Source organism: Pinus tabuliformis, chromosome 6, assembly GCF_031772625.1.
Source record: "Pinus tabuliformis cultivar Carrire ecotype Pingquan chromosome 6, CPIR1, whole genome shotgun sequence".
Lineage (NCBI taxonomy): Eukaryota > Viridiplantae > Streptophyta > Pinopsida > Pinales > Pinaceae > Pinus > Pinus tabuliformis.
The window spans coordinates 609,188,306-609,332,484 of record NC_142292.1 but is presented as its reverse complement, the minus strand read 5'-3'; the positions used below and the strand labels follow the sequence as shown (position 1 = coordinate 609,332,484).

The 144,179-nt window shown below is 39.7% G+C and overlaps 1 protein-coding gene and 2 pseudogenes across 2 annotated transcripts; all 3 read right to left on the bottom strand.

The window, feature by feature from the left end:
* Positions 1-29,726: 29,726 nt before the first annotated feature.
* Positions 29,727-38,465, bottom strand: LOC149260043 (uncharacterized; annotated as a pseudogene).
* Positions 38,466-38,686: 221 nt separating this feature from the next.
* On the bottom strand, positions 38,687-70,725 carry LOC149260042 (uncharacterized; annotated as a pseudogene).
* Positions 70,726-95,820: 25,095 nt separating this feature from the next.
* On the bottom strand, positions 95,821-98,951 carry LOC149260041 (bidirectional sugar transporter SWEET3b-like). Of its 2 annotated transcripts, none has more exons than XM_089378575.1 (8): positions 98,809-98,951; positions 98,572-98,608; positions 98,262-98,310; positions 97,937-98,159; positions 97,612-97,774; positions 96,770-97,346; positions 96,401-96,659; positions 95,821-96,119 (listed from the first exon to the last, which is right to left on the bottom strand). In XM_089378575.1, the coding sequence occupies exons 3-6, from the start codon at positions 98,276-98,278 to the stop codon at positions 97,327-97,329; spliced, it is 423 nt and encodes a 140-aa protein (XP_089234701.1). In that variant the 5' UTR covers positions 98,279-98,310; positions 98,572-98,608; positions 98,809-98,951; the 3' UTR covers positions 95,821-96,119; positions 96,401-96,659; positions 96,770-97,326. The 2 variants fall into 2 exon arrangements, with proteins under 2 accessions (XP_089234701.1, XP_089234707.1); XM_089378581.1 differs by having other exon boundaries at positions 95,821-96,116.
* Positions 98,952-144,179: the final 45,228 nt, after the last annotated feature.

The following is a 144,179-nucleotide window of genomic DNA, read 5'->3' as shown; positions in this document are numbered from 1 at the left end:
AATTCATATTCATGACCAATTCGTTCAGAGGAAAACATAAAGAAATAGCAGAAACTGAGCATAGAGTGTATTTAAACAAATTCTAAGCTATTCTTTCTTTCTACTATTTAGATAATGGTAAACAATAAACAGAGGTAAGATGCACTTATTGCTTCAGACTGCAGCACAAGAATTCCATCTTCAGATCTTCAAAAACATTCATTTACAACAGACAGTTTGCTCTCCAAGCTTTCAGCAATCTTCGATTATAGAAAAACTCAGGTATACAATGCGAGTCTCTAGTGAAATTCTCAATTGACCAACCCTTGAAACAATGTAGAGAGCGGTATATATAGGGAAAAAACTCTCTACAACTGCTTTTATTACAACTTGACCTAATCAGGTCCTAAAGAATAATTAATTTGACCTAATCCTATCTGCAATAAATACATGAAAATATCTTTGGCTGTGTTGAGGACTGTCGTATCAAATGAAGTGAATGTGCTTGTCCTCGGTGGCTTGGTGCAGTGTTTTCTGAAATAAATGTGCATGGGTTTCTGCTTCTTTGCTGTCCGGTGGCTTTGAATGCCTTAATTGTGATTTGAGGGCAAGTATGGGCTTATGCCTCCTGACTTGACTTTTTTGAGGGACTCATTAATGTACAGGTGCTTCGAGCCCCTAAAAAATCTTCAACTGATACTCTTTGGCTTTCCTTCTTCCTCTGATACTCTTTGACAATAAACTGGGCTGCTGCTTTGATGTGCTATGCGTTAAATCAACATTTAATGGCCGTTGTTCGGCTCTCTGTTTCCTTCAAAATTGTTTTCTGCTCCTTCCTGAGTGCTTCGCGAAGAAAAACGGGTCATTCAGCGCCTTTTGGGCTTGCTGGGGGCTGCGTGATGAAAATATTCCCTAAAGATTCCCCATTTTGGAATATTTTATCCAGCGATGCGCGATTTGCGCAAATCGTGCATCAAAAACTGCCTCAGAAACTAATTCCGGGGCTCCGGAGTGCGATTTTCGTCCTTTGCGCCAAAAACTGATGATGACGTCAGCATGATGACATGGTGGGATGACGTCAGCATGATGACATCATCATGTACGGAGGTGACGTGGCAGTACGGCGGGTTTGATGATGTGGCAGGACGCGTGGCAGGGTACGTGGCAGGGTGACTCGGCGGTACAGTGGTAGGAGGCCACGCAGGCGGATGACGTGTCGTAGTGATTGGGCAGATGGGGGTGACGCCAGCAGGTGACGTCACTGCGCAGGAGGCAGTTTTCGGTTTTGGGGCACACTGCCTTTGGACAGAGGTGGTTTCGGGGGAGGGGGCTCTGCCACAGCCCAAAAGGTGACGCGTGGCGGGAGTACGGCAACAATACCGCCCATCTCCTGGACGCTAACCTTCGGGCGGCTCGGAGATGGGAAGGCCCACCCACCGTAGATCTGTGGGGCGGGCGATCTAACGGCTGGCGGGTGGGACGAGGCGATGGTGGGATAAGGGGCGGGAATATTCATGCAATATTCCAATTTTAATACGGCGCGGCGGGGGGGTAAAACTATGGTTTATGTGGGTTATGGGGGGTTATAAACGGGCGGGTTAATGTATTTACGCTCGGGACTTTAGCATAAGGGGTAAAACATGGGTTTTATGAGGGTTTATGAGCGGGGTTTTAACGATTTATGCACAAAAACTTAGGATAAGGGTGGAAATGTGGGTTTTTTTAGGGTTTTAGGGCTAGGGGAGAGGTTTTTAGCATGAGCAGGTGTCATCTAACTCCTGTTATGACACGAATGGGCTAAAAGCAGCCCCAGATATATTGCTTTTTCGCTGGACTTAGAAGAAATATGGCTATATTGCCAGGGAGGGGATATTTACATAGGGGAGTTTTATATACATAGTTTAGTAGGGGAAGTGGGTACAGATTAAGGATTTAGATAATAGAGTCAGTAATTAATATGGAGGTGACCAGAAAGCGCTAAGGTGAGTGACCTTAGGCTATTTTGGGGAAAAGAACTTGTAAAGAAATGAAATCCTTGAGTGAAGCAGATCTTCACCAAGGCAATCTGATATGGAGAATGATGGAACTAAGAGGAATCAAGCAGATCTTGACCTCTTTGGGGAAATTAGTAAGTGAATTGGGGAATCAGAAGAAGGGGGAGTTAGTGATGTCCAGCTTGAGCTCCACCAGATGAAAATTGCCTGATAACTGTGATCTGGAAAGATATACATTTAGAAACACAAGAATTGATCATGAATCACTCTGCAACCTCACAGCTACCTACCCAGCCTACTTTCCTAACATTTTTTCTTCTTTTTTGGTTTGGGTGCACTTAGACTTGCAGACCCAGATTTAAAATTTTTCTTTTGAATGTTTTCCTATCTAAGTCTACACTTATTTCTGCCAAGGGCCCAGATTAAATAGTTGGGTCCCTTTGATTCTCTACCTATCTACAAATCTGCCAAGATTAAACTGTTTGGTCAGATATTATTCTCTATATTCTAAAACAGGAAATTGAAACCTAGGGAGACCAAGATTACACTGTTTGGATCTCCATTTAAAAACTCCTCAAAACTAGAACAATTCATCAAAATTGGAATACAACAGTGCCACTTGGATTAGCACGCTTCATAGCATCTTATGGAAATATGGAACACTGCAGCCTGCAAAGTATGACATATTTGGCATGTAAAAATGTCAATCATGAAAAATGAAACCTTGTTGCAACAGGAGGCTAACAGTGGCTCCACTTGGGGATGGCTTTTCCTTGTGAAAAGCCAAGAACAGCAGGTCAGACTGCCTTGATCTTCTATTTGTTGCTGTAGATTGGAAACAGTTCTTTGTTCTGGCTGCTAAAAATGTGAAACTTTGAAATCTGAACCATTCTCTCCTCAACTGAGTTACTGTGAACTGTATAGCATCGCCTGCTTTCTTCTGCGTGCTTGGTAACTATGTACAATGCTGCTGGAACATGCCTTTGACTGCAAATAGTTCCTTTCTACCATGAATTGCTTGTAGTGTGACAGTTTTCCTCTTGCTGTTTTGCTGAAATTGGTGTAGAGACAGAGCCTTTAAAACTGGAATACTTGCATCGGCTGGGTCTTCACAAATTTACTTCTGCTTCTTAAACAATCGGCCTGCTTATAAAAATGAAAACAAAGTGCTAATATATACAAAATAAGACTGTACAAAGATATATACAAAGCTGCATCGCATCCCTTAAAAGGGGTCATGGTAATGTTTCAGCATACGGCCATTGACAGGGCCTTCTTCGGCAGTGCCGTCCTCTATAGATCTGAGAAAATAAGTGTTATTTCCCTGAACAGCAGAAATAACCAATGGACCTCTCCATAAAAAATCAAACTTGGCATGTTTGCCCTTGTCTTCCCTTCTTGAGTCCCATCTTAGAACTTTGTCACCAACATTGAAATCCTCAGCCTTAGCTCTCTTATCAAACATATTTTTGAGCTTTTCTTGCAAAATTTGAGTTCTGTCATAAACCTGTTCTCTGGTTTGCTGAAGATGAATGGTCTGATTGATTCTTCTCTGAATGTCATTTGGTTCAGCCCGAATTTATTGTAACAGCTTGATAGTAGGAATGCCCAGGGATGAAGGAAATCTAGCCTCCATGCCGTATACTAGCTCATAAGGGCTCATCCCAATGGATTTTTTGCTCGAGAGTCTGTCTGCCCATAGGGCGTTCACCAGCTTTTTGTGCCAGTTCTTCTTGTTTTCTTCCAGCACTTTCTTTATGATGTTGATGAGGCTTTTGTTAGATGATTCGGCCAAGCCATTGCCCTAAGGGTAATAGGCTATGGAGTGGCCCAAGGTAATATGAAATCTGTGGCAAAAAATTGATCATCTTTTTGGATTTAAAGGCAGCGGCATTGTCAGTGATGATTTTCTTAGGGAAGCCAAATCTAGAAAGGATATTGCACTCAAGGAATTGGATAATGATGGTGTCATTGGCTTGTCTGCAGGGAATAGCTTCAACCCACTTAGTGAAATAGTCAGTGGCTGTTAAGATCCATTTGTGCTGACCTGAGGAAGAGGGATGGATTTCTCCAATGAAGTCAAGACCCCATTGTTGGAAAGGTTTTTCGGTTGAGATTGGTTTCAGGGGTAGGGTTAACAGCTTTCTCTTGCCCTAAAAAATATGGCATTTGTGACATGACATGGAAAACTTCTTTACATCTGCAAAAAGAGAGGGCCAATAGAAACCAGCCCTTAGAATTTTATCAGCAGTGGACTTCCAATATAGATGTCCTCCACAGTCACCGGCATGGAATTCTTTCATGACATTGTTAGTTTCATTCATGGTTAGGCAATTCAGCAATATTCCTTCATGATTTCTCCAAAATAATGCACCATCTATAACACAAAATTTCAAAGCCTTCATTTTCAAAAACCTCTTCTTGGTCCTGGACAATCCTGGGGGAGCACACAGGTTTAACAATACAAAGCATATATCAGCGTACCATGGGGATTGTAAAAAGATTTCACTGATCTGTGGAGTCACCAGCTCCGGTTCATTGTCCAGGTGGTTTATGTCTAAGGCTTGAAAGTTTGTTTCGGACATCAGTTTGGCTAAACCTTGTCCCTTTATCAGCTTGGTTGGTTTTATTTCTATGTCATATTCGAGGATGTTTGCAATCCACTTGCCTCTTTTGCCTTCTAATCCCTCTTGGGTCAATATGTCTTTTACAGCAGCGTGTGGGACATAGGCAATCACGTGTGAATATAAGATGTACACTCTAAAATCCTTGATGGCCTTGACAAGTGTGTAGGCCTGCTTTTCCATTATTGGGTACTTCAAAGGGGCGTCTCTTAGAGCTCGGCTGAAAAATGCAATCAGTTTTTCAGCTCCCTGTTCATCCTTTTGCAAAAGGACAGCTGCTATTATGTGGTCAGATGCAAACGAAAATATGATAAAATCTTTGTCAAATTGTGGGCTGGTTAGGACAGGGGTCTGGGTTAATGCAGTTTTGATACTTTCAAATGCTTGCTTGGTTTCAAGAGACCATTTTACCTTGGCATCCTTTTTTAGCATGTTGCTTAACAGTCTTATTAATTCAGCCAGATTTGGGATAAACCTCCTTAAGAAGTTGATTTTCCCAAGGAATGCTTGCAGCTCTTTTATGTTTCTCGGATGTGGAATTTGGAGGATGGCTTGGATTCTTTCAGGATCAATTCTAATTCCATCTTTTGATATGATGTGACCAAGTAATTTGCCTTCTTCAAGGCCGAAGAGAGATTTTTTGGGATTCAGGGAAATGCCATATGTTCTGCATGTCATGAATATTTGCCTGAGATGCTTGAGGTGTTCTTCATCAGATTTGGAAAATGGGGTCAAGTCGTCAAGGTAGACAACTAGGAAGTCATGTATTTCTTTAGCGAATGCAATATCCATTTCTCGTTGAAAGGTATCACCAGCGTTTTTAAGACCAAATGGCATCTTTACACACTTAAATGTTCCCCAGGGTCTAGTAAAGGCAGTTTTGTCTTGGTCGTCCGGATGAGCAAGTATTTGGTTGAAACCTGAAAAACCATCTAGCAAAGAGATTCTAGATGACCCCACTACTCTCTGCAGGATGTGGTCCATTTTGGGCAAAGGATAGTGGTCTTTTAAGGAGACTTGATTTAAATTTCTGATATCTACACAAAGTCTGATTTCACCTGTCTTTTTTCTTGTAGGAACAACATTGGATACCCATTCAGAGAATCTGATGGGTGATATTATGCCTGCTTCAAACATCCTCTTTACTTCCTTCTCAATCGGGGGAAGAAGCATAGGGTTAATTCTTCTAAGTTTCTGCTTGAAGGGTTTCTGGTTTGATTTTAAAGGAATGGTGTGTTGAATCACCGAGGTGTCATAGGATTTCAAGTCCTCATAGCTCCAAGCAAATACATCTTGGAACTCTTTGAATAAGTCAATGTACTTGGGCTTTTGATCAAGTGGTAAATTTTTGGATAGTTTGATATTTTTGGATTCTCTGCTGACCCAATGTTGTGTTCTTCTATATCAGTGTTTATGGGCTGCAATTTTGGCTTTGTGGGCACATCATTAGCATCAAACATGTCTTCTAGAGGGGTGAGGCCTGCAGGCAAAAAATTATCTTTCAAGTCAATAATTTTTGCCTCTGTTTTGTCTACTTCTTCCAAGTGCATTTGTTTCAGCTGTTGCATGTTTGTCTTGTCAAAAATTGTTGGTTTCAGGATTTGCTTGGCTATTGCAATTGTTATTGTTTGTTAATCTTCATTTGTTTGCTATTCTGCATCTGTCATAGCATCCATGTCAATGTTAACATTTGAAAACTCATGTTCTAGAGTGAGGAAATTATTAATCTGGTCATCATTTTCAAATACTTGCCAGTTCTTAACGTTATTAGGGACAGCGGGCCTGTGTTTTATTTCAGCTGTGAAGTGATGGTTTGGGTCGAAAGGAAGCTTGCATGTACTAGCAAAGGTGGCTAGGCTATGTGCATGAATATTGTGACTTCTTGAAATTTTGGCAAGGTGGAACTCCGTGAATGCATCGAGTATGTTGGTCGCAGCAGTCCTATATGCTCTCATTCTATTGTCGTTGGTAACAAAATTACCTTTCATCTGTTGTATTATCAAATCATAATCACCTAGGATAGACACTTTTGCAGCTCCTAGAGTTTTAAGCAATTTAAGGCCTAAGAGCAGAGCCTCATACTCTGCCATGTTATTTGTGCATTTAAAATTTAGTCTATAGGCATGTCCTTCCGCATGGTTATCATGTGTGTTATGAATCCAGACACCTGCCCCTGCTCCTAACTTGTTAACAGAGCCATAAAACTCTAAATACCATGTGATTTATTGCTTGTGGTTTGTACTAAGAGTTTCAGCTAAGTTAGGATTGGGCAGATTTGCAATTTTTATATGGGGATGTTCTTCTAACATGATGGTTGTGTTAACTGTTGTGACAGTTTCATGGGTATGTGCAACCGACTCTTCGTTGATGTGTGCTTGTTGTTCTAAAGCCAACGGCTCATCCTTAGTTGGAGAATTTGTATCATCATTAAACAAAATAAAGGAATCCATATCAGAGTGGATTGAGTAAATGGGAAAATTTTCAGGCTTGCTCTCACTACTTACCACATATTTCATAAGTGTTTCTCTGTACAATCTCTTTGGTTGCCCAAAGACTGAGATGGTGGCATAGGAAAGGTCTAGTTGAAGGGACCCTTGGAGCTTTGCTCCCCATGATCTTGATAGGAGCTTACCGTATTTTGGTGGAATGTCAGCGACCACTACATCCATGAGGATGGTCTTATTAGGATATTGGACTAGGGAGACACACAAGTCTTTAATAAGGCCTAAACATTTGACTTGACTTGAGTCAAATGAGTACAAATCTTTGTAAGGTCTTGTAACATCAAGATTCAGTTTTTCCATAACTGCTTTGGGCATAAGATTGTGCGATGCCCCTGAGTCAAACATAGCATTGTGCAAAATCTGGTCATGTATATGCAAACTAACATAAAGGGGTGGAATAGGTCCATGTGTTGACTTTCCATTAACTTCTGGGCCAAACAGAAGCTCTGGGGTGTCATCTAAAACATTTACATCATCCTTAACCTCTGGCATTTGAAGTGATCTTTGAATTTGCTGCCTATATACATCGTGTTTGGCAAGTTCTGAGAGGGGAATGGATATCTTCAACTTAGCTATTTCTGCCTCTAAATTAAATGACTTTTCCAATGGAGACTTGGTGTTGATAATGGCAGTTTTTCTTGTTTCATTTGAATTATCTGCGATTTTCTCTTGTTTATCAGCGTTATGAGGACTGATTACTTGCGGTTTTACAATTTCAGGAAAGTTTTTTGGAACATTGTTCGAGCTTTCTTTCGAGGAAGAAGGTGGCAAAGGCTAATCTTTGGAAGGCTGTAGGTCTGTTATGTCTTCTATAGTCACTTGATGCAGGTTTGGGACAAGTATATCAGCTAGTTCTGTTATAACAGCCTTGCCTTTAATCTTGTTGGGCTGTTTGCCATCCTTTGTCTTGCTAGGCTCAGAAATGTCAATGGTCCTAGTTCTCAACTTATATTGTTTGTATACTTCATACACAGCAGTATCATAACCCTGTTTAAAATCGAAAGACTCACCAGTTTTAGTCTGAAATTGATTGCAGTCATGTTCGTTTTGGTCTTCTTGTGTCAGGAAAGTTTGATGCTCACCTTTTAGATCCATCAAGTTCATATGAGTGTCCTCTATGGGTTCACTAGAAGTAGATCCTTCAACATAGTTATCTTGAAAGGGGGGTCTTATATCATGGTCTTGGTTAGACCTACCAGCATTTGTGTTCTGCGTTTTCCTAAAATTTGGTTTCCTTATGGTATTAGACTGTTGTCCTTCCCATGATGCTTTTCTCTCAACATTTTCTACTCTCTCTCCCAGCCTTTGTAGGCCACTAATAATAGCATCAAGCTTCTGATCAAAGGCTGAGGGTTCTTCCTTAAAGGTGGTTCTTCTTTCCATTCTAGCTCTGTTCTCTTGGCAATTAAGTTGGCTTCTACGCTGACATCAACGTTTTGCATGTATGCAAGGGTCTGAGGAGCTCTTTCTTTTAACTGGTATGCCATATCAGGGTCAAAACCATTAGGGAATTTGTACAAGGCCAGATCAGGTGGAGGCCTTAGGTTCTGTGCTATTGCGTTATACACATTATTGAATCTTGCACAGTACTCCAAAACAGTCTCTTGAGGACCTCTTTTAATTGTATCATATTCGGCTAGTATGTGCAAGGGGTCTTTCTTTTTCTCCCATCTGTTGGTAAAGGATTGGTAAAGCTCATCTGGGGTGGTTATGGAATTTGCAACAAGTGATCTGAACCAAGTTCTTACATCACCTGTCAAACTCTGAACAAAAATTCTCATTCTCACACTATCATCATCTATCTCGTAGTTTTCAAAATAGTCTTGCATCTTCTTGGTGTGCTGAAGGGCTGTGAAAGGACCGGTGCTGTCAAAATAGGTAATTTTAGATTGGTACTCCTGAGGTAAAGCCCCAGGATTAGCAGGTAGTTGCAGGGGTGCATATCTATTGGCCATATTGGCAGGGATAAGTGGAACAACGGGGATTAATGGAACAACAGGGATAACAGGGATAACTGGGATAACAGGAGCAGCAGTAGTGGTAGTTGTAGTATGTGCAGTGAATGGAGGTGTGGAAGGAGTGCTATGAGATGTGGATGATGAACCAGGGGAAGCAGGAGTTGAACGGAATAAAACTTTGACAGGAGTTGGAACACAACTTGGGTAAGCTATTTCAGGAATTTTATCAGCGAAACCTTCTTGTCTTTCTTGCTTCCTAAGGATCTTCGGGATTAGGTTCGGATTTTCAAAAACTGCTGGTGGATTCGGGTCTGGGTTTGACCTTGTGTGTCGCGGATTTTTCTTGGGAGCCAGCTTCCGAACTTGTTTTTTGGTATTTTTTTTTTTTATGGGAATATTTTTGTAATTAGCAAGGAACTGATCAGATTTTGGAATAACTGTGTATAGCTTAAAACTAGGATGAAGATTGACTGAAGCAGCTTTCATTTACTCCTGTAAATGTAAAACAAGAACAGTTTCAAAGGCTTCCTGGCTGACATTCAGGCTTCATCTGTAGTTTTAAGGAATATACAGAAATTAGAAAATCAATTTTCCTGTGGATTTTTACAACCTTCTTTGTGAAATTAACCGAGGAAGTTCCCCAGCGGAGTCGCCATTATGTTATCACTCAGGTTGTCCCTCAGGTTGTAAAAAGGGATACGGCTGCGGTAACCACATACCAACTTTGGACTGCAGGTTCTAGCCTACCTGCAATCAGAGAGGGCTCTCTCTTTATGATTTAGCTTTGTTGAAAAGGATTTTAGGCTAGGTTTTGAGTTCAGAGGGTTTTTGTTTTGTTTTTGGTGGGAAAATTGATGTTTTCAGATAGAGAGGCAAGGCATAGTCTGAAAGTTTCAAACCATTGGGCGTGGAGTCAAGGAGGAGAACTGCTGGTGCATTTCTTCGGTCACAATAGGGGAAAATGGAGTAATATAGTTGTGCATGAAACAATGTTTCAGGCTTAGATGATGGGAAGAATGCTAAGTAATGAGAGGTAGTTAAGAATCTCTCATTCAGCTTAACAGATGGAGGTAACAGAGCTCTACGTAGGGGCAGTAAAGAATCCCTAGATAATTGGCAAACACAGGTGAATCGGGGTGAATATGAGCCAGGAGGAATTCATATTCATGACCAATTCGTTCAGAGGAAAACATAAAGAAATAGCAGAAACTGAGCATAGAGTGTATTTAAACAAATTCTAAGCTATTCTTTCTTTCTACTATTTAGATAGTGGTCAACAATAAACAGAGGTAAGATGCACTTATTGCTTCAGACTGCAGCACAAGAATTCCATCTTCAGATCTTCAAAAACATTCATTTACAACAGACAGTTTGCTCTCCAAGCTTTCAACAATCTTCGATTATAGAAAAACTCAGGTATACAATGCGAGTCTCTAGTGAAATTCTCAATTGACCAACCCTTGAAACAATGTAGAGAGCGGTATATATAGGGAAAAAACTCTCTACAACTACTTTTATTACAACTTGACCTAATCAGGTCCTAAAGAATAATTAATTTGACCTAATCCTATCTGCAATAAATACATGAAAATATCTTTGGTTGCGCTGAGGACTGCCGTATCAAATGAAGTGAATGTGCTTGTCCTTGGTGGCTTGGTGCAGTGTTTTCTGAAATAAATTTGCATGGGTTTCTGCTTCTTTGCTGTCAGGTGGCTTTGAATGCCTTAATTGTGATTTGAGGGCAAGGATGGGCTTACGCCTCCTGACTTGACTTTTCTGAGGGACTCATTATTGTACAGGTGCTTCGAGCCCCTAAAAAATCTTCGGCTGATACTCTTTGGCTTTCCTTCTTCCTCTGATACTCTTTGACAATAAACTGGGCTGCTGCTTTGATGTGCTATGCGTTAAATCAACATTTAATGGCCGCTATTCGGCTCTCTGTTTCCTTCAAAACTGTTTTCTGCTCCTTCCTAAGTGCTTCGCGAAGAAAAACGGGTCATTCGGCGCCTTTCAGGCTTGCTGGGGGCTACGTGATGAAAATATTCCTTAAAGATTCCCCATTTTGGCCTATTTTATCCAGCGATGCGTGATTTGCGCAAATTGCGCATCAAAAACTGCCTCAGAAACTGATTCCGGGGCTCCGAAGTTCGATTTTCACCCTTTGCGCCAAAAACTGATGATGACGTCAGCATGATGACGTGGCGGGATGACGTCAGCATGATGACGTGGCGGGATGACGTCAGCATGATGACGTGATCACGTACAGAGGTGACATGGCAGTACGGCGGGTTTGATGATGTGGCAAGACGCGTGGCAGGGTATGTGGCAGGGTGACTCGGCGGTATAGTGGCAGGAGGCCACACAGGTAGATGACGTGTCGTAGTGACTGGGCAGATGGGGGTGACACCAGCAGGTGACGTCACTGCACAGGAGGCGGTTTCTGGTTTTGGGGCGCACCGCCTTTGGACAGAGGTGGTTTCGGGGGAGGGGGCTCCACCACAGCCCAGAAGGCGACGCGTGGCGGGAGTACGGCGGCAATACCGCCCATCTCCCGGACGCTAACCTTCGGGCGGCTCAGAGATGGGAAGGCCCGCCCACCGTAGATCTGTGGGGTGGGCGATCTAACGGCTGGCGGGTGGGACGAGGCGACGGAGGGATAAGGGGCGGGAATATTCATGGAATATTCCAATTTTAATACGGCGCGGCGGGGGGGTAAAACTATGGTTTATGTGGGTTATGGGGGGTTATAAACGGGCGGGTTAATGTATTTACGCTCGGGACTTTAGCATAAGGGGTAAAACATGGGTTTTATGAGGGTTTATGAGCGGGGTTTTAACGATTTATGCACAAAAACTTAGGATAAGGGCGGAAATGTGGGTTTTTTGAGGGTTTTAGGGCTAGGGGAGAGGTTGTTAGCATGACTAGGTGTCATCTAACTCCTGTTATGACACGGATGGGCTAAAAGCAGCCCCAGATAGACTGCTTTTTCCCCAGACTTAGAAGAAATATGGCTATATTGCCAGGGAGGGGATATTTACATAGGGGAGTTTTATATACATAGTTTAGTAGGGGAAGTGGGTATAGATTAGGGATTTAGATAATAGAGTCAGTGATTAATATGGAGGTGACCAGAAAGCGCTAAGGTGAGTGACCTTAGGCTATTTTGGGGAAAATAACTTGTAAAGAAATGAAATCCTTGAGTGAAGCAAATCTTCACCAAGGCAATCTGATATGGAGAATGATGGAACTAAGAGGAATCAAGCAGATCTTGACCTCTTTGGGGAAATTAGTAAGTGAATTGGGGAATCAGAAGAAGGGGGAGTTAGTGATGTCCAGCTTGAGCTCCACCAGATGAAAATTGCCTGATAACTGTGATCTGGAAAGATATACACTTAGAAACACAAGAATTGATCATGAATCACTCTGCAACCTCACAGCTACCTACCCAGCCTACTTTCCTAACATTTTTTCTTCTTTTTTGGTTTGGGTGCACTTAGACTTGCAGACCCAGATTTAAAATTTTTCTTTTGAATGTTTTCCTATCTAAGTCTACACTTATTTCTGCCAAGGGCCCAGATTAAACAATTGGGTCCCTTTGATTCTCTACTTATCTACAAATCTGCCAAGATTAAACTGTTTGGTCAGATATTATTCTCTATATTCTAAAACAGGAAATTGAAACCTAGGGCAACCAAGATTACACTGTTTGGATCTCCATTTAAAAACTCCTCAAAACTGGAACAATTCATCAAAATTGGAATAGAGCAGTGCCACTTGGATTAGCACGCTTCATAGCATCTTATGGAAATATGGAACACTGCAGCCTGCAAAGTATGACATATTTGGCATGTAAAAATGTCAATCATGAAAAATGAAACCCTGTTGCAATAGGAGGCTAACAGATATAATGTATGTTTCATTCAATATACAAATAATGACATTTTGATTGATTTAGTCATGTAATTTGTTCATAATGTCATGGTTTTTTAATTTTATGGTTGAAAATTTTCCAATTTTTTTTGTATCTTTAATGTTATGGTTGAAAACAATTAGAATTTTAGAGATCTTTAGTGTGATGTTATTATATGTTTAACAACATGGATGATAACTAATAGAATTGTAATGTGTTTCAGATCCCATTATTTTATCGTTATCGTCATTACTAAAACATGTTGAATTTATACTTAGGAAAGAAAAATGTTATTCTACCAAAAACATTAGTGTGTTTTTTTCCTCAAAAACAGCCGGTTTTTTGCATATAAAAATTCTGTTTTACTGACATTTTTTAAAAATGTTGAAAAGTGGCCCTAAAAAAAAACCATCATTCCAGTATCAATAGTTTTCGTTTCTAGGGTGTTTTTTGCACAATTTTTGCACAAAAAATTCGTTTTCACTGCCACTTTTAAAACATGTTCAAAATTGACCCTAAAAAAAGGCAATCGTTCCAGTATACACACTTTTCGTTTTTAGCACTGTTTTTTATATTTTTTTGGGGTTTTTTGACCAAAGTTTCCGTTTTTAGTTTATAGTTCCTGTTTCAAAGTTTACATTGTTAATGTTAGAGAAGGGATGCATTAGGCCAAGTGTGTCACCATGGGGTGCGCTATTATTTTTCATAAAGATGAAATATGGAACACTCAGATTATGAATTGACTACAAGCAGTTGAACAAAGTGACTAGCAAGAACAGGTACCCATTGTTAAGGATTGATGGCTTGTTCGATCAGCTAAAGGGAAAAGCAATGTTCTTGAAGATTGATTTGAGATCCGGATACCATCAGGTATGCATCAAAGAGGAGGACATTTACAAGACTACGTTCAAGACAAGGTATGGGCATTATGAGTTTGTTGTTCTTTTTGGCTTAACTAATGCTCCAGCTCCATTCATGTGTTTGATGAATAGTGCATTGCGTCTATATTTTGATAAGTTTCTTATTGTGTTCATTGATGATATTTTTTTATATTCTAAAAATGCGGAAGAGCATGTTGAACATTTAGTAGCAATGTTGAGGTTGTTGAGAGAGAATCACTTGTATGCTAAGCTCATCAAGTGTAGTTTCTTTCAGACTAAGGTACACTACTTGGGGCATATTGTCTCCAAGGGTGGCATTACAGTTGATCTAGAGAAGAGAAGGGCCATCATGGAGTGGGTATATCCTAAGAATGTAGATGAGGTGAGATTTTTCATGGATTTGGCAAGCTACTATGGGAGGTTCATCAAGAACTTCTTGCATATTTCTTATCCTATCACATAATTGCAAAGGAAAGGTAAGAATTTTGAATGGACTAACGAGTGTGAGGCTAGCTTTGAACAACTCAAGAAGTTGTTGACATATGCACCAATGCTAAAGATTGCAGATCCAGACAAAGAATTTGTGGTATGCACAAATGCTTGTAAGAGAGGGCTTGGTGGAATCCCTATGCATGATAGATAAGTGGTATTCTATGAGTCCTGGAAACTAAACGAGCATGAGAAGAACTACTTGACATGTGATTTGGAGTTAGCAGCAATCATACATGCATTGATGATGTGGAGACACTATCTTCTTGGCAAGAGATTTGTACTTATGAGTGATCACATTATGTTGAGGTATTTGTTTGACTAGCCAAATCTGAATTCCAGGCAAGATAGATGGTTGGCCATGATCAACGAGTTTGATTTCGAGATTAGGTACATCAATGGTAAAGAGAATAGGGTGGAAGATGCTCTCAGTAGATGGGTATAGGTAAACCACTTGGCAGTTATAAGCTCATATGGGATGAACTTATAGGTTGAAGTATAGGTGCAGGTGTACAGGGTATGGATTATTGTCTTACAAGAGATGGATTGGTCAAGCTCTGAGATAAGATATATGTACCAAATAGCTGTGAGCTCAAGAAGGTGATCTTAAGGGAGTTTCATGCAAAACCTTATTCAATTCACCCAAGTTATCAAAATACATTAATTGCAGTGAAGAAATTTTATTATTGGTCGAATCTGAAGAGAGATGTAGCAGAGTTTATGGCTAGATTGTTTTATTGTCAGTGACTAAAAGAAAAATATAAGCATCCAAGTGGACTACTACAGCCAATTGTGATTCCAGATTGGAAATGGGAGGTCATTTTCATCGACTTCGTCACCGGGTTGCCAAATAAAATAAGACAACATTATTCCATTATGGTCATTGTGGACATATTGACAAAGGTTGCACACTTCATTCCAGTTAAGTCTACATTCTTAGCTAGTGATGTAGCACAGGCATTCATTAGGGATGTGATTAGATTGCATGGTGTTCCAAAGAATATTATGTCATATAGGGATGCGAAGTTCACTTCCAAGTTTTGGAAAGAGTTATTTTTAGGTTTGGGCACAAAGTTGGCATTTATCACAACTTATCATGCACGAACAGATGGACAGATAGAGAGGGTCAACAAGATATTGGAGGACATGTTGAGGATGTATGTGATGCATCAGTAGAGGAAGCAGGAAGAGTATCTCCCTTGGTAGAGTTCACATACAAGTTTGATTATCAGAAGTCATTGAGGATGAGTCGTTTTGAGGCATTGTATGGGCAGAGTTGTAACACTACCATCAGTTGGAGTGATCCAGTTAACAGGGTGTTGATTGGAACAAATATGTTAGCAGACATGGAACATGAAATGTAGGTAATCAAGAAGAAAATAAAGGAAACACAGGATAGACATAAGAGTTATGCAGATAGGAACAGGTTGTTCAAGGATTTCCAAGTTTGGGAACAGATGTACTTGTGTAGCAAACTGAAGAAGATCTCCTTGTAGATTGGATTATGTTCCAAGCCAGCACCATGATTTTGTGGACCCTTTAGTATCATTGAGAGGATTGGGCCAGTATCTTATCAACTTGCACTACCTTTGACAATGAAAGTCAATGATATTTTCCATGTGTCATTGCTTAAGGAGTATGTTAAGGATGTTGATCATGTGATTCACTGGTTTGTATTGCAGCTGCAACCAAATGGAGAATTCCAACCAGAGCCTCAGTTTATATTTCAAAAAAAAGTGCTCATGCACTGAAACTAAACAATCAATCAAGTTAAGGTGAAATGGAAGCACTTTGTGCCCGATGAAGCTACATGGGAGATGACAGACTAGATGCAGGTTATGTATCCTTCCTTGTTTGCCAGTTGAGGAAAAGCAATTTTGGCTTGGTGTTTGGGTGTGATTTTGGTATTTGTTTTGGTATATGTCTTGATGATGTTGGTTTATGTACATATGTATATGGATGTAAATACCGCCATGAGCTCTGTTATAAATCTCCACTATGTGGTATATTGTTATGATGTCATACTATTATGTTGTTACCTTGATTCCTTCTCAGTAGGTTGATCATTGTAAATATTGCATCAAACTAAGTTAAAAACCTCCATCGATAGTATATATTTTCGTTACAGTAGTTTTGTGTTAATAGGTATTGTTGAACATTGAGTATGTTGTTCCCCCAAGAGGGAGGGTTCTATAACAACCCTGGTAAAATTACATGTAATAAAAGTTAAAAACAATAACCACGATGATGGGACACTTATTCCAAACTAAATTTTGGGTAGAATCCTAGTGATGGGGATCACTTGTGATTGATTATGGCTAACGAAATTGGCAAAGGAAATGGATAAGGCTTTGGAAAGGCAGAATGGCATTTTTGGCACATTTATTTATGAAAATAATGGAAATTAGGAGAAAAGGGAGGTGAAAGCTCACAGATTGCATGTGAGGAGGAAAATGAAGGAAAATAATGGAAAATGAAGAAAATAGAGGCCTCATTCATAAAAAATCTTCAGAGGATCAGTTGGTAACCTTTCTTCAATTCATTGTTGGAGCTATCTTCTATTCTATCTCTCTCTCATACTCTTGGAGACTTAGAGTTTTCTTGGAGCACTCTTGGAGTGTGTGGCATACTTGGATTTTTGGAGCAAGAAGGCAAAGGAAGAGTAGGAAAGCACAAGAAGGCATCGAAATCAATAGCTACATCATATTTGCTTGCAGGTACCGAGTTTCATGTAAGTTTCCTTCACTAGTTTTTCCATGCATGGCACATGCATGTGGTTTCTTTGCTATGATTTGTCATTGGAATGGAGGATTGCCTAGAGTATCAGTGGATTGACTAGCCTTGCCATTTCCTGGATAGCCATGGTGATTATGGGTTTACTTTTTGTCAGGTGTGGAGCCTGATTATCGTCTGTATTCAAAGGTTTCATCTGGATGTATACTCCAGGAAGTATGTACAACCCTCCACGTAGGGGGTTGTGGGGGGACTTGTCCCCCCCACAGGGATCCGGGGGGACTAATCCCCCCTGTCTGGGGGGTCTGGGGGCCAGTGATCCCCGACGGGGGCTCAGGGGCAGTGCCCCCGAAGCTAAAAACAAATGTAAAATTGCCTTGTAAAAGTCTAGTAATTTCTAGTCAATCTGGGTTGTTCATTAGGCGGATAATTTGACAGTAGAAGTTATATTTAATTTATGGTTTTTTGACCTAGAAGGCAACCCCTCACTATATATGAGGGAATTGTATTGTGTTTATCATAACTGTGTTATGAGTGAAGAAAAGAGAGGAGATTGAGAGCGAAGAGGGAGTTATAGCAGAACTGTTGTAGGTTGTATCTCTTCAGTTTGCTGGATAATATAATAAAAGAAGGATTGGCTATTTCTCCATGGACATAGCCCAAACTGGGTGAACCACGTATATCTATGTCTCTCTTGTTTTATGTGTTTTCTGTGTTTATATTTCTGCAATATTTTATGTGTTCCATTGCTCTATAGTATATAATTTTCTAACACTTACATTGTTTGTTTTTAGTTGGTTATCATGTTTTTCTTAGATTGGTTTGAGTTACTACTTCCTGGAGCCTTAGTTGCATAAACGTTCTAAAGCCCTGTAACAACTTGGGTTGAGTTACTAGTCCTGTACCCTTGGTTGGACAAATGCACTAGAGCCTAGTGGTGGCTATGGGTTGAGTTATTAGACCTGGAGCCTTGGTTGGAACAAATGGTCTGGAGCCCAGGATGGTTGGGATAGAGACTGATCGAATGATGGTTTTGTGATGTTTGACCATGAGGTGGAATCGTTGTTTGATGGGTTGAAGTGGATGGCCTCTAGAAGCTCTGGATGAGTTTTGATTGATGTGTTCTATGAGATTCCAAATTCATGCTTCAAATATGGCATGGGGGTGAATAGCTGTAGAGAGATTTGGCTAAGCCATTCTACGGTCGGGTGGAACGTGGAAATCCCATCCTAAGTTTGGATATTGCATCGTTAATGAAAGGTTATGTCTCTTTGTATTTCTATCAGCATTTTTATGGATTGTATGTGGTCTATATGGCTATAATTTCGCGACTATTTTTGTCTCTATTATGTTGGTTATGTATGTGTTTTATGACAATAGCCATGTATGGCTTTCCTCATGTTTTTACTTGTTGATGAATGATCAATGTATCTATGACCCAATGGATGGAATGGCAATTGATGTGTTGAGGCATCAATGGTTCTTAGTGATTCTCAGCTAAGTATGAGATGCCTATGCTCAGAACAGTTAATTACACATATAGATTACACATTTACAATATGTTTGACGAAATCCTTGTCATGGCTAGTAGGGGTCCAATTAAGGTCTTGAACAAGTATTTCCTTTAATACTATCATTTCCATGTTATTTTACTAATCTGAAGAGATGGTTCAATTCTGGGAAGTGACCTAGGCTCTAGGCCTGAAAAAGTGGCTCAATTCCCGAAGTCACTGGCATAGCACTAATAATTTTGGTCTCTAGTTACTGGCAGGCAATCCTATGAGAGCGACTTTGGGTTGTTGGTCGCACTCATGCCTATAGCATGGGAGTGGCTGAGCTTTAAATTGTCCAAAAGCTCAGTGGGACCCTAAGGGAAGTTTTCTAAAGTATTGGATTGGTTCCTGAGGGTCCTGTAGCTAATGATTAATGTACATATGGTTTGTTTCCATCGACTCAACTTCCTTAATGTGACTTAGGAGGTAGAACCATATGATAGTGGCCTCTTGTCACATGTCTACCCTGAATAGCCAGTTGCTTGGGTAGATGTGGGAGAAGGGTGTTACACGTTTGGTTAGACCTTTGAAGAATTTAGCAAGCATTGAAATACCAACCCCCTGACCATGAGAAGTCTAACCTACAGACATAAAAATGAAGGGAAATTTGTTAGTGTGTGCATATGGTTATAATGTTAGTTAATTGGGGTCTTATTCCATGAGGTTTGATATTGTTGTGTGGAATTTAAATTCATCCCAAGTGTCTTTGGTGTTAAGTTTTGGTTTCTCCCACAACCTTTCAGTAATTCAAATAAAGTGACTAAAAGAATGGCGGATTGATTTGCTTCTATTGTGTCATTTTTCATATCAAAGAATTCTTACGCTCATTGGAGAATGAAGTTGAAAAATATTTTTTTGAAGAGTAGCAGAGATATTTCAAATCCCATTGGACCAAGAGTTTGGTGGAAGCAATGAAGCAGAATGTAGGGTGAACAAGAATTGAGGATAGATACAAAGGAGACTGAAGAAGATTGCTCAGGAAGTCAGAGCAGGGTAGAATACTGGAAGTAGATGGAGAGCACCAGAGTTAGAATAAGTAGCATCACATTTTCAAGTGAAGTTAATGGTGTTTTATATTTTTAGCTAATTTGTGGAGTAACTAGCTAATTTTAAATGACATAGGAGAAGATTCGTAACATCTATTTTAGCAGTTAAGAGGCATTAAATGAAGGTCCTAGAATAAGGACTCTATGACAGAACCCTATCAACAAATTAACATTGTCGAAGTAGAAGAGGATAACCTAAGCCTCAAAGGAGAAAGAGAAAAGTAAGAAGCATCCTATCTATTTTAAAAATATGAGGAGCAAGAGTGCTCAAGAGAGGTTATATTGCAGAGACCTAGAGAGGAAAACTTCCAACTACAGCTGGGTAGAAGTTGTCAGAGGTAGTTTAGTAGTTTCGATTGTGTGTAGAATTTCTAAGAGAAGGAAGAGACCATGAGGAGGACTTGGTATAGGTCACAATTGGCAAGCTTGTTATAGTGATGGAGAAGGTTGGGTACAACTCATGAGTAAACAAAGAGAATCCACAAAAAGAGGGAGTCATAATGGCTACTTATGGCGATGATTAGGGTTTAGAGAGAAGTCACAATCAAATGAAAAATAATGCCAAATTAGTTGGCACGAGGAGATTGAGTGATGAATACTTTGAAAAGGAAATGACTAAGTTTAAGGCATGACTTAATGTGTGTAAAAACCCCTAGTTGATTTCCTATGTAAATAAAAATAATAATAAGCAAGGTCATGGGACACATATTCCAAGATGAATGTTGGGAAAAACATGGTGATGGGGTATTACTTCTGATTAATTAATGACTATGGAAATTGGCATAGGCATTGGAAAGGGAAAAGTGGCATTAATTGTCATGTTATTTATAAAATTAAGGAAAATACGAGAAAGGGGAGATGAAAAGTCAAAGAATTGCATGAGGAGGTAATTGAAGGAGAAATAGAGGAAAATGAAGAAAAAAGAGGCCTCAATGATTAAAAGGATTCTAAGGATTAGTTCACAACTTTTATCTATTTTAGCTTGGAGCTCTCTTCTATTCTCTCATTCTCTCATACTCTTGCACACTTAGAGAAATCTTGGAGCAATCTTGGAGCATGTTTGGAGCACTCTAGTTTCACTTGGATTGGATAAAGAAGGCAAGGGAAAGAAGTAAAGCACAAGGGAATAGCGGGATCAGTAGCTACAACTGGATTTCTTTGTAGGTAACAGGTTGACTTCTTTGTTGATTTATGGATGCATGGCATATGCATGTCATTATCTGGTGATGTTCTATCATTGGCATGGATTATTGCCTAGATTGACAGTGGTTTTAGCCTTTCCTTGCCATTCCCTGGATATCCATGGTGTTGTGGGTTTTTCCATTTGATTGTTTTCTAGTTCGTGTTCATAATTCCTTATGGATGAGGGTTGGAACAAATGCTATAGAAGCCATGGAACAGCTTGGGTTGAGTTACTAGTCTTGGGGCCTACATTTGAAAAATTCTTTGGAGTCCTTGATGGATTGATTTACTAGTCCTGAAACCAGGTTGGATAAACGCTCTAGAGCCCTAGAAGGTTGTGGGTTGAGTTACTAGTTCTTGAAGCCCTAGACAACTTGGGTAGAGATCAATCTAGTTGGTGTTAGTGATGTCCAACTGTGAGGTGGAATCATTGGTTTAGGGTTGAGGTGGTTTGGCCTCTAGAAGGCCTAGTTTGGTTTGTCTTGGTTTATTCCATGAGATCCCACATTCATACTTTGAATATGGTGCATGGTTGATTGGTTGAAAGATAGATTTGGTTTAGCCCAATATATGGTCAAGTGGTACGTGGAAGTCCCTGACTTAGTTGGAATTCTCATATATTAATATGATCTATTTCTCTACTTTGATTCATGTATATTTGCAACAAATATGATAGTGATATTATGACTAGGTTTGCGTGGTCTATATGTTGGTTATTTTCTGGTTATATGTTGTTCAAATGATGTGTATCTTCTGTGGTTCTTGTCATGAATGGTTTAGCTATTGATTAGTTGTTGAATGCATGGACTAATAGTGTTGTTGCAGCTATGGGGAGAGGGCATAAGGTCTTCTTGGTGATTCTCAGATGAGTCTTCGACTTTTAAGATCATATATGCATTCATGACCTATAGCTTACATTGTTTCCATGTGTTTGACGAAAGAATTTGTGTTTTTAACATTGTTATCATGTCATTATTGATTATGAGAAGTTTCAAGAAGTTTTGGGTAGTGGTCTGTAGGCTGACCTAGAATCTAGGCTCATATATCACAACCACACCCTTTGAACTAAAAATTTTGGGTCACAACTACACCCAGGCAATCTTATGCATGTAGTTGGAGGCCTATCGCAGCATATAAGCCTTGTAATTCATGTGGGTTGGGGTTAAAGTGTGTGAAAAGGAGCCTCAACTCAGGGATTGGCCACCTGGGGTGGTTCTTTATCCCCTTAGTAGCTTGTAGGCCATGTACAATGTAAGTATGTGGTCAATTGTTGGCCCCACTTCCTTAATTAGATATAGGAGGTTGGATCATGTCATAGTAGATCTTTGTCTCATATTCACCCTAGCAAGCTAATGAAGTTGGGTAAATGTTGGAGGGGTGTATTAAAATGTGATAATGGAGCTTTTATAGGAATATGAGTGATCCAAGTGGATCCTAAAAGGCTCAAAATTTTACTATCTCAAAATTCATTGTTGATAGAACCCTTGCATAGTTCTTATCACAATAATTCCAATGATGCAAACAACAGGTCAAACAGATGTCGTTTGAAAAAGTTATCGCATTCTGATCATTTTAGGAAACAAGAAAATTTTCTTGTAGGTCTACCTAGTCAGTAGTCCATACTACTGACGTGGCATGTTGATTGGTCCACTAACTATGCAGGGTGACTAGGGTTCGAGAGCCAATGGCACCTTGAAACTTGGCATTCTCTCATTGGTGCTAAGTTGCTGATTTTTTATTGGTTTTTGGTGTGTGGTGACGTGGGCCAACTGGAAACCACCACATGGCACCTCGGTGGCCACAAAAATTGGTTGGAGGTTTGAAATGGAAACCCGGAGTCTCAAACACTTGACCTCTCTCCTACAAGTGTTGGGGCTTACCATTGAACCAAGGGAAGGACTTGTTGGTGGGGACAATGTATTTAGGTTTTTAGGTGGCACATTTATGTTGGGGGCATTGGGCTAAGGCCTAGCCCCATGGAACCTCAGTGCCACGAGACCACGGGCAGGGGGGTCGGGGGCTAGGCCCTAGCCCGCCCCCATAGCGGTTACCATAACTGTGTATTAAAACACCATATATGTGGTGTTACCCTTGGCATTAATGCCATCAACTAAAACTGTAACCACCTCCACTCATTGACATTATGCCATGTGAACACCACTGAAATTTCCACTAATCACCCACCTCTGAAATCACTAGGAATAAATCATCTACTCATAGTACCAGGACTTGACTACCCATGTGTCATCACACTTAAATCGCTAGAACTTGTCTGCCAGCGGTGGGGGACCAACCCTGAGGAGCCAACCCCAAGCCTTATGGAGGCCCATGTGGTTGGGGGCACGTGGCTTTTAGGGGCTTATTGGAAAAATTACCAGTCCTACAAATTTTCCTACTAAGCGAGAATTGTGCTAGGTTTAATAGGTGGTTTTTGCATTTGGGGCACTCAAGCCAGGTTTTGGCCAAATTGTAGGATGGCTAGCTAGAAAACTTGGGAAAAGGAGGAAGTAAGCATAACTTCCTCATTTTTGGGTGTTGCGGGAAGAGGCTAGATAGACACTTTTGGGCCTTCTAAAGCTAATGGATCATGTTTCAGAGCCATTGGAGCACTTTTGAAAAGCAGTTTTGTAGGTTTGAGTCTATGGGTGTTAGTAACAATCAGTGGGTTGATTCAGTTTTTGAAGGCTTTTGTGAATGGAGAGGAACTTGGATGGGTTTTCTAGCCTTCATATGTTTTCTACAGTAGCTGAGACATCTATGGTGTAGCTCATGTTTCTCTTTTCTCATTATGTCTTTAAGAAAAGTTATCTTTTAGTGCTTCAAGTGAATTGTTTTACTTTTTATGCTTATTGTCAGATGGAGTATGGGGTCTTGATTTGAGAATCCTTTTCTTGTTGATTGTTCCTTGACTGACTGTAGGTTTTCATGTTTTTAGAGTGAGAGTTATTTGCATGACAATGTTTCACTGAAGGGGAAAATATCCTCTCTTTTGGTCAGAACACTTCATGTACTCTTTATCACTGAATTATTTTGAGCATAATGAGATTGGGTCAAGCCATTGGAAGTTGGACCAAGGAGACACAACCTAGGAGAGGTGAACTCCTTTATCAAATTTTTAGTGTATCACTATTATGATGTTGTTCAATGTTTTTGTTTAATTCATGTTTCAAGCTCATGAATTACATATAAAGACATAAAAGCTCATGGTTAACTTTCAATTTACCTCATAATCCTCAAGCACATTGTAAACTATTATGAATTGGAATTTAGCACAACAAACACTAACTTTCCCATTCAGATCAAGTTTGGTATTAAATCTTTTGGTTTTCTTTGTCCAAGGAGGATTTAAATATTTTCAAGTGAATGTGAATCTTACAAGTTTGAAGCTCAAAAAGGGGAGAAGGTTTGGGCAAGAGAGAAAGATTTCCACAATCTCCACCACCAGTTCTACCTTGAATTGAAGTTGAAGCTTTAATAAGCATGGGCATGAGTTCAAAGCATGATAGTCTCAAAGATTTGGAGGACATTATTTCATTTCTCCAACAAGAGAACATGGATCTCAAAAGACTACTTGAAGTTGCTGAGGAAGAGAAGCAAAATATGCACCTCATGTTGCAGAATGATGTGGAGAACAAACTGATGAATGTTGTTCTACCAAAGTAGCAAAGAGTCCCTCCAAAACTAAGCAAGCTTGTGGACATGGCAAGAATGCAACCTATGGCTCTTTTCAAATGGAGGATGCCTGTTATGTACTAGGGACATGAGGAGGTTTCCTTGAAGCATCCTCCACCGTTTCATCTAGGGCAAAGAAGAAGGAGGAATTTTTGGATGAGTACCCATAAAAGGATAATGCAGAAAGCCCCTCAGAGAAGGAAGATGGCCAAGTCTACATCTTTTGTCCACATGATGATGACGATGAGTTTCTATCAGCACCAAAGTCTAAGGAGCTAAAAGAAGAAAGACCAAAAGTCCAAGAAGACACCTCAAGAATTAGGAAAGATTTAAGAGCATCTTTGTCCCTCACTCAAAAGATAAGTAAAATGGTAAGCATTTACATGTAGTTTCTTTACATGAAAATGTTGATTTAAGCTCTTTTGTAGCCTTTTAGAAACATAGAAAAGGCATAGGAACAAAGCTCTTGTCCAAGATGGGTTACAAGGGAGGAGGCCTTAGAGTGAACAATCAGGTCATTGTCCATCCAATTAAGGCAAAGGTTTAGGCTATGTTGAAAAGGAAGCATGGTCTTCCAGCGATAACTCTTGGGTATCATGTTATTTTTGTCATATGAGAGGACATGATGAGGAAAATTGTTAGGATTTGAATCCATAATTAGTACCATATTGGTTTTTGAAGAAAAAGGAGGACATGAAATGCAAGAGCTTTCCAAAGAGAGGTGAGCAAGTTGCAGAAGAGACTACGACAATTTCTTCTCACCATTCAAGTTCCTCACATAGGAACCATGGTTCAAAGGATAACAAGGGAAGGTATAAACCTCACTCAAATATTCTCTTTGATTTTGAGCCACATGATCAATTGAATAAAGTTTTATGGAATATGGTTCCATGCACTTTCTATTATTCACCTAACAATAGTTTGGATAAGTGATCCAAGTGGATCTTTAAAAAGTACCAGTGGCATGGTAAAAATTCTCAAAACTCAAAGTGGAAGAATATGGATAAACCTAGCATCGAATCGAGGTGCTCATCATCTTGATTCTAACGATGCGAATGAAAATTGAATCCGAGCTCATATGAATAAGTTAGAGCAAGTGAAATATTAGGTTTGACTTGGACAGGTAGCAGAAGAAGGTGATGTGGCAGAATTCTTCGGCGAATGGGGAAGCGCCAAGTGGCAGGCCACCATTGTTCCCATATTTGGAAATCATAGATCAGAAGAGGTCAGTGGTAAAGAATCGAGCCCAACAGGATTAGGGTTGCGATGTGATCACACATCACAAAGGGGAAGAGTTACAGAATTGGCCCCCGACAGTCAAGGATGCAATTGCGATATCGCAATCGCGTACCATATACGTTGCATTCACAAACCATAAGTCCCGCCGGTTCCCACCAATTGTGATTTGTGATGGTTTTCAGATCCGATATATTATGCACTATGTTTAATAGCCCATGAGGTCCATCATTATTGTAGGCCACTTGTCACAAAGTTCGGGACTGTCTGACAATTGAAAACGCTGATTGCGATTTGCGATAAGGCGATTTGAGCAGATGGATTATTGCCACCGTTGTTCAAACCATCGGGTTAAGGGATTAACACATGGTTAAGAGGTTTATTCTATCTTTAAAATAGGTTTTTACCACGTACTATTCCAGGTCCGAGCTCCTCTGGTGGAAACGAATCATTGCTAAACTTTCCCTCTATTGGAACTACTCAGGATTGAGGAATCGATTGATCAAGGTTATATAATGGATGGTCCGCATAAGGAAAATGGAGGAGCCTATCATGATAGTTAAAAACACATTACGTGCAACAATAACCCGGCCTAGCAGTAGGTTAGAACCTCACCTTGAGCAGCAGGGAGGTTCGGAGAGGGTGCAAAATCTCCATTTCTCCGAATTAGGTGTTTACATAGGTGATTCTGCACGATTTTCCACCAGGATTTTTGTGGTACTATCTGTTTCTAAAGTTGGGCTCTCCATTCTTCGTCCATATTCAAGCTTGGAGTTATAATGATTGTAAATGAATGTTTCTTTTACTTTTATCTCTTTTTATGCCACTTAATGAACGAAGGCCTCCCCACTATTGAGCAGTAACTAGAGACGTAGTCTAAATTGTATGAAATCCGAAATCAAATATTTGTGTCATGGTTTCATGTTTATCTTGTTATTTCCACATTGTTTTATGTGATTTTAAGTTCCCTGGTTAATAAGATTTGTTTCATGTAATTCTGATGCATTTATAGGTAAAAGATCTTGGATCAAGTTTGGTATCAAAGCAGGGCTTTATCAATGTGAATTACATGAGTGTATGATAACCTAGAAAAAGCCGTGAAAGGGTGAAGGAACTCTTGATTCCTTTGATCTCGAAGCTGGACATGCAGAAAGAAGAAGAAACATGACAAATGAATAAGCTCGTTGGGGAGAGGAACAAATTTTCTACAAGGTATTCTACAATATGGCATAGAATGTGGACAAGCTGTTTTTAGAGTGTGAGAAGGAACTTGGGCACAAGAAGAAAGATGTCGATGACAATAGATCAAAAAATCATGAAGGTGGTGGAGAAGATCCTCCTTCCTCTCCTTCTTCAAGTGATAGATCTCATCACTCTAATGGCAATTCCAAACATACATCTAAGAAACCATTCTTCAAGTTAGATGTAAAGTTTGACCTGATCATGTATAAGGGAGAGTGTAGTGCTAGAAAAACTTAACAATTGGATAAGACAGATAGAGGTTTACTACCGGATTTAGTAGATCGGAGAAGATGAGGCAAGGATCCAGTTAGCATCTCTTTGGCTGAGTGGCACTTCTCTCATTTAGTGGGAGATCAAGTTGTAGAAGAGAAGCAAAAAGGTGGGTAACCTTCTTTCCTCTTGGTCCAGTTTTACCCTTCGGGTTATAAACAAAAGGCACTAATGGAATGGAAATATCTAAGGCAAGGCAAGGGAAAAAAATGTGCAAAGCTTCACTGAAGAATTTCTGAAACAAGCATTGAACTTGGGCATCTCATTAGATTCATCCGAGACTGTAACTAAGTATGTTGGTGCGTTACATAGTTACTTAAGACACTCATTATTATTGTTCGATTCTACTACGATTGATGCAGTCAGCATAAAGGCCATTCATCTTGAAAGTTGAGGCAAGAATGATAGATATGATCAAGCCAAGAAAACATTGTTCAAACCTTAGCATGGAAAATTCCAGAGGAAAGGCAAAGGGAAGGATAAGAAGACTATCACAGCCAAGAAAGGGGATGGCGTAACACCATCTCACATGCATTTCAAGAGAGAAGGTCATGATGAGGACCAATGTTGGAAACTACCTCTAGAGTTGATACCAAAGAGATTCAATGGAAAGGCGAAGCAAAAGATAGTGGCAACATCACAATAGGACCTTGGATCAGATTCTAGTGACGAGACATTGATCACAGCCATGGGTGCAATAAGTACTCTTTATGTTAATAATAATTCTGATTTGATTGAAAGTACTAGTTCATTGAATGAACCTGTAAGTAATTAACGAAAGATAATTGAATGATTTTAGATTAGGGTTATTATAAAACACACAAAGGTGGAAAATTTATTCGATTTAGGTTCCCAAGAAAACTTAATATCGGAGTCCTTAGTTAAAAATTTATGCCTTTAAACTAAGCCTCATCTGAGTCCATACCTGCTTGGTTTGGTAAGAGATAAAGAAAAATTACAAGTAACGGAGTAGTGTAGGGACAAATTTGTTATTGATTCCAAATCAGCTGATGAGGTAGAGTTAGATGTTGTACCTTTGAATATCTATGGAATCATATTAGGAAGTCCATATCTATATGATAGAAAAGTAGCCTTCTTTCGGCATGAAAATAAATACCACCTCACGAACGATGGAGTGGAATATATAGTTAAAGCTCATCATATGAAAGTTAGTGCTAGTCATGTAAGTGGAACACAGATTAAACAACTAGTTAATTCCAGCAAAGGGTGCATGCTCATGGTGGTGAGAGCAAACGAGGCTGAGACAAAAAATGCTTTCAAAGATTTTGATCCTGATCATAAGAAAGAATTTTTTGAAATTATTTTTGACCATGATGGATTGTTTAAGGAACCGAGAGGATTGTCCCCAAAATGAGAAATACACCATGAGATCCATTTACAACAGTATCATCCTTTACCAAATATTGGCATGTACATGATGGCTTCTATCGAGATCAAAGAGATCAAGAAACAGGTGCAGGAATTGCTAAATCAAGGGTTCATTAGACCGAGTTCTTCTTCGTGTAGCTCACCAATCATGTTGGTGCCAAATAAAGACAACAAATGGAGAATGTGCGTAGAATACAAGATGCTAAACAAAATTATGGTGAAGAATAGATACCCTCTCCCTCACATTGATGAATTATTAGATCAATTGAAAAATGTTGTCTATTTTACAAAATTGGATTTGCGTAGTGCATATCACCAAGTTAGAGTTTTAGGACAAGACATTTGGAAGACAGCATTCAAAACCAAGAAGGGGTTTTTCGAATGGATGGTGATGCCATTCAGACTGTGCAATGCTCCAGCCAGGTTTATGAGGATAATGAATGATATGTTTAGGCCTTTTATTGATAATTTGGTGCCTGTATATCTAGACGATATTCTTGTTTATAGTAGGACATGGGATGAACATGTATGTCATGTGAAGAAAGTGCTTGATGTTATGAAAAATGAAAATTTTTATGTAAAACTGTCAAAGTGTGAGTTTGGGAATACCTATCTAGTTTATTTAGGTCACATAGTCAGTAATGGGCAATTGAAGGCAGATCCCTCTAAAGTAGATGCAATTATGAAGTCTCCTAAGCCCACAAATGTTACAGAGGTCCAAAGCTTTTTGGGTGTGGTATAGTATTGGAGAAGGTTCATTACAAACTTCTCTGTTATCGCAACCCCCTTACATGCATTGACAAGTGTGAAGCAAGCCTTTCAATGGGGAGGAAAGCAGCAGAAATCCTTCGACACACTGAAAGAGAAGATCAGTATAGCACCAGTGCTAGCCTTACCAGACCTTCAGAAGGCTTTTGAGATTGAGACAAATGTGGTGGCCTGGGTGTAGGCGATATGGTCAAACAGCCGAAGCCCGATATAATTTCTTCAATTTCTGGCTGAATTCCTCTTTTTTCTTCAACATGTGTATCAGTCATCTATTGACAGCTTCATGAGTTTTCCTCTTATACACTCCAACCTTCATTATCGGTGCAAAACATGTCACAGGCCTGTTTTTCCTCTATCAGAACTATAATCCCATAGGAATTATAGTGATAAATTATCGTTGCTTTAAAACAAGGAAATGCATTAAAAACCCTATACACACAAGCAGAGGGCTTTCGTTCCAAAGGAACAAAAATACACTATCAAAAATTTAAGTTCAACTATAGTGTTAATTCAAAAGAATTACACTATCGGCATTTTATTATCGGCCCTTCCAAGCTCCCTTCCCTGATGTAATAATAAACAGGATCATCAGAGATCGAAATCGACGACTCCAATAGTCTAAAGGCTTGCTCCTCCGCTCTGATCTGGCGATGTTATAACAATCGCAGACCCGATATGCTATTAAAGGCTCCCTATCATGTTTCAGCTCTGGGAGTGTCGTGCTATCGAAGTTCGGAATTCCAATGGTTTGGCTCTGTTCCACTCCCACTTAGCGATACGATAAAGGTTTCAGACCCGACGAGGGTATAGTCCAAAGGTGATAATATTTCAGATCCATAAATCTGTTTTGGTTAAGTATTTCATGATTTTCCTATGTAAATGAGAGTTTCTACTTGGAAGCTCAACAATGCTTATAATGGAAACCTGACTTGCCAATATAAAGGAAAACATGTTAACAAGCTTAAAGAAAATATCGATAGGTAGAACTAAGATGAATCGCCATTAATAAGCATTTAGAAGTAAATAAGCACATACAAATTCCAGTTGACAGAGAATCATAAATTCAGATGCACAGAGAGAGTTTTCAATATGACAATGTCTCTAGGATCGACTAACTCAGAGCGTCCCGTTATTTCCTTTTTAAAATAATAGATAAGCCTTCTCGGTCCTTATCCTTTACAAAAGCATGCCTTTTACATAGAGCGATTTAAAGCAATTATGCATAAAGCTTATTACAGCTTATCCATAAGCGATTATTACAACATGATTTTATTCTTAATTCTATCCTTATATTAAACTAGAAAAGCACGGAATTTTTTGGCTAAAGGACCCCACTCCTTTGCCTTTAGATTTTTTTGGATTTTTGGAATAAGTTTGAATATTTTCCCTCCAAGTCTCATGCTCCTACATTAGACTCCTGAGGACAAAATTCTTCACGGGCTCTTGTCCATGAGTTCATCTACAGAACTGCATAGTTTCTGTAGCATGTCTTTTGTAACCCAAGTAGCTTCAGTGGTTGGCTAATCCTTCCACTTTACCAAATACTGGAAGTATTCTCATCCCCTTGTTTTCTTAAAAACCTTCTTGTCCAGAATTCTTTCTCGCTGAAATTCCTTTGCTGTGGGTAACTGTTTTACCCAGTCAATCTCTTGGGTTTCTTCATCTTGTGTTGTATCATCTGCAGTTTCACCTTCATACTTGTACAGGTCTGCAACATTAAAATTGGTGATATTCCAACATCAAGGGATAACTCAATCTCATAGGCATTTGCAGAAAATTTCCTCAACACTCTGCACGGTCCAATTTTTTTGAACTTCAATTTGTTATACTCCCTCTTTGGAAACCTCGCCTTTCTGAGATGTGCTAAAACCATATCTCCAACTTCAAATTTCACCTCTCTTCTTCTCATGTTTTCTATGGTTTTGTACTTGATGTTGCTATCTTGCAGCTATTGTTTCACTTGTTCATGTTTGCTTGCATTTCTGGAGCAAAATCTTCACCCTTTTCACTTCTCATCTCATCTTTTCCCAAGTTTCTTAACTCAGATACTCCTCTTGGATGCATTCCATAAACAATATGGAATGGACTTTGTCCTGTACTCCTGTTAGGTGAGTCATTATATGCATATTCATCTTGTGCCAACACTTGATCCCATTGCGTTTAATGTTTTGCAGTAAGGCTCCTTAAAAGATTGCCCAAACTCATGTTCACAACTTTAGTCTGTCCATCAGTTTGTGGATGATAGGTAGAACTGAAACTTTATTTAGTTGCCAATTTCTTCCATAGTGTCCTGCAGAAATGTCCAATGAATTTGGAATCCATGTCTGAGACAATACTCTTAGGCAACCTATGCAATCTTACAACCTATTTAAAAAACAAATTAGCAATGTGAGAAGCATCACTAGTCTTATAACATGGAATAAAGTGTGCCATTTTTTAAAATCTGTCCACTACAACAAAAATTGAATCTTTACCTCTTTGAGTCTTTGGTAAACCCAAAACAAAATCCATGCTTACCATATCCCAAGGCCTAGATTTCATTTTCGGCTAGAAATAAAATCTATTCAACTGTTCAAAAGTATTCTCTATGCCAAAATGTCCTGCAAGTCCTCCACTATGTTTTCCTTTGATTAAATTTTCCCTCATTGAATAGTTTGGTATGCACAACTGATTTTTCTTAAACAACAGTCCATCTTGTAAGAAGTAATCCAACCATCTACTGCTATCCATCAAAACATGATTTTTACAAGCTTCAAATGCCTCTTTAAAATCTGGATCTGTTTCATACAATTCTTTAAGAAAATCAAAACCCAACACTTGGATTTGACTCTCTTGAAATAATACATTCCTCCTACTTAAGGCATTTGCAACTTTGTTTGATTGGCCATTTATATGCTTCAAAACAAAATGGAAACCTTGAAGATACTCTACCATTTAGCATGTTTCCAGCTAAGCTTTGGCTGTTGCATAATATACTATAGTGCATGGTTATCTGAATAAAGTATGAACTCCTTTAACATTAGATAATGCCTCCATTTCTTCAATGACTGCACAATTGCATAGAACTCCTTATCATAAGAAGAATACTTCCTTTTTGAATCATTCAACTTTTCACTAAAATAAGCTATTGGTTTGTCTTCCTGACTTAATACACCTCCAATAGCTTCTCGGCTTGCATCACACTTCACTTGGAAAGACTTACTAAAATCAGGTGAAACCAAAATATGATTTTCAATGATTTTCTTCTTTAATAGCTGAAATTTTTTTTATGCTTCAGTAGTCCATCTAAATGGCTATTTGTCCTTCTTTATTGTCTCAATAATAGGTGCATTAATCTTACTAAAATTCTTGATGAATTTTCTATAAAAGATAGCAAGACCATGAAAATTTCTTACCTCAAAAACACTCTTGGGTGAAGGCCACTCCATAATTGCCTTGATCTTCTCTGGATCCATCTTCAACTCTTCAGTAGAAATAAGAAAACCCAAGTACACTAGTTCTTCTTTCATGAATGAAAAATTCTTCAAATTCAGCAATAATTTCTCCTACTACAGCCTTTATAAGACATAATTCATATGCCTCACGTGCTCCTCCTTAGACTTGTTGTAAACTAATATATCGTCTAGCTATACTATTACAAATTTACCAGTAAAATCTTTAAAAAATTCATTCATGAGTCTCATAAACATACTTGGTGCATTTTACAACCCAAAAGGCATTACTCTCCACTCATACAATCCCTCATTTGTCTTAAAAGCAGTTTTCCACTCATCCCCTTCTCTTATCCTTATCTAATGATACCCACTTTTAAGATCTAGTTTTGTAAAATACTTTTATCCACTCAAGCAATCCATTAAATATTCAATTCTAGGTAAAGGAAATCTGTACCTGATTGTGATTTTATTGATGGCTCTTGAATCTATACACATTCTCCAGCCTCCATCTTTGTTTGGACTCAACACTGTTGGCACTGCACAAGGACTCAAGCTTTCTCTGATCAGCCCTTTATCAATCAATTCTTGCTCATTTTCTGTAGGAGTCATTCTATAAGTTTCTTTGTTAGGTAGACTTGCTCCATGAATCAAATCTATATGATGGCTAATTCTTCTAATGGCTGGAAACTCATTTGGGAAATCATCAACATAATATCACAATATTTCTCCAACATTTCTTGAATTTCAATGGGTAAATCAGAAATTTTAGTAGAAGTCATTATTACCTTAGGCTTGCAAATTACAACAAAATTTATCTCATTCTCTTCAACCTACTTCAAGTATTCCTTTCCTCCTAGTAACAGAGTTTATGGACCAGTCTTCTTTCCTGGTACATCTTCTTCTTGCAGAGGCAGCAACATATGATTGACACCATCCTTTCCAAACTTGTAGGTGTTTCCTTTCCCATCATGAATGGCTCTTCTGTCATATTTCCAAGGTCTTCCAAGCAATATCTGACACACATCCATTGGCATCACATCACATACAATTTTATCTTTATACTTGCCCACCTGAAATTCCACTTCACATTGTTCATTCACTAATAGTTGATGTCCCTTTTGTAACCATGACACCTTGTAAGGTGTTGGATGTTTCATTGTCTTCAGCTTCCATTTCTCCACCACTTCTATAGAGACCAAATTATTAGTGCTGCTACTTTCAATGATCATGTGACAACATTTACCTTGAACTTTACACAATGTTCTGAATAAAATCTTTATTTGTGATGATTCAACTATCTCTTTTTCTAGCTTGAGAAAAACTTTATTAACTACCAAAGGTTCTCCTCTCTCTGGTATATTTTATTCTTTTTCCACTGTTGTTACTGGTGCTTCTCCCACAATTGGAGCAACAATTGCATTCCTCTGGCTTCTTCCCACATTCTATGGGCATTCAATAGTTCCGTGTCCTAGCTTGTTACATCTGTAACATCCTATTTCTCTTCCACTTCCTCTACCTCCTCTCCCTCTAGAAAAACTCCCTCTGCCTCTTGCATCACCTCCTATGGGTGCATGCTGGGTTGAGCTGCTACTAGATCCATATTTAGGTGTTTTAGATCTCCCTCTACCACCTTGACTTCCCCTTTCTTGGAAAGTACATCTCCCTCTGGCAGACTACTTCCTCATGAGCTTTTCTTCAGCTTTCAGTGCTATTTGATAAGCTTCCTCAACTGTTCTAGGAGAAAATATACTTATCTCATCTTGAATGTCCATCCTAAGGCCATTCACATGTCTAGCCACCTTCTCATATGTATCCTAGGCTTCTACAGCTCTTATGTTGACCTTGTAGAATTCCTCTATGTATTCTTTCACTGTCGAAGACCTCTATCTAAGATTCAGCATCTGTCTGAACAAGGTTTGTTGATAATTACTTGGTAGAAACTTACCTCTTAGCTTTGCTACCATCCTACTCCAATTCTTGATAGGTTGCTTGCCAAGTCTCTTTATTTCTACCTGCACACCATCCCACCAAAGCACTGCATGGCCTTTTAGCTTGGTGACAACAAACTTTACTTTCTTCTCATCTTATGTTTCTTCAAAGTCGAAGAATTTATCCATGCCATTAATCGAATCTATCAATTCTTCTGGATTCAGTCCTCCTTCATATATTGGAACCTCCGTCTTTGGCCTAGCTGTGGATCTCAACACTGACTGGAAGAATCTCATCTCATGGGTAACTACTACAGCTTCCTCCTCTGTAGCTTCAACCTCAGGTTCACTAACATCTCCATCATCTATATTTCTACCTGTTGTTAATGCATCCTGTTATCTCAAAATCAGGCCCTGGAAGGCTGCTGACCAGGAAGACTTCAAGTAACTATTTCAGACCTACTTTAGGTTGAGGCTTAGCCTCCTCAACCTGAGAGGGCTCTCTCTGGATGGGTTAATGATTTTGCTTAAAATAAGATGGCTAACTCTTTGTGAAATAACAGTGATAAAATGAATGCTGGAAATACATTAAACAAGTTTCCATTGGGCCCATGGAGTCAACAAAACCTCAGTAAACAATGATACTGCCTTTACATAGAAGTCAGGGCATTCAGCATTTGAGTATTCAGAACATAACACATATGGAACCACAGTTCATAAATGCATACAGGAAATCAGAGCACAATCAGTGAATTCTGAGTGATTATACATCTATGCAACTGTAAAAGACATTAAGGAAAGGATAAAATCACACATTCTGAACATAGAAATCCTTCATGAATCCTAAGAAGAAAAGCAGCCAAATTATATTACTGAAACTCTGTCTTTACATAAGCCAAAACAATGTTCTGTTATAAAATTTCCAACTCCGATTACATTGCTATTTCAGCTATATATAGAATTCCTATTCTAACTGTTCGAGATTCCTCCTCCAGCATGAGGGGAATTCGATAACTATCTCTAATGACACCTATCAACCCTTTAACTAACTAATAAATACAATTGATTACTAATTGACAGCTCTGGAATCCTAAAACAATTAGGATTCTAACTCTACTAGATCTTCTAAACATCTAAATCAAATGGGACTCTAATTCCATAACAATCTTGGTCTATAATCATCCTCATTCTTTGACATCTGGTTCCCTTCTGGCGGTGGCTGTGATGGACCTTTAATGCTTCATGTTGCTCTTCAATATCACATGTTTTCCAATGCCCTGAAACATAGGAAACTACCCCTGTTTGTCGGTCCTTGGTTTGCCTCAAAATAAAGCAGACAGCCACGTCCTTGATGTGCTGTCCACCGTTTTCATGTACCTGTGTGATGACAAAACCTTTCAAAAAGATTTGCCGCTTTGTCAATCATAATTGATCAACTGGATTGTAATATGCAGCTACAGCAGTTTCGTAGCACGCTACGAAACTGCTGTGTAATTTCAAAATGACTCCCAACTCGAAGGTACTCAGATATGTTATTGAAATAGCCCTGGAGATAAGAGTCTCTTGGAAGAACCACTTGTTGCTCTAAACCTGGTTGAAGCCTTGTAGTTAATGCAATGCTTGCAAAAGTAAAACCACTGAACACCAATAGGACTGCAACTTTCACTGCTGGTATGCTTAGTACAGGTGCATGGATATTCTTCATGTACTGCACCAAAAGGCCAGGTTTTTGGTGCCTCCTTCCCAAATTATCATGGTCAAGTTTAGTTGTTAATGGACTAACTCTAATGCAAGGAAAGCAATCAACTCTGTTTCCTTCTGTTCTTATCAAATCAAATGTCATAAGAGAAACAAATGCAGTCACTTGCAGTAGGAAGTTCACTAACACCGCAAGAGCTGCAAACATCGAGAACACTCGACACGCAGGCATAGGGATGAAACTTCCAACTGCAAATGCCACAACCTCTGAAAGGGTGGAAAGTGTTATAAATGGCCCCACTTCAGCAAGTGTGTTTCCCACTCGTTCTTCCAAGGCCAATTCAACTGGCTGGCGTTTAAGTGCATGCACTGAGATGCACATATTGTCAACTCCCACCGCAAGCACTAGAAATGGAATAACTTTAACAATAATTAAAGTGGACTTCACTCCAAGTGCACTGAATAGCCCAATAGATCCAAGTACCGAAAGGACAACAACAAGAACCCCTGACAAACCAAGTAACACCTTCGATGAAACATAAAGAGGTGAAAAGTGTGGTGAAATATCACCCAGTGTCACTGATATGTAGGCAAACATGACAATGTAGCTGATCAATATGGTTACAACATCAGCAGTTCTCTCCCTCTTAAGTTCTTCCTCCACAGACTTCCTGCACAGAACTTTCTGCAGAAAATGCAAGAGTAAGATTGTGCAACTTTGCCATTGGAATAAGCTCTTCTTTCACTAAATGAATGAAAGAATTCTCCCATGCTAAAGCTTTTCCATTTTCATGTCCTGTCTTGTCCACAGCATTATTAACAGGATATGTGATAACAAATGCAGTAGCCTGTGAATAGTTGCTTCCCTTGTAACCTCCTAATATTGTGCTTGGGTCAACAGGAGCATGATATGAACTCAAGCATGGCTCCGAAGATGTGTAATGCTCAAAGCAAAACAACGCATGTGAAGACCCTTCATAATCATCAAACAGTTCTGGTTTCATTTTATAGTGTTGTAAAACAATTTGACCTGCACACTCCTTACCAACCGGCTTCATACAGATATCCTTTAGATATACCAATGATCCAGAGTAGTTTCCTTGAATTCTATCCACCTTTTTCTGCATTTCAAATAATAACTTGATGTTCTTCTCCATCACAATACTTGGAGCTGGATTATCTTCTGAAAGAGGAATAGTAGCCAAGATAAGCTGTTCTATTCTATAGAAAGGAGACAAGTGGGTGTCAAAGAACTCTTTTTCTTCTGCTGCCTTGCTTCCGGGACCAACCCACAGCTTTTCAGGCCTTGTTTCCACTTCTAAATGGAGTAACCCCATACACAACAACAGAACAACTGCAATCGAGATTCCCAAAACAAGACTTGGATGTGTAGCAACAAACACTCCATGACTCCTATAGAATTTAGAGATATAATATTGGATGAATGGCAAACGTGTTCCCTTTTTTTGGCATAGTCACCTCTTGATATATCGCTACGCCCTGAATTAGATCCTGGTCTTGCTTACTCATACCACTGGACATCACCATGCCATGAACCTGAGACTGCACATGGCCTCTCAGAATCATAACGAGTAACATTACCACGCTTAGAATGAAAGTCCACCCTTTCAGAACCATATCCTCTATTAACATCAACATGACCAGAGTTGGATCGTGGTCTCTCAGAGTCATTTCCTTCATAAAAATCACCAAACCCTGGACAAGGGCCTGAGCAATCAACATCAGAGCCTACAGTAAATCCACGTCCCGGACGAAAACCTGACTTGTTGACATGATGACCTCCAGGAAAATCAACAGACCCTGACCGAGAACCAAGTCTGTCAAGCCCTGGTCCTCTAGCATCTAAACGATCATAGCCTGTGGGCATTCCCCCATGTCTCTCAGATTCAAACCCATGAGAAATATCCCTATCCCTCGAGCTGTAAGGCCGCTCACCATCATATTCTCTCATCATTTCTCTACTCACAAGTGATGAATGTGGCCTTTCCAGGTTATACACTCCGGAAATTTCTACTCGTTCTGATCCAAGCACCCCTTTCCCTGAGTAGTCAGAACGCCCAGATCGAGAACTAGGCCTGTCAACTTGTTTCTGTGGGAAGCGAACCTTATCATCGAGGGCTAAAGTTAACTCTTGCAACTTTCTCTCCTTCTGGGTGAGCTGGGATCATAAGTTATTTAAGTGCTCTGTATCTGATATCCAACCGGTTCCTGTGGGTAGTCGTGCATATAATGAGATCCACCATATGTTTGTGATCTCGAGGGAGCATCGTTGTGTAACTTATCTTCGTCTAAAGTTCTCATCTTGTATAACTGAATCTTTTGATTGATGCCAGCAAGCAACTTTCCATTAAATGTATTCAGATAGTAAACAGAACCCTTTATCTCCTTCTCAGCAACAACTGCAACATGTGCCAATACAACGACACCTAATGATCTAAAACACAGCGGATTCTGATAAGTATGACAGCTGGGTGAGATTTGCTATGGATCAGCACAAAATCACTTAGACCGTGTTTCGCTACGAAATCACCAGAAACATGTTGCGCTGCGAAAACACTTAAAACTGACTTATGCGCTACGAAAACGCCTAAAGAGCTTTGTAGCGCATAATAACCTTTGAACAAAGTTGACACATGGAAATTGTGTAAATTGTGAGACCAGTGAAGAATGAGGATGCATAGTGGACTCCTTAGACTCTAAGGCAAACAAAGACTCAAAGCTAGACTAGCACTGAATTTTTTTTTTTTTTTTACCATCAAACTAATGTGAGCGGTTTTAAAATTAGAATTCTTGAGTGATAACAGTGGCTCCACTTGGGATAGTGTGCTCCTGTAGTACACTAAGAACTCGTATGTCCAGTGCCTTATCCATTTATGACAAACAGAAATTTGCTTGACAAACATCCCTTTCCAGCGTCTTGGGCCTTCACCTCGGGCTTAAGCTTGATGATCACTGTAGGAGAAAGAAATCTACCACTACTGAAAAAAATTGCTCAGTCAACCTTGAGCTTATTTGCATTTACCTACCTACCTACCCTAACAATTTCAACTTCTTTCTGCTCAATCAATGTGAAATTTCCAATGTAGCCAATCCTCTGTTTTATCTGATATTAGAGGCTCTTGACTGCATCCGACCTCAAAATAACCATGGTAGTGAGATGACCACATCAACTCATAATATACTTGATCTTCATAATGCAAATGAAAATGAAAGACCAGAGTGCAGAACTTGTCCATATATTCACTTATAGGGTCAAAGAATACATGGTTATGTTGATGATCATCATAACATTCTACATCTTTAGACAACTGATTCTCAACCACACAAGATTCTTTTGATATGCTATCGAACTGCTTTTCTGAAGGCTGCCTACAAACAATGTAATTTTCCTCTTTCTTATGATCATTTATTGTTGTAAGCTGCTGAGAAGTTTGACATAAAAAACCAACCCTTTCCTCTACCTGAGGGTCGTAAAAGCTATCTTCCACTTCTTCTTGTTGTGTATAATCATTTTTATCTTCATTATGATTCGAAGACTGAGAATATTGTTGCATCTCTTCATTCATATCAAAGGATAAAACATGGTTTTCACAAGTAAACCCCTGCTGCTCTTCATGGTGCGTTTCATGGGATGTTATACTTTCTTCTTGGTGCTGGAATGCATTGTTATGAAGAGCCTCTAAAATTTCTTCATCCATAAATTCATCATCATCATAACAATCCTCCAAGTACTGAATAAGATTTAAAGAATGCCTACAGCAATCTTTAAGCAGCAATAAGGAAGGATAACATTCTTTATACATCTCATAGAATTCATCATGAAAACTAGCAAGCGAATATATTGAACCATTTTCCAAACTTTTATACCAAGACCATGCTTTTCCTTCTAAAGTGGTCATAAACATCTTCATGAGACAATCTTCAGGGAAATGAACCTTAAGACTGCGTACATGCATATGGAATCTAACCAAATGAAGAGCAACATCGTCTTTCTTTTCATCTTTGAATATTGGAAGATCCTCTAACCAATCAACCTTTGGCATAGGATTTGGAAAACCAGGGATATGAGACCGATTCATAGGAGCATACCTGGCATTCATTCTTGCAGTGGAATTCATCTTGAAACTTCATCAAGCTACTGATCTTCTAGCAGTGGAGTCACCTTCCAATTCCTTATTCGATGTGTGGAGTCGCCAAGGTAGTTTTGCAGCCTCAAAAAGATGTCTGAGCTCCTGCTACCTTCAGAAGTTCAGCCATTGATTTCGGGAATGAATAATCTTCAGGCTCCCGGCAGACGCACCAAAATGTTATCTCAAAATCAGGCCCTGGAAGGCTGCTGACCAGGAATACTTCAAGTAACTATTTCAGACCTACTTTAGGTTGAGGCTTAGCCTCCTCAACCTGAGAGGGCTCTCTCTGGATGGGTTAATGATTTTGCTTAAAATTAGATGGCTAACTCTTTGTGAAATAACAGTGATAAAATGAATGCTGGAAATACATTAAACAAGTTTCCATTGGGCCCATGGAGTCAACAAAACCTCAGTAAACAATGATACTGCCTTTACATAGAAGTCAGGGCATTCAGCATTTGAGTATTCAGAACATAACACATATGGAACCACAGTTCATAAATGCATATAGGAAATCAGAGCACAATCAGTGAATTCTGAGTGATTATACATCTATGCAACTGTAAAAGACATTAAGGAAAGGATAAAATCACACATTCTGAACATAGAAATCCTTCATGAATCCTGAGAAGAAAAGCAGCCAAATTATATTACTGAAACTCTGTCTTTACATAAGCCAAAACAATGTTCTGTTATAAAATTTCCAACCCCGATTACATTGCTGTTTCAGCTATATATAGAATTCCTATTCTAACTGTTCGAGATTCCTCCTCCAGCATGAGGGGAATTCGATAACTATCTCTAATGACACCTATCAACCCTTTAACTAACTAATAAATACAACTGATTACTAATTGACAGCTCTGGAATCCTAAAACAATTAGGATTCTAACTCTACTAGATCTTCTAAACATCTAAATCAAATAGGACTCTAATTCCATAACAATCTTGGTCTATAATCATCCTCGTTCTTTGACATCTGGTTCCCTTCTGGTGGTGGCTGTGATGGACCTTTAATGCTTCATGTTGCTCTTCAATATCACATGTTTTCCAATGCCCTGAAACATAGGAAACTACCCCTGTTTGTCGGTCCTCGGTTTGCCTCAAAATAAAGCAGACAGCCACGTCCTTGATGTGCTGTCCACCGTTTTCATGTACCTGTGTGATGACAAAACCTTTCAAAAAGATTTGCCGCTTTGTCAATCATAATTGATCAACTGGATTGTAATATGCAGCTACAGCAATTTCGTAGCGCGCTACGAAACTGCTGTGTAATTTCAAAATGACTCCCATCTCGAAGGTACTCAGATATGTTATTGAAATAGCCCTGGAGATAAGAGTCTCTTGGAAGAACCACTTGTTGCTCTAAACCTGGTTGAAGCCTTGTAGTTAATGCAATGCTTGCAAAAGTAAAACCACTGAACACCAATAGGACTGCAACTTTCACTGCTGGTATGCTTAGTACAGGTGCATGGATATTCTTCATGTACTGCACCAAAGGGCCAGGTTTTTGGTGCCTCCTGCCCAAATTATCATGTTCAAGTTCAGTTGTTAATGGACTAACTCTAATGCAAGGAAAGCAATCAACTCTGTTTCCTTCTGTTCTTATCAAATCAAATGTCATAAGAGAAACAAATGCAGTCACTTGCAGTAGGAAGTTCACTAACACCGCAAGAGCTGCAAACATCGAGAACACTCGACACGCAGGCATAGGGATGAAACTTCCAACTGCAAATGCCACAACCTCTGAAAGGGTGGAAAGTGTTATAAATGGCCCCACTTCAGCAAGTGTGTTTCCCACTCGTTCTTCCAAGGCCAATTCAACTGGCTGGCGTTTAAGTGCATGCACTGAGATGCACATATTGTCAACTCCCACCGCAAGCACTAGAAATGGAATAACTTTAACAATAATTAAAGTGGACTTCACTCCAAGTGCACTGAATAGCCCAATAGATCCAAGTACCGAAAGGACAACAACAAGAACCCCTGACAAACCAAGTAACACCTTCGATGAAACATAAAGAGGTGAAAAGTGTGGTGAAATATCACCCAGTGTCACTGATATGTAGGCAAACATGACAATGTAGCTGATCAATATGGTTACAACATCAGCAGTGCTCTCCCTCTTAAGTTCTTCCTCCACAGACTTCCTGCATAGAACTTTCTGCAGAAAATGCAAGAGTAAGATTGTGCAACTTTGCCATTGGATCTTTCACTAAATGAATGAAAGAATTCTCCCATGCTAAAGCTTTTCCATTTTCATGTCCTGTCTTGTCCACAACATTATTAACAGGATATGTGATAACAAATGCAGTAGCCTGTGAATAGTTGCTTCCCTTGTAACCTCCTAATATTGTGCTTGGGTCAACAGGAGCATGATATGAACTCAAGCATGGCTCCGAAGATGTGTAATGCTCAAAGCAAAACAACGCATGTGAAGACCCTTCATAATCATCAAACAGTTCTGGTTTCATTTTATAGTGTTGTAAAACAGTTTGACCTGCACACTCCTTACCAACTGGCTTCATACAGATATCCTTTAGATATACCAATGATCCAGAGTAGTTTCCTTGAATTCTATCCACCTTTTTCTGCATTTCAAATAATAACTTGATGTTCTTCTCCATCACAATACTTGGAGCTGGATTATCTTCTGAAAGAGGAATAGTAGCCAAGATAAGCTATTCTATTCTATAGAAAGGAGACAAGTGGGTGTCAAAGAACTCTTTTTCTTCTGCTGCCTTGCTTCCGAGACCAACCCACAGCTTTTCAGGCCTTGTTTCCACTTCTAAATGGAGTAACCCCATACACAACAACAGAACAACTGCAATCGAGATTCCCAAAACAAGACTTGGATGTGTAGCAACAAACACTCCATGACTCCTATAGAATTTAGAGATATAATATTGGATGAATGGCAAACGTGTTCCCTTTTTTTGGCATAGTCACCTCTTGATATATCGCTGCGCCCTGAATTAGATCCTGGTCTTGCTTACTCATACCACTGAACATCACCATGCCATGAACCTCAGACTGCACATGGCCTCTCATAATCATAACGAGTAACATTACCACGCTTAGAATGAAAGTCCACCCTTTCAGAACCATATCCTCTATTAACATCAACATGACCAGAGTTGGATCGTGGTCTCTCAGAGTCATTTCGTTCATAAAAATCACCAAACCCTGGACAAGGGCCTGAGCAATCAACATCAGAGCCTACAGTAAATCCACGTCCCGGACGAAAACCTGACTTGTTGACATGATGACCTCCAGGAAAATCAACAGACCCTGACCGAGAACCAAGTCTGTCAAGCCCTGGTCCTCTAGCATCTAAATGATCATAGCCTGTGGGCATTCCCCCATGTCTCTCAGATTCAAACCCATGAGAAATATCCCTATCCCTCGAGCTGTAAGGCCGCTCACCATCATATTCTCTCATCATTTCTCTACTCACAAGTGATGAATGTGGCCTTTCCAAGTTATACCCTCCGGAAATTTCTACTCGTTCTGATCCAAGCGCCCCTTTCCCTGAGTAGTCAGAACGCCCGGATCGAGAACTAGGCCTGTCAACTTGTTTCTGTGGGAAGCGAACCTTATCATCGAGGGCTAAAGTTAACTCTTGCAACTTTCTCTCCTTCTGGGTGAGCTGGGATCATAAGTTATTTAAGTGCTCTGTATCTGATATCCAACCGGTTCCTGTGGGTAGTCGTGCATATAATGAGATCCACCATATGTTTGTGATCTCGAGGGAGCATCGCTGTGTAACTTATCATCGGCAAAAGTTCTCATCTTGTATAACTGAATCTTTTGATTGATGCCAGCAAGCAACTTTCCATTAAATGCATTCAGATAGTAAACAGAACCCTTTGTCTCCTTCTCAGCAACAACTGCAACATGTGCCAATACAACGACACCTAATGATCTAAAACACAGCGGATTCTGATATGTATGACAGCTGGGTGAGATTTGCTATGGATCAGCACAAAATCACTTAGACCGTGTTTCGCTACGAAATCACCAGAAACATGTTGCGCTGCGAAAACACTTAAAACTGACTTATGCACTACGAAAATGCCTAAAGAGCTTTGTAGCGCATAATAAACTTTGAACAAAGTTGACACATGGAAATTGTGTAAATTGTGAGACCAGTGAAGAATGAGGATGCATAGTGGACTCCTTAGACTCTGTTGTGGTAAAAACACAACCCCCCCATTATTGATGTGTTCACTTCAATTAATGGGGACCCTTTCTATAAAATTTTGGCCAAACACCTTTTTGGATTTTATTTAGTTGATTGCCCTACGCTTTTGTTAATTTTTAGTTTTCCTTGGATTTTTGTTTTGATTACTTTGTTAGAATCGATTTTTTATAAGCTTCCCATTGACGCTTGTTTCGCCTCATTTGGTCAACCGGTTTGAAAATGGCACTCCTTTGAAGTCTCATCATTTATCTAGCCTGGGTTAAAAATGCATAAAATGTACAATATTGCATTTTGTAAATAAATTAGTTCAATAACCCATTCATTTTAAATATTAACCCGTAGCAAGTTTTAGTAACATTTATCATTTTTTCGGCCAAATCATTAAGTATCGAGATTAAAGAAGTTTACTCCAATTTCTAAATCAATTATTAATCTCGAAAACCCAAAATTTTCGAAGTGGCTGTAGTTTACAAACTTATGTTCATAAAAAATAAAACAAGAAAATAAAAATTTAAGTTTAAAATTAAATTTTAAATTAATTAAATTAATTAATTTAATTAAATTAAAATTTAAAACAAAAAAAATATATATATAATAAAAATTGTTTTAATCGCATCGGCAACTTTTATTCGCAACATATTTAAAAAAACCATAAGTCACCCCAATGCGATATCGGGTCACAACTTTTATTCGCAACATATTTTATGGACCCTGATATCGCATCGGTAAGTTTGGTTTAACACATTTTAAAAGGGCTGAAATCTCATTACCCATCCGATGCGAAATGCCGATGAGCGAAACTCCCAAGGGCCGATAAGCGAAAAGGAATAAAAAAACAAAGTTTTAAATAGTGGTTCAACGACTAAGTTCCTTTCACTCATACGTATAGTGATATGTTAGTTTTAATGTTTTACATATATATTGGGAGTGGTGTAAGTTAATATAGATTAATTAGTTTATATTTTTTAATATATATTAGTTAATATATATTAATATGTAATATGTAATAGATATTATATTAATTAAATTAATTAATTATATGTAATATTTAATTAATTTAAATATGAGTTAGATTAATATTGATTAGTTTTTAATTAAGAATGGATTTGTTTATAAATCATTAGTTAGTTAAATTAATAAATAGTTTAGTTTATAATCAGCAATTAAATTAGAATTAACTAGGGACTAATTTAGGATTTAATTTTTAATTTAAATTCTCATTTTTTAGCCCAGCAACAGAATTTCCAGATTTACATCAGATTTGACCCATCAACTTTGGAAGCTCATAAATTGAGTTCTACTTGGCCAAATGAGGCCCAGGACGGCTCATTGGAAAGAGAAAATCAAGGAGAACATTTTGGAGGAGGTTTCACCAACAGATTTACTCATTTATTGGGTCAAAAATCAGGCAGAAGATCATGCTCCGAATTTTGAAAAACAAAATCAATTTTCTGAGTTATTTTCTTCAATTTCATTTATCCAAAGCCTCTTCTAATTGCAGATCCATTGGCCAACGATATCCTTTGCCAATAAAATCATTACAAGCATCAATACAGAGCTTATATTTTATTTTCAATTATTTATTTAAAATAGAATTTGATTGGGTTTGATTTAATTGCCAGAAATGATATTTTGATTGCATTTTAATTTATTTTGATTTCTTTTGCAGGAAAACAGTGGAAAAGATATGGAGAAAAGGATTTCAAGCAATGAGAATGCTCCAGCAATTGAAGATCAGAATTAGGAGCAATTAAAATTATATTTGGCAGATTTCTCTTCAACAAACTCTCCTCTCCAAAAATTCCTTCACAAATATTATAAATAACAGATTGCAGAATGTAAAAGGGGCTGCTCTCCTCTGCAATTTTAGAGCTTCTAAAAGCACTATTGTAATTAGAATTTAGAGTTGTAGGAGGGAGGAGTGAAAAATCTCAGATCTGGGGATTATTGAGGATTTTCCCTTTGTATATTGAATTATGCATGAAGAACAAAGCTTGCACTATTGTGGCTCTAGTTTTGAAGGCAGAAGTTCAAGCAATGTAAAGGGCTGTTGGAGACCAAGAACAGAGAAATGGATGCAATAAATTGGTATTTCTAATACTACTGTTTTAAATATCAGTTTCATTTTTATAGTGACAGGGATGTCTCATTTTATTCATGTTTGTGCACTATTGTCAATATGGGTAATTTGTCTCAATCTTGTTATTATGTATCTCTGTTTTTTATGGATTAATTTCTGATTTCTGAGTAACTATTTACTCAGAAATCTGTCTTATTAAAACTGATTTATTGAGTGGTAATATGTTGTGAACTATTTCCACATATTATTGTTTAGTTATTGGGTTTGCTGATTTGATAATCAATATCATTTATGTGAACTACTTCCTGAGTGTTGTTGGTTTATTATTTCAGTAAAAAGGTCTCAATAGGATATGTTTTGATATCCATAATATCAGTTAATTGAACTACTTCATTAACTTGATATTAATTATAAACAAGACATATCTAAATCCCAATACTTTAATTATCTTGCTCTTAGTTGGGTTAGATCTATATCTGCCTAATTAAGATAGGATTCAGATTAGTTTCTTTTTCTTGCATCATAGAATAAGCTTGCATTTAGAATAAATTCTACATTCTTTTAAGTCCTCTCCTCAAAGAGGCAAAACTTTAGTTGTGGCTTGGCTGAACCCAAATCAGCTTAAGGGTCATTCTCTTGCCTGATCAGCAAGAAGAAGTGATCTGATGTCCCTGTCTATTGGTAGTTAAAGATACATTATAAACCAATAGCAATAGGGAGAAGGTAACTGGACCTAGATGAACAGTCGGAGCCACCACACCAAACGGAAAAGGAGCTGCTTTTAAGGTCCGGACCGGGTGGTTATCCCCCAATGTTGTTGCAGCGATTTTCGAGGCATCAACATTTTTGGCGCTAGAAGGAGGGCCTGAGATTTTTGTCTGTTGGAGTCTTTTCAATTTTAATTCTTTATTTATTGTAATGGCTCCTCTTAAACTTCCAATATGGAGTTGTATTCATGGACGTGCATCTTCCAATACTCCACCCGAAGTGGTAAGACTCTTGTCTCAGGTAAAATTCAATGGTAAGAGAAATTCTTCTGCTTTTAACCATGTCTTTCAATTTATTCAAAATGTTTCAAATTACAATTTTCAAGGAATTGATGAAGGCATCTTATGCAGAATTTTTACTCTTACATTTGCGGCAAAAGCCAGAAGCTGGTGTAGAACTCTTCCAGTTGCTTCAATCCACAGCTGGGATCAATTTGTTACAATTTTCATTTGTAAATTTGACGGCTATAATTATGAACAGGTATGTGAAGAAATTGAATATCTACGTAGATTTGAAAATGAGTCTATTAATGATTTTCATATTCGATTTCACTTGAATTGTTTAAGATTTAAAGATGAAGATAAACCTACGGAAGAAGAATCATTAGATTGGTTTGAATATATTAGTTCTCTTCCAACCATTCCCAATCCATATGAAATTGATTCAAGCTTTGTTCCATCCCCTTCCGATACAAATGAGAATCCCAATTTGGATGTGCAAATAAATGGTGATGAAGTGGTTTTACAAAGCTTGGAAAGTATTTCCATTCAAATGCAAGAAGACAACAATAGCAATTTTGGGGAAAAAGCCGCCTTGAAATCTGAAAGCTACTTTGAAGTAAATTCGGAAAATCAAATCGCAAATCAGCAAGTACAAGCAGCAATCAAAGTAAATAAAATGCAAACTGTTGTACAAATTTCTGAATTTCTCCATGATGAGCAAATGCCGAAATCAAAGCAGCAAAGCAGTGTTCTCCAAGAAAGCATATGCACGCAAATGAATGATCTGCAATCTGAAATTTACAATGAGCATAATGCACAAGAGCTCTCAAACAGAGACAGTTTTAAATGCATTGTTTCAGGTTCACATTTTTCCCTTTATCCTGATATTTTCAATAATGGTAATATTTTTCCTCCTGGTATTAATGATATTTCACAAATTAAAGAGGATGATTTAAATGAATTACCATTAAATTTTTATCAAGATAAAGAAATAATAATCGATCATTCTTTTGCCATTAATGAACATGAAATGCTTGTTCCTCCTTGTTTGGATGAGATTGAAGGGAATTCTAGAGAGTCTTGTGAGGTCATTTATGATGATTACTCTGATATTGAGGATGTCGATTTCAATTTTTCTCAAGAGAATCCTCATGAGAAAATTCAAATAACATCTGAGAATGAGGAACACTTCAATTTAGGAATTATCCCAACTAATCCTCATTTTAGAGCAGCAAATTATCTTCATGATCTCACCATTCAAGAAATCATTCCAATTTATGATTCATATGAGGATCAAATTCCCATTCCTATTCATAATCATAATTCGTTTTCTATTTCACAAGTTGGAATTCAAAATTATTCAAATTCCATAATTCTGGCCATTCCTTGTGAAAATGAAATCATTTCAAAACGATCCCAAATGTGCTGTAACATTAGTTGTACAAATAGTGATTTCATTTTAGTTTTTCTTTCACAGCTATTTTGTTTAAACTTAGATTTATTTTCCGATTTTATTTTTCAAAATTTTCACACTCTTCGCTGGCATATTGAGCGCCTTACTATCAAACACTCAATCGATGCATTGCCCAATTGGGAAATTCAAGTTTCATATTATAATCATCAGCATCAAAAGATATTAATATTCCAATTTAAATCAATGCTAATGTTTCATCAGAAGCTTCTATTTTTTCAAAGGCAATATCAACAAGAGAGTGTATTTTTGCAATCTGGCCAGCTATTCAATTTAATTAATAATTTTCCATGTCATTTGACAAACTTCCATTCATTTTTCATTGACTCATTTGAAGATTATTTGGAAGTTTTTCCTTCAAGGAAAATTGTCAATGATTTAACATTTGTACATAATACTAACAATTCTTTCCAGGACTTTGAATTTCAAAACTCATATCCACAATTTGGCTTGTTATCTCTTTCCTTGAACATTTCCCCATCCTTAATGGAAATCCATCCAGATTTTTGCGATCCAATTGGTATCGAATTGGAAAGGAAATTTCATGAGAAAGAGATTTTAATTAAGTTGCTAACAATAACTGTACATTCTTATTTCAGATTTATTTTCCTTAGTTTAGTTAGATGTTTATTCTTATTGCTAACATTTGAACTGTACATAAACGCGGGAATAAAAATGAGAGAATGGTTACACTGGAAATATGACTATACCTAGTCATTTTCATGTATATGGTTAGAATAGGAGTAGAATTAATTTAGTTAGCCTGTTTTATGTAGTTAATTTATTTGCAATAGTTCTGTAGATTAAAAAAATAAAACAAAGCAATCAGCCTTCTCATACATGTCCAGTGGAAACATTTTTCCTTATCAGAAAATTTTAATTCTTGCTTTCCTTTTTGAAATTTCTTATAGCGATTTCTTTACTCTGCCGATTTTGAATAATGTCTTGATCAAAGTCAATTAAAATTGCACTTGGCATCAATTGCCTCAAAGCCACTTTTCTTCAGTTCGGGATTTCCTTCTAAGATTTTCTTTTGAAATTTATATGGTAAGGATTTGAGGATATAAAAGCTTCATGATCCCATTATCCTATGAGATGTATGATTGACTATGATAAGCCTAATTCTAATTCAATCATTATCAGTCAATCTAACCTGTCACAGCAATCATATGAAGTTCATATTATATTCCTCGGAATTTGCCAAAAGCTGATCTTAAGGATGCCCATTTTGCCAAGTGCACACATTTAAATCTGTTTTGACATTTTTCTACAATTAATGGCTTAACCTCATTCTAATCTTTAGTTTATTATCTGATGCTGTAAAAACGCATCATGTCTATTTACTAAAGGCATTATTAAAAAGTCACTATAACAATACAGATTTTTCTCAAGATTAATTCGGAATGAGCAGAGGTAATAAATTGTTACTTCACTTCGAAAGGGAAGCATAGTTTCATATTTATTTCTGGTAAATTTTATATTCCATGAACATGAATGATTGATTTCATTTAGGCTGATTGCGCACTTAGATTTAAAATAAATAATGAGATGATTTTAATCAAAGGAAGAATTTGAAGATTTATCAGGTAAAATTTACAGACAAATTCTTTTCAGGTACGCATTTACAACTTTATTTTCATCCATTATTAGTTCTGTTTTTCTTAGCTTATTTTTGATTTATGTTCTGTTTTATTTGCAGGTTTTTATTTCTTTTCAAAATCTGAAGTAAGCAGCAAACTCATTTTAAATTTGCAAACAGGTTCAGGGAAATTCAATTCTGATTCATTAGAGTTTAAGCATTTTTTAGCTTTGCTTTCATTCATTAGAAAACCCAATTGAAATTTCAAGAAATATCATAAGACCATTCGCATCACAACATTTCATCGGAAGTAGTTCTTAGCATTCCTTTTGATCACAAATTGTTCATTAAAGACCTCCGATGTATTATCTTACTCATATGTCATATTGCATTTCGCTTATCGGAGCTTTCCAAGTGAAGTATACTTCCATGAACGTGAATCGCCTATCTTCGATAATCGACTTTACCGATATTGCGATAAACACATAATTCCGGACCCGATATGGAATTCAAATCAAATTCATAAAATATCGCGTCCGTTCAATCGCAATAATGGTAGGAGTATAACTTTAAAGGAGGCCGATGTTTCGGATCCGAAATGTTATCAAATTTTCAACATAAAATTATCGGGTCCACTCTTCATCGCATATCGGCATCGCAACAATCATATTGTGTTACATCGGGTGCTTAAGATTGCCGATCGCCGATTTACGTCATCCATCGCATCGCCGATATCGCAATCGCTTCCTTGCAGTTTTATTTATGGCCGATATCTCGGATCCGATATGTTATTAAAATCCCATCATAAAAAGTTATCGGGTCCGCTCTTCATCGCATATCGGCATCGCAAAAAATATATTGTGTTACATCGGGTAACCAAAATTTTCCGATTTCCAATTAGCTACGACTTCCATCACATCGCCGATATTGCAATCATTTCATCACATTCTTACGCTCACATCACCTCTCTGAATCTACAATGTGTATTTTGCAATATGGGAAGCACGATGCAATTTATTCTCTGATCCCCGATATAATATTTCTTTAATGATGCGATCGCTCCATCTCATAACACAACTTCTTATCGCATATTTTCATATCGGTGATTCGCCGTTTCAATCTTTGATGCGAGAACTTCCAATGCATGCCTCTAAGCCGTTAACATTTAATCAATATATGGCATAGCAATAAAAGTGAAGTTTTGCAAATTAAAATTCAAGCATGGTGAAGAAACATGTTGTGTGAATCATCCGATGAGGCGATGTATTAAAACGAGCTTGGGTAACCACTATGGGAAAAAGGCAATTGTCGACGAATTTGCAGCATACAAAAAATCATTTCAATTTCTCATACATTTCAGTTTTATATATATAATTCCATAATTAAACATGGAATTCAAGACCTATCTATCTTCATATTTAAATTTTATTATCTTGGATTTGGTCTTGATTCTGAACAATTTATCAAATCATGGAGTTTATATGAAACATATAATATTCTGAGGAATAGTCATTACTGCAAATTCTCATTCTTATCTCTGATGCACTTCTTTTAATTTCAACTCCCTTGAGCACTAAGCATTCTATTTTGACATTTTACTGCTTGCTTTAGTTTAAATAAAATAAACAATGATTTTGGGTTATAGGATTTTAGTTAGTTTGACTTCTTCAAGTTTTTAATGTTAATTAAAATAAGGAGTCAGCTAGTTTGGAGAAATTGATATTTTTCAGGTAAGATCAAAAGCAATTATCCAATGGTAAGATTTATGTGCCCACTTTCATTAATTTACATTTCATCATTCTAGATCCATTTTTGTTTTTTAAATTATGATGATATAAAACTCTGTTTTGCAGTTCTCTGTATTTGGGAAATATGATGATGGAAATGGATTAGATGATAGGGACAAAGCATGAAATTTTATTCAATGGATACAGGTGATTCATCAAGCAGCACAAGAGCAATTGGAAAAGAGTGAGGCTCGGCATAAAGCTCGACATGATAAGCACCGAGTTGACCATCAGTTTCAAGTTGGGGACAACGTATGGCTCCACATCAGTAAGGATAGAATTAAGGGAGGAGGGAAGAAATTGAGGCCCATTCGATATGTTTCCTTAACCATATTGCCAAAGATTGGAGACAATGATTTTTACCTTGACTTGCCCGCTTATATGCAAATGTACTCAATATTGAATGTTGAAAACTTGAAGCTTTATGAACCTCCATTGATTATGGATACCAAAGAGATTGCACTGATTCCTATAGTGGATGATATTGCACCAGAGTATCTAGACAAGTTGCCCGAAGATATCATACTTAACAAGAAAAACAAAACTTGACGACGAGGAGATGTGGGGTACATTCAAGTTGCCTTCGAAGGAATGCATCTTAGTAAAGCTCGATGAATGGAGAAAGAAAAAGTGAGGCAATAATTTCCTCGCTTTCCAATTGACTGAAAGGATTTTGGTGGTCCAAAATCTCTTTGTGGGGAGGATTGATTCAGGTATATCTTTAAAAGGTACTAGTGGCATGGTAAAAAGGCTTAAAAATCAAAGTGGAAGAATGTAGATAAACTTAGCATTGGATCAAAATTCTCCTCACCCTGATTTTAATGATGCCAATGACACTTGAATTCAAGTTCATATGAAGAAGTTAGAGCAAGTCAAAGACCAAATTTGACTTGGACAGGTGATAGGAGAAGGTGACGTGGAAAAATTCTTCGGTGAAAGGGGAAGCACCAAGTGGCCGACTACCATTGGTCCTGCATTTCACAATCACATATTGGAAGAGGTAGGCAGTAAAGAATCGACCCTGGCAGGATTAGGATTGCAATGCAATCACACATCGTAAAGGGGAAGAGTTACAGAATAGCCCCTTGGTAGTCAGGGATGCGATTGCGATATCACAATCGCATATCGCACACACCACATTCACAAACCATAAGACCTACTGGTTCCCACCGATTGTGATTTGCGATGGTTTTCAGATCCTATATATTATACATTGTGTTTAATAGCCCATCAAGTCCACCATTTTCACAGGCCACTTGTCACAAAGGTCAGGACTATCCGTTGATTGAAAATGCCAATTGAGATTTGTGATAACGCTATCTACGCTGATGGATTATTGCCACCAATGTTAAAGCCACCGGGTTAGGGGATTAATGCATGGTTAAGAAGTTTATTCTATGTTTAAAACAAGGTGTTACTGCACTATTCCAGGCCCGAGATCCTCTGGTGCAAACGAACCGTTGCTAAACTTGTCCTCTCCTGGAACTTCCCTAGATTGAGGAATTGACTGATCAAGGTTATATAATGGATGGTACGGATAAGGAAAAAGGAGGAGACTGTCACAATATTTTAGAACACATTGCGTGTAGCAGAAACCTGACCTAGTAGTAGGCCAAAACATTACCTTGAGCAATAGGGAGGTTCCGAGAGGGTGTAGAAGCTTCATTTCTCTAAATTGGGTGTTCGGATAGGCAATTCTACATGATTTTCCACTAGGATTTAAGTGGTATTGTTTGTATTTGAAGCTGGGCTCTCCATTCTTTGTCTATCTTCCAACTTTGAGGTATAATGATTGTAAATGAATGTTGATTGTACTTTTATCCCTTTTTATGCCACTTAATGAATGAAGGTCTTCCCACTATTTAGTAGGGCTCGGAGACATAGTCCAAATTGTATGAACTCCGTAATCAAATATGTGTGTCATGTTTTCATGCTTATCTTGTTATTTCCACATTGTTTTATGTGCTTTTAAGTTCCCTGGTTAATAAGCTTTGTTTCATGTAATTTTGATGCATCTATAAGTAAAATATCTTGGATCAATAAGTGTGAGAAAAGGAAAGATTTTCTTGAATGTGAGAATGAAACAGGGAAGAAAGACTCTCTTCTAAGTTCGAAGACAATGTCATAAAGTAGCAAGCACAAAAAAAATTGCACCCATTTTAATATGAGCAAGCATAGGGTCAAGAATTATTGGAAATTACATTTGCAACTTCATCCTCAGAAGGGCAAGAAAGACATGCAATCACCCCAAGATGAAGCGACAAAGGAAAAATTGCCGCAAGTTGTGACCATCCATGAAACTACTAAAGAAGAAGAACTAGTTCAAGTAGAGGGTTCATTCACCTGGTTGGGTAAGAAATGGGTGGATTACTTGTCCAATTGAATGTTTTATATATATTTTTAAAGTGCATGTCGTTTTTCCCCAGAGTTGGGAATTTCATAAAGTGATGCATGTATAAATTATTAATTTGTGATATAGTGTTTCTTTTGACTATAGATAAACAAATAAAGTTTGGGGAATTTCTATAAGAGTCTGAATTCTCTCTATAAGACTTTTGGAGACCAAAAGTCCTTTTTGTAAGGAGGCGTGATGCAAGTGGATCCTAAAAGGCTCAAAATTTTACTATCTAAAAATTCATTGTCTATAGCACAATTTCATAGTTATTTTTGCAATGATTCCAACAGTGAAAACGACATGTCAAATGAATGTTGTATGAAAAAGTTATCACGTTCTGATCATTTTGGGAAACAAGAAAACTTTTGTGCAAGTATGCCCAGTTAGTAGTCCATACTACTAACATGGCACGCTGACTGGCCTGCTGTCTGTGTTATGCTCTTGACCTGTGATAAATTCCAGAATACCAAATGTGCATAGAAATACAACCCAGAACAAAGAATAAAATGGGAGGAACAACAAGTATTTTATTATTCAGACATGAAAGAAATGTTCACTTTCCTATTTGAGGGGGCAACCTCTAGCAGAGCAGAGCTCGATTACAAAATAAGACTCAATATTTCTCAATGGGGAGTCTCTAGCCTCTATATACGATTCATACATACAATACCATGGGTCATTATAATGGTTCTCTCAATACCCTATATCTAATACAATGGTCTGTTTGCAACTAACTGTGGTCCCTTTCCTAAATGTGGGTCAACCACTTACAATTATTGATACAGGATTTATTGACTCTTTAACTAACTATGACTATGACTTGACCCTATTGGTTTTATTACACAAATAAAGGGGTTAGGGTTGGACCCTAATGTGCCCTCCCCCATCAAAAGTAGCCTTGTCCTCAAGGCTGAAGCTGCGGAAACTGCTGAAGAATAGTGGTTGGTTCCCAGGTTGCATCTTCTGGAGAGGTGTCTTTTGACTTGATGAGGACTTCCTTGATTTTGCGGTCACGCAGATGTCCTTCATGAATATCAAGGATCTATTCAAGTTGGAGTCAAAGTGAACCTTCCTCATCTAATTCAAGTAGACTGGTTTGAATTCCTCAATTATTCCCCACCACTTTCTTGAGGCATGATACATGGAAGCTTGGCTGGACTTTTGAAGTTGGTGGCAAGGCCAACTTGTAGGCTACTAATCCAATGCGCTGAATTATTGGATAAGGTCCATAGAATTTGGGAGCTAATTTATGGCAGCCCTTTTCTTTGGGTTATATGGTTTTAGCCACAAGAATACCTAATCCCCTTATTGAAATGTGTGCTCTGAATGATGCTGGTCTGCTTGTTGCTTCATATGATTCTGAGCTTGATGGAGATTCTCTTTGAGACATGCTATCATGGTGGCCTTGATGTATGGCCAACTCCCACTTTCACCTATTTCTTATATCCCTGGATGCTGGGAGTTGGCCATACATTGCTTCATATGGAGTCATCTTGGTGGCTTCATGATAGTTAGTATTATACCACCATTTAGCTAAAGGTAGCCATTGTACCCATTGATGCTGCTTTTCTAAAGTGAAGCACCTTAGGTATGTCTCCAAACATTTCTTGACTACTTCAGTTTGACCATCAGTTTGGGGATGATAGGTAGTACTTAGTTGGAGTTGGGTGCCTTGTAGCTTGAAAATTTCTTTCCAAAATTTGCTGGTGAAATTCAAGTCATGATCAGATGATGAGCCTCATAAATGTGTAATTATATGGGCTCATTTTACCCCCTAACCTAGTCAAACCAATCATTCTCTTAGCTTATTACATGACTTTCTGATTATATTTATGCTTATAGAGTGAGTTGAGTTAGTTATTGTGACATGTGGTCTAATGTGTATTTAATGCAGATTATTGATGATTTTCAAAGTCAAAGTCAAGGATCTAGTGGACAAATGGCACCAATAACCCGAAGTGGACAAAGGAGATGACTTATAAAGAGCCGAATCATGCACTAGAAGGCAGCCGAGCAAGTGGAGGATGACTGATGATTATCTCTAGTTTTGGGAGCCAAGCCTCCATGATTTTAAGGAAGTTGTTGGTAGCTTCATTTTTATAAGTAGAGAGGCATAGGGCCTCACTAGGGTTGGATTTTTGTTGGATTTTTTCTTCTGTAAACTCTGCTCAACTTCGAGCTTATTATTTTGTGACAACTTCATGTAATCTTGCTATTGTTTTGGAAATAAAGATGGAATCCTTTTTGAGTTAGCATTGAGTTACCTCAGAGGGTTGAAGCTCTTGGGTTAGGGCCCAATCCAAGTAGCCAAGCTCCTCTTTACTTGTATTTGTATGTTTTATTTCAGTTGTATATTAGGTTGCTGTTAGATGTGTTTCTTTTATGGTTAAGAATAGGTTGCTTTTGATGATTCAATAGTTTGCTTCTAGTTGTGCTTTCTATAGTAGGTTAAGCAGTGATAAAGAGAATATTCAAAGGCTAGCAAGAGTGCCTTGGCCTCTCTTCCTCCCTTCTAGACCATGATTTGAGGCAAGGACCCTCTTGCTACCCCAAAAACACAAATTTTCCTCATTCATAGGACTTCTAGTGTTTGCAACTTTTTAGTAGGTTAATAGTCCAGTTTTGCTTTGGTTCAGATCTTCTTCATCATGCTCACTTATTTATTTGCAATAGTCTTCTTTCATGCTCTCCTTTCTTGTATCATTTCTCAACATTTCCCTTCATAGATCATAGTTTAGATTAGTTTGATACAAAACTTTGTTTTTCTGGATGTACTCACTTCATCTGCTTGTTTGATCTTATTAGTTGACTGTCAAATCCTCTGCAGAAGATCCCTCTTACCAGTAGACTAGCCTATCATCCATCACATATTCCATCTGATCCATGCCCTAAAAGTCTCCTAAACCTCACCTCAATTCTGCCTTAGTTTCCTACATTTTTCTTGGAACTTCTTCCTCTCTCCTTGAGAAAATCCAACCATCTTTCTCTCTCCTGGTGGTTTATGGTAGACCACAGGTGCCCTAACACCTAATTCCAACCTTCATCCACATTTTTCACCCCCTCTCACACCCTCAAAATAATGAAAACTGCTCTCGGCCTCCTCCTGTAGGCCTCTAGTAGAATGTTGCTTTTCCTCCTATATATTTCATGTGTCCTCCTATAGACTTCCTTTGTCCTTCTGTAGATTTTCCTATATGCCTTCTTTTGAAGGCCAAGTGTGGGAAAAGCCTCTAGAAGGCCACCTGAGACCTCCTAGGACCCATCCACACCATCCTACATCCTCTCAGGTAACAAAACCACCCTCCAACACCACCTATTCGCTGCCTCATTCACACACAATAAATTACATGCATGTCAATTTCACATAAAAATCGAAAAAGATGTTTTTTGCTTATTTACTTCCAGAAAAAGCTTACTTAGATGTTGTTTACTTCCTTGAGTAGGTAATGTCATTCCTTTCATGGTTTTCATAGTGCTTTCTACAAAAGTAGGATTAGTTGGTTAAGTAGGATTTACTAGGTTCGCTTTACATTTCAGTGTTCTTCCTTTCTGTAGTTAGAGTAGCCTCTGTAGAGTACTCTTTCTTTCCTTTCATCACATATAGAGCTTCTTCTGGAATCCATAGAAGTTGGCCTGAGCTCCTAGTGATCTTGCGCCGGCTGACAAGGTGACAACCTGCAGTGAGAACTAGTACTTGTTCATTCAGTAACAACGCTTCCAAGTTTGTTATGAACTACCGGGTTGATAAGAGTAAAGTAGGTAGCCTAGGAGTTGTAGCATTATTTATGCAACAATCATGCTCACCACTTTTTGGCGTCGTTGTCGGGGAAGCGTCAGAGTATTCTGTGATTACTGCTTTCTTCTATTTCCTATTACAACATTCTGTTAATAGTTCATTTCAGCAAAAGTAGACTAGTCATTTCTTTTCTTTTCAAGTTTTGCATTTCCTTGATTTCCTTTTCAATTCTGCAAATTTCCATTTCAGCAAGTTCATTTCAGTTAGTTGCAATTTGTTTTGTTCAATCAATTTTAGTTTGGCAGGTACTATTAGTGTGGGGAAAAAAGAAACAAAAACCAACCAAAAATATTTCCTTTCATGCCTCATAGGAATAGAGATAACTCAGGAAAAAATTTTCCCAACACCCCCACTGCTTCACACAGCCAACCTTCTCTCTTCTTTGGCTGCTACAATCAAGAAGAACCCTTAGGTGAATAGGAAGACATATTTCAATAACCTATAGGGGAAGAAGAAGAAGAAAACATTGCTTTGGAGCCAATGGCTGAAAACAGAAATGCTAGGGGGAATGGAGAGAGAATAGAGGGTACCTTTCCCATTCGGGAGATAAATGGGGACACCAAAATGAAGAATATAAGCCCTTCTGCCCTACGTCATTTCCATGGTCTGACTACAGAAGATCATGACACCTTCTTGTTCGAGTTTGCTGTCATCTGTCAAACTTATGACTATGCAGAAGATGGGAAAAAGTTGAAACTGTTCCCTTCTACTCTCAAGGATGCAGCACTATGTTGGTTCATGGGACTACCTAGCAATAGCATCACAACTTGGGCTCAGATGCAGTGAGCCTTTAACAACAAGTATCGAGACTATTGTAGGTCAAAAGATACTAAAGAAGAAATCTTCCAAATGACCATAGGAAGTGATGAGTCCCTGGAAGACTATGAAGAGAGGTTCCAGCTCAGTTACAAAAGGGTCAGGTGTACACTTGACCCTGAGTCTCTGAAGTTGGTCCTGCTCAGGGGAATCTGGGAAGATCTTCTAGACACCCTCCATCTGCTAGCCAGGGGAGACATCTGCCAACTACCCTATGAGGACATAAGGACTATTTTTAGAAATCATTATAGAGCAGCTGGAAAGAAAGGTAGGGGGAATCACCCCATTGCTAGTACCTCTTCCTCCAACTCATCCATTAAAGGAGAAATTGGAAACATGCTGGAAGACTTCAATAGTAAGATATTGCACACTCTTGCCATGCAAATGGACACCTTATATATCAAAAGAAAACAAGAGGAAGCAGAGAGGGCTTTGGCCATTTTTTGCCATAGATGCACCAGGAGGCATCCTAGGAATGAATGCCCATTGAACTTTATAGAGGTTTGTTCAGTCTGTGAAGAAAATCATTCTATAGATAAGTGCCCTTCCTTGCCTAGACTTAAAGCTGTATATCAAGGGGCTGAGGGAGTCACTGAACAGCTCTACTACATAAACTAAAGGAGGCTGCATGGACCTAGATCATACTAGCAGGGGATGCAAGGGACATCTCAAGCATACTACAACCCCAACCAAGTTCCTTCCATACCTTCTTGGAGTGCTCCTGCTCATCCTGCCTAGTCGACACCACCTCCTTGGTCCTTCACATCTCAATATCATGCCCAACTAGCCACCCATTCTTTTCAACCCTATGCCCAGCCGCAACCTCAGTGGAATGCATCTCATCAGGGATGGAGGCCCCAATACAACACTCTTCCCACTCTTATGCCTCCACCACCTACCCAACCACAACCATTACCTTTTGCTCCACCAAGGCAACCCCAAATGCTTGCCAAGCCACATTCGAACCTGAAAAACAGACAGGCTCAACAAGTTTATAGTGGGGAACCATCATGCCCAACTTATGTTGTGGAGATTCAAGAAATTAACTTGCGATCTAGGAATGTTCTCCTAGATAGCAAGCCTCCACCTAGGGAGATTGAGGAAGATAAAGAGGAAAGTGAACCTAAAGCAATTCCACCCTTTCCTAAGAGACTATCCGTGATAGTCCAGCCTATCCCAGAAGAGACTGAACTCCTGGGAGAATTGAAACATTTATGTGTGAAGATACCACTTCTTCAAGCCATAAAAGATGTACCTATCTACAATAGGTTGATCAAAGAGAATTGCTTTAGGCATCCGTAAGGCACAAGAGAGATGCCCCAACCATCAATGTCATAGGGTAACTGTCTGACCTGATGTTAGGGCAGGTAATCTGTCCAAAATATCTGGACCCTAGAAGCCCAGTAGTTGATGTCCACATCAATGGCACCATGATCCCACATACCTTGATTGATCTGGGAGCTGCCATTAATGTGATGAAAAAGGACACAATGCTCAAACTCAACCTCCAGGGCTCCTTGAGGAAGACCACGACCATGCCATAGCTAGCAGACCACTCCACCATGACCCCTGAGGGTATTTTGGAAGATGTGATGGTCTCTATTAATTCTTGGGAGTACCCTGCTAATTTCTTAGTTCTCCAGCCAAAGGAAAAGCTCACTAGGTATCCTCTCATTCTCAAAAGACCTTGGTTGGATACAGCCGATGCCTACATCAGTTGTTGAGCTAGGAAAATGACCATAAAGAATGGGAACATGCCCAAGCAGTTAATCCTATACCCTCCTGTCGAACCGTAACTAGAACATGATCTACCCCTCTAGTTGGAGGAGGAAGATGAGGATGAAGTTTATTTCGCACCATTTTGTGCATTAGAAATCGCCATGGGGTGGAAACAATAAGAGGAGGATGATATGATTGAAAATCTGATTCAGAATCCACCTCCCAGTGTATCACCATCAGAGGACATAGTAAGAGAAACTCAAAACAACCCCTCAACTGATCTTTGTGCAACCAACTCTACTTCTCTCCATGTTAAGAATATAGAGTTGGGCCCAAAAATAACCTTGAAAATCAATCCATCGTTATCCACTTCCTATGAGAAGGAATTGTGTAGCCTAATGAGAACACACCTAGATGCCTTCGCCTGGATTTATAAGGAGATGAAGGGAGTGCACCCTTCAGTATGTACTCATCATATATACATCAAGGAGGATTGCAAGCCAGTCAGGCAGCCTCAAAGGAGGATGAATCCAGCACTTAAAGATATTGTTAAGGAAGAATTACAGAAATTGCTTGATGCAAGATTCATCTATCCCATCTCTGACAGTGAATGGGTCTCTCCTTTGGTGCTAGTGCCAAAGAAAAATGGTAAGTGGAGAATCTGTTTTGACTATTAGGAGTTGAACAAATCCACTAGAAAGGACCATTTTATTTTACCTTTCATAGATCAAGTGTTAGATGGTCTGGCAGGGAAAAAGTTTTTCTCTTTCCTAGATGGGTTTAGCGAGTACAATCAGTTTCAAATCAGCTTGGAAGACCAAGATAAGACCACCTTCACTTGTCCTTGGGGTACTTTTGCATACCAGGTCCTTCCTTTTGGTTTGTACAATGCTCCAGCCACTTTCCAAAGAGTGGTATTGAGTATATTTTCTGAATTAGTTCATGATGCAGTAGAGATATACATGGATGACTTCACTCCTTATGGCTCTAACTTTCAGGAAGCTTTATCTTACCTAGGAAAATTTCTAGACAAGTTTATTGAGATGAACCTATCCCTCAGTCCAGAAAAATGTGAATTTTTGATGACTGAAGGGACCGTGCTAGGTCATGAAATATCTCAACAAGGATTGCAGGTGGACCCCAACAAAATTGCCATCATCTAAAGGGTCCCACCTCCTCAAAAGGTGAGAGATGTTAGAAGTTTCCTAGGCTTAGCTGGGTATTACAGGATATTTAAAGATTTCAGCAAGCTAGCCTCTCCTTTGTTTGACCTCTTTGGAAAAGATGTCGAGTTCATATGGTCAAAAAACTGTCAAGAAGCCCTAGATACCTTAAAGAGAAAGCTCGTGACTGCCCAAATTCTGAGAGGCCCAAACTAGGCCCTACCTTTCCACATTCACATAGATGCTTCGAGCAAAGCAATAGGAGCAGCCTTAGGAAAAATTGATGAAAATTTACCTTATGCCATATACTTTATAAGCAAAAACTTTTCAAAGGCAGAGTTAAACTATACAGTGGCTGAGAAGGAACTCCTAGTTGTCGTGCATTCCTTAAACAAATTTAGACATTATATCACAAGCTATCAAACCTTTGTGCACACTGATCATGCTGCAATTAGATATTTAATGAAAAAATGCTCTCATTATTAGATGGTTGCTTTCACTACAGCAGTTTGATTTGACCATTATTGATAAGCCTGGTAAAGAAAATGTCATTGTTGACTTTTTGTCTAGGGTGAATTTTCCTACAAGTGAAGAAGGAATGGTGGATGACCAAATGCCATATGAACATTTGTTTGCTATCTTAGTACTCTCTCCATGGTTTGCTGATATAGCAAACTACTTGGTTTCGGCACAGTTCCCACCACACCTGTCCTCAAAAGAGAAGAGAAAGATAGTAAGGAAAAGCACCCCTTTCACCTGGATTGGGGGCAATCTCTTCAAACTTGGCCCAGATCAGATCTTGAGAAGGTGTGTCATGGAGGAGCAGTCTTTGACATCCTCCTAACCTGTCATGATGGGTCTTGTGGAGGTCATTTTGCAGCAAAAAGAACTACCTTCAAGATATTGCAAGCAGGCTACTACTGGCCCACTCTTCATCAGGATGTGAGGAGATATACCAGACAGTGTGATCGGTGTCAGAGGATGGGGAAACCTGCTCCAAAGGATGACATGCCCATGCAACCGCAAGTGACCTTTGAGCCATTTGAGAAGTGGGGCATGGACTTTGTGGGACCTATCAACCCTCCTTCAAAGCAAAAACAATACATCATCGTGTGCACCAATTACCTGACAAAGTGGGCAGAGGAAAAAGTAATCAAAACAACGACAGAGGAAAAAGTAGCTGAGTTTATGAGAGAAAACATATTCTACAAGTTCGGGTATCCAAGAGAGTTGATCACAGATCAAGGCAGTCAGTTCACTTCCAATTTGATTGAAGACCTACTCACACATCATAGAATCAAGCACAGGACTTCCACCCCTTACCATCCACAAGCCAATGGGCAAGTGGAGGTCACTAACAGAGCATTGGAAGGGATCCTGAACAAGCTAGTGAGCAGCAGCAGAAAGACTGGGCAGACAGATTAGTTGAGGCCACTTGGGCCTACAACACAACATGGAAGACCACCACACGGTTCACACCCTATGAACTAGTCTATGGGAAGAAGGCTTTACTGCCAATAGAATTTGAATTCAATACCCTAAGGATGGTAGCTCAGCTGTACCTAGACCTCAGCCATGCACAGAAAGAAATATTACTTCAGCTCAATGGATTGGATGAACATAGATTGCAAGCCATTCTCCATACAAAGGTAGTTCAGCTTCAGAGAAAGATATGGCATAACAAAAAACATCAAAGAGAAGCAATTCCAAGAGGGAGATTGGGCACTACCGTATGGTTCAAGATACAAAGGTTTCAAAGGCAAGCTAAGGACAAGATGGCTGGGACCCTACATTGTGGAGAAATGCAATGACAATGGTTTAGTTTTGATCAGAACCATTGATGATGAAGCCATCCCCATGCTTGTCAATGGACATCGGTTAAAAAACTACAAGAAACCCCTCTCCAAGAGCAAGTCATAGCCTCCACTTCACCCACTCACTAAAGAAAAAGAAAAAAAGAGAAATAAAAAATAAGGACTCAAGTGAAAACCTCCATGAGGCACTTGAGTCCCATCATTGGGTTGAAAACCTCTTCCGAGGCGGCCCAGTGATGTCAAAAAAAAAGAGAGAAAAATAAGATCCCTGGGTGAAAACCTCCCTTGGAGGTGCCCAGGGCAGGCAATTTGGGTGAAAACCTCCCTTGGAGGTTCCCAGGGTAGGCAATTTGGGTGAAAACCTCCCTAAGGTGCCCTAGTTGTTTTCAAAAAAAAAAGAAAAAAGAGAAAAAATAGGGAAAAAGAAAAATGAATTTTCATTTGCATTGTAGGTTTGCAGGAGGACTACAGGAAGCAGAAAAAGGTGCCAATGGAACCCTGACATCCATGCCATCACCTTTCCTATCTTCTCCACACTTTTCTCCATCATTTCTGACATTTCTTTCACCCCACTATGCTTCTGCTTCAAAAACTGTGTTTTCTACAGGAGGCTCCTGTAGGAATTACATAGAGCCAGAAATGGATATAAAAGGCAGTTTGAGGGGCATGGAAGCTACATGAAGAACCTATAAACCCTCCTATAGTCTTCAAACCTCCTTCCCATCATTTCCAAGCCTACATCACACCCCAAGCATCATTCTTCTTCCTATCGAAGAAAAACACAAGAAGAAACAGTTTTTTAGGAAAAGAAAAAAAACGAAAATAAGAGAGGAAGCAGCACCATCCACTTCACCTGAAGCCTACCTACTACCTCTCCATTTCTATCTACACTTTTGGCATCATCCTCAAAGCTCAAAGCACAGAAAGAAGCTGAACTTTTAAGGGGAGAAACAACTACATGAGCTCCTATAGGAATTCATGTAGTAGCTGATCCCATCAAAATCCAGCACCAACAACAGAAGAATGCACCCATGAAGGTTGAAGAAGGCACCTGAAGCTTAGACCCAGCTAGAGGAGAACCTACACAAGACACGGCCACACATTAGCAAGCAAACAACATGCACCAAAAGAAATAAAGGCATGTAGTAGAGAGGGAGCCACAACACCTCACAACAAATACATTCAGATCACAGGTAAGTAACTAACTTGTTCATCTGTTTGCATTTGTGTAATTAGAAGGCATGCAAAAGCAACGAGATGGTTGAGGTTGAACAAGGGGAAGATGGCTAGTTAACTTGGCCACCTTCATCTAGATGACTCCACTCATCCGAGATGTCACCCACATGTGCACACAGTCAACTCAAGAATGATGTCAAGGACAAGTAGTGGAGGAAGTGTGAACTCTGATGCAATCATGGGGGGTGATTACGAGGAGGGGCCATGATGATAATGCAAGTGGGGACCAACGGTTCGAATATGGCTAACGAATTCTTTGCCAGCTCACCCCCCATCACCGGAAATATCCATAAAGGGTAATAAGTACTCCTCCCCAAGCACTCTCACCACCTTTTCCTTCATTCTCTCCTTGTAACTCAGCTATAGTAATCTCCTTGTGCCCCCATAGCCTCGTAACCATTGTCCTCCATTAATCTCTCCCATATTCCTGCTCTCAGTGTTTTCTACAGAAGCACTTACAGGTTCTACAGGAGCACCTACAGGAATTCTACAAGAGGGACAACAGGATTCTACAGGAGGGACAGTGAGTTCTTTTGAAGGGAGAAAACATGGGTTTTAGCACAATTTTCAGTCTGAGGAGGTAGGTTCCATGCATGCCCCCATTGAATATCAATATAGGCAAAAAGTGGTTTAAATTTGAGGAGGAAATAGGCCTTTCAAGAGGAGAAAATACATAAAAATAAATAAATAAATAAAATTCTGCTTATTTAAAATAAAAAAAAAAAAAAAAAAAAAAAAAAACACAGTCTCCTCTATTTCTCTATTTTTCTCAAAAATTGTTATCTCCATCTCCACAATTGGTTTCCCAAAAGAGTATAAACAAAATGACAGGAGGGTTTATGAGAAAGGAGCCCACCAACTCCACTAGGCTCCATGCACATCCACAAGTGGTCGACATCTTCACAAGGGAAAATTGGATGAATTTCTTTGAGAAATTATGAGGGTTTGATGAGGAGATTTCCCAAGATTTTTCTCTCTCTCTGGTACCCCACACAAGAACTCATGCCACTGTCACCTTTAGAGGTCTTTCCTTGGAGATAACCCCTAAATTTATTAGTAGGGTCACTACCCTTCCTCTTGGGCTGCCTTGGAGTAAGGATGAGAAACCAATTGGCCAGGCTGCCAAGAAAAACGTTCTCCAAAACAATGAAACCCCTGTAGGGGATAAAAATGGCATTAGAAGGGCTAGCATACCATACTCGCATTTGAAGGGCTAACATACCATACCCTTGGGATGAGGTTAGCTATCAAATAATCAAATACATTTCCTGTGAAGGGAGGTACAGCATTGTCTACGGTTATCACTTTAAAATTCTCCATGAATTAAGGTATGGCATGGACACTCCAACACTTCAGAATCTCAACATCCCCTATTTCCTCCTGCAGTCCCTCATTGACTCCATCACTAAGGTTCAAGTAGGGAATTCAGAGTAGCTAGCTCAACATGGGTTAATCAAAATCTTAGTGGAAGAAGCCCTCCATACATTTACACTCACTATAGCATGGGAAGTCTTCTGAAACATGACAATTGAGGATGACATAAAGGCCCTAATGTATGATATCATTCCTACTGGTAGCGAGGAGGAAGAGCAACAAGGGGGAGAAGGTGAAGCCACTGGTGACTTAGCATAACAAGGAAGGAGGAAGGAACTGAAATAGAGGAGGAGAAAGCTGAAGAAACAGAGCAGGAAGAAACAGAGCAAAAAGAGACAGAAAAAGAGACAAGAGGAGGAGCAGTGGGAAGAGATAGATAGGAAGGTAGGATTCTATCACAAGTGAAAGCAAACGAAATCAGAAGCTTGGGATGCTAGGGATGCTACCAAGGCCATAAAATATGAGGAGATGGACTATGTTGCTTAAAGGATGAGCAACACCTTTAGTAGGGGGGTGATGATGAGCCTCATAAATGGGTAATTATATGGGCTCATTTTACCTCCTAACCTAGTCAAACCAACCATTCTCTTAGCTTATTACATGATTTTCTGATTATATTTATGCTTTTAGAGTGAGTTGAGTTAGTTATTGTGCCATGTGGTCTAATGTGTATTTAATGTACATTATTGATGATTTTCGAAGTCAAAGTCAATGATTCAGTGGACAAATGGCAGCAATAACTCGAAGTGGATATGGAGAGGACTTATAGGATGGAACCCCCCTCATTTATTACTCCTCACTTCGAATTCCCCTTCATTCAACTCGGAGTACAAGTAGTTGAATCATGCACTAGAAGACAGCCGAGCAAATGGAGGATGACTGATGTTTATCTCACGTTTTGGGAGCCAAGCATCCCTAATTTTAAGGAAGCTATTGGTAGCTTCATTTGTATAAGTAGAGAGGCCTAGGCCCTCAGTAGGTTTGGTTTTTTGTTGGATTTTTGCTTATGTAAACTATGCTCAACTTCGAGCTTATTATTTTGTGACAGCTTCATGTAATCTTGCTATTGTTTTGGAAATAAAGATGGAATCCTTTTTGATTTAGCACTAAGTTACCTCAGAGGGCTAAAGCTCTTGGGTTAGGGCCCAATCCAAGTAGCCAAGTTCCTCTTTACTTGTATTTGTATGTTGTATTTCAATTGTAGATTTCGTTGCTATTAGATGTATTTCTTTTATGGTTAAGAATAGGTTGCTTTTGATGATTCAATAGTTTGCTTCTAGTTGTGCTTTCTATAGCAAGTTAAGTAGTGATAAAGAGAAGATTCAAAAGGCTAGAAATAGTGCCTTGGCCTCTCTTTCTCCCTTTCAGACCATGATTTGAGGCAAAGACCCTCTTGCTGCCCCAAAAACACAGATTTTCCTCATTCATAGGACTTCTAGTGTTTGCAGCTTTTTAGTAGGTTAATAGTCCAGTTTTGCTTTGCTTCAGATCTTCTTCATCATGCTCACTTCTTTATTTTCAATAGTCTTCTTTTTTGTTTTCCTTTCTTGTAGAATTTCTCAGCATTTCCCTTCATAGATCATAGTTTAGACTAGTTTGATGCAAAACTTTGTTTTTCTAGATGCACTCATTTCATTTGCTTGTTTGATCTTATTGGTTGACTGTCAGTTCCTTTGAAGCAGATATCTTCTAGTAGTAGGCCAGCCTATCAGCCATCACATCCTCCATCTGATCCATGCCCTACAAGTCGCCTAAACCTCACCTCAATTCTGCCTTAGTTTCCTACATTTTTCCTAGAACTTCTTCCTCTCTCCTTGAGAAAATCCAACCATATTTCTCTCTCCTGGTGGTTCATGGTAGACCATAGGTGCCCTAAAACCTCATTCCAACCTTCATCCACCTTTTTCACCCCCTCTCACACCCTCAAAATAGTGAAAACTGCTCTCAGCCTCCTCTTTTAGGCCTCATGTAGAACATTGTTTTTCCTCCTATAGATTTCTTGTGTCTTCCTGTAGATTTCCTATAGGCATTCTTTGGAAGGCCGAGTGTGGGAAAATCCCCCGAAAGGCCACCTAAGACCTCAGAGCACCCATCCACACCATCCTACATCCTCTCAAGTACTAAAACCACCCTCCAACACCACCTATTCGCTGCCACACTCACACACAATGAATTACATGCATGTCAATTTCACATAAAAATACATAAAAATCCAAAAAGATGTTTTTTGCTTATTTACTTCTGGAAATAGCTTAGTTATATGTTTTTTACTTCCTTGAGTAGGTAACGCCATTCCTTTCATGCTTTTCATAGTGATTTCTATAAAAGTAGGATTTGTTGGTTAAGTAGGGTTTAGTAGGTTTGCTTTACATTTCAGTCTTCCTCCTTTCTACAGTTAGAGTAGCCTTTGTAGAGTAATCTTTCTTTCCTTTCATCACATATAGAAATTCTTTTGGAATCCATAGAATTTGGCTTGAGCTCCTACTGATCTTGCACCGGCTGACCAAGTGACAATCTGCAATGAGAACTAGTACTTGTGCATACCACACCAACGCTTTCAAGTTTGTTACGAACTACCGGGTTGATAAGAGTAAAGTAGGGAGCCCAAGAGTTGCAGCGTTATTGCTGCAATACTGGTGCTCACCATCAAACACAGTGGAAGTTATCATGCCATGCAGTTTGAAGATCTAGTCCATGAAAGCTTGAGCCACCAAAGTGGTGGTAAATGGGTGGGCTAGAGTGAAAAAATGAGCATATTTAGAAAGTTTGTTCACAACCACCATGATGACTAATTTGTTGCCCCACTTTGGTAGACTAGTAATGAAATCCATAGAAACATTTGTCTAGATGGAGGCAGGGACTGGCAATGGTTGTAAGGTTCTTGGTGACTTGACTATTTCTCCTTTGTGGCATTGACACACATCACATTACCTACAAAGGTAAGAATGTCATTCTTCATGCCTGTCCAAAATAAAGAACAATGAGTGTGGGCATAAGTCTTCTGAAAGCCTGCATGCTCAGCAGTGGGAGATGAGTGTAATTCTACCAAAATGCAAGTTTTGAGGGTGGATGTCGGAAATATTACTACTCACTCCTTGTAGCAGAGAATCTCATGATTCCAAGAGTAGCCAACTGAGGAATTAGGATCTTCTCTCAAGTTATTAATGAGTTGGGGGAGAGAGAGGTGTGAAAACCATTCCTTGCGGGCTTCTTCAATCCAATCTGGTATGGGAAGAGAGATTGATAGCAGTGTGATTTCATCCTCAAATTGGCGTGATAAAGCATCCGCTACTACATTGTCATGCCCTTTCTTGTAAATTATCTTATAATCATATCCCAAGATTTTGGCCAACCATTTGTTTTTTTGTGGCGATGATAGATGTTGCTCCATGAAATATTTGAGGCTTTGATGGTCTGTGCAAATTTGGAAATTTCATTCCAATAAGTATGGTCGACAGGTATATATTGCATGTAAGATGGCCATCCTCTCTTTCTCATAGGTAGATTGTCCCAAATGTTTCCCACTTAGTTGTTGGCTAGTGAAAGCCAAGGGTCAACCTTCCTACATTACGGCAACACCAATACCATTACGTGAAGCATCACATTCAATCACAAAAGATTTGGTGAATTCAGGTATTGCCAATACTGGAGTGGAACACATGGCCTGTTTTAGAACCACAGACGATTGTTGTGTTGCATCAGTCCAGAGGAATGATTTTTTCTTGAGAAGGTTAGTGAAGGGTCTAGCAATGCAGCCATAATTGCGAACAAATTTGTGATAGTAGCCAATGAGACCCCAGAATCCCCTTAGACTGTTCAAGGTTTTTGGTTGGGGCCAATCTTGCATTGCCTATATCTTTTTGGGATAAACCCTGACACCTTCATGACCCACAATTTGTACCAAATACTTAATTTCTTCCACGCCAAAAGAGAACTTGGACAATTTTACAAATAATTTGTGATTCTGGAGCAATTGCAAGATTAGGTATACATGATGGAGATGTTTTCCCTAGGTTAGGTTGTAGATGAGAATGTCATCAAAGAACACGAGGACAAATTTTCAAAGATATGGGTTTAGCAGGTGACTCATGAGGCCTTGAAAAGTGGATGAGTATTACAAAGACCAACTGGCATGACCAAGAATTCATAATGGCCTTCATGAGTGTGGAAAGCAGTCTTGGGAAGGTCTACTTCCTTCATGCGGATTTGGTGATAGCCAGAGTGAAGATCTAGTTTGGTAAAGAATTGAACACCATGTAGTTCATCAAACATATAATCAACAACTGGGATAGGGAATTTTTCTTTGACAGTTAGCTTGTTGAGGGCCTGAAAGTCTAGACACATGCGCCATTCCCCATCTTTCTTGAGCACCATGACCATTCGTGATGAATAAGGGCTGAGGCTAGGATGAATAACACCTTCTTAAATGAGTTCCTTCATTATTTTTTCAATTTCATTCTTTTGGGTGAAAGGATATCGATATGGGCACACATTAGGTGGTTGGGTCCTTGGGACCAAAGTGATGCTATGATCATGTTCCCCTCTAGAGGGTGGAAGCTCTATAGGTTTGTCAAATACTAGTGGGTGGTGGTTTAAGACATGTTGCATCTCAGGATGAATATGAAGAGTAGTGGGTTCTATGGCCTCGATGGCACTAAACTGGGCAATAACTCCATGATGGCCCTTTTTCAACAACTTTTCCATTCGATGCAAATTGATGATAGAAGGAGCACTTTCCTGGAGTCCACGGAGGGTATGCATGTGGTCTTTCTTCTTAAAGCTCATATATAACTCCTGGAAATCCATTGTGATTGGGCGTAGTGTGTGAAGCCATTCAACACCCAAGACAATGTCTTATCCACCCATGTTAATTGCAAACATGTGGGTCTTTACGTGGTATTCTCCTATCTAAAGTTTAATATTTTTGCATCGTCCCTCACATTTCATTGTCCCCCCATTAGCAATCAGGACCTGGAAATTAGAGACTGCCCTTACAAAACAATGAAAAACTTTGGTGACTCACTAATGGATAAAGTTATGAGTGCTACCACTATCAATCAATACTACTACAGGGTGATGTTTAATAAAGCCTTTGATTTTGAGAGTTTGGGGCACATAAATGCCCACCAAAGCATGTAGCGAGATAACTGGTTCCTTTGGCATAGCTGTGAGCTCATTGTCCTACTGGGTTTCCCCAAATTTGTCCTCTAGTCCCCTAAGGGGTGGGGCTTCCTCAGATGAGCTGTGATCAGTAACATTAATTTGAAAAAAATGTGGTTCCTTGCATTTATGGCCCGGGGAGTATTGGTCTTCACAGTAGTATCATAATCCTTGCTTTCTTCTTTCAGCCATTTCTGTTGGAGACACCTTTTGAACCTTAAGTGTTTGGGTAGGGCCCTGAGCATGGGTGGGGCATCCCTTGGCTATGAAATTTGGATGAAGGAGACTGGGTAGCTAAAGCACGTTCCACTTCGATAGCCTTTGTGGAAGCGTCTATCCATGTAGGTGGGTAGTGCATCCAAACATGGTCTTGGATGGCTTCTTTGAGACAACTTATAAAACATTCCAAGTAGAATTCATCTCCTAGACCTTCTGTGTGGATGGCCAAAGGCTGTAGTATAGTCTTTTATTGTTCCTGTCTATGAGAGCTTAGTAAGATGACCCAAAAAATTAGATTCTCTTTCAAAGCAATCACCAAGAGATTTTGAGAACACCTACCAGGTTATGTTCCCAGGATAGCATTTCCGATGCCACTGCCACCATTTTCATCTCTCTTGGTCCAGGTAAAGGGATCCCACACGTAGTTTAGTTTGATCATCTCGGATATCATTCAGAATGAAACATTGTTCCATTTGTGCTACCCATACTACTGGATTAGTGACATCAAATTTATACATGTCCAGCTTGGGTGGTAGAGGGTGGGAATTTTGTTGATTTCCATGGAAATGAATATGATCGCTAGATTCTCCTTCAAGGTCTTCATTAATACCATGTGCCTCTGGATGCAACCCTGACGTGATCATATTGAATTGTGCCATGAATTTATGCAACTATTCCTAGAAAGACTCCATCTTTTGTTGAAGGTGCTCAAAATTATCGTTGTCCAAGACTTGAGCTTTGGTTTCTACCATACACAGACCTTGGTCACTTGACGTCACATTAAAAAAATTTGGGACCGTCCAAAAATTGAAGCTGACAAGTGAATGGTACCATTGCAATCAACTCATCGTCCTGAATCTTATGGGATAAGTCTATTGTAAGCGTCCCTGGAAGGCCTAATCTTTTTTTAATTTTTATTTTTTACTTCGTACAAAGTTTTACTCACCGCTAATCAATACTGCAGTGGTCAAATTCTAGAAAACTTGATCCTGCCCAATGTCCTGGGAAAATCGGGCCTAGACTATAGGAGCCACAAGCCTCACTATGCAGATGGTCAGATATGTCTGCAAAACCCTAATGGGTGAATGTGAGTTGGACTATGGCAACAACGGAACCCCAACTACTTGATCTAAATGGTATTGTGGTAGTAGAACCTCAATTGGCAGATCTGATTGTTGCGGTGGCAATAGAACCCCATCGGCTAGATCTGAATCGTACTATGACAATAGAACCTCAACTGGTGGATCTGATCTAGCAAATAATATAATGGATGATCTTGAGAGAGTCGAGGGAACTATGGTCTCAAAGAAGTTCCAGGTGCTACAGATCGCAATATACATAAGGGTCCAACAATATTACTCGCCCCAAACTTTCAGGGCACTAACTAAGGAGGATCAACCATACCGTTAGCCGTACTACCCGACTACCCTATCTTATGCATGAGTAATCTCCCCGAGTGTTGTTATCAGTGTACTGTAACAGCAAGATGGTTGACGGCTTATCTAAGGCGAGGTTTCAGGTGAGCCTAGGGGGCTTCTGATATACCTAGAGGGTACATGGAAGGCAATCTGTTTGTGGTTCTATCCAATGTGCTACTACTTGAAGGGGTACCCACAGGGGTTACAAGGAAGTCCAACAAGTGTGACCACCTCTTGTATTCCTTGCGTGCATGCCTCCCCAAATCCGCAGGTTTATGCGCTCAGCGATAGATCCCCTTGCTTAAAGAAGCCAGAACATGCCTCTAGCCTAAAAAACGTTCTGCCAAAAATGGAGGTACCATTGGTCCTAGAAAGTGCTCTAATACCACTTGTTATGCTCTTGACCTACGAAAAATTCCATATTCAAAGATGAAAGCAATGTTCACTTGCCTCTTCGAGGGGGAAACCTCCAGTAGAGCAGAGCTTGATTACAAAATAAGACTCAATATTTCTCAATGGGGAGTCTCTAGCCTCTATATAGGATCATACATACAATACCATGGTTTATTACCATGGTTCTCTCAATACCCTATATCTAATACAATGGCTTGTTTACAACTAACTATGGCCCCTTTCTTAAATGTGGGTGAACCACTTACAATCATCAATACGAGATTTATTGAAACTTTAACTAACTATGACTATGACTTGACCCTATTGTGTTTATTACATAAATAAATGGGTTAGGGTTGGACCCTAACAGAAAGCACAAGGTTACTGAGGTTCAGGAGCCAATGGTACCTCGACACTTGGCATTCTCTCACTCGTGCTGAGTTGGCAATTTTTTATTGGTTGTTGGTGTGTGGTGACATGTACCAACCAGAAACCACCACATGGCCTATCCCAAGGCTACCATGTGGCACCTCGGTGGCCACCAAAATTGGTTGTAGGGTCGAATTGGCAGCCTGGAGTCTCGAACACTCATCCTCTCTCCTACAAGCGCTGGGGCTTACCATTGAACCAAGGGAAGGAAGGTCTTGTTATAATGTGGCGGGGATAATGTATTTAAGTTTTTAGGTGGCGCATTTGTGTTGGGGGGGCCGGGCTAAGGCCTAGCCCCTGGCCACCCCCGCACCATGAGACCGCGGGCAGGAGGGCCAAGGGATAGGCCCTAGCCTGCCCCCATAGCGGTTACCATAACCATGTATTAAAACACCGCATATTTGGTGTTATCGCCAGTGTTAATGCCACCAACTAAAACCATAACTGCCTCCACTCATTAACATTCTGCCACATGAGCACCTCTGAAATTGTTGCTAACCACCCACCTCCGAAACCACCAGGATTAAATCCCCTACTCAGACCACTAGGACTTGATTGCCCATGTGACCTCACACTTAAATTGCCAGGACTTGACCGCTTGTGGTGGGGGTCCAGCGCCAGGCGTTATGGAGTTCCATGTGACAGGGGCATGTAGATTTCAAAGGCTTATTGGCCAAACTACCGGTCCTACAATTTCACCTGCCAAACTGGAATCATGTAGGATGGTTAGCTGGAGAACTTGGGAAAAGGAGTAAGTAAGCATAACTTCCTCAGTATTTGGTTTTTTCAATTGCAGGAAGAGGTTAGATGGGCATTTTTGGGTTTTTTGAAGCCAATGGAACATGTTTTAGAGTCACTGGAGAACTTCTGAAGAGACCTTTTGTGGGTTTGAGAATATGGGTACTGGGATCAATCAGTGGGTTGATTTAGTTTTTGAAGGATTTTGAGAATGGAGAGGACCTTATAGAGGTATGCTAGCCTTCATATGTTTTCTGTAGCAGCTGAGACATCTATGGTGTATCTCATGCTTCTGTTTTCTCATTATGTCTTTGAGGAAAGTTCTCTTTTAGTACTTCAAGTGAATTGTTGTACTTGTTATGCTCATTGTTAGATGAATTATGGGGTCGCGATTTGAGAACCATTTTCGTGCTGATTGTTTCATGACTGACTATAGGTTTTCATGTTCTTAGAGTGAGATTTCTTTGCAGGAGAGTGTTTCCCTGAAGGGGAAACTAACCACTCTTTTGGTCAACACACTTTATGTACTTTTTATCACTAAAGTATTTTGAGCAAAACGATATTGGGTCAAGCCATTGGAAGATAGAACAAAGAGACGTAGCCTAGGAGGGGTGAACTTCTTTATCAATTGCTGAGTATATTACTGTTATGTTGTTGTGAGTATTTTTTTTAATTCATGTTTTAAGCTCATGAATTACATATAAAGAGATAACAACTCATGGTTAACTTGAAATTTACCTCATAATCCCTAAGCACTTTGTAAACTATTATGAATTGGAATTTAGCACAACAAACACTAACTTTCCCATTCAGATCAATGAGAAATACCAAAGATATGGTTGGGTTCTTAGGAAGAAAAGGGTGAAGTGGTTTCTACTGCAAAAGAGGTTGAAGCATAAACTAAATGCTTCACTGAAGAGGGAAGAACTTAGGAAAATTGAGTATGATGAAGAAGATGTTTTCTTATGTAGACCATAGTAGGGACCACTGCTTAGTGAGGATGATGAAGTGAATGGGTTGATGGAGAGTCTCAAAGACCATGTGAAAATTCCAAAACAGTAGGAGGAGTTATCAACAAAAGAGGAGACTAAAAGGCCTTGTGTCTTCTATAATAATAAATTTTGTATGGTTGTAGATATTGATGGAGAAGGATACTCACCCAAAACATCCCTACAAGATGAAGAGGATGGAAGTATGCCATTTATAGGCATAAGGGAAGAATAGAAGAAAAATATATATTGAGAGAAGATGAAACATTATTGTTCCAATGGGACAATCAGAATGGGAGTCATACACATTGGGTAAATATTGTTGTATATGTGCAATTGTAAGAAACTAATAGATATAAGCATTCAAAACAAATTCTCTTGAACTTTAAAGAAGAAATAAAATTGCTAGAGAGGTTGTTATGAGAACTTAAGGTTACAGATAGAGAGAAGGACTATTCGACAATACCAAATATGGGAGCGGTGCACATGGCATCCAAGGAAGCAAAGCACAATTTCTTTTTTCAAACATATTATATGCTTACATGCAAAAGAGAGGAAGAACTTGAAGTTGTACCAAAGGAGATAGATTTTATGTTGTTGTAGGAAAAAGAAGATGAAATGAATTTGTCTCTAAGGAACAAAGACATAGAGGATTCAACCATTGAAATGAAGGGCCATGAACTTGTTATGGTGAAGGAAATTTCCTTTCATGGTGAATGTGTGAAGAAGGAAACTACAAAACTTCATGTATTTACATTTAGAAAATGAACTCTTTTTGAATGGATATAAGTGTGCATTGGCAGGTGAAGGACTTAGACATGATGTCTCGAAGGAGAAGGAAAATGCTAAGGTGGCTTTTCAGAAGTGTGAACGTGAAGAAACAAATAGAAGCAAGCCCTACCATAAAGCAATAAAACTTGTATCTACAAATTGAATGAATTTGACTTATGAAGATGACCATATACGGGATGAGGAAAAGCTCTTTAAAATTATTGTAAAAATAGGTAGAGATGAAAATATGACATGGGGTATCTCATAGAAAGTAAAAGGATACACATTCATATATATATTTTTTATCACAATATGAAAGGGATTTACAGTTTTTAGAGGATTGTTTGGACTGTCTCAAGGTTGAGGAAGACTACACAAAGAACACAGTTGAATGACTCGAAGAGATTAAGGACTTCAAAAAATTTATATCTTGTGATAAAATGCATAATGAAAAGCTTATTGAGATAATAATTGAATCTAAAATAAAAGGACATCAAGTGTTTTCAAAGGACGATGAAGGAAGATAATTCTAGAAGATGTTGTGCAATTCCAGGTTTGAAGAAGAAACATATGTATAGTCAGGATACAACCAAAGAATGGAGCAACAATTCAAAAGAATGATTGAGCGTGTTCATGAAGCTGATAGTGAGGGAACACCAAATGAAGGGTGCACGACTATAGTCCAATTTTTGTTAGAACTGATGTTTCTTTGAATTCTCATGAATAATAATGTTGGCATTAAAATTGACAAAAGTTTTGAACATGTGGAGTATAGTTCATTAACAAGATGGTTGAATTTTGGAGCAATGATGATCAAGGGTCATATTATGGTGTCACACAACCACAATGAAAAGGAGATGGAAAGCAAAGAAATATGGTTGCATATGAGAGATTTATTGGCACAACAAGAAGGAAATAACAAAATAGTGTATGGGACACTAGAAATGGAAAGTGACAACAAACTACCAAGAGAAAGCACGTGATCAACAACAATATAAGAACTTGACCAGAAAGTCATACCATTTTTCCACTTATAGAGTTAGAAGGAGAATCAACCTCTAGGAAACATACTTTTCCTAGACCCCAAAGAGGTCCTTTGAATTATGATAAAAACATTTACTTCCTCTTCATAAACTACTATAAATTAGAATTAGCAAAATTTAGTTTTTATTTTGTTAAAATGTTTTATGGTTAAAAATATTATGTACAGAGAGAAGTGCCTCGAAACAGAAAAAAGAGAAGAATTTAGCTCAGAGGTGTGGGTGAAAAAAAAAAAACAGGCCAGGACGAATGGATCGTGATAAGGTTGGGTAGTGAGCTTTAGGGAATGTTTTATGTAAATATATTTCTCTGTTTTCATGAATTTGAATTTTCCAGTCTTTTAGTTTTATTTCCCCGTCTCTCCATATGCATGAATTCCTGTGCAAGAATAGGCGATTACTTTCTCTGTAAGCTATTAAGAGTCGAGGGAACTTGAGCGAAAACTTGGGCAATAATTCCATTATAAAGAAAAGGAAATCCCTGCAATTTTTATGTTTCAGGTAATATTTTCTCTACGTTGGCAATATTATTTTACTACTGGTACGATTTTCTAATGTTTTTGTCATTGTTCAAGCATCAATACCGAGAGTAAGCTCATGTTGAATGTTGTATGCAACTAAGGGGAAGCGGGGGGGTCTGTGTAATGACACGAACTGATAGCGAAGAACATTTATTATGAATAAATCCAATATAAAAATATCTGGAAAGAAGTTAATGGAAGACTTGAGGTTGAAAAGAAGTGTTCAACCTCCTATAATGTTGCCGAACAGCATGAGAGCTCTCAGGAGAGAATCTTTATGGTTCACTAAGAGTGAAATAAAGTCTTAGTGAAATAAAGTATGTCACAGGATAGGTGTGACTTAGGCTTACAGTCAGTCGTGAAAGTAAATATTAAATCGGTCCAATGCTAATCGCCTGATGGTCGACTGCGTCATATCCCTGACTGAAAGAGTGTTTCCATATCTGACCATGAGGGAGTGATAAATTGGATTTTAAGTGGGCCATAATCGAGCCTAGAATTTGTTAGGCTTTTTGACTAGAAAGAGACGTCGACCCTATCTACGGAAGGTCCCACGGTATTGGAGGTGAGGGTTATGTTGGGTTGGACATTTGAAGTATTCAGCAAGTGTGGAAAGACCAACTTCCTGACCCCAAGAATTCCACTACGCGCAAGAAAAACGAAGGGAGTTTGGTCATAAGCTTGGTTAATTGGGGTCTTCCACCGGGAGGTTTGAGACACTAGTGTGGAATTTAAATTCAACTCAAGTGTCTTTAGTGTTAATTTTTGGTTTGGTAAGTCAAAATAAGTGCACGAAAGAACAAGGGATCGACTTACTTCCATTTCATCAGTTATTAAAACAGATTCATCATTAATGGTGTGGGTCTATGACTTTCTACATAAATTCATCTAATATCTTGCAATTCCTAGAAACTCTTTTTAATACTAATATGAACTATAAACTTGCATGGATATTCCATTAAATATTTTTCATAAAAAATTCTAATATAAATATACGAAAAAATATGAAATCCTCATTATGAAGGTTAATCTTCTTATATTTTCTAGATTTATTAAATTGTTATCTTTTGTTTATGTATGAAATATACAAAATGAAGAAAATAGAGATAATATCAAAGAGTCACTCAAAAACCATAATAACTCCAAGATATGATTTTAGAAAACATTTTGAGAGAAAAATTAGCTAGAAGGTAAGGTTGCTTTACTCTCTCTTTCTTCAATTTAAATTGGTGCAAATACAGAGTTAGGCATGTGGGTCTGGTTGCTACAGAACACAAACCATCTATTTTTTTCCCTCTATCTACTCTTAGCTACTCTACTCTAATATGGAACAACAAGCACTAGAACAAAATAAAAACGCTTTTCCTCCTAGTGGCTCAATTATTAGACAACTTGATTTCCAGCTAGGAGTTAAATTTAACCCGACCAACCATCAATATGAGTTACAACTTGACCCTTTTAGAGTCTTTGATATAGTTATTACATGGCTATCATATTTCCCATGAATAATGAGGTTTGATGTGGCATCCTCTTGAATTATGATGGTCAATCACAATAGGTAAAGTTCTTAGAGGCATAACTTTTGAGTCCAAACTTCAATTGGCATGATTCTTGCACTCTTGGAAAGATCTTCAAGTGTAGAAGATGTTGTAATGTTATGTTACAGAAACATTTTGACTCAGTAAAAAAAAAAACAAAAAATCATATTCTTTAAAATAAAAATTATAACAAAATAATACTTATAAATATATATAAAATTGAGATCATAGAGTCTAGGTTTTTAGGCTCTAGGTTCTCACAGTCTAGAAAAAAATTAAGCTAGTTCCATCTTAACTTTGGATCTTGTCGAGAGATCAAATCCCTGGAGGTGCAAACCTTTTATCAATTTTTACACTTTAAGAAATATAACCTCTCTTAGAACTTGATAGATCTAGAGTTAATATGGACCTATGATGATATTTTATTGTATGACATTTATCTCTCAATCTAGAGTATTAGCCAATTTTAATACTTAATAAATAAATAACTATATTCATTTAGTAAATGCATGAAATAATAAAACATATTATAATATTAAAACATTTCATTGATGTGATAAACTTATTTAAAGTCATGGCACTTGAAATATGAACAAATGATTGTAAATAATATATATCATTAAAGAACATTAAATTGACAAATTTATAAAAATAAGAGAATGTTATTGTCAAGGTTAAGACCAGAGTTGGTCTGAGGAGATTAAATGCAATATTAGAGTTAAGAAACAATGTCCCATATTGTTTTCGGGAAAACTAGTGTCTCTTTAGATCTGCTAGTCCCACTAAGATGGGTAGCTATCTTAGAAACAAACAATTCAAAGTAACTTGTGTTTTCCTTTATGGAAGATAGATGAGAGAAAAACAGAGAGCACCAACCTTAGTCTTTCGCTTGGCTCCTTGCTTGTTTCCTTTCTCCTTTGATAGAGCTTTGCCACTCCTTTCTCACTTGTCCCGCTTCAAAGAACACCTGTAGAGTCAAAGCAGCAAAATACCATCGAAGCATAGAGATCTATGATACCATAAACAATGTAGAATCAGGTGTACATTAACCATACAAATGCATACACAAATACAAGATTCAGAAATAAGCAAGCATATGGAGGAAAACTCAAATAGCTTTATTAATAGAAGTAGAAGAGAGGATTACAACCCAGCTGTCTGATCCAACACCATCCGCCCAGCATGAAAGCCCTCTTCACCTCATGAAAAACTAGATCACCCAACAATACAATGTTTCACTGAGAAACCAACAACACTTCCTTACAAAATACAAAATTTCAGCCTCTGGATATCTAGGACGAGGGATCCATATATAGATATTTGCAGGGGGGTGACTCAGCTTTTGGGATTTTGATTAGTGTCATTTCACTGATAGTTGTTGGTTCCATTTGGATATTTCATGATCTCTTACTCATCCCTGGGCGAATTCAGAGAGGCAAGTGTCATATGAGCAGTTTCTAGAAGATTCTTTGAGTTTCCACCTAGCAAACTGCCTCTGCCATTTGTCTTCTCTCGCTCATCGCACCCTACAGAAGGGCTTTTCAGTATGCATCGCACCCCTTGTGTGTAACAAGTGAGATGCATCGCACGCTCAGCATGGAGCAGCCTGTATGGTCCAGTTTTGACCAGTTCTGAGTAGTTTTTCAGGGAGAGCTTCTGGGAAATGATGTAGTCAATTGACCTTGATCCTTTAGGGTATGAAACAACACTTTTATGGGTTTAAGAGCCCTTGGTCTATAGACATATGTGATTGGGGTTGCAGTGCCCAAATATGTCTATAACAGTTACCCCCTAAAGCATGAGATCGTAAATCTTCAGATGTCGGGTGAAATGCTTTATCATGAGGATTTGAGGTTTTTCGGACTGGAAGGTAACCTGTAATAAAATACAATACAATACATTATCTTCATAATATTTTCATGATCTAGCTGAGGTGGGCATTCCCATGCTCAGCTTTATAAATTCATTTTCATGTACATAGGACAGACAATTGTCTGTGTGGCAGACTGATGATTCTGGTAGAGCCATCATCCCTTAGCTTGGATGATTATCTGTGCAGCTATGGAGTACATTTGATGTCTTTATTTTCTTGAATATATCATAGCCCGGATGGATGAAACTAGATCTAGGGTCTTCAAACTTGTTCAATCTTTGCTCGATGTACAATTCAATCCATGTGAAAAGATGTTCTGAAGTCGAACATGGAAAGACATTGCCTAATTACCAGCCAATGATGTAAGCTGTTAACAAGTGCGAGAGGAATCACCGATAATGATAATGACCCTCAAGTTACTACAGTACAATTCACGTGGTGTGAATATATGAGTCGATGTTGAACACCACGTAAAATCTTTCGATCGAAGGCCATTGATGTAAACCTGTTGCCGGAAGTGAGAAACTTGCCATTGAGGCATCCAAGCTTTAAAGTACTGAAAGGGTTGTTCCTAAGTAAACTTCTTGGATAATGAGTTGATGTCAACAAGAAGTGACCCGTCATAGGAGGGCCTTAATGAATCCCATATCTACGACACGAAATGGAGCAAATGATTTTGTGGAGGTGAAAATCATCTAATGATACAAGGTTCAGGGTGGCAGTCATGAAAGAATGGAGCGTGAAGGTATTGCAGTGGATGAGGTGTTAGCTGGGTTGGTGAATTCTCTGAGTGACTTCTCTTGAACATATCGGCGACACTGAAATGGATTGGTAGCATTAACCCCAAAAATGGATGGTATGGAGGACCAATGGTGATATGACTGGTGAATGGAATAACCCAACCTGACACAATCATGGCAATGGAGAGAAAGTGTCATGTTCAAGAGCGACCTGCTACCAATGAAGTTCTTCAAGCTTTCTTCCCTTTTTCCCCAGTCATTACTGACCAATACCTCTTTATTTTTGTCAAGTTTGAGGACGATAACATATGCTTGTTCTATAATTTTCCCTTTGGGCAATCCTGTCGCTGTGTTTTAGCGAGCTTAGCGACAGTGAAACTCGCTCTTGCCTGGATGGACAAGTTTGTCGCTATTGTTTCAACGAGTTTAATGACAAAGATAACTCGGTCCTTTTCATATTTAGAGTATCTGAAAGGAGACGGAAAGGAAACTCCAGTAGTCATTTTTCGTGGTATAATCCCTTTAGTCCGTAAAGGTATAAAATAATACGAAAGGGATGACTTTTTGATAGTTTTAATGAGCCAAACAAGACAAGCACTCGATATTTTTATGTAATGGTCCCTCAGGTCCAAAAAAATTAAAGCATGGAGGAGGGATGGCACTTTCCTTTACTTTAACGAGCTGGGAAGGCCAGTAGCTCGACAATCTTTTAATTTTTTATGCGTCTAAAAAGAGCTTAAAAGAGACTCACTTTTGAGAAACAAGTGATGTTTTCGGGTAGCAACTGGTTCCAAGTAGGTTTGGAACTTTTCAAGCATGACAGTGTAAAGAAGGTGGCTAACAGAATCACTCGTCGCAGTTGTTCCTCAAAAGGGTAAACAATCAAGTGGAGGCATATGATCGGCTAAAAGAGTGGAGGTGATGGTAAGAAACACGACCAAGGCTCAAAACAATGATAGTAATGTGATCACAAAGGTTATTTATCAAAAGACGGGTTTATTTTTTAATGAGCTTGAACCTTGTGCCAACATGTGCTTAATGCTACGTTTATTTTTTAACAAGCTTCAACTTTGGGGAAACATTGCTCATACCAGTTGTCTTTTAAAGATGTCTCTTATTAGTAGGTTCATTTTTTAGTGAGCTTGCCCCATGTGAAACTTTGCTCAGGAGCCTTTTGTATGCAAGCTAAGAATGACCAACTACTATACTAAGGTTAATGAACTACTGAGGTTAGGTAGGATAGTTTCGTACAAAATATTTCCTTTGCTTTGTCGGGCTACCGAAAAAGGTGAATGGTGGATCAGACCAATCACCTAACCTAAGAAGTTGAAGTTAGTAAAATACTACGGGGTTAAAGTTACACTGGTCACTTTTCACTTGCGTAAAAAGGTTTGCATGCCCCCAGGTATAAAGAAAAGTAGAGTTTCCAGGTTACCATATGGAAGTCCTTGCATTAAAGTAAGATTGTTTTGTCCGCATAGCAGACAAAACACTTCCTTGGCTTTGTCCATCGAAATAGACAAAGGTGAATGGTGTGAGCTTCCAATCACACAACCTTTGAGGAGATCCTTTTTCGAACTAATCCCATATCATATACGGACGGGCGTGTTAGACCAATCATATAACCTACGACAAGGAAATATTTTTCCAAACTGATCCCATATCCTAAATAGATGGGTGTGTCAGACTGGTCATATATCCTACGAGGAAATCTATCTTTTATCTGGGTTTGCCTGCCGAAGCAGACCAGGGTGCATGCCCCCTGGGTTTCGTCACATTCACCGAATCACTCGCGGTCATTAGGTGGACAGACTGGAGGTTGATGAGACATTCCTTGTGCAAAGAGACCATTCAGGGATGGAATTTGACTAGTAGCCGTGTTTGAACCAGGGAATGAAAGCTGGTCAACAAGTTGTACCATTATGCCTTCATACGAGAAACACATCACCCGAAAGAGTGAGGAAACAATAGCTCCCATGCTGTAAATGTAGTCACGCCCAAGGAGTAGATTGTAATCTAGTGGCCCTTGGACTACCATCATGTTCAAATGAATGGTTTTCCTTCTCAAAGTTATAAGCAAATTTGGAAGGATCCCTAATGGTCGACTGGTTCCTTTATTGAAGCCTGACAAATTTCAAATCTCAGGCAAAAGCAATGGCGAACCAAGAACTTTCCAAGCAGTTGAGGAAAGGATACTCATGGAAGCCCCTTCATCTATGATAGTGCCAACCATGATCATACTGTAAGCTTGTACTATGATTCGGAATGGTACATTAGATGGAGGGTGGTGTCCTGCTAGTAGATTCCAATCAAAGGAAACGACTAGATTGCTTGGAGGAGGGACCAAACAAATGGCTGGATGAATCTCTTGGATTGGGTAGCTTCCCTCCTGTGGTAGAGGAATGGGTAGATTTCCCCCATGTTCATCAGACTCTGTGTTAACAAAAATAATTTGAATGGTATTGTTCTCATTCTCTTTGGAGACTGTTTCATCTGAAGGTGGACCTTTTGAAGACAAGACTGGGTCGACTGCTATCTTGTCCTATTGATTTTGGTCTGGTGTGGACTCAGAGGGTTTATCTTCAATGATAGGTGTTTTGACCGACAACAGAGATATGTCTATCAGATTTTCAACTAGCGATGGACTTGGCAAGAGTTTCTTGTATCTAGGTGAAAGTCGCTATGGTGAAGCAAGACCGTTATCCAAGACTCTTTTAGCTTCGTCCAAAAAAGGACAACGGTGGAGGGCATGATCGCCTTCACACAACCTACAAGGAAATTTAGATATTCCTTTTTTCCATTGACTTCATTTTCACTAGTTGATGGTGTACTCTCAACATGATCGACGGAGGTTGAAGACACTAGATTGTGCAAGCGGGGAGACCAGTCTCTCAAGATCCGCGAGATGCAAGGAAAATCTTGATGATAGTGGTTTCCTTTGCAAATGACAAATGGAGATTTGGGTTTGGAAGGTGCAGTGTGTGGATTTTTTCCAGACAATGCATGGTTTTCCCCTTGCTCAGCTGGCTTTTTCTTCTTCTCCTCCTTCCCTTTCTTCTTCTTCTCAGCTACTTGGTTTTTAGTGTTACTAGTTTCACCAAGCGAAGAGGAAGAAGGAAAGGGAGAAACAAACGAAGTGGAAGGTGGGGGAGCAACTCTAGTATCATCTAGTTGCTGATTTGATTGCTGAGGAATTATGGTGTTTTGAACAACAGAGGCCGAGAATAGCCATACTAGCAAGCCAATTGTGAGTCCTGGAAGGGACAATGTAGCCATGTATGGAGCACCAATATCTCCACAAGAAGAGAAAGGACTAGGATTCCCCCCAAGGGGAAATCCTTGATTGGTGGACTCGATTTTCTCAACCTATGACCAACGAGGGAACAGTGATGTTATTCCGAATTAAATAAATTTTATGATGCTTTGACACAACTTGCTTTTCAATTTTTAAGAGTCGAGAAAAATCTAAAGATGACTCTAGTCGCCTTCGATTTTTAATGAGCCTAAAGTGACAAGTGCTCAGATGGACCTTTTCTTTTAAGGAATCAAAAAGGAACGAAAGTGACTACTCTAGAAATATAGACAGAGGGATTACCCAACTAATCACAAAACTGCAATATACACCTCGGTGGTAAATTATAGAGAAATTACCGAGGACTTTATGTATGGCAGCCAATCTTCCCGAATGTTGTGTTCACTGCATTGCAATAGATAGGGCAGTAGACACGACTTCCTAAGGATAAAGGATATCAGCCTATTGTGGTCTCCCAATATATACTCGATGGTACGTGGGAGCACAAGTCCGTACTAGTACTTGTCATATCAAAGAGGAGGACCCAACCTACGATGAAAACGATAGTTACTGGGCTTTATGACACCGGAATACGTCTCTAGCCTAGACTTCTAGATGTTGTGCATTAGGTTCCAAAGCATTTTTATGTTAATTGAGGTTTATTTTATAGTTGATCTTTCTTAAGAATTTTTCCTTTCAAGGTTCACCATGTGATGTAGATGTACAATTCCTAAATATGCAATCTAAATAATAAACAGTCGTTTGTTTTCTTTTAGCAATGAAAATCCTAGCTACTAAGGAAAGAAGAGTAAGATTCTTTCAACATAGAGCAGAGAGCACACACTAAATGCACTTTTCCTAAATCAATTTCCGCATGCAGTCTAAATACAAATGCACATGCATGCATTTGTTTTTTTGTTTCCTTGATGTGAGAATGCCAAAAACAAAAATAAGTACAGATCTGAACTACTTTTCTTCAAAGTGACACTTTATCAATTTCTTTTCAAAAACGAAAGGAAGACTAAGACAACACTTTCAATTTCGAATGGAAAACTGCTTTCGACACTTCAAACAATTGACAATTCAAATCACATACAATGGAAAAAGTACAATCAACTATCTAAAAGAGGAAGACTTTACAACACTCTTTTTCTTGGCTGAAAACGACAATTGCAACACTTTCGAATCAAAATACGACAGTTCGATTAAGCTTTTTTTTGTAAATGAGGACTGTAAATGATGAAAAATACATTAAAAAAACATTCACAATTCCTTATCAATGGAGGCTGAATAATGTAAAGGAAGAAGGCTTCAACAGTGATGTACTGATCATAGGTAGCAAAACTACTGAATAGAGCTGAAAACAATGAAGAAAAAACCAAAATCTAGAGAGGAAATTAGTCTCATTCAATCATCGCACCTATCCTTAAGGGAAACAGGGATGCATCTCACCTGCAGCACACAGGAGGTGTGATGCATCCAGACTACGAATGAGAGGCAGTGCAATGGTCCAGGGACGAGACTGAGCTTGGTTTTCACCCACGGTTTGTAGCTAAGTTCAAGGATTTAGGCCAAGCTTATGATAGACAGTAAACACAAAGCATAGAGGTATGATCTAATGAGGTTATTGAGCTACCACCAGGGCACTTAGGATGTTTCCAAGTTAGATGTTCAGTTCATAAACCAACCTGGAGATTGACTGAAGCAACGTTGATCTACTTTGCAGTCGCATATCAAAAGTAGTTCGAAGGCTAGCTCGCTTAACTTTAGGCTCTGTCTGTAGTTTATAAAGCAAACAACAGTAACAAACAAACAAACTATTCACTCCTCAGCGGAGTCACCATTTTGTTTCCAGGAAAACTAGTGTCTATTCAGATCTACTAGTCCCACTAAGATGGGTAGCTATCTTAGAAACAAACAATTGAAAGTAATTTGTGTTTTGCTTTATGGGAGATAGATGAGAGAGAAGCAGAGAGCACCAACCTTAGTCTTTTGCTTGGCTCCTTGCTTGTTTCCTCTCTCCTTTGATAGAGCTTCGCCACTCCTTTCTCACTTGTCCCACTTCAAAGAACACCTGTAGAGTCAAAGCAGCAAAATACCATCAAAGCATAGAGATCTATGATACCATAAACAATGTAGAATCAGATGTACATTAACCATACAAATTCATACACAAATACAAGATTCAGAAATAAGCAAGCATATGGAGGAAAACTCAAATAGCTTTATTAATAGAAGTAGAAGAGAGGATAACAACCCAGTTGTCTGATCCAGCGCCACCCTCCCAGCATGAAAGCCCTCTTCACCTCATGAAAAACTAGATCACCCAACAATACAATGTTTCACTAAGAAACAAACAACACTTCCTTACAAAATACAAAATTTTAGCCTCTGGATCTCTAGGATGAGGGATCCATATATAGATATTTGTAGAGGGTGAGTCAGCTTCTGGGATTTTGATTAGTGTCATTTCACTGATAGTTCTTGGTTCCATTTGGAGATTTCATGATCTCTTACTCATCCCTAGGCGAATTCAGAGAGGCAAGTTTCATATGAGTAGTTTCTAGAAGATTCTCTGAGTTCCCACCTAGCAAATTGCCTCTGCCATTTGTCTGCTCTCGCTCATCGCATCCTATAGAAGGGCTTTTCAGTATGCATTGCACCCCTTGTGTGTAACAGGTGAGATGCATCGCACCCTCAACATGGAATAGCCTGTATGGTCCAGTTTTGACCAGTTCTGAGTAGTTTCTCAGGGAGAACTTCTGGGAAATGATGTAATCAGTTGACCTTGATCCTTTAGGGTATGAAACAACACTTTTAGGGGTTTAAGATCCCTTTGTTTATTGACATATGTGATTGGGCTTGCAGTGCCCAAATATGTCTATAACACCTATACTCTACCATTTTTGGTATTTACATTGACAAAGCTAGAAGAGTGTTTAAAAGTTATGGACCCAAGACAAGAATATCAACTATGATAATTTCATTTATGATAACAATTACTTGGATAAAGTTTTCTCATAAAAATATTTAGGTATTAGCATTCATCATTAGCTCAACTGAACTATAGCATTGATAAAAAGGTTATAGGATGATGGAAAGCTTACTATGAGCTTGAAAACAATCCTAAGTTGACAAATATTATGGTGTGGAGTAAAAAAAAGTTCTTCTGGGCCTTAGTGACCCTTGTTATTTTATATAGATGTGAGGTTTGGGGCTACAATTATCTAGAGAAACATGGAGGAAGATTAAGTTGATCCAAAAGTAATTTATAACTTACAGCCTCAAGATCAAAGGAAATACACCCTACCCTATTCTCTTGATTGAATATATGGCTATGTTTAGGTATTTCATGTATAAGAAGAATCTTGAGAACATGGAAGCCAATAGCTTCCCCAAAATTGCTTCTAACTCTAGTCAAAACCTCCACCTTTCGCTCAAGCAACGCTGGCATAAGGATGCCCAATCCTGGTTTGGTGATTGGGGGATAAAGGAGGAGATCATCATAGAGAATAAGGATAATATTAAAACCACTATTAGTATTGCTTCCAATGTATTGTAGGGAGGTTATCAACCCCACTCTTGCTAACCAAAATTATCTTTATCTGTTCACTAGTGCTAAGAAGAAAATGAACATTGCAAAGATAAGAAATAATTCCCATGAACTTTGAAGTGAAACTGAGTGCTTATCTATTCCCAAAACACATTGCGACCAAATAATTTGTCCCCTTTGCAATACTAAGAGAGTTGAAGATGAAAACTTTTTCTGTGAAATTATGTGGCCCTTACTCACATAGATTCTCCTTTCCAAAATATTTTCTAATTACCAAAGTTTTTGACTTGTTAAGTAAGCTTTTGCTAGATACTTCTCTCCCTTCCTTTTTATTATAAAAATAAAATATTAAAACCTATAAAGATATTAAAAAAATAAATAAAATTGGTCGACATGTTATGTTCATTTCGTTGGATGACCAAGCAATATATACATGTGATAACATAAATTATAGACTATAATTTTCATCGACATGAAAGTAACTTGCAGATCATTAGACAAATATTGGAGATTAGTATGTTGGGTATTTTTGATGGGAAAAATACCAAAACCAAGATTCAAACACACAGAGGCAATGCTCTATTTTACTTTACTCCAGGATCTTTTTGTGCACAGGAAGACTTAAAAAAAATTCACTGAGAGATAGAGTATTTCACCACCATAAAAAACATTTCTATTAAAAAAAACTGATACAAACTTCATCCTCTTTTACTGAGAGGGATTTACCACTGTAAAATCCTTTTTACATTCACTGCTGTGAAAATCAACTTACTGCTGTAATAAAAATTTACATATGCATTCAAAAATGCGCTCCACCATTTTCTTTATGCACTGCTGTGCAAAACCACACATGGTTTTTCTTACACCTCTGTTTTACAAAAATGCCACACAAAACATTGCAAACCTGTTCTTGTCTTTTTACACACTGCTGTGCATACATCCACTGGTTCTCTCTCGCTGCTGCAAACACCAGTTACAATTTTCCTCCCGTGTTCAACAACCACATAATAAAAGTCAACACACAAAACATATATATAAGCTCCCCTTTTTTTTGTATTACGTTTTATATAAAAAAATGACCATACCTATCTTTAAATGCTCCATACCTTTTACATAAAAAAACTTACGTGCTATAAAAAAAATATTGAAACGTGCCCATACCCATATTTAAAAGGGCCACCTAAATCTACATATAAATTATTAAATTCCATAACTCTTCTTCTACGGCGGTCAAACTCAAAAATTTAATCCACGCAAGCCTTTTAATGCACCTCGTATGCAGCTTTGGTGGATCAACGGTGGAGAGCAATGCAGTAAATCCGACGGTGGAGAAAGATATCGGAAGCCACTTTAATGCTAAGATTTACCTCCCGATATGTCAGAGATGTTGATGTCAGGTGAGAGCCACGCGTCTTCACCAAATCGCATCGGAGCCAAAAATACGGAAACTGCTTTTCGCTGGATGGCGGTGCGATATCCCTCAAGCTGGTTTGTGGTTTCATGCTGGCGGTTTTGGGAAGCGCAGTACGGCTGCGTTGAAATTACATTTTCAACACTCCCCTTTAATTTCAACTGCTGGACATTCGGTCATACCGAGACACTTCCTCAAAAATTCAAAGCTTTTCTGATCCAGTGGCTTTGTCAAGATGTCTGCAACCTGTTCTTGAGTCCTGCAATGTTCTAGGACAATTTCTCCATTGTTCACCAATTCTCTGATGTAGTGAAACCTTGTATCAATGTGTTTCGTTCTCTTATGAAACACTGAATTTTTTGACAATGCAATAGCTGAGCTATTGTCACAAAAGATCACTGTCGCTTTTGCCTGCTCTTGGCCTAAGCTTCTCAACATTCTTCTCATCCACACTGCTTGACATGCTGCTGCTGTAGCTGCCACATATTCAGCCTCTGCTGTAGACAATGCTACAATGGACTGCTTCTTAGAAGCCCATGAAATGGCTCCTAAACCCATATGAAACACATAACCGGAAGTGCTTTTTTGATCATCTACACTTCCAGCCCAATCACTGTCAGTGTATCCAACCAAATCTGAATGTTCTGAGGCATGATATAGAATTCCAAACATTTTGGTACCTTTGACATACCTCAAAATTCTCTTTGCTGCCTGCCAATGTGCCTCCTTCGGCCTCTCCATGAACCTGGAAATTAAACTAACAGCATACATTAAATCAGGCCTAGTTGCTGTTAAGTACATAAGGCTGCCCACAATGCTTTTATACAAGCTAGGATCAAAATCCTTGCTGCTGTCCTCTCTGCTGAGCTTTAATCCCATCACTGTGGGAGTGATTGCTGTCTTGCATTCTTCCATCTTAAATATGCCCAAAACTTGATTTACATATCTTGCTTGAGATATAAAAATTCCTTTTTCATTTTGATCTACTTCTATGCCTAAGAAGTATCTCAACAAACCCATGTCAGTCATTTCAAATTCATCCTTCATGATTGATTTAAAATTCTCAATAAGATAAATATCATTTCCAGTGAAAATAACATCATCTACATACAAGACGACAATTAAAATTTTACCATCCTTTTCCTTGATGTAGACTGTGGGTTCTCCTTCACATTTGTCAAATTCATTATCCAATAGATATGAATCTATCCTGCTGTACCATGCTCTTGGCGCTTGCTTCAGCCCATAAAGAGCTTTCTTCAATTTGCACACTTTGTGCTCTTCACCTTTCTTCTCATAGCCTAGAGGCTGTTCAACATAAACCTCTTCCTTTAACACTCCATTTAGGAATGCTGACTTCACGTCCATTTGGTAGACTTTCCATTTGTTTTGTGCTGCTATGGACAACACTGCTCTCACGGTTTCCATTCTTGCAACCGGTGCGAAAGTCTCCTCATAATCTCTCCCATATTGCTGCTTGTACCCTTTGACAACCAGCCTTGCCTTGTGCCTTTCTATCTTGCCTTCAGCATTGCTCTTGGTCTTGTAGACCCATTTCACACCAATGACTTCTTTGCCTTTTGGTAGCTCAACCAAATCCCATGTTTTGTTTCTCTCTATGGCATTCATCTGTTCATCCATAGCTTCTATCCATTTCTTATCTTTGATTGCATCCTCGAAATGAATAGGATCATCAACATGACAATACAAGGTAAATAAGGAATTCATTCCTTCGTCATAAATGTCACTTAGATTTCTAAACTTCTTACCTCTTTCACTTGGTGTGCAAGTGCTTGAAGATGCACTTGAATTTCCTCCTTGTGGTGTGCTTGGAGAAGCACTTTCATTTATCCTCAATGGTGTCCCTTGTTGTCCTTGTGTTGGCGCTGCTGTTTGGGGATGCATTTCAGCCACCTCCTCTTCATCCTCATCATGAGACAAACAGTTCTTGACATTCACTATTTTCTCTATGCTTCCATCCCAAGCTTCTTCCTCAATGAATTGAACATCCTTGCTTACAAAGAACTTCTTGGTAGATGGGATGTACAGCCTGTAGGCTTTGGATTCATCACTGTATCCAATGAAGATGCATTTCTCCCCTTTGTTGTCCAACTTCCTCCTTAGCTGATCTGGTATGTGTGCATAGGCCACACACCCAAAAACTCTCATGTGGGTGACTCCTTGCTTTCTCCCACTCCATGCCTCTTCTGGCACTTTGTTCAACACTGCTTTTGTAGGACACCTGTTCAATATATAAATTGCACAATGTACAGCTTCAGCCCAATACTCATTTGGCAAATGCTTTGCCTTCAGCATGCTCCTCGCCATATCCATGATGGTTCTGTTCTTCCTTTCACCAACTCCATTTTGCTGTGGGGTGTACCGAGTTGTAAACTGTTTATGAATTCCATTTTCTCTACAAAACTTTAGGAATTCAATGGAGATATACTCACCTCCTCTATCAGTTCTCAAAAATTTTATATGCAACCCGCTTTGGTTCTCCACAAGTGCTCTGAAATTTTGGAATTTCTCAAACACTTCACTTTTGTTTTTAAGGAAATATGCCCATGTTTTTCTTGTAAAGTCATCAATGAATGTTAAGAAATATAGGCTGCCTGCTAATGATGGAGCTTGCATCGATCCACACAAATCTGAGTGGATAATCTCTAAGGGTGTCTTTGCCCTTATGCTCTTCCCTGATGGAAAACTTTCTCTATGTTGTTTCCCCAAAATGCAGCCTTCACATAGGCTGTCCGGTTTCTCTATCAATGGTAATCCCCTTACCATTCCTTTTCTGCTCAATAAGTTTAGACCTCCAAAATTTAGATGCCCGAATCTCAAGTGCCATAACCAGTTCTCATCCTTTGGCACGCTTTGGAAGGCCTCTTGGGTGACTGCTGCCATTTCCCTTTTGTTCTTCATGTCTGCCCTGATCCGGAGAGGGAACATCCTGTTCCTTGTCATCTTCACTTCAGCAATGCATCTTTTGCTGGGTGGTATGTCCATGATGGTGCACACATCATTTTTAAAGAAAACATTGTACCCCTTATGGACAAGCTGTCCAATACTCAAGAGGTTACATCTCATTCCAGGGACATAGTAGACATCTGCTATGGTTTTCTTTTCTCCTTGCTTTGTAAATATTTTTACCTCCCCTTTTCCCATAACAGAGACTTTGCTATCAGTTCCTAATGTGACTTCTGATTTCACATTTTTATCTAGGACAGAAAAGAAAGCTATGTTTCCGGTCATATGGTTGCTGCAACCTGAGTCTAAAAACCATATGTCCTCACTATGTGTTTCAGCCATGTTACAAGCTAACAGGACGTTGTCTTGACTGCTGTTTTCTCTTGTAACATTTGCATTTTGTCTGATGTTCTTATCATGTTGTTTCTTTCTACAATCACTAGCATAATGTCCATACTTTTTGCAATAATAGCATTGAACATTAGATTTATCATACCTTTGTCCTTGAGCCTGATACTGTTCTCTTTGTTGGCTGCTGCCTTGGCCTTGGTTTTGATTTGTATTGCTGCCTCTTCCTTGTGCATTTGATGGGCTGTTCCTTCCACCTCTGTTCTGGCTTCTGCCTCTTCCTCTTTTGTTTCCTCTGCCTTGACCTCTTCCTCTTCCAAAGGACATCTGGGTCTTGAAGGCTTGCTCAAGAGATGAGTTTTCATTCCTACTCAACCTCTGCTCATGTGTTATCAGTGATGCATGTAGCTCATCAACTGAATAGTTTGAGAGATCCTTTGTCTCTTCAATGGTGGTAACTATGGCATCAAAGCTTGAGGGTAAAACCCTCAATATTTTCTCCACAATCCTTCTATATTCAATGGTTTCTCCATGAGTTCTCATTTGTGTGATTACACCAATCACATGAGTGAAGAATGAGTCAATGTTATCTGACTCCTTCATGCACAGATTCTCAAAATCCTTCCTCAGCAATTGTAGTTTTGCTGTCTTCACTCTCTCCATGCCTTGATAGGCTGTCTTAAGGGTTTCCCATGCTTCATTGGATGTCTTAGCTGCTGCTAACCTTGGAAACACACTCTGGTCTACTGCTAGATACAACAACACACGGGCTTTTGAATCCTTCTTCCTATTGTTCTTCAGCAGATCCTTCTCTCCTAGAGTTAATCTATTAAACTCATTTTCATCTGCTGGTTCTTCAAAACCATCTTCAACTATTTCCCATAAATCTTGAGAGGCAAACAAGGCTTTCATAGTTATTGCCCAATAATCATAGTTCTTCCCATTAAACTGTGGGAGCTGGGTGTTAAACATACCCATACCAGTGCTTGTGCTGGCCATTCCTTGCATTCTGATCTATGCCTCTAAATCCTTGACTTTATGTTTAAAACAAATCACTGCTTCTTCAGCAACACAAAAAAAAAACTCTGTGAAATACCTGTGTATTTTCTTGACTGAACCTTCTGTCTGCCTGAGAAGTTTTGCTGCAGCAACAACCTTCTCCCTTCAGCTTCTTTAACTTCTTTAAAGAGCCTAAGCCTGCTCTGATACCACTGTTGGGTATTTTTGATGGGAAAAATACCAAAACCAAGATTCAAACACACAGAGGCAATGCTCTGTTTTACTTTACTCCAGGTTCTTTTTGTGCACAGTAAGACTTAAAAAAAATTCACTGAGAGACAGAGTATTTCACCACCATAAAAAACATTTCTATTAAAAAAAACTGATACAAACTTCATCCTCTTTTACTGAGAGGGATTTACCACTGTAAAATCCTTTTTACATTCACTGCTGTGAAAAACAACTTACTGCTGTAATAAAAATTTACATATGCATTCAAAAATGGGCTCCACCATTTTCTTTATGCACTGCTGTGCAAAACCACACATGGTTTTTCTTACACCTCTATTTTACAAAAATGCCACACAAAACATTGCAAACCTGTTCTTGTCTTTTTACACACTGCTGTGCATACATCCACTGGTTCTCTCTCGCTGCTGTGCAACAACCACATAATAAAAGTCAACACACAAAACATATATATAAGCTCCCCTTTTTTTTGTATTACGTTTTATATAAAAAAACGACCATACCTATCTTTAAATGCTCCATACCTTTTACATAAAAAAACTTACTTGCTATAAAAAAATATTGAAACGTGCCCATACCCATATTTAAAAGGGCCACCTAAATCTACGTATCAATTATTAAATTCCATAACTCTTCTTCTACGGCGGTCAAACTCAAAAATTTAATCCACGCAAGCCTTTTAATGCACCTCGTATGCAGCTTTGGTGGATCAACGGTGGAGAGCGATGGAGTAAATCCGACGGTGGAGAAAGATATCGGAAGCCACTTTAATGCTGAGCTTTACCTCCCGATATGTCAGAGATGCTGATGTCAGGTGAGAGCCACGCGTCTTCACCAAATCGCATCGGAGCCAAAAATACGGAAACTGCTTTTCGCTGGATGGCGGTGCGATATCCCTCAAGCTGGTTTGTGGTTTCATGCTGGCGGTTTTGGGAAGCGCAGTACGGCTGCGTTGAAATTACATTTTCAACATAGTAACCTCTGTAAAAATATGGCCTTGCAAATCGGTTTTTAATTGATATTAAGTAAACAATGTTAGCCAACAAGCTTATCATACCTATGATGACGCAGGCAGATCTATATGTCTAGCCTCGTATGAAAATGCGAGGTTCGGCAAAGAATTTTACAGAAGCAAATATATCAGGACTGTGATGAAGACATACTGATGATAATGGAATTATGGATATACATATTGCAGAGTGTCAACGATCGTGTCTGCTTTAAGCTTTTTCAATGTCTTCTATGTAGGGTTTTATATCCTCCTTGATGTTCTGTTTGATCGATTTCAGCTCCTCGCCTGCCTCCAGCTTCGCAGCTTCAACGCGTACTGGGTTCCTTTCGTTGCGATAAATGCATTACAAAACCATCTGACCCAACCCCAATGGGATTCTAACAGAGTTCGGTGGCTGCACAATTTGAAAAACGTGAAAATTGAATAGGTCCTTTAGCCTGAACTTGATATCTCACATGAAGTAACTTAAGAGCACGTGAATATTATTCCATTAAATTATCATGATCAGAATGTCTCTGCTGAGAGCGTCATACACCATCCACAACACACATCCCAGAAAAGCGAACAACGAGAAATAGAAGGTCGGCATGAATTCCATACTCTCAGTACGTATTACCCGTCCCTGAATGTATAACGACAGTGAGCACGTCAGTATTAATGATACGATAATTGAAAATCACAATGAATATATTATCATGTCCATCGTAGCTTTTAGAATATTCTCGAAATATAAGAGACGAGTGAAATCAATGGTTTACTAGTACCTTTCATGTTTTCTAAATATTCTTGAATCCACAATCAAAATAAATTCAACAATATGATAGTGACAAATGATCCTTTGAGATTTTTAAAGTAGTTACCGAAAACTAATACAATACGGAACTTACAATTACAGATAGAGGAAAACCATATAGAATAGCAGTAGCCACCATTCGTGCAGTTCCTAATAAGGGTCTTCTTATGTTTGTGATCATGGACAGCACAAAGAGAAAATATTGAAATGGTGCTAAACACCAGCAACAGACCAACAACCATCATGCTCATATTCCTCTGCAAACATACAAAATATATAAACAGTTTATCCACTGTCCAGAGAATTATATTCGGGTAAAAACAGGCCATTAGAATGATACTCCAGTAAAAACAAGCCAATAGAGGGAGGAACAAACTTAAATCGATACTATTTATAGAAGAAAGTTGACGAGATAATACTTTTGATTTAGATGGAGCAAAAGTGAGGTAGATGCAAACGAAGCAGAACTCTAAAAGAACGCCAATTCCATTGACAACCATGACAACCACGTTGTCCCACTCATTATTGATGAGGGGCGACCCATACAATGTGTATATGAGGCAATTCAAGAGGGCTATTGCATAGGGAAAGCCTGAGAAACTTTCTTGATTTCTCTTCTCTATCACCCTCTTGAACGCTGTACTGTTCACAAATATTACACAGTAATATATGAGAATATATTACAGTTCAATTTGAGTTTAAGGATATATGAGAATATACTCAGGGGAAACATCTTATACTTACATTGATGTACTATACATATCAAAGCGAAGACCGTTCTTGTGAGACAATGCTAGAGAAATCAGGAGATGTAATAAATATTAGTGCTACTAGCTATCAGTGGACATAATTACATTTTACATAACTAAACTTACCAAGAGATCTCAATGAAAAAACTTAAGACTATTTACAGAAAAAGGTGAGGAGATAATACTTTTGATTTAGGTGGAGCAAAAGTGCTGTACATGGAAACGAAGCAAAATTATACCTTAGTCTTTCAATTTGACTTCAAGGATATATCAAAATATACTCAGTGGAAACATCTTATACTTACATTGATGTACTATACATGATCAAAGCGAAGACAGTTCCTGTGAGATAATGCTAGAGAAATCAGTAGGTATAATAAATATTAGTGCTACCAGCTGTCAATGGACATAATTACTCTTTAATTACATAACTAAACTTACCAAGAGATCTAAATGAAAAAATCTAGGCTAATATGCTGAGAGAATTTTCTTAGAATAGTGACACACAGGTTATGTTTAGGGATATGGGAGTTTTGACAGACCTAAAATGCCAACTCCCAAACGTACAGAGTAGTTCATCATTTCTTTTGTTCTTTGCTCACCATGAAAAGAGGGAAACAATGGGAAAAAATAAAAACAAAACAATGTCTCTAAGCTAGAAGTTGGAGGTGTCTTCATTCCTTTCCTGAAGTGTATTGCAGATGTGAGCATAAGGGAGTGTGGGTGTACACTTATATTCTCTGTCATCCAAAATTGCAAACGCATTTCATTTCATCCGGTGGGACTACGTTTCAAATGGAGGTGGAGGTTTTTCAATTTCATTCCAATTTCTTTTGCAGGTGTCAAAATTTTATTTGCCCAAAGAGTTTAATATAAGTTTCCTAATGCGGCACGCATACTGGTCAGTCATTCATTATGACCATCGTGATCTTGGACTGATTTACATGAGTATATGGAAGTATCAATCATTTCATTTGTACCTTATTGCAAGTCTCAATTATTACAAAAAGTAGTGCCCATGAGTGACCTGTTCAATAAACAATTTCATCAGAACTTTCAGTCGCCGATAATCAGTTATTCGATTTCATTATAATTGCCGAGTCAGTGCGAGTATGAATGAATTCCTTGTTTCTGAGTCGAAGCAATTCGCGATAGACATCCTTTAGTTATCGAGCTGTATCATGTTATGAGACTGACACGTCTCATTTTTCGTCGATATGCCCCCTGATGTTGGCATCAGATGCATGAGCTATAAACCCAATGATTGGATGAGTTGAAGTAAAGTGGTAAGGCATATTGGTTTGTTGAGCATGTGCAGAATTTGGTGGCAAGTTTGAGTTTGGGTTACAAACTGCTCACAATGTCCAAGTCATTGAGTTTTGGACATTGAATTTTTCATGTTAGTGTAAAAAAATTATTTTAAATAAAAAATATTAAAATTTTACTGATAATTATTTATTTTATTTTATGCTTTTAGAGTATGTTTTAAAATTATTTGAGTAAGAGTTTCTCTGAAATAGGTTAACAGGGTAAGACTCTACTTTTTAGGGATCACCAATGAACTATTTCCGATAAAGTGGTTTTTTTAAAAGAAAATGAATTAGCTTTGCTGATAACAGCAAAAAAATAGCTGTCCTACTGGTTTAATAACTAAGTTACTAGAAATTTTTCTACTATTATGAAAAAACAATTTACTCTAGCTTCAACAAAACTGCATAATACTTAAAACAATGTCTCAATTTACTGTTACACTAAAAGCTTCTTGTAAACTAAAACCGTAACGAACCATTCGTGTAATTAATTTCTAATAATTGGGATAAGCTGAATTAACTAGTACAGTGAAAGCTTCGTATAATCAACAATCTGGATGCATTTTTCTTATCGGACAAAACAAAAGAATAATTAAAAAACTTTGTTACGAATGCAGCCTTCTACGTACGGGAGGTGTGTAACCTACAGAACCATGACACTTCATTGGCCTGAACTAGGTAATGTCGCAGGATGCAACCTACATAAACATGACACTTCAATGGACTTAACCATCCACATCTCTTCATCTCATTTTTTCTGACGACTGCAAAAGCCGCACTTTTAGCAGCAAACGAATGTAAAACCAGAAAATATTGTAAATCTTTTCTTCTTGTCACATCACATCAAGTTTCGTAATCTCCGCGTGTTCCGTAAAGGGACAGCTGTATCCTTTATTCGCCATTATGGCAACTGGCACGGAAATGACACAGTGAATAGAGCTAGATTGTCTCATTTGTTGGTCATTGTGGTAATGATATGGCAAAAAGTTATGGTTGATTTGATTTTGTTTAGTTGGGGTCGATATTAATCGGAGTAGCCTTACCGATTCATGTTAGTATTAAAGTTCAATTTTACTTTCAAGGTATTAACTAACTTACCAAAAACAAATATGATATTTTAATAGAAAAAAATGATATACTTTCATAAATAATATATATTCAAACTAAAGCTCTATTTTTACTTTTTAAAAGAGAATCTTCATTTTTAACTTAAAATAAAGTTAGTTGGTTTCTTATTACAAGTTCAAATGAAGAAGGATGGAGGATAAGAAGTACTTGTAAGAAAAATAAACTATCTTAATATCTTAAATGTCTATGTTCAATGGAGTTTCACACAATATTAGTGACAACATTGAATTAGTGGACAGATGGATTTTTCATTCAAAATAAAGCTCTCACTTAACTTAAAAAAAAATTGATTTAAAAAAATAATAAACCTAAAGTTTCCCAATTCAAATTTTAGGCAACTTTAATTTGAATAACAATATTAATAAATAACATATTTTAATATATCATTAATCCATACTTTTCTATTAACAAAATTACTTTCTTTTCAAGTTCATATAAATTCAGAGAAATTGCATAGCATTTTATATAATAAGAATAGAGACATTGTATCAACGTTTGTGTAATCAGAATCTTTAAGAAAAACAGGTTTAACCAATCTTAAAAAGAAACATGATTAACCAACTGTTCTAGACCTATTTATAGTGGCTTGAAAAACCAATGCCATGTTTTGCAGCGCTTTCCCTTCTTTGAAAAATTCTTCTGGAATGATAATGATAAGTTTACTTGGACAATGTGCAGTTATCTGAATAAAAATCAAAATGTGCAGTTATCTGAATAAAAATCGTTTTTGAATACAAACAGATTACTTGACTATATGACAAATGGATTACTTGGACTATGTGGATTTTGGTTCCATCAAATCATGCTTATGTTTATGGATCTTTTCTCAACGATCATCAGCTTTTCAACATTGGATCATAGGAACGTGATAAGTCTGAGTGATCTGTAAACAACGTGGACATGTCACTTCCTTATTTTCGAATATGTTTGAAAAGACTAACGTATGCTGAGGTGTCCAGTTGTTCCCTTGGACGTTTGTTGAATCAAATTAACTTAATATACTTGAGGAGTAAGAATGAATGGCGTCAGTTGAGTCTTCTGGATCTTTCTTCGCTGGCTTCGTTGTTATGTTATCGGACTAATAAGCCACGTGTGCCGAAATGTCTAATTGTTGCGTAGGATTTTTGCCGAGTGAGAATCATGTTTAACCTGCAACTTACTCTATATTTTGGGAATACAAATGAATGGTGTCAATGATTACTCTATATTTCCGGAATACAAATGAATGGTGTCAGTGAAATCTTGAGGGAAGATTAAGTAGTTATTTTATATCAAAGAGTTAAAACTTAAAACCTAAACTTAACTAGATTTGAATATTTTCAGAATTTAACAGAGAGTGCAAAGTTATTATTTTGGGAATATTGGAAAGTAAACACCCAGGTGTAAAGTTAAAATATTAGGGTAAGGTGTAAAGTTAAAATATTAGGGTAAGTTATAGGATTCAATTACCCACATCTAAATATAAAGAGTATTGAATAGGTTAAAGTCGAATTATTAACGCTCATTAATTACCCACATCTAAATATAAAGAACATTGAATAGGTTAAAGTCGAATTCTTAATTCTTCACCTTTACATTACGCAATTGTCACCATTCAAGCGCTTTCTCCCACATAGACATTTCAAAGACTTTCTCCCACATATACATTTCGTGTAATGAGTCCTGTTGTCTAACGATCGGATGTATAAAGTTTTTTTTTGACTTGGACAACCCTTGGAATCCATTATGGACTCAGCCATGCCACTGTGTTGGAAAATTAATCTCAATTATAGCGTTAAACACTTTAAAAGCAGTTATATTTCTAAGTAGTATTTTTGCAAGTTGCTATTTTGTTTGCAAGAGGAAGGACTAAAGTTTGAGCAATGTTCATTGTTGATCATTCCACAACACAACATAGAGCTTAAGGCACTTAATGAATTTTGATAAAAAGGTATGTGCAAATATTCAACACTGGCAAGTTCATAAAACCATTTATTATGTGAAATCGCTTATGTTGTGTATTAATTATTTGCTCAGTATGTATTAATGTCAAATTTGCATGGTGAGATAAATATGAATGTAAAGAGGTAATGAAAAAAACATGGAGCTAATTTTGGTGGGGGCTTGAAAACAACAATTACTTACTGTTTTGGTGGGGGCTTGAAAACAACAATTACTTACTGTGTGTTACTCACCAACCCTGGTGAAGGGTAAATGTCAGTAAGGTCTTTCTTGTTTTACTTGGAGCAGCAACCTCCAATTTATCATGTGAATGTATTTTCCTATGTTTTGAAATATAATCAAAAGTATGTTATGTTGGGATGTAGTCTTAAACTTTCACAAGTAGATTTACCATAACCATTTTGTTTTTATGTTTTAATTAAGCCTCTGTGTAGTTGTGATTTCCTTGCCACGAAAGACTTGCCTTGTTGCAACTGATTTTTGAACCAGACTCCTAGACTCCTCTCCTCTATCCCTTGCCTTGTCGCAACTGATTCTGAGCTAGACTCCTCTCCTCTGCCTTGGGAATTTTCTTTTCCTAACATGGTATAAAGGTGGACTAAAATTTGTTAGTGTGAAAACAAGTGTTTTTACTAGCAATTTAAAAATTGTTTTGAGGGAAGATTGTTTTTTTTCTCCTTTGAAGTGTATGTAGAAAGTTTTTTTACACTAAGAAATGGAAACATCAAGCACAAGCTTGACTAATCTTCAGATACTTCAGTTTAATGAGAAAAATTATGATTATTGGGCTATTATAATGAAGGCCTTGTTTTCTTTTCAAGACATTCGAGATTTGGTGGAGAATGGTTTTCAAGAACCAGTAGAGGCAACAACATACAATGCCTTGTCTCAAGAATAAAGGGATTTGTTGAGGGACAAAAGGAAGAAGGATTGAAAAGCCCTCTTCTACATTTTTCAAGCAGTTCATGAAAGTATTTTTCCAAGGGCTACAACAACAACGAAGTCCGAGCAAGCATGAGACACCCTCCCAACAGCCTACCAAGGCATGGCAAAGGTGAAGACAACAAAACTGCAAATTTTGAGAAGAGACTTTGAAACACTTTGTATGAAAGATTCTGAGAATGTAGACTCATTTTTTACACATGTAATTGGACTAGTTAGTCAAATCAAGTCTCATGGGGAGACACTTGAGGAAAGGAGAATAGTTGAGAAAGTTTTGAGAAGTCTGCCAACAAGGTTTGATGCCATTGTTGTGGCCATAGAAGAGACAAAGGATCTCTCACATTTTTGAGTGGATGAGCTTCATGCATCACAAATTTGTCATGAACATATACTGAATAGAACAACAAGATCCTCATTGGAGCATGCCTTCAATCACAAGTTTGATTTGGTCAAGGTAGAGGCAGAGGAAGATCATATGCTAAAGGAAGAGGAAGAAGCCCACACAGAGGTGGAAGAAGCAGCCCTTTAAGATCAAGTGGAAAGGGCAGCAATCAAAATCCAAGTCAAGGCCCAAGCTGTTAGGGTCCCACCCTAACCCCCTTATTTATGTCATGGGATCACGTCATAGTCAAGAGTCAATAAAGCCCATATTAATATTTGTAAGTGGTTAACCCGCAATTAATGACGGGACCACAGTTAGTTGCAAATGGACCGTAGTATTAGATAGATGGTATTAATAATACCCACGGTATTGGCACGTGGTATTGCATGTATGAGTCATATATAAAGGATAGAGACTCCCTGCGAGGAGCATTGTGTCTTATTTTGTAGTTGAGATCTGCTCTATTGGAGGTTGCCCCCTCGAAGAGGCAAGTGAACATTACTCCTGAATAATAAAATCATTGCTATTATGTGTTCTGGGTATCTTTTCTTTGCATATTCTGTATTTGGGTATCATTTTGCAGGTTAAGAGCATAACAAGTGGTATCAGAGCACTTTCCAGGGCTGATGGGATCTCCAATTCTTAGCAAAAAAAAATTCGGCTAGAGACGTGTTCCGGCGTATTTAAACCACGGGATCTGTCGTTGAGCGCATAAACCTGCGGATTTGGGGAGGCATGCACGCAGGAAATACAAGAGGTGGTCACGTCTGTTGGACTCCCTTGTAACCCTTATGGGTACCCCTTCGAGTAGTAGCGCATTAGACATAACCGCGCACAGAGTGTCTTCCACGTACCCTTTGGGTATATCGGAAGCCCCCTAGGCTCCCTTGAAACCTTGCCATAGATAAACCGTCGGTCGTCTTGTGGCTACATTACACCGAGAACAACAATCGGAGAGATTACTCGCCCGTACGATAGGGAAGTCGGGTTGTACGTCTAAGGGTACGGTCGATCCTCCTTAGTTAGAGCCCTGAAACATTGGGTCGAGTACTACTGCCAGACCCTTATGTATATTGCGATCTGTAGCACCTGACACTCCTCACGACCATAGTTTCCTTTTCTATCGGGGGATCACACATAATCTATTCCCGATCCGCGTGTGCAAAGAGGTGCAGCAGCAGCAGACATCAGTCCCGCAAATCCATCAGATCCGCCGCAGCAGTTGTTCCGCCATTCAGATCTCTCAGACCCACCAGATCGGAGTTGTTGTGAAGGGTTCCTATACCGGGGTATACTTTTCGCATGACTTTTGGCAGCATTGACATTTTGAGGAATTGGCGACTGTAGTATTGATCAAGAAGGAGTAAAACTCCGTTAGGAGTTTTCAAAAAAAAAAGAAGTTTGAGATCTTCTGGGGCGCTTATTGGTGATGTAGCCCATCAGAATCAGGACGACGAGCTGAGCAAGGTGGTACCATTCAATTTATTAGTCAAATTTTTTCGGCGGTCCCAATTTTTCATCAGGTTGGTGTATGGTAGAGACTAGAGCTCAAGCGATGGCAAATGAAAGGATGGACAAACTGGAAGACTCCGTGCAATCCCTCAAACATGAGCTTCACGGACTAAGTATCCAGATACAGCAATTACTTCCGAAGGGCAAGGAGCAAGCCCACGAGGAGGCGTATAATGGAAATGAATACAATGAGGGTGAGTCTAGCCACTCTCCTCACGTCTGGCACACCCATCCACCACCCAGTCAGCGACCTCCCAAGTTGGATGTGCATAAATTTGACGGTTCTCACCCGTCCGCATGGCTAGCACAAATGGAGCAGTATTTCAAATTGAATCATATCCCAGATGATGCGACTAAGCTTATGTTGGGGAGCATGTACTTGGACAATGAACGGTGGCAATGGTGGGAATGGCATCAGCGTTGCAATGGACCTTTTAGGACTTGGACCCAATTTACCAAAGCTCTTCGAGATCGCTTTGAACAGGAAGACTCTTTTTTGGGTCGTCTCACTAAGCTCCGACAGACTGGTACAGTGGATGAATATATTACTGCTTTTGAAGCCTTAGCCTTCCGCACTAGGGGTCTCACAGATGAGTTCTACACGGAATGTTTTATCAGTGGTCTTAAAGAAGCCATCAAAGCTCAAGTTCTACTTCACCACCCTCCCACGTGGACGGAGGCTTGCCAGGTAGCTCGTAAGGTGGAACGTGCCTTAGCAGCCCAATACAGTCGCCCAAACTTCCCCGCTAAAGGTCGTCCCCCACAGGCTCACAACACGACTCAAACACTTAAGGTCCAAAAGGTGTCACCTGTGGAAATGGCCGAAAGAAGGAAGCAAGGACTATGTTATTACTGTGATGAAAAATACTCCCCAGGTCATAAATGCAAGGAGCCAATTTTTTTTCAAATAGATGCCACTGACTACAGCTCAACAGAGGAAGATCCACCACTTGAGGAACATGAGGCGCTAGAAGAAGACAACCCAAAGGAGAATGTCTCTGACGAACCAGTTATTTCGCTGCATGCGTTGGCAGGGATTTCTTCCCCTCAAACTCTCAAAATCCAGGGTTTCCTTAAACATCGCCCAGTAGTAGTCTTGATTGATAGTGGAAGTACCCATAATTTCATCCATCAAAAAATCACAAAAGCAACGCATTGTTTTGTACGAGCAGTTTCTAACTTCCAAGTCTAAATTGCGGATGGGGGCACAATGAAATGTGAAGGCTGCTGTGAAAATGTCAAACTTCAAATGGGGGATTATCAGTTGAAAACCCACATGTTTGCCATACACATGGGGGGTTGCGACATTGTCCTCGGCGCTGAATGGCTCCGCACTCTTGGGCCAATCACAATGGATTTCCAGGAGTTATATATGAGTTTTAAGCAGAACAACTCCACACATACCCTCCGTGGACTCCAGGCGGGAGCCCCCTCTATCATCAGCTCGCATAGGATGGAAAAATTGTTAAAAAAGGGCCATCATCGAGTAGTAGCTCAATTTAATACCATCCAGGTAGTCGAAACCATGTCTCTGCCAATTCATCACGAGATGCAACAGATTTTAAATAACCATCGGACGGCCTTTGAAAAGCCTCATGAGCTTCCACCCTCGCGAGGGGAACATGGTCATAGCATCACCTTGGTTCCAGGGGCCCAACCCCCAAATGTGCTGCCATACAGATATCCGTTCACCCAAAAGAATGAAATAGAAAAAATCATCAAGGAACTGTTGGAAGCAGGTGTCATTTGTCCCAACATTAGTCCTTATTCATCCCCAGTGGTCATGGTGCTCAAGAAAGATGGGGAGTGGCGGATGTGTCTCGACTTCAGTGCCCTCAAAAAGTTGACAGTCAAAGATAAATTTCCCATCCCGGTGGTTGATGATTTGCTGGACGAACTCAATGGGGCTCAATTCTTCACTAAGTTGGATCTTCGCTCAGGCTACCACCAAATTCGCATGAAGGAATTTGACATTCCCAAGACGGCTTTTAGAACTCATGAAGGCCATTATGAGTTCCTGGTCATGCCATTTGGTCTTTGTAATTCCCCCTCTACTTTTCAGAGCCTTATGAATCACATTCTCAAACCATATCTAAGAAAATTTGTCCTTGTCTTCTTCGATGACATCCTCATCTATAGTGGCACTTGGGCTGCACATATTCAGCATGTAGATCTACTCTTGCAACTGCTCTGCAAGCATAAATTATTTGTCAAGATGTCCAAGTGTTCGTTTGGCATGGAAGAAGTTGAGTATTTGGGCCACATTGTGGGGCGTGAAGGTGTCAAGGTGGACCCCAAAAAGATCCAGGCAATGCAAGAATGGCCTCAACCTAAGACCTTGAAGAGCTTGAGAGGATTTTTGGGTCTCACAGGCTATTATCGTAAATTTGTCCGCAACTATGGCCGCATAGCGAAGCCCCTCACTCAACTCCTAAAGAAAAATTCCTTCTTCTGGAACGAGGAAGCACAACAGGCATTTACCGCTCTAAAAAACGCCATGTGTTCCACTCCAGTCTTAGCACTACCTGACTTCACCAAATCCTTTGTCATTGAATGTGATGCTTTGGGTACAGGTATTGGGGCAGTCTTAATGCAGGAAGGGCAACCGTTGGCCTTCACAAGCCAACAACTCAGTGGGAGGAATCTGGGCCAATCTACCTACGAGAAGGAAATGATGGCCATCTTACATGCAGTCGAGACTTGGCGACCTTACTTATTGGGGCGACGTTTCCAAATCCGCACAGATCATCACAGTCTTAAATATTTTTTGGAGCAACGCCTATCCTCCCCACAACAAAATAAATGGTTAGCCAAAATGCTGGGATATGATTATGAGATCATTTACAAGAAAGGGAAAGACAATAGTGTAGCAGATGCATTATCTCGCCAATTTGAGGAGGAAAGTACTCTGCTCGCAATTTCCCTCCCCATTCCAGACTGGATTGAAGAGGCTCGCAGGGAATGGTTTTCACACCCTGGGCTCTCCCAACTCATTTCTCAATTGCAGGTAGATCGTAATTCCACCAAGGGCTACTCGTGGCAGAATGATATTCTTCGCTACAAGGACAGAGTCGTAATCTCACCAACATCCACCCTCAAAAGTCGCATTTTGGCAGAATTGCACTCATCTCCCATTGCAGGACATTCGGGCTTTCAGAAGACGTATTCTGGCACCAGAAGATCATTTTTTTGGATAGGCATGAAAAAGGACATCCTTACCTTCGTAGCAGAATGTGATGTCTGTCAACGCCACAAAGGGGAAACCGTCAACACACCAGGCAGATTACAACCATTGCCCATTCCTGCATCAATTTGGACGGAGGTTTCTATGGATTTCATTACAGGTCTTCCCAAGTCAGGGAACAAGTCAGTCATCATGCTGGTTGTGGACCGACTGTCAAAGTATGCTCATTTCTGCGCCCTACCCCACCTGTTTACACCAAATTTGGTTGCTCAATCTTTCATGGATCAGATCTTCAAATTGCATGGCATGCCCACTTCTATTGTATTCGACCGCGACCCGATCTTCACCAGTAATTTTTGGCAGGAACTCTTCATAATACAAGGCACTCAACTCAAACTCAGTACTTCATATCATCCGCAAACAGATGGTCAAACCGAAGCCGTCAACAAATGTCTAGAAACCTACCTTAGGTGCTTCACTTCAGAAAAGAAACACCTTTGGGTACAGTGGTTACCTCTGGCTGAATGGTGGTATAACACCAACTATCATGCCACCACCAAAATGACTCCCTATGAAGCAGTATATGGTCAACTTCCGCCTTCCCCTACTTCTTATCTCAAGGGGTGCTCCAAAGTACAAGCAGTGGATCAACTCCTACAACACCGTGCAACCATGCTTGCCCATCTTAGAGAGAATCTTCATCAAGCTCAGAACCGCATGAAGCAATAGGTCGACCAGCATCGCTCAGAGCGCCAATTTCAAGAAGGGGATCAGGTCTTTTTGAGGCTGCAACCATATAAGCAAACATCACTCAAAGACAAGGGTTGTCAAAAGCTCTCTCCAAAATTCTACGGACGATACCAAGTACTTCAGCGCATTGGAGAAGTGGCTTACAAGTTGGCTTTGCCACCTACGGCAAAAATCCATCCAGTTTTCCATGTATCGTGCCTCAAGAAAGTGATTGGGAACAATTGCCGAGTTCAAACCAGTCTACCTGAATTGGACGAAGAAGGGTCAATCTGGCTTCAACCCGAACAGGTTCTAGACACACGAGACAACCACCTGCGTGGTCGCATGATTAAGGAAGTCCTCGTCAAATGGAAAGACACCTCTCCGGAAGATGCAAATTGGGAACCAACCACTATTCTTCAGCAGTTTCCACAGCTTCAGCCTTGAGGACAAGGCTAGTCTTAAGGGGGAGGGCATGTTAGGGTCCCACCCTAACCCCCTTATTTATTTCATGGGATCATGTCACAATCAAGAGTCAATAAAGCCCATATTAATATTTGTAAGTGGTTAACCCGCAATTAATGACGGGACCACAGTTAGTTGCAAATGGGCCGTAGTATTAGATAGATGGTATTAATAAAACCCACGGTATTGGCCCGTGGTATTGCATGTATGAGTCATATATAAAGGATAGAGACTCCCTGCGAGGAGCATTGTGTCCTATTTTGTAGTCGAGCTCTGCTCTATTGGAGTTTGCCCCCTCGAAGAGGCAAGTGAACATTACTCCTGAATAATAAAATCATTGCTATTCTGTGTTCTGGGTATCTTTTCTTCGCATATTCTGTATTTGGGTATCATTTTGTAGGTTAAGAGCATAACACAAGCCAAAATCAAGCACAAGTTTAGAGGTATGATAAATCTCAAGTTCAATGTCATTATTGTAAGAAGTATGGTCATTATGCAAATGAATGTAGAAAGAAGCAATATGACTAGTAATAAACCAAGTGTAAATTTCACAAAGGCAAATCAGAACCATGATAGCATGTTTTTAGCTTGTAATTTAGCACAAGAAAAAAGTGATGTATGGTATCTCGATTCAAGGTGTAGTAACCACATGTTAGGGAACATAGAAATGTTTTCCAATCTAGATGAAAGTGTGAAATATGAAGTGACATTAGGGATTGATAGCAAAGTTTCTATCATGGGAAAAGGAAGAATTAATATCCTCACAAAGAAGGGGCAAAAGAAGTACATCTCAGATGTTTACTTTGTCCCTAGTTTGAAACACAATCTTAGAAGCATTGGACAACTCATGCAAAAGGGCTGCAATGTCTTTTTTAAAACTAATGTGTGCACAGTTTTGGATAAGCCTCCAAGTAGAGAACTGATTGCAAAGGTTCATATGACAAACAATATAATGTTTCCCCTAAATATAAGATCATATTTGAAGGAAGAGGGTGCACAAGCACAACTATCAATGAACTCACAAGATAATGAAAGAAAAGTTGCAGCTATTACACAAGTGAACTATCAAGCATATGTCAAAGATGAATATTGGCTATGGAATTTGAGATTTGGACATCTCAACTTTGGAGGTTTGAATTTGCTGCATAGAAAAGACATGGTGAAGGGGCTGCTACTCATAGAAAAACTAGACAGCTTATCTGAAGGATGCATTTTGGGCAAGCAACATAAAGAGACATTTCCAGTAGGAAAGTCAATAATGGAAAAGGCATCTTGGAGATTTTCCACTCAGATTTATGTGGACCAATGCAAACCAAATCAATTGGTGGAAACAGTTATTTATTGATCTTCATAGATGACTACACAAGGAAGACAAGGGTCTATCTCCTAAAACATAAAAGTGAAGTGTTTGGGTGCTTTCGCCAATACAAGGCTCTTTTTGAGAAACAAAGTGGACACTACATCAAAGTGTTAAGGACTAATAGAGGTGGCAAATATATCTCAAAGGATTTCCTTCATTTTTGTAGGAGAATGGAATTCACAAGCAATTTACAACAAGGTATACACCTCAGCAAAATGGTGGAGTGGAAAGGAAGAATAGAACCATTATGGAAATGACAAGGAGTATGTTGAAGACAAAGAATTTTCCAAATTATTACTAGGCTAAAGTTGTCACTTGCACAGCACATATCATTAATAGGTGTCCAACCAAAAGTGTCAGGAATGTAGCTCCTGAAGAGGCATGGAGTGAAAGAAAGCATAGTGTCACTCACGTGACAGTCTTTGGATGTGTGGCATATGCACGTGTCCTGGATGAGTTGAGGAAGAAGTTGGATAGCAAGGGGGAGAAATGCATATTTGTTGGATATGGTGATGAATCCAAGGCATACAAGCTCTACAATCGATCAACCAATAAGGTCATAATCAATAGAGATGTCCAATTCATAGAAGAGGAAGCATGGGATGGATGTTTAGATAAGACAGTCAATGTAAAAGCATGTATACCATATGAGGAAAAAGAGGAATTGACAGCAGCAAGAAATTCCTCAACAGTGATTCCCTCTAATCATATTCAAGTGGAACAAAGTAGGCAACAAGTAACACCATTAAAAATAATAGGAGAGCATCGTGCAATCAAGCAAGTGCTTCTCCAAGCACACCGCAAAGTGAAACACTAAGTGACATGTCAAGCCCATCTTCAGCAAGCATAAGAAGAACAAAATTCAGAAATTTAAATGAGATTTATGAGCAAGATGAAGTTGATAGTAATGCTGGTCTAAATTCCTTATTTGCGTTGTTTTTTCATGAAGATGACTCAGCGATTTTGAGGATGAAGTAAAAAAGGAAAAATGGGTTGCAGAAAAGGACGAGTAAATAGGAGCAATAGAAAAGAATGACACATGGGAGTTAGTGAACCTTCCGCAAGGAAAATAAGTCATTGGAGTGAAGCAAATCTATAAGGCCAAGAGAAACGTTGAGGGAAGAATGAAAATCATAAAGCGAGGCTAGTTGTCAAAGGATACAAGAAGCAACATGGAAGAGATTATGTGGAGACATTTGCGCCAGTTGCGAGGATGGAGACAATGCGTAGAGTTATGGTAATTGTCGTGCAACATAAATGGAAAGTGTATCAAATGGACGTAAAATCATTGTTCTTGAATGGAGTGCTGAAAGAGGAAGTGTATGTTGTGCAACCACCTGGTTATGAGGTTGAATGAAAAGAATACAAAGTGTATCGATTGAGGAAAGCTCTTTATGGGATGAAGCAAACACCTCGTGCATGGTATAGCAAGATAGATGCTTACTTGTTGGACAATGGTTTCGACAAATGTGATAGTGAGCCTACTCTCTACATCAAAGAGAATGATGGTAAGATTTTTATTATTGTATTCTATATAGATGATTTGATTTTTATAATCGATGATGACTTCCTCATCACTGATTTCAAAGAAGTCATGAAAAGTGAGTTTGAAATGAATGACTTGGGGTTGTGAAGATATTTTTTGGGCATAGAATTGAAGCAAACAGAAAATGATATTTTTATTTCTCAACAAAAGTATGTCATAGACATTTTGGAGAGGTTTAAAATGCAGAATAGCAAGCCCACACCAACTCCAACTATCATGGGGATGAAGTTGAGCAAAGAATATTACAGCAACAATATCAATCTGACATTATACAAAAGCATGATAGGAAGCTTGATGTATTTGACCACCACTATGTTGGATATAATGTGTGCAGTAAGTTTGGTCTCGAGGTTCATGGAGACACCCAAGGAGACGCATTGGCAAGAAATGAAAATGATTCTAAGGTATGCCAATGGGACACAAGAATATGGTATTTTGTATGCCGCAACAAATGATTTCACGCTAGTTGGTTACACTATCAATGATTAGGTAGGAAGTGTCGATGATAGAAAGAGCACATTAGGATATGTTTTTCATTTGGGTTCCAAACCCATTTCATGGGCCTCCAAGAAGCAACCAATAATGTCACTGTCAACAACAGAAACTGAATATGTCACCGCAACAACAACAATGTGTCAGGAAGTTTAGATGAGAAGCATGTTAAGGGATCTTAACCACGACCAAGAGGGAAAGACAACTATTTTCTGCGACAACACCTCAACAATTGCATTATCAAAGAATTCTATTTTACACAAGAGGACCAAGCATATTGATGCTAAATATCATTTTATCAGAGAGTTGATTAACAATGATGAAATTATGTTGCAGCACTGTAGGTCACAGGAACAATTTGTTCATATCCTCACAAAGCCATCGGCACGTGAAAGTTTTATTTATCTCAGAGACTGCTTGGGAATTTTCAATGGCGACAGTTTTGATTAAGGGGGAGTGTTGGAAAGTTAATCCCAACCACTGCGTTAAATACTCTGACAGCAGCCATAGTTGTCAAAAGTATTTTTGCAGGTTGTGATTTTGTTTGTAGGCAGAAGGACTACGGTCTGAGCAGAACTACATCGTTGACCATTACGTAATAGAATAGAGAGTTTAATGCACTTAATGAATTTTGGTAAATAGGTATGGGCAAAAATTTACTCCGCGGTTGTTACCCACACTCCACAACACTTGCAAGTTCAGAAAACCATTTTTTATGTAAAATCGCCATGTTGTGTATTAATTATTTGCTCTATCATCTATTGATGTCAAATTTGTATGTTGAGATAAGCATGAATGTAAAAGCCATTTTTAGAGTTGAGCAAGAGAGAGGGTGAAAGTTTGAGAGGTAAAGAGAAAATCGTGGAGCGAATTTTGCTGGGTGCGTGAAAACAACAGTTACAGTGTTTTACTATGTGTTACTCTACAACCCTGGTGAAGTGTAAATCTCAATAAGATCTTTCTTGTTTTACTTGAAGCAACAACCTCCAATTTATCAATAGTTACAGTGGTTTTTATCAACAGTTACAATGTTTTACTGTGTGTTACTTTTCAACCCTGGTGAAGCTTAAATATCAGTAAGATCTTTCTTGCTTTACTTGAAGCAAAAACCTCCAATTTATCATGCGAATGTATTTTCCTATGTTGTGAAATATAATTAAAAGTATGTTATGTTGCAATGTGGTCTTAAACTTTCACAAGTAGATTTACCGCAACCATTTTGCTTTTACTCTATTTTTCTGAATGTATTTTCGTATGATGTGAAATATAATCAAAAGTATGTTATTGCCTTGCTGCAACTGATTTCTGAACCAGACTCCTCTCCTCCACCCATGTGAATTTTTTTTCTAACAAGGTGTGTAAGCTTCCTAATGTTTTATTTCGGTGAATTTAAACTAAAAGAACACAATTATTCAATGGGAAATATGAATACTTTATCAACTTTCTCTCTATATATATATATATATATATATATATATATATATATATATATATATATATATATATATATATATATATATATATATCCAATTTTAAGGGACCAAGTTGGTGCATGAGACCCCTTTACTTGTGGGACAAGGGACTCACCTGGGCGCGATTTGATTGCTAACTCTACAAAGGCATATGTACTCTACCGCCCTCTAATTTCAAACCTATGACCTCTTAGGAAGAAGCACATGCTCTTAACTATAAAAAATATCTAAAAAAAATTATAAACATTTCAATCAAAATATATATATTTCCAAAAAATAAAAAACTAACAAAGTTGTCTTTTTATAGTGAAACATGCTTTACAGCTTGGTATAAGTGTCACATTGATTAAATAAAAATTTAAATAAAAAAAAAATCACTCATTTAAAAGAATAATAACTAGTGAGCACCAGTATTGCAGCAATAATGTTGCAACTCCTGGGTTGCCTACTTTACTCTTATCAACCCGATAGTTCATAACAAACTTGGAAGCATAGGTGTTGTATGCACAAGTACTAGTTCTCACTGCAGGTTATCACTTGGTCAGCCAGCGCAAGATCAATAGGAGCTCAAGCCAATTTCTATGGATTCCAAAAGAAGCTCTATATGTGATGAAAGGAAAGAAGGATTACTTTATAGATGCTATTCTAACTATAGAAAGGAGAAAGACTGAAATGTAAAGTAAACCTAGTAAACCCTAATTAACCAACTAATTCTACTTTTGCAGAAAGAACTATGAAAACCATGAAAGGAATGCCATTACCTACTCAAGGAAGTAAATAACATCTAACTATGCTATTTCTAGAAGTAAATAAACAAAAAACATATTTTTGGATTTTTATGTATTTTTATGTAAATTTGACATGCATGTAATTTATTGAGTGTGAGTGTGGCAATGAATAGGTGGCATTAAAGGGCGCTTTTGGGACCTGACAAGATGTAGGATGGTGTGGATGAGTCCTAGGAGGTCTCAGGTGGCCTTCTGAAGGCTTTTCCTAGACTCGGCCTTCAAAAGAAAGCCTACAGGAAAATCTACACGAGGACACAAGAAATCTATAGGAGGAAAACAAGGAAACTACAAGAGGCCTACAGGAGGAGGCCGAGAGCAGTTTTCACTATTTTGAGGGTGTGAGAGTAGGTGAAAAAGGTGGACGAAGGTTGGAATGAGGTGTTAGGGTGCCTAAGGTTTACCATGAATCACCAGGAGAGAGAAAGATGATTGGGTTTGCCCAAGGAGAGAGGAAACATTTCTATGAAAAAATGCAGGAAACTAGGGCAGAATTGAGGTGAGATTTGGGAGACCTATAGGGCATGGATCAAATGGAGGGTGTGATTCCTAATAAGCTGGCCTACTGTAGGAATAGATCTGTACATAGAAACTGACAATCAACCAAGGAAATCAAGCAACAAGTGAAATGAATGCATCTAGGAAAAACAAAGTTTTGCATAAAAATGGTCTAAACTATGATCTATGAAAGGAAATGCTGAGATATGTTGTAGGAAAGGAAAGAATGAAAGAAGACTATTTCAAATCAAGAAGTGAGCATGATGAAGAAGATCTAAAGCAAAGCAAAGCTGGACTATTAACCTACTAAAAAGCTGCAAACGCTAGAAGTCCTATGAAAGAGGAAAATCTGTGTTTTTGGGGCAGCAAGAGAGTCTTTGCCTTAGATCATGGTCCCAGAGGGAGGAAGAGAGGCCAAAGAAATATTGCTAGCCTTTTAAATCTTTGCTGGTCACTCCTTAACCTGCTACAAAAATCACAAATTGAAGCAAACTACTAAATCATCAAAAGAAACCTATTCTTAACCATAAGAGAAATACATCTAACAACAAACTAATCTACAAACTAAAAAAAAGCATACAAATACATGTAAAGAGGAGCTTGGCTTCTTGTATTGGGCCCTAACCCAGAGCTTCAACCCTCTAAGGTAACTCAGTGCTAGCTCAAAAAGGATTCCATCTTTATTTTCAAAACAATATCAAGATTACATGAAACTATCACAAAATAATAAGATCGAAATTTGAGCAGAGTTTACATAAGAAGAAATTTGACCCTAGTGAGGCCCTAAGCCTCTCTACTTATACAAATGAATCTACCAATGGCATCCTTAAAATTAGAGAGGCTTGGGTCCCAAAACTCAAGATAATCATCAGTCATCCTCCACTTGCTCAACTGCCTTCAAGTGCATGATTCTACTGCTTGTACTCCGAGATGAATGAAGGGGAATTCAAAGTGAGGAGTAATAAATGAGGGGGATTTGTTGGGTGTGGAGCCTAATTATCTTCTTTATTCAAAGGTATCGCCACATTGGGCCCTAGTTAGAAATGGGGCGGCAACTCTGTTGGTAAAATATTCGCTACAGGGGGGGTCCAGGGAGGGGTGGTTGCGACCTTTTGGGAGCGCCCCCCCCCCCCCTGGCGGGGGGTTTTGGGGGCTGTGCGCCCGAAGCAAGAATAGATGTAAAATTTCCTTCTAAAATGTTGTAATTTCGTAGTTAATTTGGGCCATTCATTAGGCAAAGATCTGACGGTAGAATTTATGTTTAATTTAGGGTTTTTTCCCTAGAAGGCAACCCCTCACTATATGTGAGGGAATTGTATTGCGTCTATGTAGATTTGTATTCTGAGTGAGGAAGAGAGAGGAGATTGAGAGCAAAGAGGGAGTTACAGTGGATTTGTTGTAGGTTGTATCTCTTCAGTTTGCTTGATACTATAAAAATAAGGACTGGCTGTTTCTCTATGGACGTAGCCCAAATTGTGTGAACCATGTATATTTGTGTCTCTCTTGTTTTATGCATTTATGTGTTTATATTTCTGCAATATTTTATGTGTTCCATTGCTCTGTAATATATAATTTTCTTACAGGATTCCCTCCTATAAGTCCTCTACCCTGTCCACTTCGATTTATTGCTGCCATTTGTCCACTGGATCCTTGACTTTGACCTTAAAATCCATCAATAATCCGCATTAAATACATGTTAGACCACATGGCACAATAACTAACTCAACTCACTCTATAAGCATAAATATAATCAGAAAATCATATAATAAGCTAAGAGAAAGGTTGATTTGACTAGGTTAGGAGGTAAAACGAGCCCATATAATTACCCATCTATGAGGCTCATCATCACCCCCCTATTGAAGGTGTTGCTCATCCTCTAAGTAGCCTAGTAAATCTCCTCATCTTTTATGGCCTGGTGGCCTCCCTAGCATCCTAGGAATCTGGTGTGGTCTGCTCTTCTTTTCCATAGAATCTTGCCTTCCTGTCTATGTCATTCCACTACCCCTCCTCTTCTTCTTCTCTTATGCCTTCCAGTATGCCTAACAGTAGTGGGGGACTCAGTTTGAGGCCAATCTTGTTGACCTTCAGCCTCCGCATGGAGCGCTTGTATATTGGCACTCCTTTCAATGCCTCCTTCAGCCTCATGGGGGAAAGATATTCCTTGATCTGCAAAATTTTGTTGTAAGGTGTTCCATCTCCTCATGCATGCATGCACATAGTCATCCCCAAGTAGTCTTTGCATATCCTCAAAGTGTGCAATGGCTTGTGCTTGATTGGTAAGGTATCTAGGGGCAATCTGAGGGTCATTGGCAAGTAGGTTGTGTGTGCTAATGAGTGCCATAGGATCTGATGGCTTAGCTCTTATCACTAATGGCTCATTCTGATCCTTTATCATCAATCTTTTTATTTCTGCTGCCCTCAATTCTTCGTGGTTCATCCATGAGGCCATGGCCATTAATTGTAGGTCCCCTAGCTTGGAATTGGGATCCCACACATTCATGTTTGTGAGGGCCATGTTGTTTAAGTAGAATTCTGCCATCTTTGCTTTATCCTTTGAGGTGCCAAAGTATTTATTTGGAATTGTAACCATTGGTATTTTAGATAGAGGCCATAGGATTTGGCTGGTGTTCTGCATTGCAATGCCTCCATGGATAAGCTGGCCATGCATGCCAGTTGGGTCTCTTTCACTTGTAGTTGCCTCCTTAGCAATTCATTTTCAGTTTCAAGGTGGCTTCCTGTAATTGCTTCCCTATCTCTGAGAGTACTCAACTCTCTACCCATTTCCATGAGGTTGGTTTCCATATGGCCACATCCTCAACTCCTTTGGATTTGGCTATCTGCATCCACCTATGTGTTCTCACTCTTTCTTTCTCCAATTAAAAAATAGTGGAATTGCAAATTTCTGTTGGATTATCCTTCCTCCCTCAATTAGATTGTAATAGGAGGCACGATTAGGTTGGGGATCATGTTCTTGTATCTCTTGTGCTTCCTCCTTCACCTGTGGCTATCCTTCTATCCTTTTCTCAAGCTTTTGGGTCTCCTATAGTTTTGACAGTGTCTCCTGTAGAATTGTCTGAGCCTCCTATAGGACTGTTTTTGGGTCTTGTAGTACTGCCTTTTCCTTCCATGTAGAAGATCTAGGAGTTCCCCTTTCATATGTTATAGGTGTCTTGGAAGGAGATTCTTTCCCCTTGGTAGAGGGTGAATCTTCAATGGTAATTGGCACTTTTGAAGATGGCTGACATTTTCCTATTTTAATTCTTGTGCTCTTCCTAGCCCTGAAATACATGGAGGTCTATCTTTTCCTCTTTTGCTTTGGCTTGATTGGTGTATAAAGGGTAGTGAGGGTAGCTGCTGCCTCCCTTTCCAAAGCCTCAGGGGACTCTTCTCCTTGTTCTGCATTCTCTGCCTCTTTTTCTCCTTCTTCTGTCTCTTTTTCTATCTCTTCCTGCTCTGTTTCTTCAACTCTCTCCTCCTTTGTTCCTTCTTCCTTCCTTTCTTGTTCTACTATGTCACCGTTGGCTCCACCGTCTCCCCTTTTCTATTCTTCCTCCTCACTGCTAGTAGGGCTGACATTATAGGTTAAGGTCTTTATGTCATCCTCAGCTGTCATGTTTCAAAAAACTTCCCATGCTATAGGGAGTGTAAAGGTATGAAGGGCTTCCTCTACTAGGATTTTGATTAAGCAATGGTGAGCTAGCTGGTCTAAATTTCCTGCTTGTACCTTGGTGCTGGAGTCAATGAGGGACTGCAAGAGGAAGTAAGGGATACTAAGCTTCTGCGCTGCAGGAGTGTCCATGCCATACCTTAATTCTTGGAGGATTCTAAAGTGATAACCACAAAAAATGTTGTACCTCCCTTCACAGGAAATGTATTTGACTATTTGATAGTTAACCTCATCCCAGGGATATGGTATGCTAGCCCTTCTAATGCCATTTTTATCTTCAACAAGGGTTTCATTATTTTTGGAAGAAGTTCTTCTTGGAAGTCTAGCCAATTGGTTTCTCATCTTTACTCCAAGGCAACCCAAAAGGAAGGGTAGTGACCCTACTGATAAATTCAAGGGTTATCTCCATGGAAAGACCTATAATGGTGATAGTGGCATGAGTTCTTGTGTGAGGGACCAGAGAGAGAGCAAACTCTTGGGAAATTTCCTCATCAAACCCTTGAAATTTCTCAAAGAAATTCATCTAGTTTGACCTTGTGAAGATGTCCACCACTTGAGGATGTGCATGGAGCCTAGTGGAGTTAGTGGGATCTTTCCTCATAAACCCTCCTGTCATATTGTCTATACTCTCTTGGAAAACCAAATATGGAGGTGAAGTGAAAGAATTTTGAGAAAAACAAAGAAACAGAGGAGATTGTTTTTTTTTTTTTTTTAAATAAGCAGAAATTTCTTTTATGTATTTTCTCCTCTCCTAAAGACTTATTTCTTCCTCAAATTGAGACCACTTCTTTCATATATTGATATTCAATAGGGAACATGCATGAACCCTACGTCTTCAAACTGAAAATCGTGCTAAAAATTGTGTTTTCTCCCTTCAAAACAACTCACCACCCCTCCTGTAGAAGCCTGCTGTCCCTCTGTAGATTTCCTATAGGTGGTCCTGTAGAAAATGCCGAGAGCAAGAATATGGGAGAGATCGATGGAGGAAAATGGTTACGAGGTTGTGGGGGCACAATGAGATTGTTGTAGCTTAGTTACAAGGAGAGAATGAAGGAAAAGGTGGTGAGAATGCTCGAGGAGGAGTACTTATTACACTTTATGGATATTTTCAGTGATGAGTGTTGAGCTGGCAAGGTATACGTTGGCCATATTCAGACCGTTGGTCCCCACTTGCTTGGTCATCATGGCCCCTCCTCGTAATCATCCCTCATTATTGCATCAGAGTTCACACTTCCTCCACTACCTGTCCTTGGCATCTTGTGTTGGAGTTGACTGTGCACACGTGTGGGTGACATCTCGGATGAGTGGACTCAACTAGATGAAGGTGGCCAAGTTAACTGGCCACCTTTCCCTCATTCAACATAAACTATCTCATTGCTTTTGCATGAATTCTAATTACACAAATGCAAATAGAGGAGTGACTTAGTTACTTACCTATAATCCGAGTGTATTTATTGTGAGGTGTTGTGGCTTTCTCTACTGCATGCATTTATTTCCCTTTATGCATGATATTTCTGCTTGCTGATGTGTGGTTGTGTGCTTGTGCACGTTCTTCTCTGGTTGGATCTAAGCTTCAGGTTCCTTTTCAACCTTCATGTTTGCACTTTCTTGCTGTTGGTGCTAGATTTCTATGGGATCAGCTGCTACAAGAATTCCTACAGCAGCTCCTATAGCTACTTCTCCCCTTGAAACTTCAGCTTCTTCCTGTGCTTGGAGCTCAAGGATGATGCCAAATGTGTAGATAAAGATGGAGAGGTAGTAGGTGGGCTTCATGTGACGTTGATGGTGCTTTTTTCTCCCATTTTGTGTTTTGTTTTTTTTTTTTTAACTAAAAAACTATTTTTCTTCGTTTTTCTTGGATAGGAAGAAAAATGATGTTTGGGGGTGTGATGCAGGTTTGGAAATGATGGCAAGGAGGTTTGAGGATTGTAGGAGGAATTATAGGTTCTTCATGAAGTTTCTTTGTCCCTCAAACTGCCTTCTGTAGCCACTTCTGGCTCTCTATAATTCCTACAGGAGCCTCCTATAGAAAACACAGTTTTTGAAAAAGAGGTATAGTAGGGTGAAAGAAATGCCCAATATGATGGAGGAAGGTGTGGAGAAGGTGAGATGGATGCTAGTGTGAATTTCAAGGTTCTCTTGGCACCTTCTTCTGCTTCCTGTAGTCCTCCTGCAAACCTGCAATGCAACAAAAATTCATTTTCTTTTTTCTCATTTTTTTTTTTTTGAAAAACAACTAGGGTGCCTCAAAGAGGTTTTCACCCTAATTTCCTGCCCTGGGCGCCTCCAAGGGAGGTTTTCACCCAGGAATCTTATTCTCCTTTCTCCTTTTTTTTTGACATCACTGGGCTACCTTAGAAGAGGTTTTCAGCCCAATGATGGGACTCAAGTGCCTCATGGAGGTTTTCACTTGAATCCTTATTATTTTTTCTTTTTTCTTTTCTTCAGTGAGTGGGTAAAGTGGAAGCTAAGACATGCTCCACTACCATCACTATTTTATTTAGACCTTCAATAAACTCTCGCTTGGAGAGGAGTTTCTTGTAGACTTTTAGCCGATGTCCATTTACAAGCATGGGGATGGCTTCATCATCAATGGTTCTAATCAGAACTGAACCATTCTCATTGCATTTCTCCATAGTATAGGGTCCCAGCCATCTTGTCCTCAACTTTCCTTTGAAATATTTGTATCTTAAATCATAGAGTAGTGCCCAATCTCCCTCTTGGAATTTCTTCTCCTTGATATTTCTGTCATGCCATATCTTTCTCTGAAGCTACACTACCTCTGTATGGAGAAGGGCTTGCAATTTGTATTCATCCAATCCATTGAGCTAAAGTAATCTCTCCTTTTGTGCATGGATCAGGTCTAGGTCTAGCTGAGCTACCATCCTTAGTGTAATGAACTCAAATTCTATTGATAGCAAAGCCTTCTTCCCATAGACCAGTTCATAGGGTGTGAACCCGTGGTCGTCTTCCATGTGGTGTTGTAGGCCCAACTGGCCTCAACTAATCTGCTAGCCCAAAATTTTCTACCGCTACTCACTACCTTGGTTAGGATCCCTTCCCATGCTCTGTTAGTGACCTCCACTTGCCCATTGGCTTGTGGATGGTAATGGGTGGAATTCCTGTGCTTGATCTTATGATGTGTGAGTAGGTCTTCAATCAGAATGGATGTGAACTCACTGCCTTGATCTGTGGCAAACTCTCGTGGATACCCGAACTTTTAGAATATGTTTTCTCTCAAAAACTCAGCTACTTTCTCCTTTGTCGCTGTTTTGATTGCTTTTTGTCTCTGCCCACTTTATTAGGTAGTCAATGCACATAATGACGTATTGTTTCTACTTTGAAGGAGGGCTAATAGACCCCACAAAGTCCATGCCCCACTTCTCAAATGGCTCAAAGGTCACTTGAGGATGCATGGGCATCTCATCCTTTGGAGTAGATTTCCCCATCCTCAGACACTGACCACACTAGCTTGTATATCTCCTCACATCCTAATGAAGAATGGGCTAGTAGTAGCCTACTTGCAATATCTTCAAGGAAGTTCTTTTTGCTGCAAAATGACCTCCACAAGGCCCATCATGACAGGTCAAGAGGATGTCAAAGACTTCCTCCTCCCTGACACATCTTCTCAAGATCTAATCTAGGCCAAGTTTGAAGAGATTTTCTCCAATCTAGGTGAAAGGGGTGCTTTTCCTTACTATCTTTCTCTTCTCTTTTGAGGATAGGTGTGGTGGGAACTGTGCTAAAACCAAGTAGTTTGTTATATCAGCAAACCATGGAGAGAGTACTAATATTGCAAATAGATGTTCATCTAGCATTTAGTCATCCACCATTCCTTCTTCACCTACAGGCAAATTTACTCTAGACAAAAAGTCAACAACAACATTTTCTTTACTAGGCTTATCAATAATGTTCAGATCAAACTGCTGCAGTAAAAACAACCATCTAATAATGCGAGGATTTACATCTGGTTTGTTCATTAAATATCTAATCGCAGCATGATCAGTGTGCATAAATGTTTGATAGCCTGTGATATAATGTCTAAATTTGTTTAAGGAATGCACGACAGCTAGGAGTTCCTTCCCGGTCACTGTATAGTTTAACTCCACCTTTGACAAGTTCTTGCTTATAAAGTATATGGCATAAGGTAGCTTTCCATCAATTTGTTCTAAGGCTGCTCCTATTGCTTTGTTCGAGGCATCTGTGTGAATGTGGATAGATATGGGCCAGTTTGGGCCTCTGTGAATTGGGGTAGTCACTAACTTCCTCTTCAAGGTATCTAGGGCTTCTTGATAGTTTTCTGACCATATGAACTCAACATCTTTTCCTAAGAGGCCAAACAAAGGAGAGGATAGGTTGTTGAAATCTTAAATGAATCCTTTGTAAGATCTGGCTAAGCCTAGGAAACTTCTAACATCTCTCACCTTTTGAGGAGGTGGGACCCTTTGGATGATGGCAATATTTTTGGGGTCCACCTGCACTCCTTGTTGAGATATTGCATGACCTAGCATGGTCCCTTTAGTCATCAAGAATTCACATTTTTCTGAACTGAGGGACAAGTTCATCTCAATACACTTATCTAGAACTTTCCCTTGGTTAGATAAAGCTTCCTGAAAGTCAGAACCATAAGGAGTAAATCATCCATGTATATTTCTACTGCATCATGAACCAGTTCAAAAAATATACTCAATACCGCTCTTTGGAAAGTGGTTGGAGAGTTGCACAAACCAAAAGGAAGGACCCGGTATGCAAAGGTACCCCATGGACAAGTGAACGTCGTCTTATCTTGGTCTTTTGGGCTGATTTGAATCTGATTGTTCCCGCTAAACCCATCCAGGAAAGAGAAAAACTTTTTCCTTGCCAGACCGTCTAACACTTGATCTATGAAAGGTAAAGGAAAATGGTCCTTTTTAGTGGCTTTGTTCACTTCCCAATAGTCGACATAGATTCTCCACTTACCATTTTTCTTTGGCAATACCACCAAAGGAGAGACCCATTCACTGTCAGAGATGGGATAGATGAATCCTGCATCAAGCAATTTCTACAGTTCTTCCTTAACAATATCTTTAAGTGTTGGATTCATACTCCTTTGAGGCTGCCTAACTGGTTTGTTCCTTGATGTATATATGATGAGTACATACAAAAGGGTGCACTCCCTTCATTTCCTTATAACTTCAGGCGAAGGCATCTAGATGTTTTCTCAGTAGGCTGCATAGCTCTTTCTCCTGGGAAGTAGATAGGGATGGATTGATTTTCAATGTTCTTTCTAGGCCCAACTCTATATTTTTGACATGGGGAGAAGTAGGATTGGCCACACAGAGATCGTTTGAAGGGTTTTTTTGGGTTTCTCTTACTACGTCTTCTAATGGTGATACACTGGGAGGTGGATTCTAAATCAATTTTTCAATCATATCATCCTCATATTATGGTTTGCCCCCCATGGCAATTTCTAATGTACAAAGTGGTGTAGAATAAACTTCATCCTCATCCTCCTCCTCCAACCAGGGAGGTAGAATATGTTCTAGCAAGGGTTGGGCAGGAGGATATAGGGTCAACTACTTGGACATATGCCCATTCTTGATGGTCATGTTCCTAGCTCGACAGCTGATGTAGGCATCGGCTGTAGCCAACCAGGGTCTTTCCAGAATGAGAGGATACCCAGTGAGTTTTTCCTTTCACTGGAGAACTAAGAAATCAACAGGGTACTCCCAAGAATCAATGGAGACAATCACATCTTCCACAATCCCCTCAGGGGTCACTCTGGAGCCGTCTACTAGCTGTAGCACTATCATGGTCTTCCTCAAGGAACCATGGAGGTTAAGTTTGAGCATTGTGTCCTCTGTCATCACATTAAGGGAAGCTCCCAGATCAATCAAGGTATGCGGGATCATTGTGCCATTGATGTGGACATCAACTACTGGGCTTCGAGGGTCTAGATATTTTGGACAGATTATCTACCCCAACATTAGGCCAGATAATTGTCCTATGACATTGATGGTTGGGGCATCTCGCTTGCACCTTCCTAGATGCCTAAAGAAATTCTCTTTTATCAACCTATTGTAGATAGGCACATATTTTATGGCTTGGAGAAGTGGTATCTTGACACATAAATGTTTCAATTCTCCCAGGAGTTCAATGTCTTCTCGGGTAGGATGGACTGTCACGGATAGTATCTCAGGAAAGGGTGGATTTGCTTTAGGTTCAATTTCCTCTTTATCTTCCTCAAACTCCCTGGGTGGAGGCTGGCTATCTGGGAGGACTTTCCCATATCTCAAGCTAATTTTTCGAATATCCACAGAATAAGTTGGGCATGATGGTTCCCCACTATACACTTGCTGCGCCTGTCTATTGTTCAGGTTCAGATTTGGCTGGGTAGGCATTTGGGGTTGCCTTGGTGGAGCAGAAGGTAACGGTTGTGGTTGGGCAGGTGGTGGAGGCATAGGAGCAGGAAGAGAGTTGTATTGGGGCCTCCACCTCTGATGAGATACATTCCACTGAGGCTGTGGCTAAGCATAGCATTTAAATGAATGGGTGGTTGGTTGGGCATGATATTGAGATGTGAAGGACCAAGGAGGTGGTGTGGACCGGGAAGGATGAGTAGGGGGACCCCAAGAAGGTATAGAGGGAACTTGGTTGGGGTTGTAGTATGCCTGAGTTGTCCCTTGCATCCCCTACTGGTATGGTGTAGGTCCATGTTGCCTCCTTTAGTTTGTGTAATATATCTGTTCAGTGGCTCCTTCGGCCCCTTGGTATATAGCTTTAAGACTGGGCAAGGAAGGGCACTTATCTGTAGAATGATTTTCTTCACAGACTAAACAAACCTCTATAGACTTCAATGGGCATTCATTCCTAGGATGCCTCCTAGTGCATCTAGGGAAAAAACCATCCAAATCCCTCTCTACTTTCTCTTGTTTTCTTTTGATATGTAAGGTATCCATTTGCATGGCAAGAGTCTGCAGCGTCTCACTCTTGAAGTCTTCTAGCATGTTTCCAATTTCTGCTTTAATGGATGAGTTGGAGGAAGAAGTACTGGCTATGGGTTCACTCCCCCTACCTTTCTTTCTGGTTGCTCTAGAATGGTTTCTAAAAACATTGTTTATGTCCTCGTAGGATAGTTGGTAGATGTATCCCCCAGCCAGTATATGGAAGGTGTCTAAAAGATCCTCCTCAATTCCCTTGCGTAGGACCAACTTCATAGACTCATGGTCAAGTGTACACCCAACCCTTTTGTAACTGAGTTGGAACCTCTCTTCATAATCTTCCAGGGACTCATCACTTCCTATGGTCATTCAGAAGATTTCTTCTTTAGTATATTTTGACCTACAATAGTCTCGATACTTGTTGTTAAAGGCTTGCTGCATCTGAGCCCATGCTATGATGCTATTGCTAGGTAATCCCATGAACCAGCGCAGTGTTGCATCCTTGAGAGTAGAAGGGAACAATTTCAACTTTTGCTCATCTTCTGCATAGTCATAAGTTCGACAGATGACAACAAACTCAAACAAGAAGGTGTCAAGATATTTTGTAGATAGGCCATGGAAATGAGGTAGGGTTGAAGGGCTTATATTCTTCATTTTGGTGTCCCCATTGGTCTCTTGAATAGGAAAGGTACCCTCTATTCTCTCTCCATTCCCCCTAGCATTTCTGTTTTCATCCATTGGCTCTAGAGGAATGGTTTCTTCTTCTTCCTGTATAGGTTCTTCAAATATGTCTGGCTATTCACCTAAGGGTTCTTCTTGATTGCAGCCACCGAAGAAGAGAGAAGGTTGGCTATGTGAAGCACTGGGGGTGTTGGGCAAAAATTTTCTTGAGTTATCTCTATTCCTACGAGGCATGAAAGGAAATATTTTTGGTTGGTTTTTTTCCCCACACTGAGAGTACCTACAGAAATTGGAATTTTGATTAAACAAAACAAATTGCAACTAGTTGAAATGAACTTGCTGAAATGGAAATTTACAGAATTGAAAAGGAAAGCAAGGAAATGTGGAACTTGAAAGAAAAGAAATGACTAGTCTACTTTTTCTGAAATAAACTATTAGCATAATGTTGCAATAGGAAATAGAAAAAAGCAATAATCATAGAACACTTTGATGCTTTCCCAGTAATGGTGCCAAAAAGTGGTGAACACCAATATTGCAACAATAATGTTGCAACTCCTCTCTTTCCTACTTTACTCTTATCAACCCGGTAGTTCGTAACAAACTTGGAAGCATCGGTGCTATATGCACAAGTACTAGTTCTCACTGTAGGTTGTCACTTGGTCAACTGGTGCAAGATTACTAGGAGCTCAAGCCAACTTCTATGGATTCCAGAAGAAGCTCTATATGTGATTAAAGGAAAGAAATATTACTCTACAGATGCTATTCTAACCGTAGAAAGGAGAAAGACTGAAATGTAAAGCAAACCTAGTAAACCCCAATTAACCAACTAATTCTACATTTGTAGAAATCAGTATGGAAACCATGAAAGGAATGCCATTACCTACTCAAGGAAGTAAACAACATCTAACTATGCTATTTCTGGAAGTAAATAAGCAAAAAACATATTTTTGGATTTTTATGTATTTTTATGTGAATTTGACATGCATATAATTTATTGTGTGTGAGTGTGGCAACAAATAGGTGGTGTTGAAGGGTAGTTTTGGGACTTGAGAGGATGTAGGATGGTGTAGATGGGTCCTACGAGGTCTCAAGTGGCCTTCTGGAGGCTTTTCCCAGACTCGGCCTTCAAAAGAAAGCCTACAGGAAAATCTACAGGAGGAAACAGAAAATCTACAGGAGGAAAACAGGGAAACTATAGGAGGTCGAGAGCAGTTTTCACTATTTTGAGGGTGTGAGAGTGGGTGAAAAAGGCGGATGAAGGTTGGAATGAGGTGTTAGGGCCCCTAAGGTCTACCATGAATCACCAGGAGAGAGAAAGATGATTGGGTTTTCTCAAGGAGAGAGGAAGAAGTTCTATGGAAAAATGCAGGAAACTAGGGCATAATTGAGGTGAGATTTGGGAGACCTATAGGGCATGGATCAGATGGAGGGTGTGATTGTTGATAAGCTATCCTAATGAAGGAAGATATTTGCTGCATAGAAACTAACAGTCAACCAAGGAAATCAAGCAACAAGTGAAATTAATGCATTTAGGAAAATAGAGTTTTGCATAAAAATGGTCTAAACTATGATCTATGAAAGGAAATGCTGAGAAATGTTGTAGGAAAGGAAAGCATGAAAGAAGAATATTGGAAATGAGGAAGTCAGCATGATGAAGAAGATCTAAAGTAAAGAAAAGCTGGACTATTAGTCTACTAAAAAGCTGTAAACACCAGAAGTACTATGAAGGAGGAAAATCTGTGTTTTTGGGAGCAAGAGAGTCTTTGCCTCAAATCATGGTCCCAGAGGGAGGAAGAGAGGCCAAGGAAAGTACATACTCCATCTGTGCACTCTTTAGATATGAATGCATGAAATAAAGAAATCTCAATGGAACCAACGAGACCAACAAGAAAGAAAGATCAATCAAGATCAATGGCACCAACGTGACTAAAGAGGATCGGTAATGGGACAACCACTACCAAAAGTAGGAGGCTGGGTGATAACCACTGGCATTGCCCCTGATGGACCACTATAGCTGGTGGCCCCAGTTAACATCAGGCAAGGATCCCTTCCACCCTAACCAAATGATGGACACCCCCTATGCCCATCAGAAGGGACAGTCCGTCTGGGGACAGTCAGTGGCTTGGTCATTGGCTGGGTGGAGGAGACGACCCCATGGACCCACATCATTATGATCCTTGTCATGGTATCACTATCACTTGGCAAGCCAGTGCCTTCTGCCCTAACCCTTTTAGGACTGGGTTGATAATAGGCCCCATGGACCCACGTCACTATGATCCTTGGCATGGTATCACTATCACTTGGCAAGCCAGTGCCTTCAACCCTAACCATTTTAGGACTGGGTTGATAGCAAACCCCATGGACCCACATGCTTCTTGATCTTGTGAGCTCGTGGAGTCACTCTTTCACTTCGCAAGCCTACTTCCATTACCCCTAACCATGATGGACACCCTCAGCAATGGGGCTGAGATTCATGTCTACCCCCTTAGGCCCACTCATCCGTCACCAGACGGGTGGCACCACAATGAATGAGGCAAGGAAGTCCCTTGGCTCCCTAACATCATCCGTGAATCTGGAAACTTGTTGGTATACTAGCGATCATAGATGGGACACCCCATCTATATGGGTTGGGAGACCATGCCTGGTAGCCCCTGAAGGCCCACTCGGTGATATATGGGTGGTAACCATAATAGCTCCAATAAGGCTGCCTTGCTCCCTAACTAAATTTGTTAAGCTTAGGGCCAGATGACCTGAACCTGTTGGTATTCGTGAATCTGTTGGTATCCTACGCCTAACCTGTGATGGTATCCCAGCAAGGATGGGTCATCTTGGTTCCAACAAGGCATGTTGTTCCTAATTTTGCCGCCATCTCATGAATGAAATTGATTATACTCATACGTGGCTCACCCCGTGCTGGCAATATTGAGCTTGAAGCAACACTAAGCCATAAGCCATTGGGTGCAAATAATAGTACGTCACACCTTTAAAAAGGGCCTCAACACCCCCATGCCTTGCCCTGGAATCACTAATGGCACTAAGTCCTGGTGGGCTCTCATTAATGAGGGACTCTCCCCTAGTTGCATCATTAAGTGACAATGGGCTTGGTGCCCAAGTTAGCCAAACAAGGGTTTGTGCCTTAGCTGGTGTTCCATCTAAGAGGTCCAGATATTTTTTAATGGGTTTTGATCCTTTTTCTATACCCACCCTACGCTCTTTTTGGTCACACTAACGCCTACAATGAGGTTGTGGAGGAGTGTTTAATGGGTTTTGTTCATTTTTCTATACCCACCCTACGCTCGATTTGGTTGAAGTTTCCAGGAAGCACTTTCATGCAAGGAACTTCAACCAGAAAACACCTTACAGTGATCATACACCTTGCTCTGACTCATTCCCTCCTAATTGAGAGCTCAACGATAAGCCTTCTCTCAAATAGAGATAGGAATAGACATTGACCTCGGCCCAGAGGGAGGAGGTTCTGTTAGGAGTTTTTTGTCAAGGATAAGGGATACAAAGTGATGTTAGGAGTTTTTGGTCAACGTTAAGGGATACAAGGTTGGGCCAAACGTTCAAGGGTCAAGGAGGGGCCCCATCAAGGATGGGTGTCCCATCAAGGTGGGCTGAAGGGTCAAGGCTCAAGGTGGGGCTGGGGCCCCATAAATTGCCCTTCGGGCAAGACCACTGAGAAGGATGGGTCACCCATCAATGAATAAGGAGCTTTCCCGAAGGGAAATTTATGGGGCCTCGGTCCCACCTTGAGCCTTGAACCTTCGGCCCACCTTGATGGGACACCCATCCTTGATGGGGCCCCTCCCTAACCCTTGAGCCTTTGGCCCAACCTTGTATCCCTTAACCTTGACAAAAAACTCCTAACAACACTTTGTATCCCTTAACCTTGACCAAAAACTCCTAACAAAACCTCCTACCTCCGGGCCGATGTCAATGTTTGTTCCTATCTCTATTTGAGAGAAGGCTTATCGTCAAGCTCTCAATTAGGAGGGAATGAGTCAGAGTAGGATGTATGATCACCGCAAGGAGTTTGTTGGTTGAAGTTCCTTGCATGAAATCGCTTCTCTGAAACTTCAACCAAATCGAGCGTAGGGTGGGTATAGAAAAATGAACAAAACCCATTAAACACTCCTCCACGACCTGATTGTAGGTGTTAGTGTGACCAAAACGAGCGTAGGGTGGGTATAGAAAAAGGATCAAAACCCATTAAATGACCCTCGGAACTCTTAGATGGAACACTAGCTAAGGCACAAAGCCCTGTTTGGCTAACTCGGGCACCCAGCGCATTGTCACTTAACGATGCAGCTGGAGGAGAGTCCCTTATTAATGAGAGCCCACCAGGACTCAATGCCATTAGTGATTTCAGGGCAAGGCATAGGGGTGTTGAGTCCCTTTTTAAAGGTGTGGTGTACTATTATTTGCACCCAATGGCTTACGACTCAGTGTTGCTTCAATCTCAATATTGCCAGCACAGGGTGAGTCGTGTAAAAGTATAGTCAATTTCATTCCTGATATGGTGGAAAACTCAGGAACACCATGCCTTGTTGGAACCAAGATGACCCATCCTCACTAGGATACCATCACAGGTTAGGCGTAGGATACCAACAGATTCATGAATACCAATAGGTTCAGGTCATCTGGCCCTAAGCTTAACAAATTTGGTTAGGGAGCAAGGCAGCCATGCTGGAGCTATTAAGGTTACCACTCGTATATCGCTGAATGGGCCTTCAGGGGCTACCAGGCACGGTCTCCTAGCCCATATAGATGGGGTGTCCCATCTCTGATCGCTAGTATACCAACAAGTTTCCAGATTCATGGATGATGTTAGCGAGCTAGGGGACTGCCTTGCCTCATTCGTTGTGGTGCAACCCATGTGGGACGAGTGGGCCTGATGGGGCAGACATGACTCTCAGCCCCATTGTTGAGGTGTCCATCATGGTTAGGGCTAATGGAAGTAGGCTTGCCAAGTGAAAGAGTGACTCCACAAGCTCACAAGATCAAGAAGCATGTGGGTCCATGGGACCTGCTATCAACCTAGTCCTGAGAGGATTAGGCCAGAAAGTACTGGCTTGCCAAGTGATAGTGATACCACGCCAAGGATCATAATGACATGTGTCCATGGGGCCATCTCCTCCACCCAGCCAATGACCAAGCCACTGCCTGTCCCCAGACATACTGTCCCTTCCGATGGGCATAGGGGGTGTCCATCATTTGGTTAGGGTGAAAGGGAACCTTGTCTGATGTTAATTGGAGCCACCAGATGTAGTGGTCCATCAAGGGGAATCCCAGTGGTTATCACCCAGCCTCCTACTTTTGGTAGTGGTTGTCCCGTTGCCGATCCTCTTTGGTCATGTTGGTGCCATTGATCTTGATTGATCTTTCTTTCTTGTTGGTCTCGTTGGTCCCATTGAGCTTTCTTTCTTTCGTGCATTCATATCTAAAGAGTGCATGGATGGGGTATGTACTTTTTTGCTAGCCTTTTGAATTTTTTCTGGTCACTGCTTAACCTGCTACAGAAATCACAAATGGAAGAAAACTACTAAATCATCAAAAGCAACCTATTCTTAACCATAAGAGAAATACATCTAACAACAAACTAATCTACAAACTGAAACAAAGCATACAAATACAAGTAAAGGGGAGCTCGAATGCTTGGATTGGGCCCTAACCCAAGAGCTTCAGCCCTCTGAGGTAACTTAGTGCTAGCTCAAAAAGGATTCCATCTTTATTTTCAAAACAATAGCAAGATTACATGAAACTGTCACAAAATAATAAGCTCGAAATTTGAGAAGAGTTTACATAGGCAAAAATATGGCCTTAGTGAGGCCCTAGGGCTCTCTACTTATACAAATGAAGCTACCAAAAACTTCCTTAAAATTAGTGAGGCTTGGTTTCCAAAACTCGAGATAATCATGAGTCATCCTCCACTTGCTCGGCTTCCTTCTAGTGCATGATTTGGCTACTTGTACTTCAAGCTGAATGAAGGGGAATTCGAAGTGAGGAGTAATAAATGAGGGGGATTCCCTCCTATAAGTCCTCTCCTCTGTCCACTTCGAGTTATTGCTGCCATTTTTCCACTGGATCCTTGACTTTGACCTCGAAATCCATCAATAATCTGCATTAAATACATGTTAGACCACATGGCACAATAACTAACTCAACTCACTCTATAAGCATAAATATAATCAAAAAATCATATAATTAGCTAAGAGAATGGTTGATTCTACTAGGTCAGGAGGCAAAATGAGCCCATATAATTACCCATTTATGAGGCTCATCAATAACAATAAATAAATAAATATAATAGGCATAATATAACTTCATAGGCAAAATGGGTTTTTCCAAGGTATTTTTTTTGCTTAATTTTAGCCAAAATCAATAAAGATTTTTAAAAACATGAGTTTAAGTTGTATTCGCTTTGGAATTCAAGCTCTAAATCCATTTGTGCATTCAAAAATATATTATAAATAACAAAATATCACAAACTTGCTCGAAATTGTATTACCAGTTGAAAAGACTATTTCCAAGTTAGAGTAATCCAATATAATATAATAGGTCAGCATATCTTAATTTAATTTATTTAATCGAGCATAATTATATGAGAAAAATTCCTCTATATTTGACCATGTTGAAACTTTGAAATATAATTTTAAAATGAAATATACCTTTATATATAAAAAATTATGAAAATTGTGTATGAAAGAGAGAGTTTCAATATTTTGAAGGTCAATAAGTTAATGATAGTTGTGAGTGTATATTTCCTTAGCCTATAAGCATGTTGATATAAGTTTTTGGATATATGTTGTTTGCAAGTTTAATGATGTCCTATGTTTCAAGTGGTTGTTGGTGAGCTCCAATATTGTAGCAATAATGCTACAACTCCTGGGGCTTCCTGTCTCTTAATTTTATCAACCCGGTAGTTCGTACAAACTTGGAAGCGACGGTGCTGTATGCACAAGTACTAGCCCTTGTCGCAGCTGTCACTTGGTCAGCTGGCACAAGTCCGCGAGGGCTTAAGCCAACTTCTATAGGCTCACAGAAGAAGCTTTATCAATGATGGACGAAAGCTAACTCAAAGGAAGGCTACGCTGCTTGACAAACTGAATCAAAAGCATGTAAATCCATGAAACCCTAATTTAACTAGTCTATCTTCTATAATGCAAAGAATGTGGATGCAACTCCTATGATTGCTGTCATTACCTCTAACAAGTGTAAATGCATGGGTCTAAGCTACTTGCATGATGAGAAATGTGTTTTTGTGTTTTTCCTTTAGGTGCGTGGAATGAGTGTGAACTTGGCCTAATTAGGGTTTGATTGTGCAGGTGGGATGGAGAAGGAAGGAAAGTGTGGGATAGGTTGGGGAGGCTAGGAGAGGTTCCTAAGGATCCTTAGCACCCATCCACAGAGGTCCCTCACGTTCAGAAGCTCGGCAACGAAGTGAATGGCCTCCTACAGGAAGGATGCAGGGGATCCTACAGGATACTCTGTTTTCTACAGGATGGCTGTGCACGTCTACAGGATGGTTGGCCGTGGAGGTTTTTAGGAGTTGATGGAGTGTTGGAGTGGTGTGGGAGGCTAAGGGAGATGGAGATGGACCTAATGATGTCTTAGGAAATGGAAAGTCAGACGAAGGAAGGGTGCATGCAATGGGTTGATGTTTTGGAAGGGTGGAATCAACGAGAGTGAAGGAGATGGAGCTGTACGTGAAATGAGAGAGTTGGAGGGCACGTGAGTGAGATAGAGGGTGAATAGAACTTGCAGGTGGATGAAGAAAACGACGAAGGAAATCGCTTGAGCAAAAGCAGTGTAAATAAAACAAATGACCTGTGCATGAAAACAAGGAATTCATTAACCAATTATGCCATGAAACCTATAAATCCAAAATGGAAACCAAGCAATAAAACTAATGCGTGAGAGTGCAGTATGGATCAATGTCGAGAATGTATGAATAAATCCTTAATGAAAAACGTTCATGTGGCAACTTGCGTGGAGATGAAACGACTGCTGTTCTTTTTGGTGGCTAATCATGGTCTACACCCCAATCCCAAACAGTGAGATGGCAGTGAGCCTTTACAACCTGTTTTTGTTGGAGCTCCAAGAGATTTATTCTACCAACCTATCAAACTTGAATACTGAAAGCAAAGCATCATACCAGTCCTATCTATGCTAATGAAAACAATTAAACTAACAAGTTGGAAATCTGAATTGCATAGGAAACTAAACAAACTCAAGTGCTGGACCTAATTGTAAATGCATTACAACACTGAGGAGGTCTATGGCTCTTAGGTTGGGCCCTAACCTGAGAGCTATAGCTCCTTGAGAAAACTCAGAACTAACTCAAAAGTGGCCTTCTTTATTCATAATCTGATAACATGCCAAATTGGCTTACAAAAGAGAACGAAACTTGAGCTGTGCTCCAAAATTACAATAGTAATACGAGAGTTTCAACAAGCTAACCAAGGCTAAGGCCTCTATACTTATACAAAACGATGATCCAACAAGTATCCATGATTCTAGGAGCTCGGCTGTTTAATCTAGAGTTTAACTGCTGATCCTGTAGGATGGTCATAAATGCTGTTTCCTGTAGAGCAGTTTTGAACTGCTGTTCCTGTAGAACAGCTGGCCGTGTATTAAGCTCGGAGGGAGGATGGAGTGGGGCTCGGAGTTCTTGGTGAGGATCACGAGGAATGTCCCCCAAGACCGTGGACAACCTCTCCTTACGTCAGCAGTGCCAACTCATTGTCTCCTTGCCACCTTTTCGTTGTCTTTTGCTCCCTTTTAATGCCAAAACCTGGAATCACAATGCATTAGCTACGTAGATAAAGTGCCTATCCTTTCTCCTACAAACAACATGAATAAACTAAGAAGTGTATGCATAAACAATAAAAATGAATGGTTTGAGCAAGAAGAATAGGCCAAAATGAGCCCAAATTGTACCAAAATTGGGGCTCATCATCACCCCCCAGCTGAACCATTTGCTCATCCTTGAGCAACCTTGCTCCTGCTTCTCGTCCTTGGCTGGGGACTCTGGACCGGAACAGGCTCTTTCTTTTCTGCTTTTGATGGCCCTGCCTTCTCTGCCCCTGGTGGTGATGAAGGTGACGCTTCCTTCCCCTTTTCCATTTCCTTGAGTCGGGCTTCGGAAGGTGACTGGCCTATCTTTCGAGTCCAGGAGGTTATTTTTGGGCTCCCCTTTTCTGGGGTGGCTGATGTTTTAAAGGGGGTCCTTGGACTGGGTGAAGTAGGTACATCCCCTGAAGTGGTTTGGCTACTTGGTGGAGGCTGTGGCTTGCCCGTGGTCATCCTTTTGCTCCTCCTGACTTCAGGTGGTAGAGGGGTCTCCCTCTCCCTTTTCTCTTTCGGTTTTGGAGGTGTGTTGAGGGCAGCCAGTGCCACTGCTGCCTCCTTCTCAAGAATGCCAGCCTTCTCTTTCTTGCGATTTGCTCTCTCGGAGCTCCTTGTAGAAGGCCTCTCCTTTTTAGATTTCGGGCTTCTTGTGGAAGACCCTGCTTTGCCTGCTTCTGGGCTTCCTGTAGAAGACTCTTTCTTTGTCTTCGGACTCTCTATAGGAGGCTGTTTCTCAATGACCTTCGGGCCTCTTGTAGAAGCCCCTCTTTCCAATCTTGGGCTTCTTGTAGAAGCCCCTGTCTCTGTCTTCGGGCTTCCTGTAGAAACCTGGGGTTGCACTTTCGGGCTTCCTGTAGAAGCCTCTTTCTCCGTTTTTGGGCCTCCTGTAGAAGCCTGTCCTCCAATGATTTTCGAGCTTCCTATAGAAGCCTTGGTTGTTGCTCTTGGGCTTCCCGTAGAAGCCTGCTCCTTACTGATCTTCAGGCTTCCTGTAGAAGCCTTTGTCTTTGATTTCGGGCTTCCTGTAGAAACCTGTTTTTGTGTTTTCGGGCTTCCTGTAGAAGCCTGCGCTTGCGTTCCTGTAGATGCAACTTCCGCCACCTTTTCTTTCTTGGCTGCATGGATTTTGCTTTTGGTTTTGCCTGCAGGAGCTGACGAGGTGCTTGGGCTGGCAGGGACCACCTCAATTTTGACTGCCCTGCTTTTCAACCTCTGTTCCCTTGCTGACAGGATGGGGGTGTCTTCTTTTGCTTCGTCATCCTCTCCCTCCTCCTTCTCTTTTCGTTCTCTCTTCTGTGATGGAGTCGGGGCCTTTTTGCTTTTCCCTTTCTTACTCTTGGCTACGGGCTCTTCTTCTTCACCGCTAGAGGACCCTGTCTCTCCAAGCAACATTTTTATGTCCCCTTCTCTTGTTAAGTTCCTAAATGATTCCCATGCGAGGGGGACTTTATATGAGCGGAGAGCATCCTCCACGAGCAATTTTATCAGCCCATGATGGGCTATCTGATCAGGGATTCCGTCCTTGAGCTTTGTGGAGCACTCTATCAAGGACTGCAGTAAAAAGTAAGGAATGCTCAGCCTCTGTGCTGTAGGGAGGTCAATCTGGTGTCGTAGTTCGTTGAGCAGCCTGAAGTGATACGCATATATGATGCTGTAACGACCCTCACAGGTGATATATTTCATAATTTGAAAACTGACTTCGTGCCACGGTGGTGACAGGCTGGTCCTTTTCACCCCATTCTTGTCCTCTGTGAATGATTCTTCGGGCGGGAAGAACTCCTTCTTTGCTTGTTGGCTCTGCTTCCGCTCTTCTTTGTCCCACGGCAGACCCATGGGCAGCTCTGTAATCCGACTGATATGCTCTGGGGTGAGTTTGAGGCTGAGACCTCTGAAGGTTACCGTGGCCAATGTCTGTGATTTAGGCTGCAGAGCCCGCAAAAATTCCTCGGCTACTTCATCATCGTAGCCCTGTAGTTTATCACAGAAAGGCATCCATTGTGCTCTAGTGAAGAGCTCAACCACTGCCGGGTTTCTCCTTAATGCATTTGAATTAGTGGGCTCTCGCCTGATAAACCCGCCAGGCATGATGAACACAGTGGTTTATACCAGAGGTGGTGGATACAAAGGAAATTCGGTCTTATAGACAAAGTATGCAATGAATTCACAAAACCACAGTCTAATTATGCAGCTATCCTGTAGGAGCGATAGTATAGGCACGGCAATCCAATTCTTTTTGACCACACTGTGACTAATGGCCTTGCCACCTAATAAAAACCAATTGCGGAAGGAGTTGCAGGGTTACCTCTTTTCTGCCACCTTTTTTTACGTGAAGACTTCACCTTCCTGTAGAGCCGCGTTCCTGTAGAAACTGCTTCCTGTAGGACGGCGTTCCTGTAGAAACTGTTCCTGTAGGAGCAGTGCGCAGGCTTCGGGAAGAGCTTTAGTTGGCTGGCGGTCGAGAGGTGCTTTACCAGCGTTCAGGTAGCCGAGAGCTCGGCGTATCAACATGCAGAGGTAAGCAGAGGATCTACTCGAGTTTTGAAGTGAGGTTGATGGAGATACACGCTTAATCGAGCCGATTAGATTTTGAATCAGCGCAGCTCGTGGCGCGGGGGTGAGCTGTCCCCGCCGGACCGTTGGGTGACGTCACCCATCATCCGCCTACACATTCGTTTGTTGCCGCATTCATTCCCACAGATCTGCCGCCGCCCTTTTCGGTTAAACTTCACTTCTGGGTTGACGGGACTGATCTTCACGTGCTTTCTGCGTGTTTCTTTCGTCGTGGCTGCCACCTCGTCCTCTGACTAACCCTTTACTAACCGACGTGGCCAATCACTGGCCTTTAGGCCGCTCAACCATTCACCTTTATGCCATGCAAAACAAATCGAAGTAATAATCATGCAGTTTGATGGAGAGAAGGATTAGAACACTTACCTGCGCGCGGCTGCACATGATTTCCAGTTTTTTTGAGCGATGGATCTACCTGCCGCCTGTGGCTGCACATTCCTGTAGGCTCGTGGTTACAGGATGCTGGCGATGGAGTGAATGGTTCTGCGTTCATGCGCCCGTGTTTGATCTCAGATGGCGGTGCTGTGAACGGTCTTCACTTGAGCAGGTTGAACTGTTACAGGATCCCCGCGAGGGGTCTTGTCACCGTTCTTTCTCCTCGGGTGTATGCTGCATGCTGGCGGTTCTGGATTCTCGATCGCGATCCCAGCGCTTCTGATGTATCAACGTGGATGTGGTATGGTTCTCGGTGCTTAGTTTTTCTTTGACAGATGCTTCCTCACGAGAACTGATTACTTTGTTGTGCTGCTGCAGGGATCTTGAAACATGGCGACGAGGATGGTGGAGGACGATAATGGCAATGTTCAGGGGTGCCATCATTGGCATGCATGCATTCAATCCACTCCTCAGTCGCTAGATCTTCATTTGAAACACATTTCGGCCATCGTAACCTTCTACAGGAAGTTTCCTGTAGAACACAGAGTTTCCTGTAGAAATTTGGCATTTTCCTGTAGAAGATCCGCGTCTTCCTGTAGGAAGACTGTCTGTTCCTGTAGAAAAACTGTATCCTCCTGTAGAAGATCCAAAGCATGATAATAATTGCACATACCTTAAAAAAACATTGCTGTTCTTGGAGGAGGTGCTGATGACATCCTTTGCTAGCATGATGAAGGCCCCTGGCTTGGAGTGGAGAGGCTTCTTCTCCTCCATAGAACATCTACATGCAAACCTTTTATTGTGCTGATTGCTTTTTCCTATTTTCTTTCTTTTTTTCTTTTTTTTTTCTTTTTTTTTTTTTATAAAGACAATAGGAGCGCCTCAATGAGGTTTTCACCCCTACTGCCTGCCTTGGGCACCTCAGAGAGGTTTTCACCCAAGGATCTTTATTTTTCTCTCTTTTCTTTTTCGAAAGACAATAGGAGCGCCTCAATGAGGTTTTCACCCCTACTGCCTGCCTTGGGCGCCTCAGAGAGGTTTTCATCCAAGGATCTTTATTTTTCTCTCTTTTTTTTTTTTTTTTTTTGTGTTTTAGATCCTTCAGGGTATGCCCAAAGCGGAGGCAGAACCCTTCTCTATGACCAAAACAGATTTCTCCATAGTGCTGATAAACTCTTGTCTTGAGAGAGGTCTTCTATAGATCTTCAATCAGTGCCCATTGACAAGCATGGGAATGGATTCCTCATCAATGGTTCGAATGAGGACAGATCCATTGTCATGGCACTGTTCCACCACATATGGTCCTAGCCATCTGGTTCTCAACTTCCCCTTGAAATCTTTAAATCTGGAATCATACAACAAAGCCCAATCTCCCGGCTGAAATTGCTTGTCATGGAGATGTTGGTCATGCCACACCTTCCTCTGAAGTTGAACCACTTCTGAGTGAAGGAGGGCCTGCATGCGGTGTTCATCCAGTCCATTTAGCTGCAATAACCTTTCTTGTTGTGCATGGCTGAGATCTAGGTCCAGCTGAGCTACCAACCTCAAAGTGTTATACTCAAACTCAATGGACAGTAAAGCTTTCTTCCCATAGACCAGCTCATACGGTGTGAAACCGGTGGTGGTCTTCCAAGTGGTGTTGTAAGCCCATGTGGCTTCAACTAGGTGATCTGCCCAGTCTTTTCTGCTGCTGTTCACCACTTTGGTCAAGATCCCTTCTAGAGCTCTATTGGTGACTTCCACCTGCCCATTTGCTTGAGGATGATAGGGGGTGGAAGTCCTATGCTTGATCTTGTGATGAGCTAATAGATCTTCAACCAAGTTGGAGGTGAACTGGCTCCCTTGATCGGTCACCAGCTCTCTTGGGTAGCCAAACTTGTAGAAGATGTTCTCTCTTAAGAACTCGACCACCTTTTCTTCTGTTGCTGCTTTGATTGCTTTAGTCTCTGCCCACTTTGTCAAGTAGTCAGTACACACAATGATGTAGGATCTCTGCCTCGAAGAGGGATTGATTGGGCCCACAAAGTCCATGCACCACTTCTCAAATGGCTCGAGAGTCACTTGAGGTTGGAGAGGCATCTCATCCCTTTGGGTCGGTTTCCCCATTCTTTGGCATTGGTCACACTGGCTAACATATCTTCTGACATCTTGATGAAGTGTGGGCCAATAGTAGCCTGCCTGCAGGATCTTGAAGGCAGTTCTCTTTGATGCAAAATGTCCTCCACAAGGCCCATCATGACAGGTGAGGAGAATGTCAAAGACTTCCTCCTCCCTTACACAACGCCTTAAGATCTGATCGGGGCCAAGCTTGAACAGGTTGCCCCCAATCCATGTAAATGAGGCACTCTTTCTGATGATTTTGCTCTTCTCTTTTGAAGAGAGGTGCGGAGGGAACTGAGCTGAAACAAGGTAGTTTGCTATATCAGCAAACCATGGAGAGAGTACTGAGATAGCAAACAGATGCTCATCAGGCATTTGGTCATCCACCGTCCCATCTTCATCTGCAGACAAATCCAATCTAGACAAGAAGTCAGCAACAACATTTTCTTTTCCTGGTTTATCAACAATGGTTAGATCAAACTGCTGCAATAAAAGTAACCATCTAATAATACGAGCATTCACATCTGGTTTATTCATCAAGTATCTAATAGCAGCATGGTCAGTATGTACAAAAGTCTGGTAACCAGTAATGTAATGTCGGAACTTGTTCAGTGCATGAACCACAGCTAAGAATTCCTTCTCGGTTACAGTGTAGTTCAGCTCGGCTTTGGACAAGTTTTTGCTAACGAAGTAAATGGCATATGGAAGTTTTTGCTCAACTTGTCCTAAGGCTGCACCTATGGCTTTGTTCGAGGCATCAGTGTGGATGTGGAAAGGTAGGGCCCAGTTTGGACCCCTTAGGATTGGAGCTGACACTAACTTGTCTTTTATCTCATTCAAACTCCTCTGACAATCGTCAGTCCACTTAAACTCCACATCTTTTGCCAACAAACCAAACAATGGTGAGGCTAACTTGCTGAAGTCTTTAATGAACCTCCGGTAGTATCCTGCTAATCCCAAGAAACTCCGGACATCCCTTACTTTTTGAGGAGGTGGAACCCTCTTGATGAGAGCAATTTTGTTAGGATCCACCTGCAATCCTTGGGAAGAAATAGTATGGCCTAGCACTGTCCCTTCAGTCATTAGGAATTCACATTTCTCAGGGCTAAGGGACAAGTTCATCTCGATGCACTTGGTTAGGACCTTTCCCAAGTTGGACAATGCTTCCTGGAAGTTGGCCCCATAAGGGGTAAAGTCATCCATGTAGATTTCCACTGCATCATGGACCAACTCCGAGAAGATGCTCAAGACAGCTCTCTAAAAAGTAGCAGGAGCATTGCATAGCCCAAAGGGAAGGACTCGGTAGGCAAAGGTACCCCAAGGACAAGTGAAGGTGGTCTTATCTTGGTCTTCCGGGCTGATTTGGATTTGATTGTACCCGCTGAACCCATCCAGGAAAGAGAAGAACTTCTTTCCTGCCAGTCCATCCAACACTTGATCTATGAAAGGTAGAGGGAAATGGTCCTTCTTGGTAGCTTTTTTCAGCTCCCGGTAATCTACACAGATCCTCCACTTCCCATTCTTCTTGGGAACCAACACTAGAGGGGACACCCATTCACTATCTGAGATGGGGTAAATGAATCTGGCATCCAACAGTTTTTGCAATTCTTCCTTGACAATGTCCTTAAGGGCTGGATTCATTCTCCTCTGGGGTTGCCTAACTGGTTTACAATCCTCTTTGATGTATATATGATGGGTACAGACTGAGGGGTGGACTCCTTTCATCTCTTTATAGCTCCAAGCAAAAGCATCTAAGTGGCTGGCCAATAGGCTACACAACTCCTTCTCCTGGGAAGGAGATAGAGAGGAGCTGATCTTTAACGCTCTCTCAGGGCCGAATTCCACACTTTTGACTCTGGGAGTGACAGGGCTGGTTGTACAAAGGTCCACTAAGGTGCTAGCTTGGGCATCCTCCACCAACTTCTCTAAAGATAGTGCACTGGAAGGTGGATTCTGGATCAGGGTCTCAATTAAATCATCCTCGGTAGGAGAACTTCTTCTAGCGGTATCTAGGGTGCACAGAGGTGCAGAGTACACCTCGTCTTCCTCTCCGTCCTCCAACCAGATTGGTAAATCATGCTCTAAAGAGGGTTGGGCAGGAGGGTATAGGACTAGCTGCTTGGACATGGGACCATTCTTGATGGTCATGTTTCCTGCCCGACAACTTATGTAAGCATCTGCAGTAGCTAACCAAGGCCTTCCCAAGATGAGAGGATATCCAGTAAGCTTGGCCTTTGGTTGCAGGACCAGGAAATCCGCAGGGTATTCCCAAGAATCAATTGAGACCAAGACATCCTCCACAATCCCTTCGGGAGTCACGGTGGAGCGATCTGCTAACTGCAGTACTGTCAAGGTCTTTCTCAACGAACCCTGAAGATTGAGTTTAAGCATGGTATCCCTGGTCATCACATTGATGGCTGCCCCCAGATCAATCAAGGTGTGGGGGATAATGGTGCCATTGATGTGTACATCTACTACAGGACTTCCAGGATCTAGGTACTTTGGGCAGATGACTTGTCCTAGCATAAGGTCAGACAGTTGTCCTATGACATTGATAGTTGAGGCATCTTTCTTCCGTCTGCCTGGGTGTTTGAAACACTTCTCCTTAATCAGCTTGTTATATATTGTCACATCCTTGATGGCTTGGAGAAGTGGGATTTTTACACACAACTGTTTGAGCTCACCCAAAAGCTTATCTTCTTCTGGGTTCGGTTGTGTGGTGGCTGTTAGTCTCTCAAGAAAGGGTGGAGTAGGCTTTGGTTCACTCTCCTGATGGGTTTCCTCATCCTCTGGGGGAGGAGGTTAGTGATCTGGAAGAGTCTTTCCAGATCTAAGATTGATCTCCTGGATCTCCACAGCATAGGTAGGGCATGAGGTCTCCCCAGTATATACCTGCTGAGCCTGTCTATTGTTGGGGTTCGGGTTCGGTTGAGCAGGCATCTGAGGTTGCCTTGGAGGAGCAGGAGGTAAAGGCTGAGGTTGAACTGGTGGTGGAGGCAAAAT

Bases quoted from the DNA above. Each gene is read 5' to 3' on its own strand.
- LOC149260041 (XM_089378575.1), bottom strand. The intron at 97,775-97,936 runs GTATTATCTCGT...GTATGTTTGCAG, and splicing joins TTGCTCCATCTAAATCAAAA to AGGAATATGAGCATGATGGT. The intron at 97,347-97,611 runs GTAAGTTCCGTA...TTATACATTCAG, and splicing joins GTTTTCCTCTATCTGTAATT to GGACGGGTAATACGTACTGA.